At 41.5% G+C, this 116,994-nt stretch overlaps 3 protein-coding genes across 9 annotated transcripts; 2 read left to right on the forward strand and 1 right to left on the reverse strand.

Annotated features, from left to right (window-relative positions):
- The first annotated feature begins 8,517 nt into the window (after nucleotides 1-8,517).
- On the forward strand, nucleotides 8,518-83,517 carry MED14 (mediator complex subunit 14). Of its 4 annotated transcripts, XM_067723254.1 has the most exons (31): nucleotides 8,520-9,135; nucleotides 13,930-13,956; nucleotides 17,515-17,620; nucleotides 22,462-22,635; nucleotides 23,291-23,420; nucleotides 23,887-24,015; nucleotides 24,327-24,434; nucleotides 24,964-25,096; nucleotides 26,065-26,215; nucleotides 26,657-26,768; nucleotides 30,437-30,562; nucleotides 32,380-32,458; nucleotides 41,218-41,377; nucleotides 45,011-45,205; nucleotides 45,595-45,729; nucleotides 48,107-48,183; nucleotides 53,463-53,623; nucleotides 53,710-53,856; nucleotides 54,932-55,023; nucleotides 56,322-56,474; nucleotides 57,014-57,283; nucleotides 61,095-61,235; nucleotides 62,791-62,902; nucleotides 65,896-66,027; nucleotides 67,999-68,181; nucleotides 69,098-69,333; nucleotides 71,399-71,578; nucleotides 71,677-71,784; nucleotides 77,867-77,992; nucleotides 78,405-78,597; nucleotides 81,215-83,517. In XM_067723254.1, exons 1-31 carry the CDS (start codon nucleotides 8,924-8,926, stop codon nucleotides 81,286-81,288), a joined length of 4,362 nt encoding a protein of 1,453 aa, XP_067579355.1. In that variant the 5' UTR covers nucleotides 8,520-8,923; the 3' UTR covers nucleotides 81,289-83,517. The 4 variants fall into 4 exon arrangements, with proteins under 4 accessions (XP_067579358.1, XP_067579355.1, XP_067579356.1 ...); XM_067723255.1 differs by lacking the exon at nucleotides 65,896-66,027; XM_067723256.1 differs by lacking the exon at nucleotides 57,014-57,283.
- Nucleotides 83,518-85,840: 2,323 nt separating this feature from the next.
- On the forward strand, nucleotides 85,841-103,178 carry CXHXorf38 (chromosome X CXorf38 homolog). 4 transcript variants are annotated; one of them, XM_067722173.1, is made up of 7 exons: nucleotides 85,841-86,099; nucleotides 86,261-86,395; nucleotides 92,538-92,657; nucleotides 93,854-94,003; nucleotides 94,306-94,485; nucleotides 102,166-102,348; nucleotides 102,929-103,178. In XM_067722173.1, exons 1-6 carry the CDS (start codon nucleotides 85,884-85,886, stop codon nucleotides 102,325-102,327), a joined length of 963 nt encoding a protein of 320 aa, XP_067578274.1. In that variant the 5' UTR covers nucleotides 85,841-85,883; the 3' UTR covers nucleotides 102,328-102,348; nucleotides 102,929-103,178. The 4 variants fall into 4 exon arrangements, with proteins under 4 accessions (XP_067578274.1, XP_067578273.1, XP_067578277.1 ...); XM_067722172.1 differs by having other exon boundaries at nucleotides 85,843-86,099; nucleotides 102,166-102,328; XM_067722176.1 differs by having other exon boundaries at nucleotides 85,899-86,099; nucleotides 92,479-92,657; nucleotides 102,166-102,328.
- A 5,581-nt stretch (nucleotides 103,179-108,759) lies between these two features.
- MPC1L (mitochondrial pyruvate carrier 1 like) lies at nucleotides 108,760-109,484 on the reverse strand. Its single transcript, XM_067722742.1, is given in 2 exon segments — nucleotides 108,760-108,964; nucleotides 108,966-109,484. Coding segments are annotated over 2 exon segments (483 nt in total). The 5' UTR covers nucleotides 109,244-109,484.
- Nucleotides 109,485-116,994: the final 7,510 nt, after the last annotated feature.

Genomic DNA, 116,994 nt, shown 5'->3' on the forward strand with positions numbered 1-116,994 from the left:
GGACACTTAGGTTGTTTCCGTCTCCTGGCTATTGTAAATAGAGCTGCAATAAACATTTTGGTACATGACTCTTTAAAATAGACTTTAAAATAAAGAATGTTACAAGAGACAAGGAAGGACACTACATAATGACCAAGGGATCAATCCAAGAAGAAAATATAACAATTATAAATATATATGCACCCAACATAGGAGCACCTCAATACATAAGGCAAATGCTAACAGCTGTAAAAGAGGAAATCGACAGTAACACAAAAATAGTGGGGAACTTTAACACCTCACTTACACCAATGGACAGATCATCCAGACAGAAAATTAATAAGGAAACCAAGCTTTAAATGACACAATAGACCAGATAGATTTAATTGATATTTATAGGACATTCCATCTGAAAGCAGCAGATCACACTTTGTTCTCGAGTGCATATGGAACATTCTGCAGGATAGATCACATCTTGGGTCACAAATCAAGCCTTGGTAAATTTAAGAAAATTGAAATCATATCAAGTATCTTTTCTGGCCACAATGCTATGAGATTAGAAATAAATTGCAGGGGAAAAAAACGTAAAAAGCACAAACACATGGAGGCTGAACAACAGTCTACTAAATAACCAAGAGATCACTGAAGAAATCAAAGAGGAAATCAGAAATTACCTAGAGAGAAATGACAACAAAAACACGATGATCCAAAGCCTATGAGATACAGCAAAAGCAGTTCTAAGAGGGGAGTTTATAGCAATACAAGCCTACCTCAAGAAACAATAGAAATCTCAAATAAACAATTTAAGCTTACACATAAAGGAACTAGAGAAAGAAGAACAAACAAAACCCAAAGTTAGCAGAAGGAAAGAAATCATAAAGATCAGAGCAGAAATAAATGAAATAGAAACAAAGAAAACAATAACAAAGATCAATAAAACTAAAAGCTGGTTCTTTGAGAAGATAAACAAAATTGATAAACCTTTAGCCAGACTCATCAAGAAAAAGAGAGGACTCAAATAAATAAAATTAGAAATGAAAAAGAAGTTACAAAAGACACTGCAGAAATACAAAGCATCATAAGAGACTACTACAAGCAACTGTATGCCAATAAAATGGACAACCTGGAAGATATGGACAAATTCATAGAAAGGTATAATTTTCTAAGATTGAACCAGGAAGAAATAGAAAATATGAACAGACCAATCACAAGTAATGAAATTGAAACTGTGGTTAAAAGTCTTCCAGCAAAAAGAAGTCCAGGATCAGATGGCTTCACAGGTGAATTGTATCAAACATTTAGAGAAGAGCTAACACCCATCCTTCTCAAACTCTTCCAAAAATTTGCAGCAGACAGAACACAGCCAAATTCATTCTATGAGGCAACCATCACCCTGATACCAAAACCAGACAAAGATATTACAAAAAAAGAAAATTATAGACCAATATCACTCATGAATATAGATGCAAAAATCCTCAACAAAATACTAGCAAACAGAATCCCATAACACATTAAAAGGATCATACACCATGATCAAGTGGATTTATCCCAGGAATGCAAGGATTCTTCAATATATGCAAATCAATCAATGTGATACACCATATTAGCAAATTGAAGAATAAAAGCTATATGATCATCTCAATAGATGCAGAAAAAGCTTTTGACAAAATTGAACACCGATTTATGATAAAAACTCTCCAGAAAGTGGGCATAAAGGGAACTTACCTCAACATAATAAAGGCCATATATGACAAATCCACAGCAATCATCATTCTCAATGGTGAAAAACTGAAACCAGTTCCTCTGAGATCAAGAAGAAGACAAGGACGTCCACTCTCACCACTATTATTCAACATAGCTTTGGAAGTCCTAGCCACAGCAATCAGAGAAGAAAAAGAAATAAAAGGAATACAGATTTGAAAAGAAGAAGTAAAACTGTCACTGTTTGCTGATGACATGATACTATATATAGATAATCCTAAAGATGCCACCAGAAAGTTACTAGAGCTAATCAATGAATTTGGTAAAGATTCAGGATACAAAATAAATGCACAGAAATCTCTTGCATTCCTATACACTAACAACAAAAGATCAGAAGGAGAAATTAAGGAAACAATCCCATTCACCACTGCAACAAAAAGAATAAAATACCTAGGAATAAGCCTACCTAAGGAGTTTAAAGACCTGTACTCAGAAAACTATAAGACACTGATGAAAGAAATCAAAGATGACACAAACAGATGGAGAGATATACCATGCTCTTGGATTGGAAGAATCAATATTGTGAAAATGACTATACTACCCAAAGCAATCTACAGATTCAATGCAATCCCTATCAAATTACCAATGGCATTGTTTACAGAACTAGAAAAAAAATCTTAAAATTTGTATGGAGACACAAAAGACCCCAAATTGCCAAAGCAATCTTGAGGAAAAAAAACAGAGCTAGAGAAATCAGACTCCCTGACTTCAGACTATACTACAAAGCTACAGTAATCAAGGCAATATGGTACTGGCAGAAAAACAGAAATATAGATCAATGGAACAGGATAGAAAGCCCAGAGATAAACACACACACACCTATGGTCAACTAAACTATGACAAAGGAGACAAGGATATACAATGGAGAAAAGACAGTCACTTCAATAAGTGGTGCTGGGAAATCTGGACAGCTACATATAAAAGAATGAAATTAGAACACTCCCTCACACCATACACAAAAATAAGCTCAAAATGGATTAAAGACATAAATGTAAGACCAGACACTATAAAACCCTTAGAGGAAAACATAGGAAGAACACTCTTTGACATAAATCACAGCAAGCTCTTTTTTGACCCACCTCCTACAGTAACGGAAATAAAAACAAAAATATGCAAATGGGACCTAATGAAACTTAAAAGCTTTTGCACAGCAAAGGAAGCTATAAACAAGAAGAAAAGACAACCCTCAGAATGGGAGAAAATATTTGCAAATGAATCAGTGGACAAAGGATTAATCTCCAAAATATATAAACAACTCATGCAGCTCAATATTAAAAAAACAAACAACCCAATCAAAGAATGGGCAGAAGACCTAAACAGACATTTCTCCAAAGAAGACGTACAGATGGCCAAGAGGCACATGAAAAGCTGCTCAACATCACTAATTATTAGAGAAATGAAAATCAAAACCACAATGAGGTACCACCTCACACCAGTTAGAATGGGCATCATCAGAAAATCTACAAACAACAAATGCTGGAGAGGGTGTGGAGAAAAGGGAACCCACTTGCACTGTTGTTGGGAATGTAAATTGACACAGCCACTATAGTGAAGTGTATGGAGGTTCCTTAAAAAACTAGAAATAGAACTACCATATGACCCAGCAATATCACTACTGGGCATATACCCAGAGAAAACCATAATTCAAAAAGACACATGCACCCCAACGTTCATTGCAGCACTATTTACAATAGCCAGGTCACGGAAGCAACCTAAGTGCCATCGACAGATGAATGGATAAAGAAGATGTGGTTCATATATACAATGGAATATTACTCAGCTATAAAAAGGATGAAATTGGGTCATTTGTAGAGACGTGGATGGACCTAGAGACTGTCATACAGAGTAAAGTAAGTCAGAAAGAGAAAAACAAATATCCTATATTAATGCATATATGTGGAACCTAGAAAAATGGTACAGATGAACCGGTTTGCAGGGCAGAAACAGAGACACAGATGTAGAGAACAAACGTATGGACACCAAGGGGGTAACGTGCGGGGGGGGGGACGGGTGGTGGTGGTGGGATGAATTGGGAGACTGTGATTGACATATATACTCTAATATGTATAAAATAGATAACTAACAAGGACCTGCTGTATAAAAAAATTAAATAAAATTCAAAAAAATGTCAGTTTTCAATAAGTTTTAAGAAAACACAAATGAATATATCTATGAAACAAAAACAGACTCACATATATAGAGAACAGACTTGTGGTTGTGGTGTGGGGGACATGGGGGAGGGAGGGTTTGGGAGTTGGGGATTAGCAGATGCAAACTATTATATATAGGATGAATAAACACCAAGGCCCTACTGTATAGTACAGGGAACTATATTCAATATCCTGTGATAAACCATAATGGAAAAGAATATGAAAAAGAATATATGTGTGGGCTTCCCTGGTGGCGCAGTGGTTGAGAGTCTGCCTGCCGATGCAGGGGACACGGGTTCGTGTCCCGGTCTGGGAAGATCCCACATGCCGTGGAGCGGCTGGGCCCGTGAGCCATGGCCACTTAGCCTGCGCGTCTGGAGCCTGTGCTCCGCAACGGGAGAGACCACAACAGTGAGAGGCCCGCGTACCGAAAAAAAAAAAAAAAAAAGAATATATGTGTGTATAACTGAGTCACTTTGTTGTATGGCAGAAATTGAACACAACATTGTAAATCAACTATATTTCAGTAAAATTAAAGAAAGAATAAACATCATTTAGTTTTCATAATCATCCTTTGAGGTAAATACTATTATTACAGATGAGCAAACTGAGAAACCCAGAGAAATGAAGTAACTTCCTGGAAAGCATTAAGATCATAAGTGGTTGAGCTAGGATCTTTTTCTAAGTGGTCTGATTTCAGATGCTGTGCTCTAAGAAAAAAAGACTACCTTAATATTGTGGTAAAAACAATGTTATTTGTTCACCAAACCATTTCATTTTCTTCCTAGGCACACAGGAAGACTATACTTCCCAGCTCCCTGGCCTTTTAAACAAGCCATGTGGCTAATTCTGGCTGATGGAATGTGGGTGGATATATATAAAAAAAAAAATCTCCAGGTTAGAGCGATGGCTTCCCAAGATGAAAAGAGACTGTATCTGTAGGTTATTACTTACAGGAGAGCCTCTCCATCAGGTACATCTTTACTGAACTTTGTGAGCACAAGAAATGAACCCTTTCTGTGCTAAGTTACTGAGATTTGGTGGGGTGTTCGTTATGGCAGCTTGTGTAAATAATACTAATAGAAAATTTGAAAATTATGAAATATTTCAAAAGTATTGAAAAGTGCAGAATATATTAACAATCATATCTCTATCCCCAGATTTAACATATATTAATATTGTCACATTTCCTTCAGGTTGTTCTTCAAGAAACCCATTAGATATAACTAATAGCTAATAACCAATAAAAAGCATCACCTCATCCCTAACCGTTCCTTAGAAGTAACTACTATCCTGAAGGTGGTGTCTATTATCCTCATTTACATTTTTTACTTTGTCTACGATATATTAAATTATAGAGTATTTTGTGTGCTTTAAAAATAGGAATGGTATCAAAAAGATGGGGTTTTTTTCATTCCATATTGTTTTTGAGGTGTCTCCATGTTGGTACATGTAGGTCTAATTTATTCAATTACAGAGGTATGTAGAAATACAGTAATTTATGTATCCATTCTCCTACTGAGAGACAGTTGAGATTCTTCTTATTTTTTTGCTTCTACAAACAACGTTGCGATGAACTTCCTTGTACCTGCCTAGTATCATAGAGTCAGGAGAGGCCTCTCTGAGGATTTTCTCATTTAAGCTGATACTGGAAGGATGAGAAGCCAGCCACGTGAAGAGCTGGGATACCAGTGTTTCAGGTATCTGGAACAGTAGACAAGCCCTAACACCTTAGGGAATGGCATGTACTTGATCCAGTGAAGTTACAGTGAAGTGAATGAAGGAAAGAGTGGCAGGAGATGGAGGTGGAGAAGCAGGCAAGGACCACTGTGTTAATGGCTTTAGAGACCACACTAAGAAGTTTGGGTTTCCTTCTATATGCAAAGCCATCCAAGTGTTCTCATTTTTTCTAGGTTGGTCAGACCATACTCACAGTGAGTTCCTTCCCTCAACTTCACTATGAAAGGAGCATCTCTTAAATGAAAGCAGTTACTGCTTTTGCTCTCCATTTTGGAGGAATTGATTGTAATATCATAAAAAAAAGAAAGAAAAAATACTTTTCATTTCCTTTCCCAGACTTTTGTGTCTGAGGGGCAGCTGTATGTTTCAAAAGGAAACTACATTTGACCCTTGAACAACATGGGTTTGAAGTGCATGGGTCCACTTATATGCAGATTTTTTTTTTCAGTAAATGTTACTACATGATCCGAGGTTGGTTGAAAATCGCAGAACAGCAGATAAGGAGAAATTCCAGTTAGGGAGGGCCAACTATAAATTATACATGGATTTTTGACAGCAAGGAGGGTCTGTGTCCCTAACCCCCAAGTTGTTCAAGGGTCAACTGTATATGTATCAAATTTTCAATGTTCCATCAAAAGGGCTTATAAGGAAATGTTCTTTTTTCCCCATATTTTGCAGTCAAATTGTTCCTCATTAAAATCAGATTGACTTCATGAAAGATCTAAAGTGTTAGGTTGATTTAGGAGCTGAGGAAATATGCTGCTAGTTCTGAAATTATCTCAGGTGTGATAGAATCTGGTGATGACCAAATAGAGCAACAATTGAAGAGTGGGAATGAAAAATTAGGTATTTATGCTACAGTGCCAAACATTGTACTGTAGGCTTTAAAATGATAAATTACACTATTTCCAAAAGTTTGGGTATGAGCCATTCCTTTAGAAACTCAGCCAAACATGCTAACATTTTCTCTCCTTCCTTATTCATTTTTTCGATTAGCAGTTCCTATATTTGCTTAATTGTCTGTACTATCAGGTTGGGAGGTGCGCTATAACTTTCAGTTTTCATTTAAATTACCTCCCGATCTCCAACAATTCAAGCACATCAAGTCTCACAGTTCTATTCTTGTATTTTCACCCTATTTTCCATTAGAATATCGTTTTTAATAACCAGTACTTTTCAATTTTTAAAGATACGTATTCAGACTCACAGAAATTTCATTAATATCTAACCCGATGGATGCCGGTGAAAATTCCTCTTTTCTAAAACAACCCCCATCCACCCATTACTTTTTTTTATTTGCAAATTGGTTGTAATTTCTCTAGGTAGAATCTTACTGCCAAATAGAATGAATACCAAGAGGCATGGTGTATAACTGTGTTTAATAAATGCAATAAGGCAGAGTTAAAATCCCATCAACATCACACAGAATCAGAATGTGAGTATTAGAAAAGACCTTAAGGACCATCTTGTACATCTTGTGTGTATGTGACCACCACGGCGTTTTAAGTGAAGTCAATAGTTTTCAGAAGAGGAAAAAGAACCTTCAGTAAAACAAATCAAAACAACTGCAAAAAAAAAGGTAACATTCTAACTAACTTAGAAACAATGTGTTTGTTTCCTGAGGTAGCAGCATAGGGATGAATCTTAGGGAGGTTATCTGCCCTCCAGCAACTGTACCTGTGTGTGTGGGGGTGGGAGTGTAAGTAATCTAATGTCTTTTGCTGAGTACTATGATGGTATTGTTTGTGTAAATGTGCTTTAGGATCACAAAAGAGGGAGCAAGTGATTAATTACACTCCAAAAGTTACACCCTCAAAAGACAGGTGAATGGTCTTCAAGAACGACTAAGAATTACACAAGTGGACAAGAATGAGAGTATTTTAACCTTAGGGAACAGCATGTGCATCTCTTACACCTAAGAGTTACAGATAAGAATCTGCAAATAGATGTTTGAAAAGGGTCGCAGCAATTGACGCTTTTAAACGGTTGCACATTAAAATCACTTAGGAAGCTTTTAAAAATCCTGAAGCCCAGACCAATTAAAGTCGAATGTATTGGGGGTAGGGGTGGCATAAATATTTTTTAAAGCCACCCACCCCTCCACCGCCCAAGATTCCAACGTGCAGGCAAGGTTGAGAATCGCCGCTTTAACGCAGGAAGCAAAATTATTAAACGTGAATTATGAGGGGAGAAAAAGTGGCAGTAGGGCACAGAAGATGAACTGAAAGTCCTTGGAAGGCAGGGCGGCTACTTCAAGGGCAGGGACAAGAACCAAGTGGGAGAATCAGCGGTAGAGGATTTAAGGGCTGTTTCCGTGGTAGAACTGCCAGGATTTGGGGGTCGGTAAAGAACTCAGCATATATTCAACTCCGTTAAAGTGAGGTTATTCTGCCAGTGGCCCTGCTCCTACCCCTAATCAGATTTTCTCGAATCTTTTCCCACAGTTTAAAAAAAAAAAAAATGACGGAAACGTCTTCTATCCCACGAAAGGCGCATGGGCAGACTGTGGGCGGGGCAAAGATCTGAGAAGTCAGAAGCACGCAGCCGCAACAATTTGCGAGTCCAGAACCACAAGTCACAAACATCTGGGATAGGGTGGCCTCCCGATCGTGTTGCACCCACCTGGGGAGCGTTGATCGACACCTCAGCGCAAATTGGAGGCTTTTAAATCCCAGAGGGCGGAGAGGGCAAGGGCGCGGCAACTGCTGACGTTCGCACCGGCCCCGCCCTCACATCCACTTCCGGGGGCGCCCGGCCCCCGCTTCCGCTTTTCCCGCCAGCGCGCCGGCCCCGCCCCACTCCCACGCGCCCCCCAGCGTCCGGGCGCCCAACAGCAGGGAGAAAAGGCACAGGTTGCTGTCGGAAGTTCCCCTTTGGCTCCCTTTCAGTACTGCCTAACAACTTCCGCTTTGGGCAGTCAACAACATGGATGCTGCGGCTGCCTGGCGGAGCTGCATCTGATCGGTTGCGGGAGCGCAGCTTTTCTGCGGCGCCCGCCCCGCTTCCCCGCCCTCCCTCCTCCCCCCCTGCCCCCTCCCTCCCCGCCCCTTGCTCCAGTCCCTGGAGCCGGCGGGCTTGTCGCTACATGGGGGCGGGCCTCCGCGGCCGGCGCACGGCTTCCTGTTCAGAGGCGGCCTGGCGGTAGTAAGCGGCGGCGGCGGCGGCGGCGGCGGCGGCGGCGGCGGCGACGACGACTCCGCCCGCGCCCACATCGGCGCGGTGACCGAGCGCCCGGGAGGGAGACTCGAGGTCCGCATCTTGTGCCGCTGCGCCAAGCCCGGTTCTGCGCCGCGATGGCCCCAGTGCAGCTGGAGAACCAGCTGGTCCCGCCCGGAGGCGGCGGAGGGGGCAGCAGCGGCCCCGCGTCAGCCCCGGCGCCTCCTCCTCCGGGAGCCGCCGTGGCGGCGGCCGCTGCGGCGGCGGCTAGCCCTGGCTACCGGCTAAGCACCCTCATCGAATTTCTGCTGCACCGGGCCTACTCGGAGCTCATGGTGCTGACTGATCTGTAAGTGCCGCGAAATCCACGCCTGCTCCCCAGCCCCCCCCTTCCCGCCCAGCCGGCTGAGAGGTTCGCACCTCCTTCTCCCCAAAAGGCTGCTGCTTTCTCCTCTTTGCTGGACTGCTTAGTCTAGAATTTTTGAACTCTTGGGGCCCAGCGGAGGTGGAGGAGAAGCTTTGCGTTTGGGGTCTTTCTGGAGATGAAGCAGCCGAGACTTGTGAATTATGCACGTTGTTAGACTCCCTGAAAAGCCAGTCCTTGGAATTTTTGCTCGATTTGCCAGCTGAACCCTATTGATTTCTTGGTTGGAAGCTTTCTAGCCCAGACCCCAAGATTACGGTTTAGGAATACATACTATTCGAGTTACAAAAAAACCCCCCCAAAAAACCCAAAGGTGAGAAATTGTTTTACAGCTTCTTACGGTACATTTTAAATGTGGGTTGTAATTACTCCTGACAAAGTTTGAACTCAGGAGATGTATTGTGTATAAAATAATGTGAAATTTTGGATTCCAAGTTTGTTTGTTTTTCTGGAACGTTTGGGACTGAAGTCTTCACGCATTTAGTGTAAGGTTGTTTTGTAACTAGCCTGCTGTTATTGTCTCTTGGGGTATGAACGGAGTTTGTAAATCACCAAGTTACCGGGTGAAATGCCTTGCGACATGATTAGGGTGTTAATCTCTTCAGAATAGGATCGGAATACACTGTAAAGATTTTCACGTGTGTGAAGAAACTAAAATTTAGGGGTATATATACTTGAATTGCTGTTTTACACTTTTAAATTCATGTTCAGAAAAAGTAAGAGTTACTAGTTTTCATCTAGATTCGTTTTTATCTTTTATCTATTGGTAGGCTCCAGATCAGTGTATTCAGTTGAAATACACGAGTATGTAGGTATTAGGCTGTGCAGTGTCACAGTACTTTGTTGCTAGAGACTGTTAAAATATTTTTTTTTGCAGATGACTTAAAGAATTAGAATAGGCTCCACTTATTCCTGTAAAACATCATTCTGAGAATTTTGATACACTGTACTTTACAGAAAGAAGCCTCCCCCCCCCGCGCCCGTGTAATGAGAAACTTAAATAGCTGTCATGATGAGGGATTATTGTGGTAATATACTTCTCTGCACCATTAGTTGTTGGATTTCATAAGAATTTGAGTATCCATGAGAAGATATCATGTACCCGTCCTATGTAGAGCTATGGGAAACTGTTGAAAACTGCCGCCGTCAGTGTTTGTGTAATTTGTATAATTTGTTTCTCCATAGGGCATTTGTAGCACTTCTTTGAATTGTGTTGTTGTTACTGTTTCAGGACTTAGTTATGAAAAGAAACTTTTTTTTTTTTTTTTTTTTTTTTTGCTGTACGCGGGCCTCTCGCTGCTGTGGCCTCTCCCGTTGCGGAGCACAGGCTCCAGATGCGCAGGCTCAGTGGCCAGCCATGGCTCACGGGCCCAGCCACTCCGTGGCATGTGGGATCTTCCCGGACCGGGCACGAACCCGTGTCCCCTGCATCGGCAGGCGGACTCTCAACCACTGCGCCACCAGGGAAGCCCGAAAAGAAACATTTTATTGCTGTAGAATAAGTATATAGTTTTATACTTCATCCTGCACCCTTTATAGGTTGATGATTCCCATACTTATTTCTCCAGCACAGGCGCCTCCACTGAACTGCAGACTCTGTATCCAGGTGCCTACGTTTAAGTACCTAATGGGCAAGTTCTGGACCAAGTCCAGAACCAAACTGCTGATTCCATTCGATGCCCCCAAAACTTTCCTATCTCATTAAATAGTACCTCCATTCTTCCTTTCGATGCTTTTAGGCCAGAAATTTTGGAGTAATTCTTGGCTCCTCTTTCTTCCAATCCCACACTCAGTACATTAGCAAGTCTTGTCATCTCTGACTTCAGAATCTGACCACTTTTCAACGTTTCCATCAAGTGTTAATCCTTTGCTCGTGTTACTGCAGTAGTCTGCTAACTGTGGCCTCTGCTGCTACCCTTGCCCCTCTACGGTTTTTCCTCCATAAAATAGCCAGGATGATCCTTTTTTTTTTTTTTTTTTTTTGCGGTACGCGGGCCTCTCACTGTTGTGGCCTCTCCCGTTGTGGAGCACAGGCTCCGGACGCGCAGGCTCAGCGGCCATGGCTCACGGGCCCAGCCGCTCCGCGGCATGTGGGATCTTCCCGGACCGGGGCACGAACCCGCGTCCCCTGCATCGGCAGCCGGACTCTCAACCCCTGCGCCCATCAGGGAAGCCCCAGGATGATCCTTTTAAAACTTATTTGCTCACAACTTTCCCGTGGTTCCCCATCTCACTTAGAGTAAAAACTTTTTATAGTCACCTATATAGAGAGTGACCATAAAATTTATGGTCCAAGTCAGGACACTTTTGAGCATGAAAGGTGGTGCTATTAATAGCAGTGGCAGAACGACAGGCATAAACCGGGACTATCTTGAGCAAACCAAGACTGTGGTCTACCTTTAATATCCTACATGATGTGTCTTCTCTCCCTTACCTCTTTAACTTCATTTCTAATACTCTCCTTGCTTCTTCTGTTTCAGTCACGCTATTCTTATTGATCTTTCTTGATAGGGTCAGGCACACTCCACCTGCGAGCCTTTGCTCTTCTCGCAGAAATCTGTGTGGCTTGCTTTCACATTTCCTTTAGGTCTTTGTTCAGATGTAACTTATCAGAAAGACTTTTTGGTGATCACCCATGAGAAGTACTCTGCCCCTTCAACCTATCCTTCTTACTCACTGCTTTGTTTTTCTGCAGCACTTACTGTTTGTCGTCTGTCTCCTCCTCACTGGAAGTTCTATGAGGACAGGGATTTTGAGTTGTTTGCTACCTCCCCCAGGGCTTAGAACAATAACTGTTCTAAGTCAGGGCACCTGTCATTGTAGACCTGGGGAATTTAAGGGGAAAATTCACTGTTGCTCTTGATACATAGGTATATAAAATAACTTTTTTCTCTTTTGATTTGTGGTAACCAAAATTGGTTTAGGAATATACCTTGGAAGTTCCTAAATCATGTATTTTTCCTTGTTCCAGGTAAAAACTGCCAGGATTAATGTATTAATATAAAACCAGTGTTCAAGGTATACTTTGAGTCTTATTTCTGCCACATTTGATGCTTGTCTGTGGACTATTGAAAGTAAAAAAGGTGGTTTGTTTTTGGCCCCAGATTTCTATTTTTTTTTCCTTTTGCTTGTTCATTTCCTCCCCCGACGCATGTAATACATGCTTTCATTTTAGAGTTTACATTCTGCTGTGATTTTTTAGAGACTTAGGTTCTTCCTTTTAAAAACCTCTTTTAATTAAAATCAGAAAATGCTAGGATCTCAGTCATGTAAACTTGTCTTAAAACGCTTTGGTGTAAACAAGGTTTCTGTGACTTCCTCCAAAGATTCGCCCTTTAGGGTTGGTTTTTGCCCCAAGTGGTGGATTTGTCATCCATAAAGGAATTTTAAATAGATTAGGAGGAATTGGGGGGGGAGGGATGTAGGCAGCAAAGCCTGTCCTTTGTCCCTGAAATGACACCACCTCTGGCAAGAGATGATCCTTTTAGGGTCTCTTGGGGGGGGGCGGGCGGCGGCTAGAACAATGATTCCTATTCTTTCTACCCGCAAAGGCTCTACTCTTCTGTTTTTCTCCCTCTCTCACATACAAGTATCCATGGTTCTCATTCTCTCCCTCTCTTGAGGACAGGGGAGTCTTCTCAAGGAGTGTTTTCCGGATCTTTCACAGGTATAGGAACTTCCCAGTAGCTGCTTTTACTTGCAGTCTTATAATAAGGCCTTAATTTTTGCTTCATCCTCTGATCTGCTGGCCCTTCTAGCTCCTATCTAGTTTCTTGTATCACTTGGATCATAACTTGAGCTTCCATCCCATTGTCTACCCGAAGAATTGTAGGTAACTCTAAGTCAGAGCTCATTTTAATAGTTTCCCTTCCTTGTACCTCGAATCTCTGGCGGTGGTTTTAGTTTTTCTGCACTTGTGGCATGTCGGGGGGAAGAGGGTCTAAGCGGTTCAGTGTGTATTCTTCAAGAGCCTATTAGATGTAGGGGAGGCTTTAGAGTTCAGGCTGTTGAATCTTGGACCATAGGATAGAGGTTTACAGAATGTGGTGATTCAGGAAGCAAATCAGGATCTTTCTAAGCATCGGTGGACGTGAGAGTGTTAAATGGTATAATTTCAGGGAAAAGGGTGACATTGGTTGCTGGCTTTCGTACTGGAGAACTAGCAAAAAAGAGATCAAAACCTCACTGGAGCTGTTTAAAAGTAATCATTTGCATCTAACCAAGCAACATCATAATTACTGTACGTCCCTTGGCTGACGCTGGCCCTTTTGTGTGCCTAGCTTCTAGTTTTGCCCACCATAACAAAACATGGGGGGATTAGTGCTTGGAAGCAAGGTTCCATTGAATATGGGGAGGCTGGCAACTAAGTAGTACCTTGCAACCATGATCATTTTGGTCTTAAAAGAATATTTTCTCTGACTCTCTATGATGTAGTGTGCTAAGGTAAGACTTGGTCTTTTTAAATGTTTGAGGTTCATGCAGTATCTTTTGAAGCACTTTGAATGGAGAGAAATGTTCCTTTGTTAGTTTTTCCTTTGTAGCTATATTGCCGGAAACTCATAAAATAAAAAAGAGTAGGGAGCCACACAAGCCTGTAGTGTCTATTCATCCAGTTTTTCTGAAATACTAAGGTATTTAATAAGTCAAAGTAAAGACCATTATCATATTTTAATGAAGGTGTGCATGTATTTAGTCAGTTTCTTTTTTTTTTCTTCTTAGACTGCCAAGGAAATCTGATGTGGAAAGGTGAGTATGAAAAAAACCTTAAATCTGTGTCTGTGTTGATATATCTATGAGTATGTGTGTGTGTGAGTGAGAGAGAAAGTGGCGGGGCGGGGAGGTATGTGTAGGTATGGGTGGTAGAGTTGTGGACCAGGAACATAGGCGCAGAGAGCCTAGGGTGACTTCACACCATTTGTTTAAGGAGCCCTGGGAAATATAATTTCCTCATCCTTGACAATTCTTGGTATGAGGGCAGCTCTGGACCTTCTCTTCTAGAAATCTTTATTGAATCACTGACCGGGTCAAGTGCCTGAGGGGGTAGGAAGATGTAGAAAATCAGAACTAAATGGAGAAAGCTGAGGAAGAGACTGACTTTAGAAAGTTTGCTGCTAATTTATCATTTGCTGCAATGATGCTATTAGAGATCTATAGAGAGTGGACATTTGTCTACTGCTATTGCTGTTTTATAGTTAAGAGAATTTTGATTCAGTTGGAGTTTGGGGCTTAAGACATTTCTAAATGCTAGTATGTTTCCATAGTCCAAAGGAACAAGATAAATTAAGCTTTCAAAGAAATTAGGTGAGGGAGATTTAAACTGTGGCTACAGTATAGGCTACTTGACTCTATATTTGGAACTACTTATGCTCCTTGGTTCATCTTTTTGTTAAATACCAAGTCACTAGGGCGGACTTTAGCATTTATTAGTGACTATGCTCCACTCCCTACCCCCAGTGACCTTTCTGAGAGAGTTAGACATAGATCGAAAAGATAGAAGTGGAAGAGACAATTGAAGCATACCTGTATTATGGTTTGGCTGGTCCGTTTTTAAGGAAGGAAATGAAAATCAGGATTTGAACAAAAATAAACAGATGGGACCTAATGAAACTTAAAAGCTTTTGCACAGCAAAGGAAACCATAAACAAGACGAAAAGACAACCCTCAGAATGGGAGAAAATATTTGCAAATGAAGCGGCTGGCAAAGGATTAATCTCCAAAATTTACAAGCAGCTCATGCAGCTCAATATCAAAAAACAAACAACCCAATCAAAAAATGGGCAGAAGACCTAAATAGACATTTCTCCAAAGAAAATATACAGATTGCCAACAAACACATGAAAGAATGCTCAACATCATTAAATCATTAGAGAAATGCAAATCAGAACTACAATGAGGTATCACCTCACACCAGTCAGAATGGCTATCATCAAAAAATCTAAAAACAATAAATACTGGAGAGGGTGTGGAGAAAAGGGAACCCTCTTGCACTGTTGTTGGGAATGTAAATTGATACAACCACTATGGAGAACAGTATGGAGGTTCCTTAAAAAACTAAAAATAGAACTACCATACGACCCAGCAATCCCACTACTGGGCATATACCCTGAGAAAACCATAATTCAAAAAGAGTCATGTACCACAATGTTCATTGCAGCTCTATTTACAATAGCCAGGACACGGAAGCAACCTAAGTGTCCGTCAACAGATGAATAGATAAACAAGATGTGGTACATATATACAATGGAATATTACTCAGCCATGAAAAGAAACGAAATTGAGTTATTTGTAGTGAGGTGGATGGACCTAGAGTCTGTCATACAGAGTGAAGTAAGAAAGAGAAAAACAAATACCGTATGCTAACACATATATATGGAATCTAAAAAAAAAAAAAAAAGGTTCTGAAGGACCTAGGGGCAGGACAGGAGTAAAGACGCAGACTTAGAGAATGGACTTGAGGCCAAGGGGAGGGGGAAGGTTAAGCTGGGACGAAGTGAGAGAGTGGCATGGACATATATACACTACCAAATGTAAAATAGATAGCTAGTGGGAAGCAGCCAGGGAGATCAGCTCGGTGCTTTGTGACCACCTAGAGGGATGGGATAGGGAGGGTGGGAGACGCAAGAGGGAAGAGATATGGGGATATATGTATATATATAGCTGGTTCACTTTGTTATAAAGCAGAAAGTAACACACCATTGTAAAGCAATTATACTCCAATAAAGATGTTAAAAAAATATATTTGACACCAGCCAAAAGTAAATAAAATACCCACAATGCATTCATTTGGGGAAGAAAAAAAAAAAGAAAATCAGGATTTGTTCTGTCCACTCTGGGGTAGGAAGGGAAACTGGGCCTTGGAAAACCAACTCATGCTGCCTATCACTTGGGACAGCGTGGTGTCAAGAAAAAACCGTATTAAAATAGTTTACAAAGGGGGATGTCTCCTTTCCAGTAGAGGAGCTCCTCTGGCAACAGAATTAGTAATATACAAATATGTTTACTCTGTGAGAGAAGAGACCTCACATCCTCTGTAAGCCGTTGCTGAGTTAGAATGACAGCACTGAGGCTCCTAGCACTGAGGTGACTGCCAGATCTTAGTGTACATTTAACATTTCTGCTGTGTTCCAGTCTTGCCTGTGATGCTCTCTGCTTGTTTTATCTCTAAGGATCCTTCACAGACCCTGGCAAAGAGTCATAATTGTATCAGTGTCCTTGATTCTTCTCTTTCTACCACCAATAATCATATTGCAGGCTGAACCTTAAGGAAGTCTTTCAGGTTGTTTGTGGGGTATGTATGCTCTCAATAGGATCTAGACTCTGTGGTCTTCAGTTAGGATTATGCTTCAGCAGAAACTTTCATTTTGGCGCATTGCATCATGGTATTGCTGTTGGTGAGATACAGAGGTGTGGGTCGGATCTACAGGTCAGTGAACAGCTGTAACAAGATTAATATGTCAGAGTCCACTTGGAGGGAGGTTGGTGTCTTGCTGGGGCCTGTCATCAGTCCTGGCCTGTCGAATATTTTTGTGTGTGTCATAAGGTAAACCATGAAAGGTATGATTATCAGTTTTGTAGCCGACATGAAGTTGAGAGGTCTAGCTAACACGCTGATTGACAATGTAAAGCTTTTAGTAAAGCTTTTAAGCCTTTATGAGGAGATGATAAAAATACTGATGAGTATGGGGAGAAAAAGCATTGTAGTGGGTATAGTATAAAAATAGATATGGACAGACCTTTTAGCTTTTATTTTTAGTACTTTGTTATTGAAATTAGTTTGGTCAAGAGTTGCATAGTTAAGCTCTTTATTCAATTTTATAAATCATGCTCTTGCAAGATGGGAAATGGGCCCTTGCCTTTGTAGAAATAATACAGTTTCAGGTTTTGGTAAAGAGCTATTTCACTTCCTTTCTCTTACCAGAAAGGTTACTAATTCATAATTTCAACTTCAAACCATAATTTGGTCCCCTTTGTGACCCAGTTAACTTCTATATAATAATTTTATATTTGTGAATTTAGTATATTTTAGTAAACAACTTTTATTGCAGTATAAAATTAATTTGAAAATGTGATTCATTGCTTAAGCATTCTATTGGAGATGTTACTCTGAGGTAGAAAATGAAGTATATGCAGGTGGTATACAAAATGTGACAATAATTCATATTTAAATAAATATTTTAGGTGGTTCATTTCATTGTAATGGTTGTAAACAAAGACTGATTCATATTTTAGCTCAGATAAAATAAATTGTGAAATACTCCTTCAAATTTGTTGGTTCATTAAGAGTTGTTTTGTTTTATTTTAAAGGAAAATAGAAATAGTGCAGTTTGCTAGCCGGACACGCCAACTCTTTGTTCGATTATTAGCTTTAGTAAAATGGGCTAATAATGCTGGCAAAGTGGAAAAATGTGCGGTGAGTTAAACTTTTGACTTTATTTTATATAAAATAACTTTTTTGGAATGTTAACTTGTAATAGGCATAATTTCTAATTTTAGCTCTAACTTATATCTGCTGATACGTTTTGGGATACATTACTTATGTGAGTAATCATTATTTCTGTATGATACTGTATAGTATATATCTGTAGAAACTTAGTATTTGTTTATGGAAACCTAATCAGAAAAAAGAGTAGGCCATATCTGGAGATGTCATTACGCTAGAAGACATTAAATATGAGACTGGACCTAAAGGGGGAAGTGGTTAGCTTACATTCGTATGCTTCCTTAGAGTTTGCAAAGTATTCCCTAAATTTGCCTATTGATTTCTTGACAACCCTTTGAGAATGGCAGAGTCAGTCTTTTCTTATTTTACAGATGAGGAAATAAGGTTCCTCGAAGTTAAATGGCTTTTTCAAGGCCCCAGAGCTGATGATAGCACTTATCTGTCCCTTCGTTTATTCATCTGTTCATTCTCCAACCCTTTATTGCACACAGGGCATAAGACATAGTGGATGGAGACTTGAATAAGGCATAGTCCTTGCCCTCAGGAAGCTCATGGTCTTTTGACTGTTGGTTGAGTCATTCTTTTGAATTCAAAGGAGTGACCTGTAGCGAAGTGTACCAAAGATTCTAAAACATGCACCCCCTACCCCCCACAAAAGTTTTAAGCTATGTTCAAGAAATGTTAAGGAGGAGAAACATCAGTAGGGATCTTGTGTTAGCCTATTGAGCTCATAACTTGGGGAGGATGATATGGTGTTAACAGATGAGACACAAAATGAGGAGAATAGATTTCGTATTGGAAAGGGTAGAGTAATTATAACAAAATGAATAAAATCTTAAAATAATGAGAGCATTTATTTATCCACCATAATTTATTTTTTGCACCCTGACAAGCTAAGTTGAAATATTTTTATAGTAACTTTACATTTGCAGGTCTATTGGGGTTTGCATATTCCATAAAATTTCCCTTTAGAAAGAAATCTACAACACAGTGTGTTTCTGCATATGATTTTCTGACATCTCCCCTCAATTTTAGCCCAGTGCATTTGCTATCCTCAGTTTCACTAGGTTCCCTTATCATTAGAAAGAAAGCTTATGTGAAAATTGCTAAAGTGAAAGGAAAAAAGAGGTTTGAAGAAGTTGAGAATTTAAAATTCTAGAATAATATATTTTTTGAAAGTTAAAAGAAGACACATTTCTAGCCACAGATCTTTTGTCTCTAGGAGTAAGCTGGTATCATCCTTTTATATAGCATTGATCAAAGGGGGAGGATATTTTGTACCATATATTGAATTTTCTTTATGGGGGAAAAAGTTATTTTATTCATGTTGTCATCAAAGGATAGTTTTTATTATAAATATTAATAAACAGGCTTATTCCAAGCTTATTTACCAGGAAGTTTACAATTCATTTCATTGTTTTGCAAATTTGGGCACCAAGTCTAATGAATCTATTTTGGCCAAAATGAAGAAGCATGGTAGTATTTCTGAGAAGCCTAAGGTTTCTTTTCAGTAATTCGTTAATTTGAGGTAATCTTTTCCTAAAGGTATTCAGACTTTCAGTGAAGAGTTAAGTATTACTGAGGTATATAAAATCCAAGTATTCAATTTTTCAAATCTAGCTTTAAATCCCTAATTATACCATGGGTATTTAAATTACCTGTTTGATACTACTGAGCTGTATGTCGTTAAAATAATATCAAGCAAAATCCAAAACTCTTGGTTTTGATATTGAGCCGTATTGTATTTATCTTTCATTAATTCATGGTATAGTATTTTCCTATTAGTTTTTTGAATTGGCTGTTCCAGTAAGTCGCATTCTGAATAAAGTCTCATGTTGAACTTTATACATAAAGTTTTGGTATTTTTGTTTCGTGAATGTAGATACAGAGATGTGTTTTTGTCAGGGATAAAGTCCATCAGCTGGAGAATTAGAGGATTATTCACGTTTTGACACTTGTGTTCTCAACCTAATGATTATTTAACTAGACTCATTAGAGGTTCTTAATAGATAATGATCTTTAGCCACGCCAGACATATGAAGTGTTTAGATGAGTGTATAAATACACGGTTTATAGAACTCTAACTAATGGTAAAGCAGTCTGGATAATGTTTTAGCTAAGAAAAAGAAAAAATATCTCTCTCCTCCTTGAGCTTTTTTTAAAAGCAATTTTGAGATATAATTCACATACCATACAATCTATCCATTTAAAGTGTACAATTCTGGGAATTCCTTGGCGGTCCAGTGGTTAGGACTCCGCGCTTCCACCGCAGGGGGCACAGGTTCAATCCCTGGTCAGGGAATGAAGATCCCGCACGCTGTGCGGTGCGGCCAAAAAAAAAATAGTAATAATAAAGTGTACAATTCAGTGGTTTTTAGTATATTCACAGATATGTGCAACCATTAGCAGTCAATTTTAGAACACTTTCGTCACCTCAAAAAGAAAATCATTACCCTTTATCACCCCAAGCACCCCCCAGCCCTAAGCAACCTCTGCTGTCTCTATAAATATGCCTATTCTGAACATTTCATGTAAATGGAATCATAATATATGGTCTTTTGTGATTGGCTTCTGTCATTTAGCATGATGTTTTCAAGGGTCATCCATGTTGTACTTGTACATGTATCAGTACTTCATTTTTATAGCTGAATTGTATGGATCTGCTACATTTTGTTTATCCATTCATCAGTTAATGGACTTGTAGGTTGTTTCCAGTTTTGGGCTATTATGAATAATGTTGCTATAAACATTCATATACAAGTTTCTCTGTGGACATGTGTTTTCATTTCTCTTGGGTATATACCTAGGAGTGGAATGGTTGGGTCATACGGTAACTGTATATTTAATAATCATTTGAGGAACTGCCAGACTGTTTTCCAGAATGGCTCTACTATTTTACGTTCCCACCAGCAATGTAAGAGGGTTCTAATTGCTCCATGCCAGCACTTGTTATCATCTGACATTTTGATTCTGGCCGTTCCTGGTAGGTAGGTGTGAAGCGGCACTTCGCTGTGTTTTTTGTTTGTATTTCTCTGATGACTAGTGATGTTGAACGTCTTTTCATGTGCTTTTGGCCATTTGTATATTTTCCTTAGAGAAGTGTCTCTTTGGTGCTCAGTTAAATTTTAAAGGAGATTGGTATTAATCATATCAACAGTTGGTATGTGAGTACTTAAGAATAAAAAAAGAGCATGATTATTAGGGACCTATATGGATTCACTAATAAGTAACTCAAAACTAAACTTTTATCTTTATTAATTTGATTTCGAAGTCAAAGAAATATAGCTGGAGCTAGTTTATTTTGAGTTGAGCAAGGTAGTTTAGAGAGTTTCATTAATAACCCACATTTAAGGTGGAGTGATGTAGGCTCGAAGAACTGTGGCACCCCACTAGGGTTGACGCACATCTTCCTGGACGGAAATCTTTAGTATTCTTTGGCCTAAGCATTTTTACAGTGTCTTGAGTGAATGGAGACTTGGGATGACCTAAATCTGAGTAAAAACCTATACGGAAGTTGAGAGAAGCAGGATTCAAATATGTTAAAAATCAGAGTACAGTCATGCTTTAGGTTCCGGGTGGGAAAGGGGACCTTGCTTGATAGAGATTCATGCACAGAAGATCAAGGCCTTTTAGTTAACTTCAAGCTTGCTGTGTGTTAGCAGTGTCGTGGCTGCTGATAAGAAGTTAGTGTTGGTGGTGTTAATAGAACTCCATTTTACTAGTCATGAGGGGCTGTGCTGGTCTAACTAAGAGTTAGAAAAAACATTTTTTGGTTCCAGCTTCTCTGATTATTCACTATCTTTGAGCAAGTGTCTAAACCTCAGCCTCAATTTTCTCATCTCTAAGATAATAGTAATTATCTTGTTTTGTTTATTTCCTAGAGTCGTGAAAATCAGATAATAAAATAAGTGTGGGAATACTGAGAAAATGTAGGGCATTATGTGTGCATGATGTGTTATTAATTCTGGATACCATATTTTAAGTTGATCACTGATAAACTGGAGCATTTCCAGGCAGTGGAATAGGGATGGTGAGTCAGGAATTTGGAATGTTCAGCTTGAAGATAGAGTGGGCTTCCCCCGTTTGAAGGACGTGAAAGACTTTTAAGTATTGTTCCAGAAAGGAAGTAGTTTTCAGCTTCGTGATGACCTCTACTAGTTTAGGCACGCTTGTGAAATGCATTGAGTAGACAACTGATGGAAAGGATTTCTATATTGGACGTGAAGTTGGCCTAGATCTCATAATGGACAATGTTTACTGTGTGTTTTATATGTTCTAGGCACTGTTCTAAAGGTTTCATATGCATAAACTCTTAATCCTCGAACAACCTTATGAGGGGGAGGAAATCATCTCCATTTTATATTGAAAAAACTGAGGCAAAGAGGGATTTAAGCAACTTGCCCAAGGTTATAGGGCTAGTGAGTTGCAGAATTAAAGTTGAGACCAAGGCAGTCTGGGTCCAGGAGACCATGCTTTTATGTCTCCTTTATTACCAATCAACTCTAGAAGTCTGTAAGAGAAAAAGCATTGTATTCTATTTATTTTTCCTAACTTGTCATATGTATGTGTAATGTTAAAGATGGAGAAACGAATCGGGAAACCTTTTATTTAAATTGATAGAAAATTACTGGTTTTTAAAAATATTTCTTCTTTCTTCAAATTACTGGAAAATTTTTTGATGAAATATTTTGAAATATGGAAAAGCTATAGTAATTCCTCTCAGAGTTTACTTTGGAATCAATAAATGATATTTGACGTGAAAAGTGGCTGGTTTTCAAGGAAGCGTAATACATATACCCTTTGCTTTGAAGATGATCTCGAGCTTCTTAGATCATCAAGCCATCCTCTTTGTGGATACTGCTGATCGCCTGGCCTCATTAGCTAGAGATGCTCTGGTCCATGCACGCCTGCCTAGTTTCGCCATCCCATATGCTATTGATGTACTGACTACTGGATCTTACCCACGGCTACCAACCTGCATTAGGGTAAGTGCATTCCTACCCCAGCCCACCCTCAAAAGTTGAAGGCTTTGGCATTGGATTCTACAATATTAATAAGTAGCCCAGCCAAAACAAAAAACTGTTCTGTATTTTTAAAATAAATATTTCATGTAGTTTGCTTTTTTCTCTATAATTAAAATTTGGAGGGGGCGGGTTTGAAATAAATGGGAGCCAGAATGTGAGTAGCTATCAAAATGAGTTTGTTTATTTATTTATTTAGGTGGGGGTGAACAGAATTATGAAGGTAACTTAACATCTATTTCAGATGTGAAAATACGGCTCGCTAGTTGCTTTTTGGAAGTGTTTTTAAAAATTTGTTGTTGTGGTAGTTGTTGACTCACTTGGTGCTGTTGTATTTTATACTTCTAAGAAGTGGTGAAAGTCATCTAGTGACATTAAGTTGGTTTCATAAATAGAACATGAAGAAGATCGTGTTGCATTACCATCTTAGCTGGGGGACTGGTGGAATCATTGACACTCTAATGCATGATAGTAATGGTCACTATTATTGGATGTAGACTGCAGAAATGAGTGTTGAGGTTCTCTTGGGTAAAGTAAGAAAATACTGTGTTAGAACAGGCGCAGGTAAAAATTATGTCTCTTTGTACATTATTTTTAGATTACTTAAACTTTTTTGTAGGATAAAATTATTCCTCCAGACCCAATTACCAAAATTGAGAAACAAGCTACACTTCACCAGCTGAACCAGATTCTTAGACATCGACTTGTAACCACAGATCTTCCTCCTCAGTTAGCAAATCTTACAGTTGGTATGTACCTGAAATACATTTTTAAAGAATTGACTCGTTAGAATATTTTTCAAACAGCTTTTGGGGTTTTATCTTTTAAAATATCCTTATGAAGTCTTGACCTACAATTTTGGTGGTGTTTGAATCCGAAACTTGTGCCATATCATTTCCCTTTAGTACCTGGAAATACAGTGCTGGTATTTGAAGCTGGGGAGTGGGCAGGATTACCTGGGGCTGGAGGAGAGACTAGGTCCTAGAGTTGAGCCTCAAGAAAATACTGTTCCTTGATGTTAGAAGAGTTGCCTTTGGTTTCTTGATGACCTGGAAGCTGGCTACTGTTTATGCAGGAACCAGTGAATTGTCTGAACACTTATGAAAGATTCTTAAGTCTGTTTAAAATTTCTCGTGAGCGAGACTGAAAGTTCTAGGTTAGTGGGAAGCTGCTTATTTTCTAGCAAAGTAGACCTTCTTCTTCTTCTTCTGAAAGCAAATGGCCGAGTGAAGTTTCGAGTGGAAGGAGAATTTGAAGCCACCTTGACTGTGATGGGAGATGACCCTGATGTTCCCTGGCGTCTTCTCAAGCTAGAAATTCTAGTTGAGGATAAGGAAACAGGAGGTAAATCATAAATAATGATTTAAATCATATGTATTGATTTAAATGTTGGGTGTTATATTATTGAAACATTCTTGCAGAATAATACATGTGTTTAGCAATTTATCCTGTAATCTGATGTAGGTTTTATGATAATTGTAACTGCCTACTGACCACAGAAGTTTCAGTGTTTCTCTAGTGTACTCTCTAGTTTTCATAGATAATTTCAGTTTTTTTAAACTCATCGTTAGTGAATATACTCTTCCTTAGTTGGTCTATGACACAATCTGTACACTTTTCTGATTAACCACCTTCTTTTCTCCTGCCAATGGAAGATGGGCGAGCCTTGGTTCATAGTATGCAGATCAACTTTATCCATCAGCTGGTACAGTCTAGGCTCTTTGCCGATGAGAAACCTCTTCAGGACATGTACAACTGCCTGCGTATCCTTCTGAAATTTGAGCCCTGTATTTGTAAAGAATTTGTGTCCCCCAACACACACACAATTTCCATCTGCCCCTAGTCCTGAACTAGAGCAGCTTAAACTCTCCCCGTCACCCTTTTTGGGTGGAAACGGGGGTTGGGGAACTGGCCAGTGTAAAGAATAGTGATATGTCTATAAAAAATGAAGTTTTAAATTTTACTATTGACTTTGCAGGTAAAAACTTTAAATGATAAGGTAGAAATAGTACTATTTGGAGAGAAAAAAAGTACCATTTAGTCTACCCATATTCTCTAAACTATGATGAATTAAGGGGCAACCTGGACCTTACATTTTGTTTATATTGGTTCAAAATTAAATACAAAACCTTTTTCTAAAATTATGTCACAAATTCCAACACTTTTTGTATAAGTCATTGGAGAAGTATAATAGCCAACTTTTGGGGAATAGAGCGTTTGTTAAATGAAGTTTGCTTATACTTCACTGGCTGTTGTAGTAATATCTTAGATTTGCTTAACAAGATCCATCAGATTCTTTCTGCTTATCACTTCAGTTAGAAGTGCTACATTCCCAAACTCTAATGTTAATCCGAGAGCGGTGGGGAGACCTCGTACAGGTGGAAAGGTATCATGCAGGAAAGTGCCTCTCCCTCTCAGTTTGGAAGTAAGTAAAGTTGATTCTGGTGGGGTCATGCAATGACTGTAAATACTCTTTTTGTTTCTCTCTTTCTCTCATACATCTGATTTACCATATACCTCTGTGTACCTCTAGCAACATGATTTTGTATGGTAAAGTCCTATGGTATATAAACCACATAGGACATCCATAATTGACACCTTTCTTAGAACATGGCATATTTTAAATATGTAGACGTTTATCTATTTGTAGTAAAACTTACTATTCTTTTTTTTTTTTTTTTTTTTGTGGTACGCGGGCCTCTCACTGCTGTGGCCTCTCCCGTTGCGGAGCGCAGGCTCAGCGGCCATGGCTCATGGGCCCAGCCGCTCACGTGGCATGTGGGATCCTCCCAGACCGGGGCACGAACCCGTGTCCCCTGCATCGGCAGGCGGACTCTCAACCACTGTGCCACCAGGGAAGCTCAAAACTTACTATTCTTAAAGATTAGATTACTCTGGCTTCATACCAGATTGCTAAAAGACCATTAGGTTAGATTATCAGGTATCATTTTTTAAAAAATTCTTGCTTATCACAGTGTTATATTTTGGATTGCACCTTTTAAAAACTTTTGGGGAAGTTTTTTGGGGGAAAATCAGTATCAGGCTGTTTTCCAATCCTCTATTCCCTATTTGAACTTTGCTTGATTCCCATTTTCTGTAAAGGAATCAAAGGTGAATAGACACCACTTAAAGATTGTTTTGGCCTTTTTGTGTGTGTGTGCATGTGTTTTATTTTTAAATTCTGTGTCTGTGTTTTTTTTTTAATGTAGTAAATCATATTGTGTTGGATTATAGAATAGCTGTCTTCCCAATATTAATATTCCCTCAACGAACAGTGAGGACCTGCCATGTTCTAGACTCTGGATAAGGTGCACAATAGACTGTCTCTCTTTTATTCCAGAAGTTAACAGACTGTGTTGGAAAAAATTCTTAATATTTCTTTTTTCTCTTTAGTCAACAGGTTCTTGGGAGAAAAACAGGAACAGCATCTGTTCACAAAGTTACAATTAAAATTGATGAGAATGATGTCTCCAAGCCTTTACAGATTTTTCATGATCCTCCTTTGCCAGCTTCTGATTCCAAATTAGTAGAAAGAGCCATGAAGGTAAAAGAACTCAATATATTTCAATATTGGTTTGATTAAATGAATATAGTAATATAACTTACCATTTATACTTAAACTGTTAGCACAAATCCTTTAAAATACCTAATTGTTCCTAAAACCCTTTATGAAACTTATTTTAAATGAATGTTATGCTTGTACATTTGTTGTGGTTGTTTTAACATCTAATATAATTTTTAAGATGTTCTTTCAAATTCTGTAATTTAGATCAGATCTATAGTTGCCAGAATGTTAACTGTAGCCTTTAAGTTATCAATACCATTTAAATTTATTTTTTTAATTTTAAGTTTGCTTTCTTTTACTGGTTAACACTTAATCATTGTGATTCTAAAAAGAAGTATCTTGGAGCACAATAATCTACTCTCGGGCTTTTAAAGTAAAAATGTTTAAATTGCACATACAATTCTGTTCTTGTTTATGCAGATTGATCATTTATCAATAGAAAAACTCCTGATTGACAGTGTCCATGCACGAGCTCATCAGAAGCTCCAGGAACTGAAGGCCATTCTTAGAGGTTTCAATGCCAATGAAAATTGTAGGTTCTTTTAAAATGGTATTTCTGTCTTTCTTTTGTTTAAATTAGTATCCACTTTTATTTTCTGAAGAGTCTTTCTTAATGATTTTTTTCCTGATATACGGATTTTGTTGTAGAGGCTGCATTTTAATTTGTGATCTACCAAGCTTGTCTTAATTTTTCCCTTACTTTCTTCTTTTTCATTTAGCTTGACCTTATTTTTGAAATGTATGTATATCAACTCTCCTTAAAACTTTTCTTTCCTATTGAAATAGAAGCTATTTTAACATTTTAATATGAGTCTTCTTTTGTTTTTTCTTCTAAAAGGTTAAGGCAGCTTTGCAAATATTTATAATGTATTTATGAAATAATGCCTGTTTGAATGAAGCAAAATATATCCCTTGTCTTTTTAAAAATGTTTTTGAGTTGTTAATACATTAACAGGATTCAAAATAAGAAATAAAGATATGCACACATAGTGAAAAATCTTCTAATTACCTGGTATATTCAGAGCGTATGGGGACGGTCAGTCATTTACAAAGTAAGTGCTTTCATTCTAGGAATATTGTTTCACAGTATTACAATGAGCATATTTACTATTCCTACCCCAGTTTTTAGCTGTGATTACCTGGTGCCCACAGTATTTTTGCAATCTTAATTTTTCTAATTTTAATTATTTCTAATTTTTCAAAATAGTGAAATTCTAAAATATCATTGGGATTGTAGAAAATTGGGGTTTATGATCTTTTGATAGGCTCTGGTTTACTTTAGTATCATCTGTAAACAAGTCTTAGTAAGTAAAAAAAACCTCAGTATGATTGCCTGGGGGATATTTAAACTACTTTGAAAAATGGACTGAACGTGTGTTTACCTAGGAATAGTTTTGCGTGTTGTTCACGTAAGTTGCGAAGATTTTTCTTTAGCAGCATTTTGTAGAGATGTCACTGCTTGAGTAGCCAAAAGATGTGGGTTCAGCTGCTCTTCTGCTCTTGAACAAGTCACTTAAATTCTTTGGGCCCCATTCTCCTCATCTGTAATTTGAGGATGTTAGTCCAGGCTCTTCCTGGATCTCTTACTGTAGTGGGAGTGTGCTACAGTAGTGGTTTTCAAGCCCTACGAGTCTGTTGAGTCCTCAGCGTTAGAGAAAGGTGCTTTGGAGACTGTTTTGAAGGAGAGGGAGGTTTCTGCACGTGGGGTTTGGCCCCTCAGCCCTGCTTTAATCGGAACAATTCTGGAAACAAGGACTGCTGTAGGAAAGGGTCTGCTGACCCACCATTTTAGGACATATGCTTTAACTGTTTTTTTAAATTCACGTTCATGCATTTATACTCTCGTGTAGTCTTACTTGATCTCTTTTGTGATGGGAAAGCATGCTTTAGTCAGATCCTTTGCTGGGACCAGGGACCATAGTCTGTTCTGCGAACCCCTTAGTGCAATTACCCTTAATTAGCTGGCTTTTCTTCCAACTCCTCACTAGAATAAGCTGAGAAAATGAGTAGCTCGGGAGAATGGAGCATTTCAAGGAAGGGCTAGGGGAGTGTACAGATAGCAGGTTTTAGACAGCCCAGGGGGCATTGTGTGGTTTCTTGAGGGTGGGAGGTGTGGGGTGGGAATGTCTCAGGGAAGGGTAGGCAGGACTCTGGGAGAGCAATTTTAAAAAGGCAGTTCAAGGCACTAAAGGTAACTTGCCCTGCAGCCCCTTCTCATCATCACCTGACTCTAGGAAGCCAGGGTGCTCTCCCTTGGGTTGTGCTCTGTCAGCACCAGATTTGGGGTCTCAAGGTCAGTTCAGAAGCTGTGAACCACACACAGCCATTCCTAATTGGGCTTAGTTGCTTCTCTTCAGTCTTCCCACTTTATATTATTGTCTGTTGGTACATTCCTCATTTTGTCCTCAATAAATAGATAGGGAGAAATGAAAGAGGAGATTTGTATATATTCCTGCTGCAGGAAGAAGTGTGCAGCTCAGTCATTTTGCACGGCCTTTCATTCTCCATAAGCTTCTCCATTCTGGATACACTCCATTAAAACCTGTTGCCTTTAAATGCTTAAGGCCTTATATATTTTATTTTCTGTAAAGAAAAATACAGACATCGGCAGCCATAAAATATGTTCAGAGATGTACATCAAAGTATTTTCTATCTTTTGGACTGTGTTCTCTGTATTCTTCTCTGATGCCCTATCTTTTCAAAAATATTTAATTTTGTTAATTAGATTGAAATTATAGTTGTCATCCCAATTGTCAGAATTAGTTTTACTCCGTTGCTACACTTTAAAAATAGTTGTGTTTTAAAGAGTACATTCCTATCCCATTAGGAATTAAGACAGTACAGATATATTTTAAAAATCAGCAACTCTGCTTCAAATCTCTAAGCACTTTTTAAATTTGTCACACTGGTCTGAATGATAGAATATTGTAAAAGAAATTCCCGTTTGTGCCTTTTTTGTCCTGTTTTTTTGTTTGTTTTAGATGAGTTATGCTGGACCTGCATGTTAAAGATTTGTATGCAAATACGTTAGATACACTTGAAAGCAGTTTGTTTTCCTCTGATTAAATATGCTTCCTGCAATCTTTTTTTGATTTATTATTTTGTTTGTATAGACAGTACCAGTGGCAACATCACCTATTTTAATTGTTGCAAATTTATAACAAGGGGTTTTGGTTTGTTTCTTTGGTACATAAATACAGAAAATGTACATTATTGAGCACTTTGCTTTCTAAAGCACCTTTAAAGCTTGTCATTGCTTCTTCCTGAACCCATGGCGTGGACGGGAAGATGTCATTGTCCTTGTTTAACAAAGTAGCACAGAGAAGTCACACCTGGTGAAGGGCTGGGCCTACGCTACCACTCTACTCACTCCCCGCCCTTCTCCTGCAGTGTAGCTTTAAAGGACTGTGGTAACCAGAAGAGCATATTCCTTTAGCAGGTCATCAATGTGATGAGCACATGGTGTGCTTTCAGGACTTTGCTCCTTTACTGGATTGTGTTATACCAACTTGTGAGATTAAGAGGAAAGTTAATCGGGCCTGGTGGAAATACTGTGAAACTCTAGAAAGAGTATATTGGCAGCTTTGGGAATTTGTGTTTAGCAGTTGCCTCTGTTCTTATTTCATCTGTGACTTGAAAATGAGGTACATAAATAACTTGAAAAAATCTTTTCCTGTATAATCAATGTTTAATAGCGTTCAGAGGTTTTTTTAAATACATGGGCCCTAATTGCCAGAAAAACCTCTCTTTATGAAAAATGGCATTAAAAATATTTAGGCCATAAATGAAGTTTATTCTATTTACCAAACAATATTTTTTTCCCATTATATCAGAAAGAAAATCCTTCAAATTAGCTTATTAGTAATTACTGTGTGAAAGTAAAACTAGAACTCAGCTCACTGATAAGGTTAAATTTTCACGAGCTATTTTAACCTTTTTAAAGGAATCTTGGAGGGTTTTTTTCTTTGCTGTAGTATTTGAGATGGGTGTGTTTGTTTCAGGTCACCTTGTAGATTACATTCTGCTTTTGAGCTACTAAGTGACGTAATATTACTAACCCAGTTTAGCAAAATTATGTTTTTCCTGTAACATTCAGGATCATTCAGCAGTTGGTTCGTTTCTACTCACTGAGAAATATATGTATTTTTTTGGGGGGGTGGATATTCAGATAGAAATATAACTTAATTCTTAACTGTTCAGCTTCCATAGAGACTGCACTTCCAGCTCTTGTTGTTCCCATCTTGGAGCCCTGTGGTAATTCGGAGTGTCTACACATTTTTGTAGATTTGCATTCTGGAATGTTCCAGTTGATGCTTTATGGACTTGGTAAGTTACTAAATGATAGACTCACTCAAGGTAAAGAAAAATACTTTTAACAAAAGCAGAATAAAAATTTTTTGCCATAAGGTATTGGGAGGGGTGGTATAAACAGTGTATGGAAAGTAGATATGGAAGGAATAACTCTGGCTGATGTCTATTCCTTGGGGCCCATTTTAACTCTCTTGTACCAGAAGTGAAACTTCCCAGTATGAAGTACATTCATGTTGTTTCTCTTATGTAAAAGTAATAATATTGATGGCTGATCTTTTCTTAGATTAACTATTTTACCACTAATAGTAGGGTGTCATGGAGAAGACTACAATCTAATGTCATTCACAGCTGAAGAACAAATTTATGACGGTATAAACATCTCAGATGACTCAGGGTACAGAATCCTGTAGGAAAGGATTTTTTTTCTGGCTTAAACACAGTAGAAATTGAAGTTTGATTTCTAGCATGTTCTGTTACCAAGTTGGTGTTCTGAAATGATGAAATACTAGGAACTTAGTGTTTTTGTATTGCTGATGGAATAGTGTTCTTGAATATATTAGCACATTTACCATTTGAAATTAATATTAAGCTAGATAGATTGATGAAAATAAAAGGCTTTCTGGTTATATCGTATGGCTATGTCGTATGGCTATAAAGATAGATTTTTCTATGAACTGCTTATGGAAAAGTGGCCTCATTACTTTGAATCACATCACATTTATGATGGCTAAATGATAAGTGACACATTAGGAAATTGTTGTTTGCTCTTCAAAACTTTATTTAACTGTTTTCTTGATGATTAACACAGTACATACTCATAAGTAGAAAAACTAAACATGTAAAAATGAGAGGAGCAAAAAAGTAGTTGCCTGTTGGTAATTATTGTTTTTAGTGGATATATGCTTGTCTTAGCTCAGGCTGCCATAACAGGGAACCACAGAGTGGGTGGCTTAAATAACAGAAACTTATTTTCTCACAGTTTTGGAGGTTTCAAGTATGAGATAAGGTTGCCACCATGGTCAGGTTATGTTGAGAGCTTTCTTCCTGGCTTATAGTCATCAGCCTTCATGCTGTATCCTCACATGGCAGGAAGAGAGAGAGAGCAAGCTCTCTGGTGTCTCTTTATAAGGGCACTAATCTTATATGAGGGCCTACCCTCATGACCTTATCTAAACCTAATTATCTCCCAAAGGCTCCACCTCTAAACACTATCACATGAGGAGTTAGGGCTTCAACATATGAATTTGGGGGGATGCAGTTCAATCCATAGCAATGCTCTTCTAATTTTTTCTATACTTCTTTCTTTAGTTGAACTCATTTTATATTTTGCTTTTTGCTCAACATTCTATTATTGGCATTTTCTAGGTCATTAAAAATTCTAAGTGACATTTAGCAAGCTAATCTTCAGCCAACAGATCGTGCTTATGCCAGAGATCATTTGTGTTTAATAAATAAACATTTTAATGGAGTTTTATAATTTTTAAGGTTCTAAGTCTAGTAATACTATGACTTTGAAATACATACAAGTTAATAATATTAACTAATTAGACTAAGAATTTTGGTAATTAAACTATAGGCGAAGAATTAATTCGTGTTGTTTGTTACTTGTTCTTCCTGCTAATGTACATTTGCTATTAATTATCCCTAAATGTTAAAGAGGGAAAACAAATTAGGTTAATTTATGCCTCATGATGCGTTCCGTTTAGTTTTTCTCTGACTCAAAAATAACACTACTTTCTGCCTAAAACAATAATTTTCATTTAAATTTTGGGCTACCTGGGTATCTTGTGTCTCATGTAAGCAATTAATTAATGAAGTACTTTATGTTATAGACCAGGCCACACTGGATGACATGGAGAAGTCTGTGAATGATGATATGAAACGGATCATTCCTTGGATTCAGCAACTTAAGTGAGTTTATGTAGTTCAAAACTAAAAATGGAAACTTCTTTTGACAAGATAATATTTTCTTCTCCATCATTACTCTTGATCACCCACTATCCTTAATGTTTATGACATGAAACTTGAGTACCTTTTGGTACTTAGAATCTAAATTTTCTTGGAATAGGTCCAAGATGGCAGTGCTTTGTATCAAATTCCCCTCTAGAGCAAATATAGGTATGAAGGGCATGACACTCAGCTTTGATTCACTCAGCTTTGACACTCACATTTTCTCCTGTGCAAGCACTCTCCCAAATACTTACACAATGAATTTTATTGTATCTAGTGTTTTTTGCAGTAGAGTCTTATTTGCTCTTATCTGGGATAATCTTCATGGTATGAATCTACCAGCTGACACTTTCAGAGTAGTCATTTCTGCTTCTCTAATACTGTCATTCAGCTTGTCTCAGAATCCTTTGAATGCTTCAGACTGTTAAACTAAATAAAACTGAAAATGGAGCTAGAGATAATTGTGTGAGGTTTCATTACCACCCTGGTACACAAAGGTACCATTATGGCAACTCTAACAGACTCTTTTTAAATCGATAAAACAGAATTCCAAGGGATAAAAATAAATATCAGAGATTAAAACCAAACTGGCAAGTGGCGGAGTGGGGGTGTGGGGGTGTGGGGCCAGACTGTTCAGTGGGATTTAAATACTTAAATCTTGATAATTCACATCTTGCATAACTTAACGCTTTTGGGCAGTTCCAGCTAGTAGAAATATAACCTAAAACCAGAAAGTCAAGTCCCAAAAGCTTTAAACTTATCAAATGTGTACCTATACTTAAACTCACATTATTTATAGGAAAGGTCCCCTGGTTGTCACTTACAGTGGTGCTTCTCAGATGATCTTTGGTGAATGACCAGTTTATCACTAATCTATCATGGGACGTTAAATTTTTTGAAATAACTATTGAAATATAATGTACATATCGTAAAATTCAACTGTTTTAAGTGTACAGTTCAGTGACTTGTATTAAATTTACTGAGTTTTGCAACCATAACCACAATCCAGTTTTAGAACAATTAGAACATTTCCGTTGCCTCAAAAAGATGCTCATTTACAGTTAATCCCCATTCCCAGCCTCAGCCCCAGGCAACTATGAATCTACTTTCTGTTTTTGTAGATTTTTCTTTTCTGGACATTTCATATAAATGGAATCATAAAGTATGTGGTCTTCTGTGACTGGCTTCTTTCATTTAGCATAATGTTTTGGGATTCATCCATGTTGAAGCATGTACCAGTACTCCATTCCTTTTTATGGCTAACTAACATTCCCTTGTATGGCTAGGCCACATTTTATTTATCCATTCATCAGTTGATGGACATTTGGATTGTTTCCACTTTTTTGGCTCTTATGAATAACACAACTGTGAGTATTCATGTGCAAATATATGGCTAGACTTCTCATTCCACTAGGAATGGAATTACTGGATCATACAGTAAATTTAAGCTTTTAAAGAAGTTGCCATACTAGTATGCAAAGTAGTTGTGCCATTTTACAGTGACATCAGCAGTGTATGAGGGTTTCCATTTCTCTACATCCTTTTCAGCGCTCATTACTGTCTTTGACAGTGGCCATCCTAGTGAGTGGGACAGGTGTCTGACTGTGGTTTTTACTTACATTTTTTTAGGGACTAATGGTGTTGGGCATCTGTTCATGTGATTACTTTTTTTTTATAACATGCAATGAAAACAAATTCTAGAAAAAAGAATTGAAAAAACATGTTCAAAATATAAGCCTCCATTTTTTTATTAGAGTGAACAGACATAAAATTGCATTTCAATACATAAAATCAGAACAAAAAATACAAGAAAAAAATTCAAAATCTATTTATTTTTCATTGAAAGTGAACATATACAGACAAGATACTCTTCACTCAAATTTGTTTTTCTTTTTTTTCTTTTTTTATCATCTTTATTGGAGTATAATTCCTTTACAATGGTGTTAGTTTTTGCTTTATAACAAAGTGAATCAGTTATACATATACATATGTTCCCATATCTCTTCCCTCTTGCGTCTCCCTCCCTCCCACCCTCCCTATCCCACCCCTCTAGGTGGTCACAAAGCACCGAGCTGATCTCCCTGTGCTATGCGGCTGCTTACCACTAGCTATATTTTACGTTTGGTAGTGTATAGATGTCCATGCCACTCTCACACTTTGTCACAGCTTACCCTTCCCCCCTCCCCATATCCTCAAGTCCATTCTCTAGTAGGTCTGTGTCTTTATTCCTGTCTTACCCCTAGGTTCTTCATGACATTTTTTCCCCTTAGATTCCATATATATGTGTAAGCATACAGTATTTGTCTTTCTCTTTCTGACTTACTTCACTCTGTATGACAGACTCTAGGTCCATCCACCCCACAACAAACAACTCAATTTCGTTTCTTTTTATGGCTGAGTAATATTCCATTGTATATATGTGCCACATCTTCTTTATCTATTCATCCGATGATGGACACTTAGGTTGCTTCCATCTCCTGGCTATTGTAAATAGAGCTGCAATGAACATTGTGGTATGAGTTTGAGAAGGATAGGTATTAGCTCTTCTCTAAATGTTTGATAGAATTCGCCTGTGAAGCCATCTGTTCCTGGGCTTTTGTTTGTTGGAAAATTTTAATCCCAGTTTCAATTTCAGTGCTTGTGATTGATCTGTTCGTATTTTCTATTTTTTCCTGATTCAGTCTTGGCATGTTGTGCATTTCTAAGAATTTGTCCATTTCTTCCAGGTTGTCCATTTTATTGGCAAAGAGTTGCTTTTAGTAATCTCTCGTGATCTTTTGTATTTCTGCAGTGACAGTTGTTACTTTTCCGTTTTCATTTCTAATTCTATTGATTTGAGTCTTCTCCCTTTTTTTCTTGATGAGTCTGGCTAACGGTTTATCAATTTTGTTTATCTTCTCAAAGAACCAGCTTTTAGTTTTATTGATCTTTGCTATCGTTTCCTTCATTTCTTTTTCATTTATTTCTGATCTCCTCTTTATGATTTCTTTCCTTCTGCTAACTTTGGGGGATTTTGTTCTTCTTTCTCTAATTGCTTTTGGTTCAAGTTTAGGTTGTTTATTCGAGATGTTTCCTGTTTCTTAAGGTAGGATTGTATTGGTATAAACTTCCCTCTTAGAACTGCTTTTGCTGCATCCCATAGGTTTTGGGTCGTCGTGTCTCCATTGTCATTTGTTTCTAGGTATTTTTTGATTTCCTCTTTGACTTCTTCGGTGATCACTTCGTTATTAAGTAGTGTATTGTTTAGCCTCCATGTGTTTGTATTTTTTACAGATCTTTTCCTGTAATTGATATCTAGTCTCATAGCGTTGTGGTCAGAAAAGATACTTGATACGATTTCAATTTTCTTAAATGTACCAAGGCTTGATTTGTGACCCAAGATATGATCTATCCCGGAGAATGTTCCATGAGCACTTGAGAAAAATGTGTATTCTGTTGTTTTTTGGATGGAATGTCCTATAAACATCAATTAAGTCCATCTTGTTTAATGTATCATTTAAAGCTTGTGTTTCCTTATTTATTTTCATTTTGGATGATCTGTCCATTGGTGAAAGTGGGGTGTTAAAGTCCCCTACTATGAATGTGTTACTGTCGATTTCCCCTTTCATGGCTGTTAGTACTTGCCTTATGTATTGAGGTGCTCCTATGTTGGGTGCATAAATATTTACAATTGTTATATCTTCTTCTTGGATCGATCCCTTGATCATTCTGTAGTGTCCTTCTTTGTCTCTTCTAATAGTCTTTATTTTCAAGTGTTTTGTCTGATATGAGAATTGCTACTCCAGCTTTCTTTTGGTTTCCATTTGCATGGAATATCTTTTTCCATCCCCTTACTTTCAGTCTGTATGTGTCTCTAGGTCTGAAGTGGGTCTCTTGTAGACAGCATATATATGGGTCTTGTTTTTGTATCCATTCAGCCAGTCTGTGTCTTTTGGTGGGAGCATTTAATCCATTTACATTTAAGGTAATTATCGGTATGTATGCTCCTATTCCCATTTTCTTAATTGTTTTGGGTTCGTTATTGTAGGTCTTTTCCTTCTCTTGTGTTTTTTGCCTAGAGAAGCTCCTTTAGCAGTTGTTGTAGAGCTGGTTTGGTGGTGCTGAACTCTCTCAGCTTTTGCTTGTCTGTAAAGGTTTTAATTTCTCCATCAAATCTGAATGAGATCCTTGCTGGGTAGAGTAATCTTGCTTGTAGGTTTTTCTCCTTCATCACTTTAAATATGTCCTGCCAGTCCCTTCTGGCTTGCAGAGTTTCTGCTGAAAGATCAGCTGTTAACCTGATGGGGATTCCCTTGTGTGTTATTTGTTGTTTTTCCCTTGCTGCTTTTAATATGTTTTCTTTGTATTTAATTTTTGACAGTTTGATTAATATGTGTCTTGGCGTGTTTCTCCTTGGATTTATCCTGTATGGGACTCTATGTGCTTCCTGGACTTGATTAACTATTTCCTTTCCCATTTTAGGGAAGTTTTCAACTATAATCTCTTCAAATATTTTCTCAGTCCCTTTCTTTTTCTCTTCTTCTGGAACCCCTATAATTCGAATGTTGGTGTGTTTAAAGTTGTCCCAGAGGTCTCTGAGACTGTCCTCAGTTCTTTTCATTCTTTTTTCTTTATTCTGCTCTGCAGTAGTTATTTCCACTATTTTATCTTCCAGGTCACTTATCCGTTCTTCTGCCTCAGTTATTCTGCTATTGATCCCATCTAGAGTATTTTTCATTTCATTTATTGTGTTGTTCATCGTTGCTTGTTTCATCTTTAGTTCTTCTAGTTCCTTGTTAAATGTTTCTTGCATTTTGTCCATTCTATTTCCAAGATTTTGGATCATCTTTACTATCATTATTCTGAATTCTTTTTCAGGTAGACTGCCTATTTCCTCTTCATTTGTTAGGTCTGGTGGGTTTTTATCTTGCTCCTTCATCTGCTGTGTGTTCTTCTGTCTTCTCATTTTGCTTATCTTACTGTCTTTGTGGTCTCCTTTTTGCAGGCTGCAGGTTCGTAGTTCCCATTGTTCTTGGTGTCTGTCCCCAGTGGCTAAAGTTGGTTCAGTGGGTTGTGTAGGTTTCCTGTTGGAGGGGACTAGTGCCTGTGTTCTGGTGGATGAGGCTGGATCTTGTCTTTCTGGTGGGCAGGTCCACGTCTGGTGGTATGTTTCGGGGTGTCTGTGGACTTACTATGATTTTAGGCAGCCTCTCTGCTAATGGGTGGGGTTATGTTCCTGTCTTGCTAGTTGTTTGGCATAGGGTGTCCAGCACTGTAGTTTGCTGGTCGTTGAGTGAAGCTTGGTGTTGGTGTTGAGATGCAGATCTCTGGGAGATTTTCACCATTTGATATTACGTGGAGCTGGGAGGTCTCTTGCGGACCAGTGTCCTGAAGTTGTCTCTCCCACGTCAGAGGCACAGTACTGACTCCTGCCTGCAGCACCAAGAGCCTTTCATCCACACAGCTCAGAATACAAGGGAGAAAAAGTAGAAAGAAAGAGGATAAAAGAAAATAAAGTAAGATAAAATAAAGTTATTAAAATAAAAATTATTAAGAAAAAAATTTTTTAAAAATGTAAAAAAAAACCGGACGCACAGAACCTTAGGACAAATGGTGAAGGCAAATCTATACAGACAGGGCTTCCCTGGTGGCGCAGTGGTTGAGAGTCCGCCTGCCAATGTAGGGGACACAGGTTCGTGTCCCGGTCCGCAAAGATCCCACATGCTGCAGAGCGGCTGGGCCCGTGAGCCATGGCCACTGAGACTGCGCGTCTGGAGCCTGTGCTCCACAACGGGAGAGGCCACAATAGTGAGAGGCCTGCGTACCGCAAAAAAAAAAAGCTATACAGACAAAATCTCACACAGAAGCATATACATACACACCCACCAAAAGAGGAAAAGGGGAAAAAATAATAAATCTTGCTCTCAAAGTCCACCTCCTCAATTTGGGATGATTCGTTGTGTATTCATGTATTCCACAGATGCAGGGTACATCAAGTTGATTGTGGAGATTTAATCCGCTGCTCCTGAGGCTGCTGGGAGAGATTTCCCTTTCTCTTCTTTGTTCGCACAGCTCCCAGGGGCTCAGCTTTGGATCTGGCCCCGCCTCTGAGTGTAGGTCACCTGAGGGCGTCTGTTCTTCGCTCAGACAGGGCGGGGTTAAAGGAGCAGCTGATTCGGGGGCTCTGGCTCACTCAGGCCAGGGGGAGGAAGGGGTATGGATGCAGGGCAAGCCTGCAGAGGCAGAGGCCGGCGTGACCAGCCTGAGGGCGCTGTGTGTTTTCCCAGGGAAGTTGTCCCTGGATCCCGGGACCCTGGCAGTGGCGGGCTGCACAGGCTCCCGGGAGGGGAGGTGTGGATAGTGACCTGTGCTCGCACACAGGCTTCTTGGTGGTGGCAGCAGGGGCCTTAGCCTCTCATGTCCGTCTCTGGGGCCCACGCTGTTAGCCCCGGCTCACACCCGTGTCTGGAGCTCCTTTAAGCAGCGCTCTTAATCCCCTCTCCTCGCGCACCAGGAGACAAAGAGGGAAGAAAAAGTCTCTTGCCTCTTCGGCAGCTCCAGACTTTTCCCGGACTCCCTCCCGGTTAGCTGTACTAGCCCCTTTCAGGCTGTGTTCACGCCACCAGCCCTCTCCCTGCGCTCTGACCGAAGCCCGAGCCTCAGCTCCCAGCCCCGCCTGCCCCGGCGGGTCAGCAGACGAGCCTCTCGGGCTGGTGAGTGCCGGTCGGCACCCATCCTCTGTGCAGGAATCTCTCCACTTTGCCCTCCGCACCCCTGTAGCTGCGCTCTCCTCCGCGGCCCCGAAGCTCCCCCCCTCCCGCAGTCTCCGCCCGCGAAGGGGCTTCCTAGTGTGTGGAAACCTTTCCTCCTTCACAGCTCCCTCCCACTGGTGCAGGTCCCGTCCCTATTCTGTTGTCTCTGTTTATTCTTTTTTCTTTTGCCTTACCCAGGTACGTGGGGAGTTCCTTGCCTTTTGGGAGGTCTGAGGTCTTCTGCCAGCATTCAGTAGGTGTTCTGTAGGAGTTGTTACATGTGTAGATGTATATCTGATGTATCTGTGGGGAGGAAGGTGATCTCCGAGTCTTACTCTTCCTCCGTCTTCCGCCCGTAACTCACTCAAAATTTTTTTTTCTTCTGCAAAGTCGTAACAAAAAAGTTGAGTGAGGGCTTCCCTGGTGGCGCAGTGGTTGAGAGTCCGCCTGCCGATGCAGGGGACGCGGGTTCATGTCCCGGTCTGGGAAGATCCCACATGCCGCGGAGCGGCTGGGCCCATGCGCCATGGCCACTGAGCCTGCGCCTCCGGAACGGGAGAGGCCACAACAGTGAGAGGCCTGTGTACCGCAAAAAAAAAAAAAAAAAGTTGAGTGAAATAGCAATCCCATATATGCTTTGAAAGAATATCTTGTGTGTATTATTCACACATTTATAATTTATATATATTACATTTGTAATAGATTTAGATTTTTAATGTGGCAAATGAGCTTGTTTCTGGTTTGTTGTAACTAATCTCGGTTGGATTGTTGATGACGAAAATCACAGGAGATAATGTGTATCTTAAGTGTTTCCATGGTTTTTTTAAAATAACATCCATAGTAGAGATACCAGTCTCACAAAGGTATGTTGATGAGAGTGGACGTAGAGATCTGAAAGCAGTTTTTGCAAGTTCAGAATATTCGTTTTTAACTGTCATCCAGAATGAGGCAAGTATTGGTGTATTTTAAAAATTTATTTTCATTGTTTTATTAATAGTTCTAGCAATTGATCCTGTGAAGCTGTAGTTAAATTTGTTTTTCAGGGTGAAAAAGCAGTTTCCAGATGCTATACATTTTGGGGGGTAATAGTTGACAAAGTGCCCTTAAAATATTATATTATTAAACATGGCTTTACTGTACATGACTAGTACATATTTTGTATCACATGTGGCTCACCACAGAAATGCAACAACATCCAAACTGGTCTGTGCCCTGTTATGCAAGGCAAGCCTAGTGATCGTGATCTTGGATGTTGTGGCACTGTTATGTTGCTATGAAAAGCTTCTATATTTGTATTCTTATATTTTGAGTTGTCTCATTGTGGATCAGTGAGAGTTTGTGTACCAATCATTTTATCCCTTTTTCACATATTATATGGTATCCTAGCCTCAAGGATAGACAGTCAGATAAAAGGAATAAGAGGAGTACTGTAGTAGAAGCATCAAAGTGAAATCTGGTGGCTTAACTGAGAGAGCGGGGAAGAAGGTAAGCAACACTTACTGGCACCTGCTAGGCATACCTGTCACTTTATTTGCACAGTATAAAAACTGGGACTGAATATCTCCAGTGATACCAGAAAAATGAGATACTTTTATACTTACTGTTTGTTGTTCTATTTTGTTTTATAAACACTTCAGGCATTTTATAAAAGATGTTGAGATTAGTTTGTGCTGTCTTATAAAGCATAGGAGATCTTTCATCTCCTATAATAAACTGATACAGTGTCTCAGCCTTAATACTAGTTAATTCTACCTTATTAATTAAAATCCATTCACACTGCAGTTTAAACTCCTTAAACTAGAACTAGAACTAACAGTCCAGTACAAAACTAGAGGAATGATTCATCATTATGGTCATGTGCCCTTTTACTAGTTCAGTTAAATTTCATATTAATTGGTTTCTTAGTGGTCTTTAATCTATTTATAAATCAGTAGCGCACAGTTCATCAGAAACGTCTATGATTTTGTGATTTGGATTATCTCTTTTAAGGTTTTGGCTTGGACAACAGCGTTGCAAACAATCTATAAAACACTTGCCTACAATAAGCAGTGAAACATTGCAGCTGTCCAATTATTCAACCCATCCTATTGGAAACCTTTCTAAGAATAAGCTGTTCATTAAACTTACCCGTCTTCCACAATACTACATCGTAAGTATGCAAAGGGGTGATTTGGGTGATCGAGTTCAGTAATTCTATTAGTATCTTGAATAATTTATTGTTTGCTTTAACTTGCAAACGTATTTTATTGGATATTTGAATTTTGTATGGTGATTCTCAACCCAGGAGAGGGGAGAGAGATGGTAGGGATGAGGGAGAGAGGAAAATCATGTCTGTAAGAAATTATATAATGATTAGGCAGGGTTGGTGAATATAAGGTATGCCCCTATCCCTCACCCTAGGATCTCTCCTGTAGTGAGGCCTAGTTTCTGCTTGGAATGAGGCATCTCTGTGTAAGAAAAAATTTGAAAGCAACTACTGTGAAGGTTTGGAGATGTTTTGGTGTCAGATAAACTTGTTTGGCTCTAATCAAATGTTAACTTGCATAACGCTGCCTTTTAAATATGGCTGACTAAAGTAGCTTTATTTTCTCATCCTTAATTGATTGAAGGCATGTATATCCATTTTATTGATTGCATGTACCTTTCAATACACTGTAAAATCCTCATTCCTGTTACACTCCAGATGTTTTCTGGTAGTTTCTTTGAGATCATTGAATTGGTTAAAATTTGAAAGAGTTTGAAATATGGACTCATATATTTTATAAATATATTTCCTGCTTGTAGAAATTTTTGTGTATACCAAGTAGCTATTTCTAGATAAGATTCTAAGGTGTTTGAAACAACTTAATTCAGGATTGTTGGTTGAAGGTAATGGGAGTGCATTTTTTTTAAGGTTTTAAGCTGTACTTTTAAAAGATACTGTCATAAAAAGGTAGCCTGATATATCTTAAGTTAGGGTTACTTATGTCGATGAATAAGTCTGTCATTGATGTGAAGTTCACTTTTTTCTGAATTCTAAAATACCAGCTGTGGAACTATATCTGGCACGTGACAGAGGATTGTTGTTTCAGTTCTCTGTGAGCTGCCCGGTCTACATATGAAATGATATACATAATAATCAAACCTGTGAACACACAAAGATCTTTTGTACCCAGCCACACACAGAAGTAAATGGTTATAATTTATTACTTTCTGACCTTATTTAGTATCAACAAAAAGCCAGGCTTTAAGCTTCAGTGACTAGTGATTTACTATAAAGCAATAATTTGTTTCTCGTGGTTTAGACCAAAACTGAATGTATACTACTCTTCATCCTTCATCTTTCTCACTTAAGGATGATACGTTCATAGTAGTGGGAAGAACTACCATGGACATTAAGAACAGAGGAAAGTCTTCCTGCCTTTAAATGTCTTTCTGCTATTTTACTTTTGCCAGCTGTATTGAGATATAATTTATATACAGTAAAAATTCAGATGTTTTAGTGTCTGAAGTTTAAAAAATGCATACAGTTTTGTAACTGCCATCATCCCCCAGAACTCCCGCATGCTCTCCTCTATAATCAGACCCCCCCCCCCACTCTCATCTAGTGACCATGGACCTGTTTTCTGTCTCTGTAGATTTGCCTTTCAGTTTCGTTTCTTTCACTCAGCATAATGCCTTTGATTTTCATCCATATCGTTGTATATATGATAGTTCATGCTTTTTATTGCTGAGTAGTGTTCCATGGTATGGATGTATCACAGTTTGTTTGACCAGCCTCTCATTGGAGGCCATCTGGGTTGTTTCCAGTTTGGGGCAATTGTGAATAAAGCCGCTATAAGCCTTTGCATATAGATTTTTTTGTGAGCATAAGTTTTCTTTTGGATAAGTAACTAAAAGTGGGATTGTTGGGTCATACACTAAGTGTATGTTTAGCTTTATAAGAAACTGCCAAACTGTTTTCCAAAGTGGCCAGACCAGGGCTTCCCTGGTGGCGCAGTGGTTGGGGGTCCGCCTGCCAATGCAGGGGACACGGGTTCGTGCCCCGGTCCGGGAAGATCCCACATGCTGCGGAGCGGCTGGGCCCGTGAGCCATGGCCGCTGAGCCTGCGCGTCCGGAGCCTGTGCTAGCCGCGACGGGAGAGGCCACAACAGTGAGAGGCCCGTGTACCGCAAAACAAACAAACAAAAAAAACAAAGTGGCCAGACCATTTTGCATTCCTGCCAGCAATACGTGAGAGTTCTAGTTGCTCTGCAATTCTTGCCAGCACTTGGTATTGTGATTTTTTTTAAAAAAGTTAGCTATTCGGGACTTCCCTGGTGGCTCAGTGGTTAAGACACAGGTTCGAGCCCTGGTCTGGGAGGATCCCACATGCTGCGGAGCAACTAAGCCCGTGCGCCACAACTGCTGAGCCTGCGCTCTAGAGCCCATGAGCCACGGCTACTGAGCCCGTGTGCCATAACTACTGGAGCCCGTGCTCCACAACAAGAGAAGCCACCGCAATGAGAAGCCCGCACACCACAACGAAGAGAAGCCCCCGTTCACCACAACTAGAGAAAGCCCGCGTGCAGCAACGAAGACCCAACGCAGCCAAAACTAAATAAATAACTTAATAAGTTAAAAAACCCCATAAACCACAACAGTAATTTCTTTAAAAAAAAATGTTATCCGTTCTGATAGATGTGTAGTGGTATCTTATTGTAGTCTTAATTTATGCTGCCCTGATGGCTGATGATGTTGAATATCATTTCATGTGCTAATTTGCCATCCGTATAGCTTTAGTGAAGTTCCATTTTACTTTTAATCCTTCCATTTCCTCAGGTGCCTCAGCGTTTATGCTTACGTGTTGACCAAACAATTTCCTGAAGAGAGTGTGTGGGGAGGAGGAGGTGGAGAGAAGGGAGGCAGGAACAGAGACATAAAAGTATGTGTTGGTCAAGAGCCTTGTCCAATGGCATTCATTTCTCTCACTTCTTAAAGTATTTAGGGGACTTTTAAATTTTAGGTAGACCTTGAAAATAGTCAGCTGTTATAGTGAGTAAGAGCAAGGTCTCTGGATCCAGACTTCTAGGATCAAAACGTATCACTTCTCAGCTCTGAGACCCTGGGCAATTAACCTAACTTTTTTGTGCCTCAGTTTCTTTATCAGAAAAATGAAGATAAGAATCCCTACTTCATAGAGTTTTTAGGAGGATTAAATGTGTTAACATCTGTCAAGTACTTAGGACAGTACGTGGCACACAGTAAGCTCTATATCAGTGTTAACTACTGTTGATGTTATTATCCTCACAGTGACTGTATATTTCAGTTGAAAAATCAGAGTTTATTTTTATATGCTTCCAAGTATGAGAGGTAGTTGTCATTTTTCTTCTGCCATAAGAGTGGAATTCTTAGGCTGTTTCATTGGTTAAGAGAGACAGCAGGGCAATTTAAAATAGATACCATTCTAGAAAATCTAGAAGACCTGCTGGACTTAAGCAGAAAATGTTTTCAATTTATAAGCTAAGGTATGAATTCAAGAACACCTAACGCTGATAGTCTAAATGTTCCATTTGCTCTAGTTTATGGTTGCATTTACTTTTATCACTGTTCTTTAGCCTGATCTATTTTTTTAGAAAACAAATTCCATATTTAATTGCAGTGCCTTTTTTTTTGAGATCATGACTGATTTGTCCTTGTTTAAAGAAAAAAGGCATCCACATTAGGCATATAATTCTGAGCCCTACTTGATATAAGGAGGAAAATATCCAACACTTATCAGTTATGTCTCTGAGACTCATTTCTGATTTGGGGCCTTTTTAGGTTGTGGAGATGTTGGAAGTTCCCAATAAACCCACACAGCTGTCATACCAGTACTACTTCATGTCTGTGAATGCTGCAGATCGTGAAGACAGCCCTGTCATGGCCCTCCTGCTGCTGCAGTTCAAGGAAAACATCCAGGAATTAGTTTATCGTACAAAAAACGGGAAGCAGCCTAGAAGCAGTACCAAGCGCAAGGTACGATCACATACAGGGATGAGCACAGGGTTTGCGTGTATGAACTTTGCTGTGCTCTTTAACCATTTTTAAATGGGAAAGAATTTGGTATGGTTTTTAAGATACTGAGCAGCAATAAGGTTTAGGTAACAAATGTCTATGTATTCTTGCAAATGTTTCTCTCTTAATTAATAATTATATACCATTTTCCAAAAGACAGCTTGTTAAATACATAATATTTACTACTAAATTTCTAGCGTTTAGGTCAATATTTGCTCAGTAAATATTTGTTGAATGAATTAACATTTGTTTTGGTTTACCTTGACTTTTGTTACCGTGGTACAACTGCCTTAACTAATTGCATCACATGTACTTTTTTTACCCACTTGTGTTCTTTACTTAAATTCTAGTTGTCTGATGATCTGTGTCCAGTAGAACCCAAGAAAACCAAACGATCAGGAGAAATGTGTGCCTTCAATAAAGTTCTAGCTCACTTTGTCGCTATGTGTGATACAAATATGCCATTTGTAGGACTTCGGTTGGAGGTAATTTGGGGTATCTAAGTAATTTTTAAATGCCTTGCTAAAGCTACATGAATTCCATTAGAACCAGATGGTTGTGATCACTTGTATATTTTGGGAGGGGTGGGGTTGAAATCACAGCATCTCGTGGTATACATGTAAAACATGACTTAAATTATTTCATCTCTCTGGTTCCAAATTGTGGGCCTTCTGTTCTTTGTGGAAATGGAAAGTAAATTCTTCTAGTTTAAAAAAAAAAAGACAACTTTTGAGAATTAACATCTTACTTGTATACCTCTTAGGAACATTATTTACCCTTTTAGAGATGGGTAGTTGATAAAGGGGTGGCTCATTTTTCAGTGGCTGAAGCTGTCCATATTGCTTACTAATCAAATTGGGTTCCTTTCTGAGAAGCGGGTCAGAAAGAATATTAAACTAAATTTTTACTCTTTTCCTATGGAAGAAGCAATAGACTTATGCAGAGTTAGTGTCTTTCAAGAGTACACAATCGTGATATCCAGCATGATCCCCAAACATGAAAGTAAAGGGAGGTAACAGAACCTGCGTTTTTGTATTTCCAAAAAGGACTTTGGCCAAGGATTGGCAGCCCTTAAAAGTAATACATCAAAACCTTAATTATTTCCCTCTAGTTTAAAGTTTTACTTTCTGTAAGACTCCTCCCCTCTGTAAATTATTGGGAATGAAGAAGAGACCTAGAAACATGGAAGTGGATTATATCAGTTGGGCTGACGATGATAGTCTTGGGAAGACTTGTTGAAAACATTTTGATTCTTTAGGGCAGGAATCAACAGACTTTTTCTATAAAGGGCCAGATGGTAAATATTTTAAGCCTTTGTGGGTCATAGTCTTTTATTACAGCTTTTCAAATCTGCTGTTGTAGTGTGAGCCAGCCATAGTTGATATTTAAACAAATGAGTGTGGCTGTGTTCCAGCAAAACTTTATTTACCAAAACAGGCAGTGGCTGGATTTGGCCCATGAGCTGTTGTATGCCAACCGCTGCTTTATAGGGTTTTGGGATCTGAAGGCCGAGAATAAGGTGTGAAATTGTGAGGAGCAGCAGTAGCCCAGAAAATGCAAGCCCAGAAATAGGCTAAAGTAGATACTTATGTCCACAACGTCCCTGCTCCTAGAACTGTAAGCTTGACGGATGTCCTCTTGGCTGGGAACTGGCCAAAGCTCCAAAACTGTGCGGTGTCCGTGCTTGTATCTACTTAACTGTGTTGTTGGGCTTTTTCATCGTGCCATGTGGATTGGTTACATGAATGTCATTCAGTTACTCCCTTGCGGTGGGAAGGGAGGCTACATGATGCCCAGGGGCAGTGTAATGCCTCATTCATTGTCTGCTGTCTTCCCCATTACCCACAGGCTAGAAGTTGCAAAAGCTTGTGTCTTCGTAGTGTCCCTGTAGACACCTGTAGGCATATGGCCTCTGTCCCCCTTCCCTGTGCTCCTATACCTGTTGCACACATAGGCCATGTAACATTCTGTAGTAGTCTACTGAACTCAGTCAAGCTCTTAAAAACGTAACTTTTTCTTCTCTCAATGAAAAAGATATGTTAAAGGTAAAAGCAAGCACATTTTCTGCTTAAAGTAATTTATATTGAGATGTGAATAACTAAATCTAGTCTTACCAGGAATGTTTATATTTCTGATCCATAGAAGAGAAGCCCTCCCACACTTTGCTTCCTTTTGAATCTGGACCCCTCCTGCCTATTTGGTCAGCAGCTATTTTCCTAAACCTCTGCTCTTCCCAGGCCCAAAGAGCAGGGCTCAGTGAAATGCTTAGGGCTGCTTTAAATCCTTTCTGGAACAAGGTGGGTATAAATAAATAAATACTCTGTCAGAGAAGGCCTGGGAATATGTGCTGAAGGCAGGCATTTCTTTGCTAGATCAGATGACTTCCTGGCATACCCAAATAACCTGTAGTCCCACTGATAAGGTCTCAGGCACTATCCCTGCATTTATCTTTTGAACTCATTTACTGAATCCTCCAATTGGGAGTGATATCTCACTGGGTAAATGCATAAAGTGGAAATCTTTTCTTCTTGGGTTTCACGGAGGAAATAGTTGTTAAAAATAAAAATGTATTCCAGAAAAGTGATAAACGGAAAAATATTGTTTGTGGTTAAAAATGAGATGTGGCTATGACTCGAACTTTGTTTTCAAGCAAACATAATTGAATCACACAAGAAAACCAGTCTTATTTGGTTTCCCAGGAAATCGGATGATGGGGCACAATGCTCATGCCTAATACGTTGTCAGTTTGGGACAGAGTGACTCTAGTACAGACGCCACGAGAATAGAGACAGTAGTACTTAGAAAAGGTAGTTTCCTTTGTCAAATTGGTGGTCTGACATAACTGTGCTTTTCTGTTTTCAGCTGTCCAATCTGGAGATTCCACATAAAGGAGTGCAAATGGAAGGTGATGGCTTCAGTCATGCGATTCGCTTATTGAAGTAAGTCCCTGTCACGTGTCTGACTTGGTGCCACACACTGCAGCCACACTGCCAGTGCTGCCCCTCTCCTTCCATGAGTCAGCATAAAGCCGAGTTCAGAACCTGCGGATGTCACAGATTTCTGCATGGAATGACTACGGTCTGGGGGAGCGTTCTCTTTCACCTGCCAAGTGGAGATCCAGCAGCACTTGGTATTTTAGGATGTCTTTCCTCTGGCTTATCTTTCATTCATTCAACAGGTGTTTACTGAGTGTGAGTATGTGTCAGCCTTGAATTCTGAAAGGGCCCTTCAGGATGCTGTGGGTTCACATAGCAGGGGGATCTGGGCCAGTTCAGAAGTCAGGAAGGGTATCCCTGAGGAAGTACCAGTTGTACGTAGACTGAAGGAGAGGTGAGAATTAGCCAGAGGAAAGGGAGCTAGAATGGGAGTGGGCACCCCTAACCAGAAGGAATAACTGCGAAAATGAAGGCTTAGAGGGAAGGGAAAGCTCGGCATCCTGGAACTGAAGGAAGTTGGGCGTGGCAGGAGTTAGGAGAGATGAACCTAGAGACGTGAGCAGGAAGGGGTCAGATCCTGTAGGGTCTTTGTAAGTGTCCTTAAGGAATTTAGACTTTACCACAATGGCAGTAAGAAGCCATCAGATGATTTTAAGCAGAAACTGACATCATTAGATAGGTGTTTTTGAAAGCTCACTCTGATAGGGGAACAAGACTGAAGTAGCAAAACTAGTTGCTGAAATGGTTCACACCAGAGTTCTTAGTAGCTTGGACCAGAGAAAGTTCCATAAGGACTTAGGGGACGAAATCTTAAGGGGTTGGTGATTAGATTGATGTCGAAGGTGAGAAAGAGGAGAAGGTGGCAAAGTTAACTCTTAGTTTTATCTTGGGCAAATGATGGATGACAGTGATGTTTTCCAAGACGGGACCGAAGATGTGAGTTTGAAGGGGCTTTGCTAAGTTTGAGGTGCCTAGACATCCCTTTGGGCAGGCAGGGTTGTGTCTCAAGCCCAGGTGACTGGTCTGGGCAGGAGAAGTAAATGAGTCGGTACCAAGGTGAAAGTAATTGAGCTGGGATAGTAACTTACATCACCAGGAAAGAGCACGCAGGGGGAGATGGGCAGAGGGCTTGGTTCTAAACGGGTAGAGGACAAGGGGGCCAAAGGATGCTTAGAGGGAAAACTAAGGCAGCGTGTGTGATTTATAAGGTGACCAGGATGGACTTGCAAAGCTAGAATGCCATTTAAGAGATCACCCTTTTTGGTGCACAAAGCAGTTTTCTTTTTTGGACATTTGTATTGTTTATTAGACGTTGCTTAATAATATAAATCATAGAAGCAATTTTTATTTATTGAATTCCTGTCTGCCAAGACATGGCGGCTCTGCAATTTGAGCCAGCGGGGCTTTAATTTTTGTTACTTGGGAATCAATTTGCCCTGTGGAAGGTGGGAAGGACTCGCAGATAGCGTGCACTCCACCCATGTGTCATGGTGCTCACGTTAGATAAAGAGTTGAACTAGAATAGCTGCCCTGCCTGGTTACCTTAATGCCATCTCCACAAAAAGCTTTCTGGGGAGAGAGCTGGTCTTAGAATAGACATCAAAAGGAAAATGTAAAACTTTTAATTAATTTGCCTTTGGTTTTATATTACTTCTGCCTAAAGTATAGGGTTTTTTTCTTTTTACTCTTTTTGACAACTGTAGATTAATAGATGATAACATTTGTGTTCTAGTCTCTTAGTTATATTTTTCATGTTTTGCAAGAATCTTAAAATATCTTGCTCTCGGCATTTTTACAAAAGACATTTCAGTCCCCTTTATTCTTGAACTCAAGAGAATTCATTATAGTCCTTACGTGGAGAGGAAGCACTTCATATTTTTTAATCTTCATTTTACAATAATTTTTGAGAAAGTCTTTACTATATTCCTGGCTATTGTTTCCTTTATTTAAAACTTAAAAGGAAAATATATAGAAATGGATAAAGAGATCTGTTTGGTACAAGCTGTCCGTTATCGGGGGAAGGAAAAAATAATAAATGTCTAAATATGATTTTATTAAATTAAAATCTGGGATAGATCTAATTATAATTAGTAAGTAATTGCTCCAATTCATTTAATCTTCAGAAACTCTTCTTTTAAGCATTTAGTCCTAGGTATATTCATATTAAATGGGAGTATGACTTCAAAGCTTTAAAATTGAGCATAGTTTTCTCCTCTTTGCTAAAAAATATGTTCTGTTCTTGTTCAGCTTATCTCCTTGAAAATCTGTTGAGCAGGCCTTCTTGCTGTATCTCTGAAAATATGGTAAACACCTTAGACTGCTCTGGTTCATGGGCCTGTTGCCTTGTGCAAACTCAAGAGCCTTGATCCCACCGCTCAGATGACACAGTCTCGAGAGCAGCATGCTCGCAGTGCCTTGTTTTGAGCTCTTAAGCAAACTTTCCACCCTCTCCTGAACTAACATTACAGTAATGGGCAGTGGTGCTGGTCCTCCAGCCACGCCCACAAGGTTTTTTCATCTCGTGATTCGTTTGCCTCTGGTAGCTTATGCAAGTAATGCACAGGCCCAGCTCTTTTTTGCAAGTTGTGTGACTCGGCTTGTCAGTTATGCGACTGAGTCCTGCATATGCACGTGCAATCTATATAAAATCCACCCCACTTTCCTTGTAGGTGCAGTTGTGCTGCTTTTACTAGCACTTTCAGTGATCTTCCTCCCCACTTTTGCACTGTGGGGACATAACGTGGTTACTGATGTTTGTAAAATCCCTCAGAACGAAACTGACACGCAGCACGTGATGGCGGAGAAGGAGCAGTGCTGATACACATCTGCCCTAGAAGACCAGAGCTTACTTTTCTAAATTTGTTCAGTATTCAGAATTACAGGAGAAAAATCAGTCAGGAGTAGCTGTTTAGATCAAAAAACTTTTTTGAAATGATAGAAATTTTCAGATATGTTAAATCCATTGTCCGGGGAACATCTTCCTCGGTTCTTAATTTTTGGCAAATATATTGAATAATAGTATTTTGTGTTTGTAATGATTTTGTCAGGTTTCCTTTTGGGGGAACCTGTCTTTTTTTTTTTTTCCACCTCACATGATCATGCAGGGAGGATTAAAGTTATTGTTATTTCTCTCTGTTACATGTATAACCTTAAAAGCAAGTAGATATTTTGCAGGTTCCTTGAAATAAAGCCAATTATATCGGTATCACAGATTAAGAAAGTGACATAGAATGCATTTTCAGGGTCGTGTTGTCCCTGAGAACATAAATTGGAAGGAGTCTTACTTAATTCTTACTTCCAAACATGCTGACTTCTATGTGTTCATTTTCTAACCAGATGGATTTCATGAAATACCTATTTTATGTGAAAGAAGGATAATGTACTGCATTCATATTTTCAAAATCAGGATTTAAAAAATCTATCTGAATTGGCTGCTTTATAACTACTGTGGCTTAGAGGTACATTTTGAGGGGTAAGGGCAGGCAAAAGTCCTCAGTATACCCGAAGTTCGAAGCATATGTGCAGTGTATGCGATTTCTATAATAACTACCCCAAATAATGTTGGACAGAATCTTCTTGGTAGTGAGTGATAACAAGTATGTAGTATGAAATATTAACTTTTGAAAAAACTTTAAAACCTGTACTTTTTTTTTTTTTTTGTGGTACGCGGGCCTCTCACTGTTGTGGCCTCTCCCGTTGCGGAGCACAGGCTCCAGACGCGCAGGCTCAGCGGCCATGGCTCACGGGCCCAGCTGCTCCGCGGCATGTGGGATCTTCCCGGACCGGGGCACGAACCCGTGTCCCATGCATCAGCAGGCGGACTCTCAACCACTGCGCCACCAGGGAAGCCCAAACGTGTACATTTAAAACAAGCTGTGGTGGAATTTTTAATTTACTGAGAAAATTTCAGTACATTAATTCTATTTTTATGCAACCTGGATAGCTTTCTTTCCCCCTACAGATTTTATTTTTTACCATATACAATCTCTGTCTCTTTTTTCCCTCTTAAATTGTTTATTCTAGGTCAGTGGTTCTCAACATCAGGGCAGTGTTCCCTGCCAGGGAACACTGAGCAATGTTTGGAGATATTTTTGGTTCTCATTAACTGAGAAGAAGGGGTGGGAGGTGCTACTGGCAGCTGGTATGTAGAGGCCAGGGTAGGATAACCTGCACAGGATAGCCCTCCACAGCAAAGAATTCTGCAGCCCAGGATGTCAATATTGCCGACCTTGAGAAAGCCTGGTCTAGGTGTTATATCTGAATGAGAGGCCTGAACCAAAATTCCATATTTCTAGTTATATTTGTTGTTTTTTGCTGATTTTGATAATTATTATACCAAGTCTGATAATTAACTCACCTTCCCTGTGAGTTAAAGGATAATGTGTAATTAAATATTATCTCATTATTTCATCCATTACTGAAAAAAACAGCCAAAATATATTACCTCATCATGTTTTATGACAAATAAGATAGTTCATAAAGTTGCAAGAGATGGGTATTTTAAGACACCGAAGCTAATACATTCCTCTTGTATATGTGGTATATATAAGTGACAGTATGCATGTTAAATGAGTTGATACATGTGTAGCCCCATCACAGTGAGTTACCTCTACAGAGGAGGAGCGGAGAAGGTGGGGGGAGATAACGAACCTGAAATTTTGTCATGGCAGTCAGTGAGCAAGACTTGGTTTTACTGCAAGGAGAAACTAACATATATGAATACCTGCTGTATCAGCCACCATAAGTACTTTATATATATGTTTTGTCATGTTTTAAAATCAGAGACCCATAAGGTAGTTATTTATCTCCATCTTATAGTTGCGAAACTGCAATTCAGAGAGGTTGAATGTGGCTGAGTCAGAATTAGAATGCAGGTCCCTTACTCCAAAGCCCTTGTTCTTTTCACTGTGTCATCCTGACTTCAAAGAGTGGTCTTAAAAATATTTTGTTCTCCTTAGCTTTTCCTTGAGGATGTTCTAGGTAGATTTCATAGAAAGCCAGTATCTTTGATTTTCTGAGAAATTGTGGTCTTTTCTAATAACAAGATTAAGGATGAAGGCGAGCATCACTGTTAAAATGAGAGTCCTAATCCATATTGATATGAATGGAAGTGGGTTAAATGCTATTAACTGCTGTGAATTGTTTCCTTCTCTTGCAGAAGCTGCCTAGTAGTGGACTTTGAACCAAAGCTCTAATATGCTACCCTGCCTGTCATTGTGTAGATTGTGCTTTTGTCTTTCTGTGATACGAAGTACACTTCATATGCTGTCTTTCATCACCAGAATTCCTCCCTGTAAGGGTGTAAATGAGGAAACGCAAAAGGCTCTGGACCGCTCTCTTCTTGATTGCACTTTCCGATTACAAGGTAGAAATAACCGCACCTGGGTGGCAGAGTTAGTGTTTGCAAATTGTCCACTTAATGGCACCTCTACCAGGGAGCAAGGTGAGATGCTTCACACACTTGGTCTTTGCATATTTCTGGGTTGTTTTTTGTACTGATTACTATTAATCTTTTCTTTTAATCTGTAGGACCATCCCGGCATGTTTATCTGACATATGAAAACCTGTTGTCTGAACCTGTTGGTGGTAGAAAAGTGGTTGAAATGTTCCTTAATGATTGGAATAGCATTGCACGATTATATGAGTGTGTGTTGGAATTTGCACGTTCTCTACCAGGTACAAGTGATAATCTTCCTTTGGTGCGGAGGGAGGGGGGGAAGCATCCGCCACCGCCTTTTTTAACTGAGGAAGTGAAACATGCACGTTGTAAAAAAAAAAAAAAAAAAAAAAATCGTCAGTCTATCCCCGAGAGACAGCCACTGTGATGATTCGTATATATTGAGAAATTTTAACACACAGGTATACCAGATTATAATAATAGTGCTTATTGAGAGTTTACTGTGTGCCACACAATGTAATAAACGCTTGTATTAACTCATTCACTCCTCACAGTCACCCTATGAGGTAATTTATCATCCCTCATTTCACAAATGAAGAAAACAAGTCACAGAGACTTAAGAAACTTGCTGAAGTTCACGTAGCTAGCAAAGGGCAGAGTTGGAATTGGAACCCATAAACCACTATGCTGTACTGCTTCAGTACATCTCTGCCCCTGCCCTGGCCCCCTTTTGTCGAAATGGAAATTGAAGCCTACTACCTATTTATTTATTTCTTCTTATTACTATTGTCAACCAACTAAGTAAACTATTAGAAATACTTTCAGCTTTTTTTTTCTTTTGAAATTTTTCTTTTTCTTTTTTACATTTATTTTTGGCTGCATTGGGTCTTCATTGCTGCGCATGGGCTTTCTCTAGGTGCGGCGAGTGGGGGCTACTCTTCGTTGCGGTGCGCGGGCTCCTCATTGCGGTGGCTTCTCTTGTTGTGGAGCACGGGCTCTAGGCATGCAGGCTCAGTAGTTGTGGCTCGCAGGCTCTAGAGCGCAGGCTCAGTAGTTGTGACGCAGGGGCTTAGTGGCTCCGCGGCATGTGGGATCTTCCCAGACCAGGGCTCGAACCCGTGTTCCCTACATTGGCAGGCGGATTCTTAACTGTTGCGCCACCAGGGAAGCCCTACTACCTATTTATGCTGTTACTATCTTTTCTCCTTTCTTTTTTTTTTTTTAAACTAAGTTATATATACAGAGACCTTTCTATCTAGGCATATACTATTGCCAAGATGCCGTCTTTTTCAAATATATATTTTAAAATTTCGTATGTATAATCTTAAACTTTTTTGTTTTCTTTCTGTTTAGACATACCCACTCATCTAAACATTTTCTCAGAAGTTCGTGTTTATAATTACCGAAAACTTATCTTGTGTTATGGAACCACCAAGGGAAGTTCAGTAAGTCTATGAATTAATTAAAACTAAAGTTCCTCGGGGATGGGGTGGCGGGGGCGGGAGCGGGAGGAGCTGTGGGGGTTCCCGGCGACGGCGGCGGCTGCGAGGAGGAGGCGGAGAAGCCGCCTGGCTGGTGGAGATGACTCCTGTGGGGGACTTGGGGTGGAATCCCCAGGAGGGGCTCCACCTCTTCAGATGGGGTGGGGATTGCCTGAGTGCGAAGCGTAGGCGAGGGGGTTCCCTGGACGGGTTAAACACTCCGTTTGTGGGGATTGGGGCGTTTTGGCAACGGTGAGTGGAGGTCAGAGGGGTTTCCAGGGGTCTCAGGGTGTCCGCTTGGCGGGGTGGGGGGGTGGGGTGCACAAAAAAACCCAAAAAAACTAAAGTTCCTCTCATATATCTTTAAAAACTCAAGAATTCAAAAATTATGAAAACTTTCTTGAAATAATTGAGGGTTCAAGTAAAAATTAGGGATAAAATGGTAAATTTTAAATACTTTGTTGATAAAAAATATACTATAATGCTTAACTCTTTAAAATTGAAAACAAAAACTATACCCTCTTTGGAGTATGTATTCTTGAAGAGTTTGGGGCAAGGTAATATACTTTTGGTATTTATGGGTTTTTTTTTCTTCACTGATTTCAAATCTGCTTAGCAGCGTGATTACTATAATGAAGATTATATATGAATGGTCTTGAACAGTGTGGTATGTCTGTGCTTTTAGTCACATGGTTGTTAACATTATCTGATCCTGTATTAATCTTGAAGGTATTCCCCATAATCTGTAGTTTCTTATTTTTTTCCCCACCCCATATGTAAAGTCCTAGAAATTTAGTATATAAATTCAGCCAGCTAGCTTCTTTCTGGACTCTTCCACATAAAGTAATATCAGAAATTACTTGAGTGTTTTAAAATCTGTTAACCGAAGGTGGCATCTGTTGGGGCTGGCTTCCTTTTCCCTTTAATACGGTACTCACCTAGGGGGTGACTCTTATTCCGTTCAAGAGAAAATGGAAAAATAAGAAACAATGACAATTTTCAAATAAAGTTTAATCAAAATTTTTTCTTTAGCACCTTCTCTTTCTGTTTTATTTAGTAGAAGTGGGCTGTCTAACACACACATACTCAGTGAATGTCTATAGGGACAGCACATCTGCAGTTTACAGGGTCTCATGAGTTGCTTCCAAAAAAGACCTCATTTAGATCTTTGGCATTTTGCCTTACTGTTTAAACATTATTTTTTCTTCTGATTGACTCCGTTCCTTTCTCGGTTTCTGAAACATGTAATCTCTTTGATTTAGATTAGTATCCAGTGGAATTCCATACATCAGAAATTTCACATTTCTTTGGGAACTGTTGGTCCAAACTCAGGATGCAGTAACTGTCACAATACCATTCTCCATCAGCTTCAAGAAATGTTCAACAAAACACCAAATGTGGTTCAGTTATTACAGGTAATTAAGTTCATTTTCTATTTAAAAATAAGACTCAGTGTTAGTGTCTCGTGTAAAACTCCTCAAAAAATCATGTGGACTTGGGGGCTTCCCTGGTGGCGCAGTGGTTGAGAATCTGCCTGCTAATGCAGGGGACATGGGTTCGAGCCCTGGTCTGGGAGGATCCCACATGCCGCGGAGCAACTGGGCCCGTGAGCCACAACTACTGAGCCTGCGCATCTGGAGCCTGTGCTCTGCAACAAGAGAGGCCACGACAGTGAGAGGCCCACATACTGCGATGAAGAGTGGCCCCCGCTTGCCACAACTAGAGAAAGCCCTTGCACAGAAACGAAGACCCAACACAGCCAAAAATAAATTAATTAATTAATTAAAGTACCCTTAACTAAAAAAAAAAATCATGTGGACTTAACTTGTCTTTAACGACGAAAGTTTGTATGGAATGTGCCAGAAGGACATTGTCTCATTTGTGACGATTTTACGTTGAAAATTCTGAGGTTTTAGCAGAAACTGGCTGCTCTCACTGCATTTGTTCCTTGTAGGTACTGTTTGATACTCAGGCTCCATTGAATGCCATCAACAAACTGCCCACTGTGCCGATGTTGGGCTTGACCCAGAGAACCAACACTGCCTACCAGTGCTTCTCCATCCTGCCGCAGTCGTCCACCCACATCAGACTGGCCTTCAGGAACATGTATTGCATTGATATATACTGCCGGAGTCGAGGCGTTGTGGCAATACGCGATGGGGCCTATAGTCTTTTTGATAATAGCAAGTTAGTTGAAGGTTTTTATCCTGCACCAGGACTCAAGGTAATGGACTTCAGTGTTTACAGCATTAGTAAACATAAATGTGATCTCTAAAACAATTCCTTCGAGGGGGAAATAATGGGGAGGAAAAGCAACAAATTCCTGTTTAAATTTAATGAGTAGCCATGTTAATTCATCATCTCTGCAACTTCATTCTGAAGGAGCTAGAACTTCTGGTAAAGTGCTGTGCCTAGGTATATGAAATGATAAGATGTCCTTCCTTTTATTTCCTTACCATGTAATGAGTGAAGATACTAAAGAGAGTCCTATTTGCTCTTTGGAGCTTCAAGGAACTTTAAAAGTAGTCTTTATCAGTGAATATTGAAAAGCTTTGTTCATCAGTTCAGCTGTGATACTTTTTTTAAAATGTAAGGTCTTGGGCCACAACCCCTGGAGATTTTGGTATGACAGCTCAGTTGTATGTTCTTATAGTTTAGAGTCAAATAGTTCCAAATGGCCTGTTTTGAAAATTAGTCCCAGTCTTGCTAGTTTCCTACTCTGTTTTCCACTCTTATACAGTATAGCTCATTCTCTTGGTATTTACATCCTTACCTCTAAATAGCATGCTTTCATTGCTCTTTGCTGACTTCTTAGTTGAGGGCGTTATCTGACTCTCGTAATGGGAGATGAGGATTTAATTCTTTTTTAGTTCTTTCTTATATGCCCCTTCCCCTTTTCAGGCTGCTCCCAGTACCGATTCATCTTCTTTCTTTCCTCCAACCTTGTGTTATGGTTAGGTAATTTTTCAGTGTTCACATTATTATGAGTATTTAACACTATTCTACCAAGTTTACTATGATTACTTTTCCTTTCTTGCTCAGCATTTATTTTCCTGGGAACTATTAATTAACTTTTTTGTTTCTTAGCTCTCTCTGTACTTATCACTAACTCAACCTTAAAGTCTCCCATGTATGTAACTCTCCCCTCAGTACGTTCACAAATCAGATACCTTACCAGTTTCATCTTGAAGACATCTCTTCCACAGTCCTCTGAACTCCAGTCTGGAATGGTAGCGCTCCAGACCTTTTGCCCAGTTTTGATTTAGGAATCTGCAGAAGGGTGGTGAAGCAGGAGATTCCTTCACTTCTCTCCTGTGTTGCACGCCCTATGGCTTGGACCCCACGTCTTGTTCTTGGTTTACTTCATTGTTTTGGTGGAATACTTTCTATGTAGCTCCCTGGGAGAAGATACATGGGAGGTTAATTTGAGACCTTGTATGTCGGAAAGCATCTTTAGTTTAGCGTCATCTAGTTGAGAGAGCGGCTAGGTGTAGAATTCTAGGTTGCAGTCATTTTCTGGAAGAGTTTTGAAGACATTGCTCCATTGTGCCCTAGCTTCTGTTGTGACCATTGAGACATTTCATCCTGTTCCAGTTCTTGAACCTTATGTGACTAAGTGGACTCTTTCAGTCTGGAAACTTACATCCTTTTGTTGTGGGGAATTTCCTTGTGCTCTTCCTCGAGTCTTTTCCTTTGTGTTCACTGTTAGCTCTTTCTGCTACCCCTGCTATTCTGAAGTTGGGCATCCTGGACTTATCCTCTAATTTTCTTATCTTTCCTGTTTTTTATCTCTTTGTTTCTGGGAGATTTCCTTTTTTTTTTTTCCAATCCTTCTATTTTTCATTTCCATCAAGAATTTTTTTTTTGCCATCTTTTAAAAAAATTCCGAGAGCTCTTTTTGATTCTGAAAGTTCATTTTATGACGTCCTGTTCTATATGGCTGCATTATCTTCTCTTACCTCTTCCTACATAATCTCCATTTCATCCACCTTTTTTTGTTTTCATCTCTTTCATATTAGTAGTTTTCAAATATTAAGTGATTCTTAACTCTGTGCTTTTATTTAAAGGTGACACTTGCTGACTGTAATCTTCACTGCAGGATGACCTGCTTGGGCCATTTCATTGGGTAACTCCCAATGTCAGTAGCTTCAGGTCTTTTTGTTGGGCCAGTGTGAGTACCAAGAGAAGAGTATCAAGACTCTGCATAGCCGTTGTGCATCTGGCTCCCAATATTTGGCAAGTCAAATAAGAGAAGGAAACTAGTATTCTCAGCATTCAGTATGTAAACTTTAATCTCTATTTTTAGTATGGTACCCCTGCTGTCAATTGATCCTAGAGGTCCCCCCCGCCCCCAATCAGAGACCTTCCACCTGGGTGGTAAAGGTCAGCCTAACTCAGTGGGAGTGCCAGAGGCTCTGGAGGGTTTCACTACTGTCTTTAAGACGTTTCACCCAGTCCTCTGCTCTTAGTCTGTTTCATTTCCATTTCCAGGGGTATCTGATGCTGCCAGTTCCTGTGTATCTTGGAGATCTGGATGGAAATAGCTTTGCTTCTTGGCTTTCCCCACTGCTTGCTTAAGAAGAAACTTCCTCACATCAGATAGTTCAGTTACCACTCAACCATCTGCTCTGCAACCTCCTAGAATTTATTGCTATTTCTCTCTTATCCCATTCTTTTTGTCTTGGTGACTTACTGCTTAAAAAAATTTTTTTAGGAGCTTCAGTGGGGTGTTGAGAGAAGATGAAATGTGTGTTGTGAATAATCTATTATCTTTAATTAGAAATCAGACTTTGTACCTTTAAAAGCTTTTCAGTAATTCTGATAAGCTTGTAATCTATATTTTTGAAGATTGGGAAGGTGGAGCATATTAAAGAGAATCTGGGACTTCCCTGGTGGTGCATTGGTTAAGAATCCGCCTGCCAATGCAGGGGACACGGGTCCGAGCCCTGGTCCAGGAAGATCCCACATGCCGTGGAGCAGCTAAGCCCATGCGCCACAACTAATGAGCCTGCACTCTAAAGCCCGCGACCCACAACTACTGAGCCCACGTGCCACAACTACTGAAGCCTGTGCACCTAGAGCCCGTGCTCCACAACAAGAGAAGCCACCGCAATGAGAAGCCCGCGCACCGCAATGAAGAGTAGTCCCCACTCACCGCAACTAGAGAAAGCCTGCACGCAGCAACAAAGACCCGACACAGCCAAAAATAAATAAATAAATAAATGAAATTTACATTAAAAAGAAAAGAGGGGCTTCCCTGGTGGCGCAGTGGTTGAGAGTCCGCCTGCCCGTTAAGGGGACACGGGTTCGTGCCCCGGTCCAGGAGGATCCCACATGCCGCGAAGCGGCTGGGCCCGTGAGCCATGGCCGCTGGGCCTGCACGTCCGGAGCCCGTGCTCTGCAACGGGAGAGGCCGCAGTGGTGAGAGGCCCGCGTATCGCAAAAAAAAAAAAAAAGAGAGAATCTGTTCTTGAGACACAAATTCTGGTAGCCTTGCTTAATTTTAGATGACATAACCTATAAAACAAGACTGTCCCACTCTTGATGTTTAAGATTAAGTCACATAAAATAAAAAGGGAAAAGGTGGCTTAGTTTCTTTATTCAGCTTTCCTCTTTCATATTTTCTGGCTTAAAAAGTGAGAACTCTCACTAAATAGGAAGTTTTCCGAGTCATTGAAGTTACTTATATGCCTACCATACAACTTTTTATTCTTTTCCACGTTTTTGATTCAGAAATTAATAAGAAAATATTTTGGCCAGGGTGAACTTCTTTCTTCAACTTTTTGCTCACATAATAACATTTTAACTTAGATGTTATTTTTATTGTTGTGTTTAACTTTTCCTCAATTTTCCCCCTTTCTTCAAATTGATCACTCTCTCTTCTAGGTTGGCCTAACAATAGTGGCCACGTGTCAAACTTATATTTCAGATAATGGACATAATATGTTTGTTTCTGTTAACACATTCTCAGTGATTAAGAATATCTTACTAAAGTTAGGTAAAATAATCTAAATTTTACCTGTTTATATCCATAGACATTCCTGAATATGTTTGTTGACAGCAATCAGGATGCTCGAAGAAGGTCTGTAAATGAGGATGATAATCCCCCTTCTCCCATTGGAGGAGATATGATGGATTCTTTAATCTCACAACTCCAGCCACCACCCCAGCAACAGGTGATGTCTAGCTGCCATTCCAAACGGTGTCATATTTGTGTTACTTAACAGGTTCCATAGGTGGCTCTGCTTCTTTGCTGAAAGGCAAGGAGGTCCTTGGTGGACCCGAGATGCCCAAGAAATTCATATGAAGAAATAGTGACAGAGGGAGACAGGAGGAGGCTTCTAGTGATGGGAAGTAAATAGTACCAGAAACAGCATTAACTTCAGACTCCCGCACTTAAAATAATGTCAGGTGACCACCCATGTGGTCACAAAAGATGATGTCCAAATGGCCAGTAAGCACAGAAAAGGTGAACAGTGTCATCTGGCATCACAGAATTATACATTAAAGCCACAGTGAGATAATACCCCCATACCCACAGAAATGTCTTTAAGGAAAAGAAAATTGATAGTCCTTGCCAACATTTGGTATTAGGACCATCTGAAACTCTCATTTACTACTGGAAGGTGTATAAAATGGTACAGCTACCTTGCAGTGGTGTTCAGCATTATTCCAGAGTGCTAAGGCTGAACATTATGCATGCCTGATTTAACAGTTCTACCTTGGGTATATATGCAACAGAAATGCAGCCAAAAAACACAGGAATGTTCATAGCAGCATTATTTACACAAAACATTGTAAACAACCCAAATATCCGGCAACAGTAGAATGAGTAAACGGGGGTATATTCATACAGTGGAATACTTCACAGAAATGAAAAAAGCTATTGCTGCATGCAACGAAATGATGAATTTCACTGACGTAATGTTGAACAAAAGAAGCCAGACGCTAATGAGTACATTCAGTATTTATATGAGATGCAAAAAACAGGCAAAACCAAGCTTGAGTGATGGAAGTCAGAGTTTGGGGAGGCGACAGAGACTTGGAAGGTGGGTGAGGGAGGCCTCTGGGGTTCTGGTAATGTCCTTCAGTATCTTGATCTATGTGGCAGTTACACTTATAGAAACTCATCAGACTATACATTTAAGAGTCGTGTGCTTTATGTGATTCATACCTCAAGTTAAAAACATAGACTAGGAAGAATTACATTGTCATTACTGGAGATGAAGGTGAAGGTGAGTAGAGATCAGGCTGAACTACCATATTTCACTGACTCTAAAACTCCACCAAATGCATTGTTTTTATGTACCGCCCGAAACAACACTGCCAGTGCAACTACGACATGCCATGAATTGGAAGACACACACTGATTTCAGAGATGTTAAAATATGGGGAAAATTTATCTTAGAATCAGTCAAATGGTAGATAAATAATATAGATAAGTCAGTTATGTGGTAGATAAAATGAGCAAAAAACATCTTGGGGGCTATAAGCAGTGGTAGTGCAAGGTCAGGAATGAGAATGTTGCTATTTTTAAAACATTTTGAAAGGAAGTTTTTTAAAACTTGCATTATTGATGTGAATTTTGGGCATTTTCATACCTCACCTTTCCTATTTGGTAACCAGGGATGTGTGTAAATGTCAACACTGTAGCTCTTTATTGGGGAAAGCCACACTCACATAACCTGCATGGTTGGCCATTTTACCAACATGGAATGTTCTTCTTTTCAGCCATTTCCAAAGCAGCCAGGATCATCAGGCGCTTATCCTCTAACTTCGCCCCCTACATCTTATCACAGCACAGTTAACCAGTCTCCCTCTATGATGCACACACAGTCTCCAGGTAAGATATTACTTATTCTCTTGTTGTGTTCAACTTTCAGATCCAAAATAGACAGCACGCATACACACACGCACACACACCGTGAGAAATACTACAGATGTAGCCGTAGATGTCAGAGGGAACTGCTTTGCTAGTCCGTGGCTGGATATTTGCCATTCATTCATTATGGCAGGGTTGTGAAATCTATGTTCGTGATTCAGGAGCACTTTGAAAAGGTTTGAGTTAAGTGGAGTTGTTGTCACCCAGAGCCAGACTCATGGCGCAACTCCAAGAATCACAACGTGATCTATGTCAGAGGTCGACACGCTAAGGCCTGTGGGCCACATCCTATCCACCACCTGGTTTTGTAAATAGTTTCATCGGAACACAGCCACATCCATTTATGTAGTGTCTGTGGCTGCTTTCCCGCTACGACGACCCGTTTCAGAAAAGCCCCCTTACAGAAGGAGTTGGCAGAGCCCAGGTGTATGTGAACAGTGCCCCACCTCAGAGTCAGGCAGGCCACAACCTACTTGTCTGAACAAGATGGCTCTGTTGGCGACCCCACGAAGTACGCTGTAAAAACTGCTGGAGAGGGACTTCCCTGGCGGTCCAGTGGCTAAGACTTCGCCTTCCGATGCCCGAAAGTGCAGGTTCGATCCCTGGTCGGGGAGCTAAGATCCCACATGCCTCGCGGTCAAAAAACCAACATATAAAACAGAAGCAATATTGTAACAAGTTCAATAAAGACTTTAAAAATGGTCCACATCAAAAAAAATCTTAAAAAAAACATTGCGGGAGAATGCCAAATTTTGACTTTTAACAGAACAATTAATTCGTTGGTTTGTCTTAAGTGGTTGCTCTGTGTCTAATGCTGCACGGTGCTGGGGATTCAGCAGTGAGCCCAATAGCAGTCCTGCTTCTCGAGCTTACCTTCTAGCAAGGAGCACTGGTATCGGATTTTTAGCGTAGATGAGCCCTTCCCTGCTCATCAGAGATGGTGGGACCCCAGGTGAAGACTTGGAAGTCATTGTCGTGTCATTGAAGGCCCCTGAACCCTGAGCTGGTGGGAGACTCAGACCCTGTGAAGCTCCGACAGTAGACAGTGTGGGAGCCTGAGGAGGAGCAGCTGGGGAGCAAGGGGGAGAACGGGAAGCGGGGTCCCAGCACCCGAGGGGAGGGAGTTTCTAGGATGTGGGTTGAGACTGGTTTCGTATAGAAGGAAGGAGAGATGATTATTTTGAAATAATTTTAGTAGCAGACAGGTATATAGTGCTTCCTGTGTGCCAAGCCCTGTTCTAAGCACTTTACCCGTTTAAGCCCTAGGCATTAAACGGGTAATGCCTAGGGATTAAACAAATTAAACGAATTCGTTTATTCCCTAGGGAATAAACGGTTAAACGAATACCGAGGCATGGAGAAGTTAAGTCACTAGTCCAGATCACACAGCTAAATATGTAAATATAATACTTAAAGGTTAATCAAGTTGATTAACATTTATTGAATATCAATATGTTACTATTGAATTCATACTGTATTGAATTAGTACTGCATTAGATATTAATAGAACATTAAAAATATGAAATTCTCTTACATAGTAGAGAATTTGAAAGCTGCTGGTATTGAGGATAGTCATGGTAATGTAGCAAGTATTTTAATGTTGCACTGATAGTTTTGATAGCCATAGTCCCCACCCTTCATCATCCTAAATTAAAGCTAGTCCTGTGGCTAAATACCATCTTTAAGCTCATGTCTCCGAGTTTTTTATAGCTCCATCTAGGCCTCTCCCCCAAACTCGAGTCCTGTCTTTTCCAGCTAACTATTCAGCATTTCTATGTAGATGTTTAGTCAACATCTGAAACGCAGCATGGCTGAAACTGAATTCCTAACACCCCCCAACCCTGCCCTGTGCTGCTTCTCCCATAGGCACTGCATCTCAGCAGGTGGCAGCTTCTTCCTTCCTTCCTGTTACTTGGGCCAAAGCTGTAGGAGTCATGTTGGACTCCTCTTTCTCTCACACCCACAGTCAGTCAGTTACCGAATACTGTCAGCTCCATCTTCAGAATTTATCCAGAATCGAACCACCTTCACCATCTCAGCCTTCACCCTTTCCCGGGTCATTAGCCATCCCTCACCTGGGTAATTGCAGTTGCCTCTAACTGGTTTCGCTGCCTCCTGCCCTATAGTCTGTTTTTCAACAGCAGCTAGAGTGATCCTTCTGGAACAGAAGTTAGGTCATGACTCCTCTGCTCCAGACTCTGCAGTGGCCTCCCATCTCATTCAGGGTAAACCCTAAGTCCTTAGAGTGGCCTACAAGTCCCTGTGTGATCTGGGACCCTCCTCCCACCTCTCTGACCTGATCGTCTTCCGTTCCCCGCTCCCCGCCTTGCTCACGCTGCTCCAGCCACACTGGCCTCCCCCTGTTATTTATAACTGCTGCTACCATTGGGGCCTTTGCACTAGCTCTTCTGATCCTTCACTTCATGTCTCAGCCCACATAGCCCCTTCTCAGAGAGGTCCCTGGTTGCTCTATATAAAGAACAGCACCCACCTCCACCACTACACGATATAGCCCCCTTACCTTGCCCTGTTTTTCTCCATAGCACTTAGCATAACCTGACATATATTTGTTTGTCTTTCTCATTATACTAGAATATAAACTCCATGAGGGCAGGATTTTTTGTCTCTTGTTAACTGCTGCATCCCCAGTACCTACAACAATGCTTGGCATGAAATTGATGTTCATGCCTACTTGTTGAATGAGTGAGTGAGTGGATAAAAAAGTACACTGGCTTTTTTTTTTAAACATCAGTCAATATAAGAGCTAGAATTTGGACCCCATGGAATTGATGTCTCTCTTTTTCCATACTGAAATTGTTCCAGTTTTTCTTTGTGCTACTTACGGGAGCTTTACTACTTGTTTCTTTAGTCTGTAGAGAGTCTTAACTCGGGGTCCTTGGACAGGACATGATATGTGTCCTGCAAGATCATCTATAATTATTTTCCTTTATTAGGAAATCTGCATGCCGCCAGCTCCCCCAGTGGGGCTTTGAGAGCCCCATCACCAGCATCATTTGTTCCAACTCCTCCCCCTTCCTCGCATGGAATCTCAATAGGACCAGGGGCCAGTTTTGCTAGTCCACATGGTGAGTCCATACCGGAAATTGCTAGAACATGAGTTTGATGTGAAAGTAGTTTTTGTTAAATAAGTTTTTGTTAAATAAATTTTCTTTTTGCAAAATTAGCACTTGTGTATTGGGGAAATAGCGAAAGAAAGTACGTTTTTCCTGGGAATTCCCTGGTGGTCCAGTGGTTAGGACTCCGCGCTTCCACTGCAGGGGGCCCGGGTTCGGAACTAAGATCCCACGTGCCACGGCCAAAAATAAGAATACGTTTTTCCTAATCACACAACGAAGAGATCTACCAGTTAGTCTGTCTGCTTCGCACTCTCTCTCCCCCTCACTCGGCCTGTCACGCACCCCCGCTTGCCTGCCTGCCCGCCCAAATCTCTGTTGCTCTATCTTGCTCTCTACCCATCTTCTTCTCTCCCCTTAAACACCACCCCCCACACACAAAATTGGGACCCTACCATATGTATTGTTTTGAGACTTGAATTTTTTAACTCAAAAATTCTATTTTGAATTTGTTCAAAAAGAGAAAGAATAGAAGAGGTAGCCAGTGAGGTGTTTCCTTTCGAGTCCACCAACCACCTAGTTCTTCCTCCCAAAGGCATTTAGTGCTACTGATTTCTCGTGCATTCTTGGAGGGATGTCTTATGTGGATTGTTCTTCCCCCTCTCTTTTACACACATGGCAGCACACTGCACACCGTCTTCGGTGCCTTACGTTCGTCACTTAACTGTATCATGAATCCCGTGCCAAATCTGAACATAAAGAGCTTCCTCAGGTTTTACAGCTGTGTAGCATCTGTGATTTTTCCTCTTTACTATTAATATTTGCAGGAACATTTCTGTCAGTAAAAACTACGTCATCATACTAAATGGCTTCATAGTATCCCCTTGTCTGGGCATACCATGATTTAACCGTTCTCTTATTACGATACGTTTAGAATGTTTCTATTTTTTCACAACTGAAAATGGTGTCTTCTCTGCTCGCAGGATTATCTTCTTAGGTAAGTTCCTAGAAGTGGAATTGCTGTCTCAAAGGGTTTGAGAAATTCTAAAGCTTTTGAAACATACTGCAAATTGCTCACCTAAAAGGCCGTACCAATTTCCTCTAGTATTGTACAAGAATGTCTGTTTTCCTGCATCATTGCCAACAAGGGGTATTGTGATTTTTTAAAATCTTGGTCATTTTGATAGGTAAAAAATGGCATATTACTGTTCGATGTGTGGTTTTTTGATTATTAGTGAAGTCGAACTTTTTTTTATGTTCATTAGTCTTTCGTGTTTCTTATTGTACACCTGCCAGTTTATATCCTTTGCCTATATTCTTGTGTTTTTTCTTACCGATTTGTAAGATTTCTAAGTAAGGAACATTTATTCTCTGATATATGGTAGAAGTATTTTCTCATTTTGTCATTTGGTTACAAAGAGGTGTAAATAAGTTAAAAGTATCTGCAGGGTGAAATTTAAATATCAGATTGTTCAGGAGGTCACTGCTTTCAAAATTTGATTCTTGGTGCATTTCTTAGTCACTGTACCCTTTACTAAATAAAGAAAATGGAAAATTCCCTCTCTTCAGCCTTCTCTGAGTAGAATGAAAACATAATTTGTCAGGGTTAGTTTAAAAATATAAGATTTCTACCCTTAAAGGAGCTTTGAGATTTTTTTGCTTAATATTTTCAAACACAGTGTTTGTTATATAGTGTAAAGTAGATTGTTACATATTACACATCTTGGAGCTTGTGTAAAGGTAAATTTTATCCTTTCTCAGTATTTTTTTACCTTCCTAATTTTTTTGTCATGTTCAAAAGTACAAAAACTACACCAAATAGAGATTCAAATGTGCCATGTGCATCAGGCTTCAGTGAAATACCTTACTGAAAGACAAAATATCACCACGTGGGGTTTAAGCATTTGAATGTTGTCAGCTATTTAATAGCTTTTCAGCTATTAAAATATAGGTTTTGAAAACCATTTGTTTACTTGTTTACAGGAACCCTGGACCCTAGTTCTCCATACACTATGGTGTCACCAAGTGGACGAGCAGGGAACTGGCCAGGGTCTCCTCAAGTGTCTGGCCCCTCACCAGCAACACGCATGCCTGGGATGTCACCAGCCAACCCATCACTACATTCTCCAGTTCCAGATGCTTCTCATTCCCCTCGAGCTGGAACAAGTGAGTGTCATCGACACTTTTATGTTAGCTTTTAGAATAACATAAATGACCTGTTTTAATCATTCTATCCTCAACCTCGCATTTGAAAGTCATGACTTAATAAGGATACTCAGTAACTTAAACTTTTACCCATTTAGTAAATTAGTTGTAACAGTAGTTAAATTTGTAAAAGTCGGGCAAAATGTAAGAAAGGAGAATGTCTCCTCCAGAAGTCTTCTGAGGTGAACCCTGTACCTCTGTTATGACTACTAACTTAGCTGCACTACTAGACCTTAAAAGATACCTAAAGGTAACTGACAAGGTTATGCAAATTAACACAGAAAAGAAGAATTGTACACATATGTTCATTAGCTTTTGCCATGTGACTTTTAGTGGCTTAAAACAACAATCATATGTTCGCTCGCTGTTCTGCAGATTGGCAATTTGGGCTGAGCCCAGCTGGGTGATTCTTCCAGGCTCTGCTGGGCTCACTCATGCATCTGTGGTCAGCTCCTGGGTTGGCTGGGGCCTGGCTTCTCTCTGCTTCTTGTGGTCTCATACTTGACCATGGGCTTGCTCACCTGGGGCTAGACAGAATTCCAAGAGAGTCAGTAAAAGCCTAGGCCTGCAGCTGGCACTGTGTCATTTCCACTGCATTCTGTAGGCCACAGCAAGTCACAAGGCCAGCCCAGATCCCAAGTAAAGAAGTAGACCCCACTCCTTGAAGGAACTGCTGCAAAGTCACACTGCAAGGGACCTGGCTGCAGGGAGGAGAATAACTGTAAGGAAACTAATATGTGATTGTTAACACCACAGGGAGTAACGGAAACAGTATGGATTGCTATAGAAAAGTAAAGGTGTTTAATAAAAGCAAAACAGGGAACAACGAGATTGTGTGTATTTGTAAAAAAAAAAATGACGTTTTCCTTCCCAAAAGGTTCCCAAACGATGCCCACAAACATGCCTCCACCTCGTAAACTACCTCAGCGCTCCTGGGCGGCCTCCATCCCTACCATCCTCACTCACAGTGCCTTGAATATTTTACTGCTGCCCTCTCCAACGCCAGGCCTCGTGCCCGGCCTAGCAGGTAGTTACCTTTGTTCTCCGCTTGAGAGATTCCTTGGATCCGTCATCATGAGACGACACCTTCAAAGAATTATTCAACAAGAAACGGTATGTGGGTACCTGCTGAATTCCTAAGTGGTGATTGTCAAAGCAGGTGCTAAGTTGCTTCCTAGAGTAGGATCTGAACTGAAGTGCTATTCCCTCACCTCCTTTAACCAGCCTGTTAGCATTGTGTTTTGCCCTCCACCCTAGCATTAAAAATGGATCCACTATTTTCTTTTCCATTCTTACATTAACAAATTCCTTCACTTATAATTTGCCATACTGTGGCTATCATGGACCTGGGGATAGGTCCCCACGATACCGTAGAACAAGTGCACCCAGGATCTGACTTGGTAGAGAATAGCATACGAGGAACTATTTGCCCTCTGGAATGCTTCTGCAGGCAGGCTGAATCGGAATCTGTGATCGTGAAATTATTTACGATCACAAGGATGAGAGCTACTTTTTAAATACACGAGCGATTGGGGATTTCCATGGCGGTCCAGTGGCTAAGACGTGCTTCCAGTGCACAGGGCCTGGGTTCGATCCCTAGTCAGGGAACTAGATTCTACATGCTGCAACTAAGACCTGGCACAGCCAGAATAAATAAATAAATAAGTATTTTAAAAAAAACACATGAGCAACTGAATTGATTTAAAACTCTTATAGAAAAAGACTTCTATCCTGTGGTGATACCTTAGGAGACAGTTCAGAGTTGAGAGCACCAGTTCTATAGTCAGGCTACCCCAGTTTGTAGCCACTGGCTGGCACGAGCTTCGGCACATTTCTTCACCTTGTTTGATACTAGTAGATAGTAGTATCCACCTAACTCACAACAGTTGTGGAAATTTGAGATAACTTCATATAAAACCTTTACATAATGTTTTGGTATTCAGTTACATATTATTTATAATAATTATTATTGATATTTATGTTAATGAGGTAGTCAGAATGGTGAACGTTTAAAATAGCCTCACCACAGATGGCGCCAAGCTATTTTGCAACCTTTATATTCAAATTTGAAAGAAAGAAAAGTTTTAACGTAAGTTGAAATAAATTAGCATTCAAAAGTTATCATCAGACCTGTGATCTAGCCTCACCTCTGCCACTTAACAGCCATGTAAGCTTTCAGCCCTTTGAACCTCATTTTGCTCATCTGCATAATCAGCATATTAGGCTAGTGCAGAGGTCAGTAAACTATGGGCCTGGAGGCCAAGTCCTGCCCTCCACCTGTTTTTGTAAAGTTTCATTGGAACACAGCCACACGCATTCAATTGCATATTGTCTATGGGTGGTTGCAGCAGAGACCATAGAACCTCAAATATTTACCAACCCCTGGCCTAGCATATCGTCCCAGTCCAGATCTAACATTTTGTAATTGAACTCTTTATTCTTTCTTCCTACTGGATCTTTTTTTTAAAACTTATTGTGGACAATTTTAAGCATATACAAAAGTAGAGAGAATTGTATAATAAACCTGTCTGTTCTCATCACCCACCTTCAACACAGTGAACTCACACTAACATTGTTTCACCTATAACTCCTCCTCCCAGATTGTTTGACAGCAAATTCCTCACATCATTTCATCCATAGTTTCTTTATCATCAGATTTCTAATTGGTGTCCAGATTTCCCAAGTTGTCACAGGTTTTACCATCTGAATCAAAATCCATACATGTTCTTAAGTCCTTTCTAAACAATAGGTTCCCCCTCCATTTCTCATTAGATAATGTATTTGTTGAAGAAGCCATATCATTTGTCCTGTGGAGTTTCTCAGTCTGGATCTTGCTGATTGCATCCCTTTGGAATCATCTAACATGTTCTTTTGACCTCCATATTTCTGTAATATTGATCAACCCTGTGGATCTGACTACTGAATTCAGGCTCAAGCTGGTTGTGGTTTTGATAGGTGGTGTTATGTTCTTCCATCAGGAGACACATAATGTCTGATTGCCTCTCTTTGCTATATGGTTAGCAATTGCTGGTGCCCAGTGCCTAGATACCTTTTTGTGGAACAGGTACCAACTTAGTTGTTTTCCTTTTGAAACATTTCTCTAGTTAACATTTCCATTTTCCCTTTGACTTACATATTATTTCACATGTTAATCTGATGCATGCTTCTTGTTTTTCAGCTACAGCTGATAAATTCCAATGAACCTGGAGTGATTATGTTTAAGACTGATGCGCTGAAATGCAGAGTAGCCCTTAGTCCCAAAACCAACCAAACACTTCAGCTGAAAGTGACACCCGAAAATGCAGGACAGTGGAAGCCTGATGAACTTCAAGTTTTAGAGAAATTCTTTGAAACAAGAGTATGTGTTTCTTAATGCATAATTTTAATACAGTCGGTGAAACAGAGGAGTCAAGGTAGAATGAAGAGTAACTTAACTTGCTTTATTTATCCTTGTAGGTTGCAGGACCGCCATTTAAAGCCAATACATTAATAGCTTTCACCAAGCTGTTAGGAGCTCCTACACACATCCTCAGGGACTGTGTGCATATTATGAAGCTAGAGTTGGTAAGTTACAGAGACACACAGACTTTTCTAGCCAGGTCGGTCTGAGGAGGTTGGAGTTGGTGGGAACAGTATATGTTGGTTTTCACCCATTTATGTTATGTACTTCATTTTTCTCTTGCATCCTTAATTTTTAACTTAAATTTTATTTGTCTTTGGGTAGGTAACACAATCCTCTTATATCTTTTGAATTTAGAACAAGGTGATACAGTGGGAAATTTCACATCCATCCCTATCCAGCCATCTAGTCCTCCTCCCCACAGGCAATCCAAGTTATCAGTGGCTTCTCTCTTATAAAAAGATACATTTAATATACTCTTCCTACTCCCAGATCATGAAATAATCCTCCCGTGGCTTCTCCTAATACTGTTACGGAATCATTTTGTAAACTACTTATATATTTGATCTATTTAAAATATATCTTGGGGTCAAACGGTGAGGTATGGGTCCAATTTTTTCAGATGCCCCCAACTGCCCTAATACCATTCATTGAAAAATCTGTCCTTTCTGTGGAGATTTTTTTTTTTTTTTACATCTTTACTTGATTACTGTACCTTTGTAGTATAGTCTGAAGTCAGGGAGCCTGATTCCTCCGGCTCCGTTTTTCTTTCCCAAGATTGCTTTGGCTGTTTGGGGTCTTTTGTGTTTCCATACAAATTGTGAAATTTTTTGTTCTAGTTCTGTGAAAAATGCCAGTGGTAGTTTGATAGGGATTGCATTGAATCTGTAGATTGCTTTGGGGAGTAGAGTCATTTTCACAATGTTGATCCTTCCAATCCAAGAACATGGTATATCTCTCCATCTATTTGTATCATCTTTAATGTCTTTCATCAGTGTCTTATAATTTTCTGCATACAGGTCTTTTTTTCTTGATGAGTCTGGCTAATGGTTTATCAATTTTGTTTATCTTCTCAAAGAACCAGCTTTTAGTTTTATTGATCTTTGCTATCATTTCCTTCATTTCTTTTTCATTTATTTCTGATCTCCTCTTTATGATTTCTTTCCTTCTGCTAACTTTGGGGGTTTTTGTTCTTCTTTCTCTAATTGCTTTCGGTTCAAGGTTAGGTTGTTTATTCGAGATGTTTCCTGTTTCTTAAGGTAGGATTGTATTGCTATAAACTTCCCTCTTAGAACTGCTTTTGCTGCATCCCATAGGTTTTGGGTCATCGTGTCTCCATTGTCATTTGTTTCTAGGTATTTTTTGATTTCCTCTTTGACTCCTTCAGTGATCACTTCGTTATTAAGTAGTGTATTGTTTAGCTTCCATGTGTTTGTATTTTTTACACATCTTTTCCTGTAATTGATATCTAGTCTCATAGCGTTGTGGTCAGAAAAGATACTTGGTACAATTTCAATTTTCTTAAATGTACCAAGGCTTGATTTGTGACCCAAGATATGATCTATCCTGGAGAATGTTCCATGAGCACCTGAGAAAAATGTGTATTCTGTTGTTTTTGGATGGAATGTCCTATAAACATCAATTAAGTCCATTTTGTTTAATGTATCATTTAAAGCTTGTGTTTCCTTATTTATTTTCATTTTGGATGATCTGTCCATTGGTGAAAGTGGGGTGTTAAAAGTCCCCTACTATGAATGTGTTACTGTCGATTTCCCCTTTCATGGCTGTTAGTACTTGCCTTATGTATTGAGGTGCTCCTATGCTGGGTACATAAATATTTACAATTGTTATATCTTCTTCTTGGATTGATCCCTTGATCATTATGTAGTGTCCCTCGTTGTCTCTTCTAATAGTCTTTATTTTAAAGTCTATTTTGTCTGATATGAGAGTTGCTACTCCAGCTTTCTTTTGGTTTCCATTTGCATGGAATATCTTTTTCCATCCCCTCACTTTCAGTCTGTATGTGTCTCTAGGTCTGAAGTGGGTCTCTTGTAGACAGCATATATATGGGTCTTGTTTTTGTATCCATTCAGCCAGTCTGTGTCTTTTGGTGGGAGCATTTAGTCCATTTACATTTAAGGTAATTATCGGTATGTATGCTCCTATTTCCATTTTCTTAATTGCTTTCGGTTCGTTATTATAGGTCTTTTCCTTCTCTTGTGTTTCTTGCCTAGAGAAGATCCTTTAGCATTTGTTGTAAAGCTGGTTTGGTGGTGCTGAACTCTCTCAGCTTTTGCTTGTCTGTAAAGGTTTTAATTTCTCCATCAAATCTGAATGAGGTCCTTGCTGGGTAGAGTAATCTTGGTTGCAGGTTTTTCTCCTTCATCACTTTAAATATGTCCTGCCAGTCCCTTCTGGCTTGCAGAGTTTCTGCTGAAAGATCAGCTGTTAACCTGATGGGGATTCCCTTGTGTGTTATTTGTTGTTTTTCCCTTGCTGCTTTTAATATGTTTTCTTTGTATTTAATTTTTGACAGTTTGATTAATAGGTGTCTTGGCGTATTTCTCCTTATATTTATCCTGTATGGGACTCTCTGTGCTTCCTGAACTTGATTGACTATTTCCTTTCCCATATTAGGGAAGTTTTCAACTATAATCTCTTCAGATATTTTCTCAGTCCCTTTCTTTTTCTCTTCTTCTGGAACCCCTATAATTCGAATGTTGGTGCGTTTAAAGTTGTCCCAGAGGTCTCTGAGACTGTCCTCAGTTCTTTTCATTCTTTTTTCTTTATTCTGCTCTGCAGTAGTTATTTCCACTACTTTATCTTCCAGGTCACTTATCCGTTCTTCTGCCTCAGTTATTCTGCTATTGATCCCATCTAGAGTATTTTTAATTTCATTTATTGTGTTGTTCATCATTGCTTGTTTCGTCTTTAGTTCTTCTAGGTCCTTGTTAAATGTTTCTTGCATTTTGTCCATTCTATTTCCAAGATTTTGGATCATCTTTACGATCATTATTCTGAATTCTTTTTCAGGTAGACTGCCTATTTCCTCTTCATTTGTTAGGTCTGGTGGGTTTTATCTTGCTCCTTCATCTGGTTTGTGTTTTTCTGTCTTCTCATTTTGCTTATCTTACTGTGTTTGGGGTCTCCTTTTTGCAGGCTGCAGGTTCGTAGTTCCCGTTGTTTTTGGTGTCTGTCCCCAGTGGCTAAAGTTGGTTCAGTGGGTTGTGTAGGCTTCCTGGTGGAGGGGACTAGTGCCTGTGTTCTGGTGGATGAGGCTGGATCTTGTCTTTCTGGTGGGCAGGTCCACGTCTGGTGGTGTGTTTTGGGGTGTCTGTGGGCTTATTATGATTGTAGGCAGCCTCTCTGCTAATGGGTGGGGTTGTGTTCCTGTCTTGCTAGTTGTTTGGCATGGGGTGTCCAGCACTGTAGCTTGCTGGTCGTTGAGTGAGGCTGTGTGTTGGTGTTGAGATGGAGATCTCTGGGAGATTTCCATCATTTGATATTACGTGGAGCTGGGAGGTCTCTTGCGGACCAGTGTCCTGAAGTTGTCTCTTCCACATCAGAGGCACAGCGCTGACTCCTGCCTGCAGCACCAAGAGCCTTTCATCCACATGGCTCAGAATAAAATGGAGAAAAAGTAGAAAGGAAGAAATGAAGAAAGAAAGAGGATAAAATAAAATAATATAAAATAAAATAAAGTTATTAAAATAAAAAATAATTAAGAAATTTTTTTTTAAGTAAAACAATAAAAGTAAATACGGACGCACAGAACCTTAGGACAAATGGTGAAAGCAAAGCTATACAGACAGGGCTTCCCTGGTGGCACAGTGGTTGAGAGTCCGCCTGCTGATGTAGGGGACACAGGTTCGTGCCCCGGTCTGGGAAGATCCCACATGCCGTGGAGCGGTTGGGCCCGTGACCCATGGCCGCTGAGCCTGTGCGTCCGGAGCCTGTGCTCCACAAAGGGAAAGGCCACAACAGTGAGAGGCCCGCGTACCGCAAAAAAAAAAGCTATACAGACAAAATCTCACACAGAAGCATACACATACACACTCACCAAAAGAGGAAAAGGGGAAAAAATAGTAAATCTTGCTCTCCACGTCCATCTCCTGAATTTGGGATGATTCATTGTCTATTCATGTATTCCACAGATGCAGGGTACATCAAGTTGATTGTGGAGCTTTAATCCGCTGCTCCTGAGGCTGCAGGGAGGGATTTCCCTTTCTCTTCTTTGTTCGCACAGCTCCCAGGGGCTCAGCTTTGGATCTGGCCCCGCCTCTGCGTGTAGGTCGCCGGAGGGCGTCTGTTCTTCCCTCAGATAGGACGAGGTTAAAGGAGCAGCTGATTCAGGGGCTGTGGCTCACTCAGGCAGGGGGGCGCGGGAAGGGGTACAGATGCCGGGCGAGCCTTCGGCAGCAGAGGCCCGCGTGACGTTGCACCAGCCTGAGGTGCGGCGTGCGTTCTCCCGGGGGAAGTTGTCCCTGGATCACGGGACCCTGGCAGTGGCGGGCTGCACTGGCTCCCCAGAAGGCGGTTGTGGAGAGTGACGTGTGCTCGCACACAGGCTTCTTGGTGGAGGCAGCAGCGGCCTTAGCGTCTCATGCCCGTTTCCGGGGTCCGCGCTGATCACTGCGGCTCACGCCCGTCTCTGAAGCTCCTTTAAGCAGCGCTCTTAATCCCCTCTCCTCGCGCACCAGGAAACAAAGAGGGAAGAAAAAGTCTCTTGCCTCTTGGGCAGCTCTAGGCTTTTCCCCCGGACTCCCTCCCGGCCAGCCAGCCGTGGCGCACTAGCCCCCTTCAGGCTGTGTTCACGCAGCCAATCCCAGCCCTCTACCTGCGCTCCTACCGAAACCCGAGCCTCAGCTCCCAGCCCCGCCCACCCCGGCGGGTGAGCAGACAAGCCTCTCGGGCTGATGATTGATTGCCGGTCGGCACCAATCCTCTGTGTGGGAATCTTCCCGCTTTGCCCTCCGCACCCCTGTTGCTGCGCTCTCCTCCGCCGCACTGAAGCTCCCCCCCTTCCGCCACCCGCAGTCTCCGCCCGCGAAGGGGCTTCCTAGTGTGTGGAAACCCTTCCTCCTTCACAGCTCCCTCTCACTGGTGCAGGTGCCGTCCCTATTCTTTTGTCTCTGTTTTTTCTTTTTTTCTTTTGCCCTACCCAGGTACGTGGGGAGTTTCTTGCCTTTTGGGAGGTCTGAGGTCTTCTGCCAGCGTTCAGTAGGTGTTCTGTAGGAGTTGTTCCACGTGTAGATGTATTTCTGATGTATCTGTGGGGAGGAAGGTGATCTCCGCGTCTTACTCTTCTGCCATCTTCCCCCTCTCTCCCTCTGGGGAGGTTTTTAAATGCCTCTTCTTTCCTATGAAAGTATACAGATATATAGCTGGAATCCAGATGGCAGCTAATTTTAATTTTCCAGTCTTGCAGTAGGCCTTTCATTTTAATGTTTCTAGCATTGCTTTGGGTAATTCCAAATACCTCATTCCTTTTTTCAGTTGGTGTTTTATTATTAATATTGGGACGGCAGTGTTCTTTTGCTAGTAGTGTCAGCATTTGGCTTCTGCTCTGATAGGCTATAGGAAACATTATTTATGTTAAAAAAAATCCATTTGAGTTTTTAAAGGAGTAAATATTTATGTCACTAAAAAAGCTCCAGTAGATATAGTTTAAAATTATTAATGCAGTTTGTTTTAGGGAAGTAGTTGGAAATGAGACTGAGAAGTCTAGATTGGCACCAGTTAAGCGCCTTGAATGCCAGTGTTGGTCCTTGGGGGGTGAGGGGGGCAGCATGGATCACTGCATGTCACTGAGCATTTGTCAGCTAGATTAGAACCATGCTCTAGGACATTTGTCTGGCAGTGGTGTAAGGACGGATTGGGAGAGGCAGCCAATGGAAGGGACCATTAGGGGGGCCACGGGAGAAGTAACGGAGCCCTGAGCTCAGTGGCATCAGTGAAAATAGAGAGGAGGGAACAGATGTCAGAGACACCGAGGAAGGAGAACCCGTAGGCCTTGGGAATTAATGAAGTGGGAGGGAAGGAAGGTGAACATATCATGAATCCAGAGCTGACTCTTCAGTTAGGACCTTCATGTGTATATTTCCTTTGAGAATAGGCAGGTTATCAACTTTATGATCTACTGATAATTGAGTATAAAATTCCCTCTAACCTTTCAGGCTCCTACACTAGAATACAATTTTAAATGTTCATATGACTTTATCATAATTTTTTTTCTTTTCAAAACAGTTTCCTGACCAGGCAACACAGCTAAAATGGAACGTTCAGTTTTGCCTGACGATCCCTCCCAGTGCACCGCCAATTGCACCTCCTGGGACACCTGCTGTGGTGCTGAAATCCAAAATGCTATTTTTTGTAAGTACCACCTGGCGTGCACGTGTTTGTGTGTGTATGTGTGTGTGTGTATATGGGTGCAGGTGCGCAGAGCTTCTGAGGGAGACTCCATTTGAGGATAACAGAGCATCTTTTGGGTACCTACAGAAATTACCTGTTGCTGCCAAATATAGGCCCAGATCCCTTAATTGTCAGACCTCACATAACCTTGGCTCCTTTAGTAAGGAATATATTGAACTAGGTAATTGTGTGACACAGTTGCATCTTAATCATAATATTTAGTTGTTTGTCACTTTTCTTGTTCTATTTAATTTTCTTTTACTTGTATCTTAATCTGACAGTAGAGTAAATGATAGTACTTTTGATACATTTACATAAATATTTTGTTTTCTTACTGTGTTTTTATTCTCTTTTGTTTGTGTTGTGTCTACAGCTTCAGCTAACTCAGAAAACATCGGTCCCTCCCCAAGAACCTGTTAGTATTATAGTTCCAATCATTTATGACATGGCTTCAGGTACCACCCAGCAGGCAGACATTCCCAGACAGCAGAACTCTTCTGTTGCTGCTCCCATGATGGTCAGCAACATTCTGAAGAGGTTTGCAGAGATGAACCCACCACGACAAGGTACATGACAAGTAGATGATATTTTATTGCATATATGTTATAAACGTTCTTTTGAGAGATCCCCCTTCTCCTCTCTGCTCCCTCCTTACCCACCTTGCCCCCCAGTCCTAGTAGTAGAGCTCTGGTTGCTGTGGCCCTCTTAATGTCTGCCTGTCGCTTTCTTCCTTTCTCACTGGTTCTTCAGTTTTGTCCATGTCTCTGCTGCCTGGACTTTATTTTTGTTAGTGATTTACTATTGGGACTGACCCAGTTGCTAATGCCAGAAGCTTGTATTTATAGCACACGTTGCCACAAAGCCCTAGGTTAGGATGATAGAATTTTCCATGGCTGTGAATTCCTGCCCCACCATCGATACCTGCCACTCTGTACATCACCAAGTTGAAATGCATGTTGGTTTCTCCTATTTCATGGTTCAGTCATGAATAGAATAATATCACTCAAACCTCTGTATCTTCTAAATGTTTTGTGAAGAATAAAAGCTGATACAAATGGCATCACTGCTCCTTGGGCTTCTTATATAAGTGTTAGGCGGGTGCAAGTGAACCTTTTCACCAAGTGCACAATGAAGCTCTCAAACTGAACATTTTCGAAGAGACCAGAATGATTCTGGTAGATAAACAAGGTCCCTTCAATACCGGAGTAGCCTATGCTTAACACGGAACTTCTGGCAGTGCTAAATTTTTTACTATAAAACATAAAGCTCAGCAAAGAGAACTTCTCTTCCATTCTGCTTATGTCTAACGTTAAGGAAATTAAATTAAAATTTGCTTATTTCTAATATTAAGGAAGTCCTCTGTATCTTTCTGTTTAGAATAGTATGATAACAGAATTAATTTTTTAAATGAGGGAAAGTTGTTCTCTGAAACATTTTTTAGGTACCACAGTGTCAAAATTTTACTAGACACAGGAATCATGGGAGAAATTATATTTTCAGCTGTTTGTTGCCCCATATTGTATACATAGACAAGTTCTCACCTACATATAGTTTATAAGGAACACACTGGGCAGTAGAGAAGGGTGTGCTTCTTTTGTTGTAATGCTTCTTCCACTTCTTATAATTTTCTGCTTTCATCCTTTGACTTCTCTTCTTGCAGCTCAGAATAGGTCCTTCAGAATCAAAGTTTAAAGCTATCAGCATTTTCCAAGTAGCAGTTCAGTGTAACTTTGATAATAAACACCATTCCTTCGCAAGCAGATGACTATCATTATTATGTCTCATGGAATTTAAAATTTAAAGGAAAGAATGTTTGATCCTGTTGGGATCGAGCAAGTTTTTCTCCCTATCAATAACGAAAATGTGTTTTTTAAAAAATAAAAAGTTGTAACTTCTTTTATTTAAGAAATTGTTGCGATATTTTGGAAGTATATTTCTTTTTTTCCTTTATTTGACCTTAGACTGGTTAAACCTTTGGATTTTTCTTTCTGTACCTTAATTTTCCAGTAGTTGGAGAGAAGGTTGCAGTGACTTGCGCAGGATCACTGCACATCCTGCCCTTTGCCGGAAGGCCATTATTCAATTGAGGTCTTCACTTCCTTCGCTCTCAGCCACTGTAGCGTTAGGCCATGCTCTAGGGAAAGGACCCGGTTTGGGGTTTCTAATATTTACAGCTGGTTTTGGTTTATTGTATTGAAATATTTGAGATACGTGTGTGTGTGTGTGTGTGTGTGTGTGTGTGTGTGTGTGTGTGTATGTACACACACACACACACACACACACAATAAGTAAGAGGCAGGGTATTTCGTTCTTTGAGCAAAGGGGAAATTGAGAGGATGAATCATTAACCTCCCCCAACCACCCCCCCCCCATACACACGCACACAAACGAATCTTGTTTTGGGATTGTTGGTGTGCTGTACTTTAGCCACCCCTCCCCTCCTCCCAAACTCATCACTTCCTCCCCGGTGAAGGAGAAATCATTCTATTTTTGTATTAATTGAGTTTAACGTTGAACTCCAGAAGTTGATCAATTCCTGGAAATTTGAGGGAGACTCCAATAGGTGTCATAGACCTGCACTGTCCAGTATAACTGCCACTCTTCACATGTGGCTATTTAAATTTATTTAAAATCAAATAAAATGTAAAATTCAGTTCCTCAGTCACACTGGCTATATTACAAGTATTCAGTAGCCACAGCACACATATAGAATATTTCTGTCATCACAGAAGGTTCTATTAGTGCTGTCGTAGACATTTTTATCTGGCCTTTAATGCAACATCAGAAGGACACGATTGATGTTGTTAACTAATATATAAATATAAAATTAGATCTTGCATTAGATTCAAGAAACGGTCGTCAGGAGCCTTGAAGTCCGACTTCAAAGTCTTATCCAATGCTCCAGTGTTTCTGTAGAGAAACTCTAGGCATATTGTCTTAAATTCAGATCTAACTGGGAGTTGCCCAAAATGTCTTCATGATGAAAAAAACAAAACCCAAACCAAGTATCATCTGATACTTAACGCTTAATCCCCTATAATCCGTGCAGTTAAAATCTAGTCTTTTGTTTTGGTCTTTAAAGTTCTTGCTAATCTTAGACTTAATTACCCCTACCCCCACCGGTGTGTTAACATCATCTTTCCTGTATTGCGAATAGCTAATGACCATTTTTCTCTGTTGCAGGTGAATGCACAATATTTGCCGCTGTTCGTGATTTAATGGCTAATCTTACACTGCCCCCTGGTGGGCGTCCATAGATACTATTGTTTTTAAACCAGGAAGGCTGACAAAAGAGACAAAACAACAAAAAAAAAAATCTGAATTCAGCCTTCAGTTTAAAAAAGCAAAAGGACTTTTTTGACTTTAAGAGCTGAATATTCTAAAGTGGCAAAAATTTTCAGGGTGCACTTCTTTCATCAAAAAGACCATCAATCTTTTGTATAGTGAACTTGTATAGTGTGTTTAAATGGGACACATTTCAAATTAGGTAATACGTCAGTGTCCGCTTGCCAGTAATAGATTTAATATTCTGTTTTATACTATAAAATTATGGAAATGCCAAATTTGTTTATTTAATTGTTTTCTTATGTTTTGGGTGTAATAGTCCTTTTTTGGGTTTTGTTTTTTAAGGCAGGTCTGTCATTTTTGAATACTGTAAAACTGTGATAAACTTTATATTGAAGCTGTATTTTAATATGACCGCTTTGAATCCTTACATGAAAATGTTCTGGGAGTTGTTATAAACACATCCCAAAGAAGCAATATTTAATAAAACTAGGTTAAAAAAAGTGACCCCTCACTTGTGTGTATATCAGCTCTGTAGACTTCTCAGGGCCTCCCTTCATCTTTAACCTGGTGGGGCCAGTAATTAATTTCTAATAATACATGTCTGAAATTTGACCAAAATATCTTTGTTTCAAGGTTAATTTATTTTCCTTAAACATTCCTAATTTGACTGGTGGTTAACATTTAGGACCTTGGTTGTCTTTCAGTGTAGGATTTGGGTAAAAAAGAAAGAACCCAATCTTTGAGAACAAACAGTGAGTAGTTCATATTGATCAAGGATCCCAAATACTGCAGTCATTCTCTGTTGAGGATGTGGGAACTTTTCTGTTAGGCAAATTTAGTTTACAGGATACTTCTGCATATAGCATTAATTAGGAAACCAAGAACTTGAATGCTCTACCCTTGCATGAAATTTCTGTGACGTTTCTTTATCTTGATTAACTTCTCCCCCTTGCCTTCCCCACCAGAATTGGGGTGGTTCTAAACAATCCCAATTTAATTTATTGTCAACAAAATGATGAAATGTTTTACCTGGAAGAAGCCTGGCGCAGTGCACTCACTTGGAAGAATCCAAGACCCAGGGTCTGTCCAGGGTCAAATGGAGTTTCTGTTACACATCTCAGCAGAGTTTCTGTTCGGAGCACTGTGCTGTCTCTCCCAGTCCGTCGGGAACTTTTTTAAGCTTCAAAGAACATGATCCAAAGCAAAGGTCTTCTGGAGACTTGATGTTATTTGGGAAAGTTTTTTAAATGGTAATACCATGCTGAGCTATCTGATCACTGTTATACTTGTTCTCCATGAAATTTTAGATGCTTTATCTAATTCTACTTTAAGATGATTTAATTGAGCTTCTGTGACTATCAACTGCCAAATTCTAGTTTCAAGCATCTCATTGCAGTTAATATCTGTTCTCAACTTTGCTTGATTCTCCATTCATTTCTGGTCGGAACTGAGGCCTTCTTTGCCTTTCTTCTATGTCTTATTTCTGCCTTCATCTCCTGCTTCTCACCCAACTCTGCCACTATGCAGAAGCAGGTGACTAAACTTTTATCCTTCCCTTAACTTACCTTTTATCCTTCTGTTTTTGGTTCACCTTACAATGGTAATCACATCAGTTTGGCAGTCTGAGATGTCTTTTATCAAGGGTCAGCCCTTTCCTATTTGGAGCTGAATCCTTTCTTTCATGTAGAAATCTACATGTATATACAAGAAATGTATTTTTATCGGCAGGATAATATTGTCTCAAATAATTTTATTAATAGAGTTAAATTTTCAGGCATTTTCCCTTTTAATTGTGGTTTTGAAATATTAATTGCATTTTTAAACATGATACAGTCAGTGGATACTTTGTTCCTTATTATAAGTCATCTCTGAATGCATTGTGCAAATCAAAAGATAGAATTCAGTGAACAGAATTTGCTTTTGATGCTTATGAAGAGAAAACCCATGGATGTGAATTTTGATATCACGCTTGATACTTGGAATTGATGCATACTTTATTACAGCTTGAAAACACTGAGCATTTGAATCTTAGATTTCATCACAAACTATGTCTTTTGCCTCTTCTGTTAACCGAGTTCAATCGAAGGGACTGTATGCCCATAGGGATTTTGCCTAATAGGTGGTTTGGGTCTGTAGTGTATTTCAATGTGACTTTAGAAATTTCAGTAATAAATAAAATTCATACAAGTTTCAGAGAACTACCAACTCTCTAGTTAATTTTCATGAAGATGTTTTGGGTAGTAGTCTGGTTTATTATTAGCTTAACCTTGAAGAAATTGGTCCTGATTTGCCACATTCTTTTTTCCATCTGCTGAAATGAGGACTCCGCGCTGCCAATGCAGGGAGCCGCGGGTTCAATCCCTGGTCGGGGAACTAAGATCCCACGTGCCGCGGCACGGCCAAAAGATAAAAAAAACAGAATGTATTAGAAGTATTTTCAGAATTAGAGAGGAAGAAAGCGAAAACTTTAACAGAACATATCAAGTTATTAATAACAGGAGCGCTGAACTTTGTTTGAAAACTAACACTGAGTGAGCTAAGTGCAAGCATAAACTAAAATATACATGATTTTAAATTTAAACACCACTAATAACTTTACTATGTTGTAGTTAACACAGTAACCTGTTCAGCGACGAGATACTAAATAGTCTGTTAGTCATTTTTGGGATCATGGTTAATTTGATAACTTCAAGAAATATAATTTTGCTACTCTAAATCTGGGTCCAATTTCAACATAAAAAAAGATATTCCTGGGGCTTCCCTGGTGGCGCAGTGGTTGAGAGTCCGCCTGCCGGTGCAGGGGATGCGGGTTCGTGCCCCGGTCCTGGGAGATCCCACATGCCGCGGAGCGGCTGGGCCCGTGAGCCATGGCCGCTGGGCCTGCGCGTCCGGAGCCTGTGCTCCACAGCGGGAGAGGCCGCGACAGTGAGAGGCCCGCGTACAGCAAAAAAAAAGAAGAAAAAAAAAAGATATTCCTTTCTTTCATGGTTTCTTCCTCAGAAGAAATACCTATTACATTTTACTTTAATCCAGTTTACTATCATCCAAGTGTTCCTGATATAAAATCAATACACAGAAAATGATAAGAGAATTTATACTCAGGGAACTTAAGGGACAGAAAGGAAAGATGTTAATGTATATTTCATTGTTCCCTGTGGAATTTCCTTTTTCATGTGGTTTAATGGGAATGGACAGTTTGTCTAAGGGAATGATTTGAAATTTACTTGGGATGGTTTTACTATCGAGGTTTTTAAGAAAAAATTAGCAGAGGCCAGCCAGCATTGTGCTGCAGAATTCCAGGAGGCTATCATCTGCTCACGGTTTTCTATAAATTGCCTCCATTTCCAGGTGGCCAGTGATTTGTTAAAATACTTTGCCCAGGAATGACTGATTGATGAAAGGGCACGTTTAGGTCAATATAAAATAATAGCTAATATTTACTGAGCGCTTACTATTGCCCGGCACTAAGTATTTCAGACTGTATTTAATTGTCACAACAACCCAACAGGGTAGGCCTCCTTTTACCGTGAGTAAACTGAGGCCTGGACAAATGAAGTAATTTGCTGAGATCAAATTAAGATTGCTTAAGATCAAACAGCTAAGAAGCAGCATTTTGAGTCCAAAGCTGACCCTCCTGAACACTGCCACTTTGCTGTGAAACAAAGTCAGGGGAAGGCTTCAATGTTTAGGCTCTTCCCTCAGGGCCTTTTGACTACACACAATTTTAAAATGTTTTCCAAGCTCAAGCAGCTCACTAAAAGCAACTAAAATTGAGATGACCTCTTGTCATTCGGAGTTGACAAGCCATCGCCTTCTGACCCTCATGGCACTTATTTGGAACTTAGATTACCTTATGCAAGGAGCTCTAATTATCATATAACCAAGAGTACTAAGTCACCTAAGCTCGATGCTTCAAGACCATAGTGGAAGAAGTCCTCATCCCACTCGGGGCGATGCAGCCCTCCAGAATCCGGGTGATGTGTCGTCCTGTTTTGCCTCTGCTAGGTAGCCCAATGGCGGATGTCTCTGAGCTTTGTGTCACCTTGGCACACCGCAGGCGCTTAACAGGTGCGCGGTGCAGACAGCCAACGGTCAAATTTCACTAATGTCCAGATAGGCTACAGCCAACCTGCGGGCTTAGGATCCAGTTAAATAAACTTTCTAGAATTGTATAACACAAGGAACGTAAGTAATTCAATAACTGTCTTGAGCACCGTCTTACACCTCTACAATAATAAAAAAAAAAAGAACAGGAGCACAGGCTTCAGGAGAGGGAGCCCAATCGTTGGCTGGCGAGGACTCAGTTTGGGGGAACAGAGTAGAGGCTTTCTGGGCGAGCACCAAAGTACATAACGCGTCGGTCGCCATCTAAGACGGGGGTGGGGCCGACGTGCCCCGGAAACTAGAACTCCCTGCCGCCTGGCGGTTGGGGGAATCCGGGGCGCCTTCGGGCGGGGCCACGCCCAGAGCGCCGCCGTCGCCTCGGGCGCGCCCAGACTTCCGCGCCTGCGCACGACCGTCCGCCCCGCCCCTCGCTCCGTGGCCCCGCGGGCTCGTTCCCGGCATGGTGCTCTCTGAGCTGGCTGCGCGCCTCAACTGCGCCGAGTACAAGAACTGGGTGAAGGCGGGCCACTGCCTGCTACTGCTACGCGGCTGCTTGCAGGGCTTCGTCGGCCGCGAGGTGCTCGCCTTCCACCGCAGCCTGCTAGCCGCCGCCCCCGGCCTGGGCCCCCTCGCCACCTGCCGCAGCGGCTCGCGGTGCAGCCCGCGCGCCCGCCAGGTGAGCACCCGGCCCGGGGTCTTGACCGTCGCCCCTCACCCCGTCCGCGGGCGCAGTGCCTCGTGCCCTCCCCGGAGCCGGGCCGACCGCCGTGCCTGGGGTTCAGATGCCCAGACGCCGCCCCTCCCTCCCGGGCCCCTCCTCACCGCCGCCCCCTGTAGTTTCAGCCTCAGTGTCAGGTGTGCGCAGAGTGGAAACGGGAGATTTTGAAACATCACACCAGCAGAAATGGAGACGTTCACTGGGGAAACTGCCGGCCGGTCCGCTGGCCGGTCGACGCCTGGGAGGTGGCCAAGGTAAGCACCTGCGGTCGGGAGGGTAGGAGGAGTTGGCCCACCAGGTAGGAGTTACCTGGAGCCCGGGGCGTCTGTTGGGTCTGTGTGGGAGCTGGGCCCCCATAAACAGATGCAGAGAGAGATTGGGCTTTTGATCAAGGGTGTAGTGTCTAGGCGGCTCAGGGCTGTTATATCGGACCCAACGCAGCTTAGTGAAGTAGAAGATTTCAACAAGGGACGCTGGGGCAAGATGTAGAGTGGGCATCATGGGTACAGGCACAGAGGGAGAAGCAGGCAAGGCCTTTTGAGGGTAGGCTCCCTGCGTAGCTCACTTTGTCTGTAAGGTGCCATGAGGATGGCAGAATAAGCCAAGGGAAGTTGGGGTTAAGATAGAAAGGACCTTAAGTGCCTAGCTAAGGAGTAAAACTTTGGGGAGGTAGGGGTGGGGTAGGCAGCCAGATAAAAGGGGACTGTTCGGCCCGTTTTCCGATCTTGGTGATGTGACTTACTAGCTGGGCTGATTGAAGAATTTTTTTTGATATTTGCCAGAAGCCCAGTAGAAGGGGGGGAGGGGGAGTCGAAGTAGCCTCCTAACACAAATTCACCTCTGGAGTCAGTCTACATGCTAGTTACCAGCAGGCACAGGCTTGGTGCCTGGGAAGCAGGGATCAGAATCTCCGCCCAGCTGCTGTGGTGCACCACTGGGCCAGCCTCTGTTCCCTAACCTCAAAAATGAGGAAGTTGGACTATATCGGTGGCCCCCAGACTTCTGGCTATCGTGGTCCAGTAAACCCATCCTACCCTCTCCCCCGTTTGTTTGTTGCTGCCATAGAATTGCCAACTTCTGCTTTTACTTAGAAAAGAAGAAAACTTAAAACTCTACCCTTTGCTATGACCGTCCCTCACCTGTTTGCTTTCTGTCACTGCTTTCATACCCTCAGAATCCTCTTGAAGCCCATGCCACCTGTTTCTGCCGCTCTTTCCCTTCTTCATTGCTGTCACCTGCAGACCTAGTCCAACCACATGTATATATTCTCTCCCCAAGCTGGACTCCCCTGTCAAACATCCTGTGATCCTCTCGACCTCAGCCTCCCACTTGCATGCTCACACCCGAACTGTGTCAGCACAGGGAGCTGCTGTGTCCAACATCCTGCTTGCCCTCGGTGTACTTATTCAACCCGCCCCCACCTCTGCCCCACCCCTCGTCCCTCTCCAAAGTCCACAGCTCTCCCAATCCCCAGCAGCCTCTGCCCTCCCAGCTTCCTTTGCTTCCTCAGCCAGCCCAGATTCCACAGTCCATCCTTCTGTTCAGTCCCTTGCAGTTGTCTCGGTCTTCTTCCTCCTTTCTCTGCACTTGCCAGGCCCAGCTCCAGCCCTGATGACACCACACCTGCTGCTCTGGGGAAGAATCTTTCGAGGGATCTTTCGCTTTCAGTTCTTGATCACGAGCCCAGCAGCCTGGCCCTGTCTCTCCGTGGGTTCCTGTTCCCGGAAACAACTGTTGCTGCCTCTCCTTCGCTGCGCTCCCACTCCTCTTCCCCCACCTGCAATCCCAGCTGCTAACCTTGCTCTCGCTTTCTTACCTTTTTACCAGACCTACCAACCTACCTCAATGTGCACCATCTTCTTCCTTCTGCTACAAAGGAGGAAGGGCGTTTCTCCTCTTACCGCCCTGTCCCTCCACTTGAGTGTTGGACCTTATCCCCTCCCACCTGCCCAAGGACTTTGAGTCTCCACTCTTGCAACCTCCCAGTTTATTCCCATCACCATACAAATAGCCTTAGTACTGCCTTGGTTTATTCAATTTTTTTAAAGAAAGAGATTTCAGTATAGAGTTAACACATGACTTAGCAGTGCCACTCCTAGGTACATACCTGATGAAGTGGAAACATGTGTCCCCACAAAAACCTGTGCACGAATGTTCATAGCCGTACTCTTCACAATAGCCAAGAGGTGGAAACAACACACATGTCCATCAGCTGATGAGTGGATAACCAAAATGTGGTTTATCCATACAATGGGATATTATTTAGCCATAAAAAGGAATGAAGTACTGATACATGCTACAGTATTGCATGAACCTTGAAAACATTATGCTAAGTGAAAGAAGCCAGTCATATATTGTATGATTCCATTTATATGAAATGTCTAGAATAGCCAAATCTATAGAGGCAGAAAGTAGATTAGTAGTTGCCAGGGCCTGAAGGAGAGAGGGGGCAATAGCTAATGGGTAGAGGGTTTCTTTTTGGGGTGATGAAAATGTCCTAAAATTGTGGTGATAGTTGTGCAACTCTGTGAATATACTGAAAACCACTAAACTGTAAATGCTTAATTTTTTTTATTGAGGTGTAATTGATTGTAACATTATATTAATTTCAGGTATACAACATAATGATTCGATATTTAATACTTTGTGAAATGATCACCACAGTAAGTCTAGTTAATGTCCACTACCATGTGTGGTTGCAAATTTTTTTTTCTTGTGATGAGAACTTTCAAGATCTGCTCTCTTAGCAACTTTCAAATACTGCAGTACAGTATTATTAACTATAGTCACCATGCTGTGGATTACATCCCCAGGACTTATTTGTTTTATAACTGGAAGTTGGTACCTTTTGACCCCCTTCACCTATTTTGCTCACTCCCCACCCCCCACCTCTGGCAACCACCAGTCTGTTCTCTGCATCTGCGAGCTCGGGTTTTTGTTTTAGGTTCCACGAATAAGTGAGATCATATGGTATTTGTCTTTCTCTGTCTGACTTACTTCACTTAGCATAATGCCCTCAAGATCCATCCATGTCATCACAAAGAACTGTGTACTTTATTTATTTTTTTAGCCGTATTATTACATTTTATTTTATTCATTGAAAATAAATAATTACCAATGAATCCTTTCTAGATTTTCTAGTTTCCCAAAGTTCCCTGTATTCACATTCTTTTTTTCTTCACACACACACACTGTATTTTATTTTTACAAGAGATAAATAAACTGACACCAAGCGTTGTAAATGGATGACCACAACAAAAGCAACAACGACTGCAATTACCGAACACGAAACACGCTCATACTATGTCATGATATTGGCGTTCAGTCCAGTAATCCTCCACGGTAACAGCTCCTTTACTTTGCAGTGAAAATTGATTTGTATATTTTTTGCCTCTGAGTCCTTGTGGGATTTTTTTTTTTTAATTCACACAGAAAGTCACAAAAATTATAATCATCCTCATCAGTTCACTCAGTCCCATGTAATTAATTTTTTTTTCATCTTGATCTTTTGTTAGCACTTTTGTGAATTCATCAGTTTTCCATTAGAGTTCTGAAAATGCTTATTCATTCAGTTCAGCAGTATAGTCAGTTACCAGAAACCTGTACTTGTCAGAGTCTTTTCCATGAAGGACTGTGTACTTTAAATGGGTGAATTATATGGTATGTGAATTACATCTTAATAAAGCTTTTTTTAAAAAAGAATTGAGTGAATACTTGGAAAATAAAATTTGAAAAGAAAGAAAAACGTCCTTCATCCATTCCGTCCAGCTGTCTCCCCATTTCTCTAACTGCCTCCCACATACATACCCAGTAGAACTTCTCAAAAAGTGCTTTATGCCTAATTCTCTTTTCAGGGTTCATGCAGGTCCCGTTGACTCTTCAACCCACTCCCCTCTGCCTTCTGCCCCGCCACTCCACTGCATGTCTTGTCAGGGGCACACGTGACCTTCCGTTCTCTGGCCTCGCCCTTCCTACCTCTCAGCTATTCGGCGCTGCCGCACTGCAGGCCACTCTTCTTGAAACAGCCCTGGCTTTGTGACATCCTCCCCTCCTGGGTTTCCTCCTGTCTCCCCGGCTCCTCCTTAGCCTCCTTCTGAGTGTCGGTTGGCCTTCCTCGGGCCTTTTCTGTCCCTCCCCATCCCGCCTTCTCCCCTGGTGATACTGCCCAGGCCCGTGGAGTGAAATATTAAATACTACGTTTCTGCTGACGGCTCCCAGATTGGTACCCCTAGCAATGCGCTGTTCTGCGCTCCGGGGGCCCATACCCAGCTGCTACTTGATGCCTCCACTTCACCACCTCCTGGGTACTTCGTCTTTTCTTCTCAAGCAGGACTCTTCATCTCTCCCCGCCAGCCTGCGCCCATGCCCCACCACCAACTACCTACAGTCATTCTTGCTTCATCTCTTTCCCCCCACCACCCCTCTTATTTGTAACGTGCAAATTATCTTTGGAATCATCCTCGCCATCTCTGCATCACAGCTCTCGCCCCCTCTCCTGCCAGCCTCCCACCTGGCCGCCTCTGCTGCTCTGCTCACCCCTGGTTGGTCCTTCACACAGCAGGATGTGCGGTCTTCATGTGGGAATCAGATCGCTTTCTTCCTTTGCCCAAAACCCTTGGATGGCTTCCCGATGTCCTTAGAGTAAACTCCAAACTCCTTGTCAAGTCCAGTAAGGCCCAGCACGTCTGGCCCCTGTTTATTTCTCCACCCTTTTCTCCTACTACTCAGTGAAGAGACAGGAGGGGGTAGTGAGAGGCAATAGCGTGTGTTTCTCACCCTGTGCTTGTCACGTACGGAACCTGGCGGTAGGCGATACCATTTTAAGAAACAGCTTTCAGAGGCAAGGAGGCGGCAGAGCCTCTGTCGGCTTCTGGTTCTGAGGAAAGGAAAGAAGTACTAGAATAAAACCTTGACGTGGGAGAGACAGGTTTATATTGGTGAGAAAATGCCAGACTGGACATACCTTGTAATGGGAAAGAAAAACTCTGCTTGGTTTTGAGGCAACTAAGGCCCCTCCCACTTTGGGTGTTCCTCTCAGCCACAGTTGGGATAAGCAGTGTTTCTTTCCTTCCTCTTTTTTTCCTCTATTTCATCAAATTAGTTTGCCTGTGATACATTAGTTCTTTGTTAACACTTGTAACATCCATAATCTACTTTCAGCGGGCTGGCCAGAGACAGTGATGGTCTTGGCTACTGTACCTTTTGATAGGGGCCATCCAGTGTGTGTAGAATTCTTCTCAGTTACATGAGGCCGAGGTGTGTGATTCTGCCACCATCAGGAACAGAGCCCTGACTCTCCTTGGGGGGTGTCGGCCCATACCACGTTCCTTTTTCCGCATAGCACCATGAGCACTGTAGGAAGCAGCATGGTTGATGCCTACGGAAATGTGTTTGTTTTCAAGGGAGCAGGTCTCTTTATTTAGAGTTCTTCTTTGGCGAGTCATTTTTCATATGTCATCTCTTCTAGTCCCTTGGCAGGAATGTACTCTCGAGCTTCGTAGCTTGGTAAAGTTGTTGCCTTCAGATGTAAGTTTGGAAATACTTCGGGAAAGAAATATGCCCAAGCCTTGCTATGACACCATTTTGGGGGTACACACCATAAAATGCTACAAAAGGAAAGATCATGCTCGAATGAGGCCATTCTGTTGTATCTCGTATCTCAAACCCTGGGACCCCGTCTGTAACGCCTGTGTAGGTCCTGCTCACCTTGCACCATCAGCATAATAACTGCCAACATTTGTGGCCTGTGTATTAGCATGTGCCAGGCACCGTGCAAGTGGTTTACTCGCATTAACTCATTTAATTCTCGAAACATCCTTCAAGGTAGATGAGGACAGTTAGCCCCTATTTACTGATGAGGAATCCGAGGATAGGTAACTTGCCCAAGGTCACGCAGTTGACAAGTGGCAGAGCTGGGATTTGCACCCCAGATCTGTCGCATTCCACAGCCCAGACTCTTAACTTTCTACTACCATACTGAACTTTCTCGAGTAATTTTAAAGTGTCCACTTGGGAATAACTATTACTTTTAAATCTTCTTTAACAACTCAGCCACTGAAACTTCAGTAAGGAAAAGAAAAGGGTGGTTTCTTCCCCTGCCTCATGCTTATATGCCATTAAGAAAGGACAATTAGGTCAAGTGTGTAAGTGTCTGTAATAGCAAGTGGACAGATGGAGCAACTCTTCAGTTATTGCCCTGGGCTGAGGCTTGGCTGCCGCACTGTTTCCCAACTTGTGTTTTGGACTCATGAGGCTCTAACTTGAAACCTCAGTAAGAGAGTTTCAGTCATCATTTGGGGAACAGGCACATAGCATTTGTCCCACTAGCCCCATATAGATAGATGTCTCCTAGGGTTGGAGGAGACTCGGGTGCCCCTTGGGCCTCCCCTGCTGCAGGCCTTCATGCCCCGAGGACTGGCAGACAAAACAGGACCCGAGGAATGTGACGCGGTTGCTCTTCTAAGTCTCATCAACTCCTGTGATCACTTCGAGGTTGATCGAAAGAAAGTCACAGAGGTAAGAACTGTCAGATTGAAAAGCAGACAGAGTTGGTCGGGTGGGTACTGTGAAGACCAGCCAGGAGCCACACCCCGTGCTGCTAAAGCAGCCGTGTGGGCAGAGCTCACGGCTCTCCCCAGACAGTGGTGCGCGAAGGAGTTAGACTTTGGTCCACAGTTGTCATCGCTGAGCAGGCAAGCAGGGCTCACATCACATGCACCTTCTGTGATGTCCCAGAACCCCTGTGCGAATGCAGGCGGGAGACTGACCCTTCAACCCTACCCTGTTGAACTTTTCCAACAACCTGCTGTTGCACTGTTTGCCACTAAATCGACAGGCCTCAAATTTCTCTTCCCTGTTCTGCCATAAACAGAAGCAAAGTAATCTTCCATATTAAAAAAAAAAAAACAAATACAGAGTAATGCGTCATTCTGTCCATTGGATGCCAGCATTGGAATCCTGCCCTTCTCAATCTCATTGGCTAAACAGTTGCAAGGCCAATTTACCTAGAACTGAGGAAAATATAAACCCTAATGGATAAACAGTGTCAGAACAGATCGCTACGCTTGTCAGACTTCCTCTGGGAGATTTAGACTATCTCTGTTTCGCCAGAGAACAGCTCTGGCACATTTGTCACTCTAAGGATCCTTGAAAAGGGTATATAGCATACCTGGATTATTTACAATGTGTAGAGAAAATGCATGTATATTTTGCTAGCATGCCAGCAGCTGAAAGGACTGAGAATCCTTTATCATCAGCAGACTCAAAAACTATCACAGTATAAAATCGACCCCTTTGGTAGCTTTTAACCAAGAGTGTGGAAGACTTGGCATGAAATGTATATTAAAAGAGTTTTGCATTGTCTGCCTTGGCCTTTGGGTATTCTCAGAGCCAGTAGCCAATAGTTTTGCTCTTTGGCAGGTTGTTTTAAGTTAGGGCATTTGGGGGATTGTGTGAGAGATACCCACCCGGCCACGAGATTTCAAGGACTAGCGACAGTTACAGGCTTGTTTGTATTTCTTACCCCAATTAATTTATTCAAGTGGCTGGGGGTTGAACATCCCCCTCGAGCCTTGACGGCACCTGCAGACCACACACTTGTGGATTTTAGAATTAACAAGGCCTTTCAACAGTCTTTCTCTGGAACTACAAAATCTCAGTTTATCCCACTATTGGCCTTTGAAGGCTTTTCTCTTTTTTTTGTCTTTCTATAGGTGATTAGGTGTCGTAACGAGATCATGCACTCTTCAGAGATGAAGGTATCTTCTGTGTGGCTTCGAGATTTTCAGAGAAAGATCCAAAATTTTCTGAATGAATTTAAGAATATCCCAGAGATTGTGGCGGTATACTCCCGAATAGAACAGGTAAAAAATCACGTTTAACAGTTCCTGCATAAAGACCTAAGGGGGAAAAAAAGGAATCACAGTCACTCATTTAGAATTTGAAGCTTATTAGATTTAAACAAAATTCTAGAATGTAAGTAGGGGAACAACATTGATATGAAGTCAGAATCGTGATTGGGCTGAGCAGCTTTTCTGTGGTCACGGGATGTTTTTAGACTGGATCCAGTCAACGATGTTTAATTACAAATTCTTTGAATATCTTTTTTTTTTTGGAATATCTTTTCCATTCAATCAGTTCATATATTTGTTCGGTAACCCAACAGCTGTTGACATCTGACTGGGCTGTTTACATCCCTGAGGAGGATCAGCCAGATGGGTGTGACTATGAAACAGGAGTTTACCTGAGTGAGCACCAAGTAAACGAGATAGAAATGGAGTTACTAAAGGAAAAACTTCAAGAGCTCTATCTTCAAGCAAAGGGACAAGAGGTGTTGCCTGAAGAGGTAAAAAAAAAAAACAAAAAAAAAACATTATATCCTCTGTGTGAGTAAACAAAACAAAGAAAGGCACCAGGGAGGAAGAGTAGCACATTTTAACTTATTAACGGTTATGTTTCTGCTTTAAAAGTCAGATAATTTCCAGAAATGGATATTCTTTTGGCATAGATTACTGTTACCCTTAAACAAATGTTTTCACCCCATCAGCAAACATTTGGGTGCTAATATGTGCCACAGAGTGGAAGACCACAGGAAGGGCGGCCACAGAATCCTGAACCGCAGGCTCCCGCGACTCTGCAGCTCAGAGGGGCGATTGCAGAAAAAGGCTTTGCTGAGAAGGCGCTGTTGAGCTGGGACTAAGAATCAAATCAGAGTTCAGCAAATTGGCAAGAGCATTTGCCAAGACATGAAAGACTAGCCTGGGCCAGACAGTGACGAGGCGACGAAGGAGGGAGGTATGGTCGGTTGTGAGGGTGGTCAGGTAGGTCGAAGCCATGTTTTGAAAGGTCTTCTATGCCTCACTAAGGGGTTTGGACCTAATTCCCAAAAAGCAGTTGGGAGCCAACAGAGGTTTTAAATCAGGAGAGAGTAAATGAATAGATCAGATAGGGCTTTTAGAAAGTGACGTCTTAATGGCACTTGGAGGTTGGAGACGAGCCAGGAGGCTCTTGGCAGTTGTGTGAGGGTGAGAGAAAGAGGACAGAAGCTAGAGGTGTGGGGGAGGAGCCGGGTGCGGGAGGCACTACTGGGGCCGAGCCGCAGTGGCTGGTTAGGTTACTTGGGGCGTGGCCCGGGGCCGGCGGGAGGTGGCGAAGGAGGGGTTAAAGGATCGTCAAGGCTTCTAGCTCAGGACGCTGCAAGCTAACGATCGTCTCAAGTACAGGAGATATGAGTCCCCTTTGTTACATGCAAGATATTAAAAAAACTAACAGTAGTAGAATTATATTTTGGTAAGGTTCAGAAATAGCCCAGCACTTGCTGGATTAGAATTCCAGATTCCCAGGATGTCTTGGACAGATCATTTTACCTCTCCAATTCCACCTCGTCCGAGGAAAGTAGTTTTACTGGCTACCTCGTGAAACACAGCGTGTTTTAATACAAAGTGTCTATTTCATTTTTTAGGCCATGCTCCGTACTGGTCCGTATGCCTACGCTAACTCTTCTGACCTTGACCCAGGTGCTTTACTCAGCTTGATGAACTCCTTTAGCACAGGGACTGGGTACCAGTGGTTTTGGGGTGCACCCACCCTGGCACACCATAGGTATTTAAAGTGACGAATAAGGCTGTTAAAGCTGTTTTCTAAATCCATCTGTTTCATCTGGCTTTATTTTTTTTTATTATTTTCAAAAAGTATTTATTTGTTTGGCTGCATTGGGTCTTAGTTGCGGCAGGTGGGATCTAGTTCCCTGACCAGGGAGCGAACCCAGGCCCCCTGCATTGGGAGTGCGGAGTCTTAGCCACTGGACCGCCAGGGAAGTCCCTCATCTGGCTTTACTTTAAAATGCCATTAGAACCATCCCCAGTTTTCTTTCCACTGCTCCTTTTAAAAGCAGAGTCAGACAACAGAAGAAAACCGGGGGATCAGGCTCACGGTCCCTGAGTCGTCAGAAATTCTCTCCTCTTTCTTGAGGGAGCTGCAGTTCTTTTCCTGTTTGTGTAACAAAGAGCAAAATGCATCAGTAGCAACACACTGAAACCAGGAGTCTCTGCAAGTTGGGAGCGGGAAGGGACCTGGGTAATACCCTGCTTTATAGCAACCCTAAGGGGCAGGTGCTGATGGGCTCAAGGCCTCACGGCTGGGGTATGAGGGCTGGCCCGGGGGTCTTCCCGCTCTGGCCCTGGGCCTGCCTTCCCACGTGCCGTGCAGCGGCTCTCATGTCACCGAGCAGCTAGCAATTGTAAATTTCGACCCTTCCTTATCTCTGTTTTACAGAGAGGAAATTGGGGTTAATTGGCTTGTCCTCTGGGTCCCCAAGTCTCTAGATAAAGGTGATAAATTCTCGTTTTTCGTGCTTTCTGTTCAGTGGACCGTGGCATTTCTCTTGATATTTCAATTGATCAAGTTGTAAGTTCGGACTGATTGGCACGTTATCTCTGAGAAGCTGAAGGATGGCTTTCCACGATGTGTGGAACAGACCTCTTTTGAAAGTTCAGCAGCAAATACGATTATTCATGTTCTTTTGGGTTAGTCTCCAAAGTCAGAGGATTTGGTAGACCAAATTTCAGTGACTCTAAAACACTATGAATTGCAAGACACACCATTAATTCAGTCACTTGTAAGAAAAAAAAATGCTGCCAATTTCCTGTAAGACACTATCAATGGTAAGGCGCATTCTCATTCGAGATGTTAAAGTATTTAAAAATGTGCGATTAGGAATCAAGAAATGCAGTGGTTGTATTATGACCGCGGCACTTTTTGTGTGAATGTTTAGCAAGACCTGTTTCTGGTGTTCATTAAAACAGCAGAGCTCGGGTTGGAAAGCCAAGTTGAGAAGAAAGGGTTACTGGTGGTGATTTAGTGCGACAGTCCCCCGAAAGGAGCACGGGAGTGAGTGCCAGGGACCACGAAGCAGAGAGTTCATCATCTCCATTCTTTTCTGTCCAATTGGCGAGCCTTAATGATAACATTATAAAAGGGGGCTCCCATTAAAATACACTGTGCGTGCATAACTGTGATTGTAAGACGCGGTCCGCCTCAGAGCCAAATGGGAGCAGCAGCTGCCGCCCAAGAGCCCTTCACACACACCTGCCGGCCCTCGGCGCTCTGTTAGGATCTGGGGGGTTCAAAATTCAGCCAGAGAGCGTTGAGCGCAGTAAGTGGCTAAAAAACATGCAAAGAACTTGCACATTCTTGAAAATCATTACTGACTTCTTAAACCCTGGTGGGGGGACCGCTTTCAGGGGGAAACTCAGGGAGGAAGTGACAGGATGCAGTCGAGGCAGGCAGAGAAAGGATGGAAGTGACACTCCATTGGTTATAGGCCAGATTTATTTCATGAGTGAGTGCCTACTATTTGCCAGGCACAGTTCTAGAAGCTTGGCGTGCATCAGTGAACAAAACAGATGGTAAACGGTCAGCATAATAAGCAATGATGGGGCGAGGTCGAAGGAGGAGGGTTGTGTGGAGCACAGTGTGGGGATCAGGAGTGGCCGAACGGGGCTGGGGGTTGGGTTGCGCGGGGTGGCCAGGGAGGCCCCATTGGGAAGCTGAGACTTAGCGATACCTTGGAGGAGGTGCGGAGCAGCCGTGTGCGCTTCTGGAGGAGGAGCGTTCAGGCGGAGGGCAGGGCAAGCTAAGCAGGCTGGCTGGAGTGCGGTGAGGAGCTGAGCGAAGGGAAGCCTTGTGGGCCGTTGGGAGGATCCAGGCTCTTCCTCCTGAGGCGGCAGCCACACTGAGTTCTGAGCAGCAGAACGGTGAAGGGAGCACGCTGGCCGCCGTGTGGAGGATGCAGGGCCGGGGGCCAAAGATGGAAGCAGGGAGACATTAGGAGGCTGCCACAGGTACCAGGTCAGAGAGGTGGTGGTTCAGACCAGGGTGGAAGGGTGAAGAGTAGAGGTGGTGAGAAGGGGGGCACGTGTGGTATGGGAGAGAAGGAAAGGCATCAAAGACAAGTCCAAGGGTTTTGGCTTAAGTGCCTGGGAGTATGGAGGCACTAAGCATCTTTTGCCTAGAACAGCGCCTGCCTGGCACATAGTAGACTCTCGGTACACTTTTGTTAAATGACTGTCGGAAGGGAGGAATGTACCAGACACAGTGCTAGGTGCTTTTACTAGATTATTTCTAATCCTCACAGGAATGCTTGGTGGTGTTGGTATCATCATCCTATATTTGCATATATGGAAGTAAGCTCAGAGAGGTCAAGTGTCTTGCCCAAAGTCACACAGCTAGTTAAGTGGCAAAGCTGGGCTTCAATATCCAAGTCTGTCTGACTACTTTTCTAGCACTTTGTTTTTCCATCTTTACTTCCTTCCCCATTTAACATATAAACGTGCATAAGCCTTCCCCGTTCTTAATAAATTTATTTAAAAACTCCTTTTGACTCTTTCTCCTCCCCCCAAGCTAAAATAATCACCCCTGTTGAGCACATTTCAAGAGCAGAGAGGGTCAGGAGGTGACAGCACAAAGGATCATAGCTCCCAAGTCATGAAATGAGAAGGTCTATGGGAAGGGAGGACCCCACTCCATCTTGGAGGGTATGTGTGGTGCACAGACCAGGCCGGCATGGTCTCGGGCATCTGCTGGGAACCAAGGAATGGGAAGAACCCTGGGGTGCATCTAGAGCACCCGGCACAGGCAATGAGTGCTAACAGTGCAGTACCCGCAATTACTAATTACTAATGTACACTGTGAATTATGTCATTGATGTAATCTTCATTTCACGTTTTTATGGTTTCCAGATTTATTATTTAAAGCCCAGGTATCTTTCAGGAGCTGTAGGCTTGTTTCTAACCATGTAATAAACAGCTCCAGCTGAAGGGCACATCCCCATCTACTTAGTAACCTGTCTGAAGACCTCTGGTCATCCTCAGCTCCACCCTGGCCCTCCCTGTTCCCTGTTCATCCTGGTCACAAGCCCTAGCCAGTCTTCCCCTCCCTCCCATCCCTGGCAGCCATCGTTCTGCAACCGACCGTCTCACTCACTGCCGTCACAGTAACCTGGTGCTGCTTAGGTTCTGCCCTAGCCCTACTGCACCAGAGTCCATCGTGTACATCTCTAAAGTTTAAGAACCACCACTCTGCTACGAGTAGGGTACTCCATCACTTTCCTTCGTTAGATGTCGATCATCTTGACTTAGCTTGGAATTGGGGGTCCCTCATTTTAAACAATTCACCACACCCCAAAATATTAATAACTCTCTTCTTTGTAATAAGCACAGTGACCAGTGAGGGTATCCTCGGATAAGCTGAGTGAAAACACTTCCGTGGTACTATTCTAAGAATACATGCTTTTATTAGTTTAAATGTCAGGAAGGATGTTACTGGTGGGAGTTTAAATTGGTATAACCTCTAGAGATGACAGTTTTGGCAAAATCTATTAACATTAAAACAGAAAACTCTATCAATTAAAACTTCATTCCACTTCTAAAAACAGATCCTACAAATAGCCTGTCACTTTATGCAAAATGACACATGTCCCAGGTTAGTTACTGCAGCAGTATTTCTCTTAGCAGAAGGTTTGAAATAATATGTTAATACATGAGACATCCATAACTGAAAAACTATTCAGCCATTAAAAAAAATAATGAGGCCACTCTTAACAATCTGATATAGAAAAAAATCAGTTGAAGAACAATGTCTAATATGCTGCCATTTGTGTTTTTAAAAATGTGCATGTGCCAATTATGTCTCAATAAAGCGGAAATTTTAAAAAGGTGTGCACATATATACATATATGCTCACGTGTAAATGCATGGACTGTCTCTGGAAGAGACACAAGAAACTTCATTGTGGTCACCTTTAAGAGGAGCTGGGTGACTGGGGACAGGATGTGGAAGAGGACCAACTTTTTACGTTGTACCCTGTGTTCATCTTGAACTTTGTACCAGTATATTTATTACTAGTAAATATGTATGTATATTTTATAAATATTGAATAGTAATAAATGTATATATGTATACATATTTACTAGTAATAAGTGTGTACAAAATTCAAAATCAAAGAGCATTATATGTGTGAGTGTATACATTTGTATATATGTGTGTGTGTGTATATATATGTGTAAATGTATTTAATCATAGTAAATGGGTACAAAATTCAAAATGAAAGGGCTTTATTTTTATATATACATATATATGTATGTGTATGTATACGTATGTGTGTATATATGTGTATACACACACACACACATACAGGTATAGACATATAGCCCTTTTGTACAAATGCAGGAAGTTTTACAGCAAAAAAAAATCATCTTTTAAAATTTTTTTCCAGTTTTTTTGAGATATAATTGACATACAGCACTGTATAAGTTTAAGGTATACAGCATAATGATTTGACGTACATATATCGTGAAATGATTACCACAATAAGTTTAGTTAACGTCTGTCATCTCGTATAGATACCAAAAAAAGGAAAAAAGTGTTTTTTACCTTGTGATAAGAATGCTTAAGATTTACTCACTTAACTTGCAAATATACCATACAGCAGTGTTAACTATTGTCATTGTGTTGTACATTACATCCCTAGTACTTATTTATCTTGTAAACTAGAAGTTTGTACCTTTTGACCACCTTCATCCAATTCCCTATTCCCACCTCTGGTAACTGCAAATTTGATCCCTTTTTATGTGAGTTTATTTTTTTGTTTTTGTTTTAGATTCCACATATAAGTGAGATCATACAGTATCTATCTCTCTCTGTTTGACTTAACTTAGCATAACGCCCTCTGGGTCCATCCATGTTGTCTCCAATGGTAGGATTTTCGTCTTTTTTATGGCCAAGTAATATTCCATTGTATATATATATATACCACATCTTCTTTACCTATTCATCTGTTGATGGACCCTCACGTTGTTTCCTTGTCTTAGCTATTGTGAATAATGCTGCTAATTAACATGGAGATGCAGATATCTCTTCAGCGTGGTGTTTTTGTTTTCTTCAGATATATTCCCAGAAGTAAAATTTCTAGATCACCTGGTGGTTCCTTTTTTAAGTTTTTGAGGATCCTCCATACTGTTTTCCAGAGTGGCTACACCAATTTACATTCCCACCAGCAGTGTACGAGGGTTCCCTTTTCTCCACATCCTCGCCAACATTTGTTACCTCTTTTTGATGATGACTGTCCTTTTTTTTTGGCCGTGCCGCATGGCTTGTGGGGTCTTAGTTCCCCGACCAGGGATTGAACCCGGGCCCTTGGCAGTGAGAACACAGAGTCCTAACCACTGGACCGCCAGGGGATTCTCGATGATGACCATTCTAACAGGTGTGAGGTGATACCTCATTGTGGTTTTAATTTTCATTTCTCTGGTGATTAATGATGTTGAGCACCTTTTCCTGTACCTGTTGGCCATTTGTATGTCTTCTTTGGGAAAATGTCTATTCAGTTCTTTGGGAAAATGTCTATTCAGGTCCTTTGCCCATTTTTTAATTGGGTTGTCTGGTTTTTTTGCTATTGAGTTGTGTGAGTTCTTTTTATATATATGTGTGTGTGTGTGTGTGTGTGTGTATAATTTTTTATTTTTTTTGGCTGTGTTGGGTCTTTGTTGCTGCGCACAGGCTTTCTCTAGTCGTGGCGAGTGGGGGCTACTCTTCCTCGCGGTGCGCGGGCTTCTCACTGCAGTGGCTTCTCTTGTTGCGGAGCACGGGCCCTAGAGCGCACGGGCTTTAGCAGTTGTGGCTCGAGGGCTCTAGAGCTCAGGCTCATTAGTTGTGGACCACGGGCCCAGTTGCCCCGCGGCATGTGGGATCTTCCCGGACCAGGGATCAAACCTGTGTCCCTTGCACTGGCAGGCGGATTCTTAACCACTGCGCCACCAGGGAAGTCCCTCTTTATATATTTTGGATATTAACCCCTAAAAGCAAAAAATGTTAAGGAGACAAGCAAACACGCCCTTGTGTGGCCCCAGTACCAGCTATTGGTAGACACATGAACAGGAGCCAGTCTTGGAGCTAGTAAGTTTTTCATCTGAATTTTAAGTCTGCTATAAAATTATCTAAGCTGTACATTGTATGGTTTCTTCTTACAGATCTTAAATCAACTGGAAGTGGTGAAAGAATTTCTGAGAAACAACGAGGATCTTAGAAATGGTCTTACAGAAGATATGCAGAAGCTAGACAGCCTCCACCAACAGCCTCAAAAACTGGATTCGAAGGAACCTAGGGCACAGACACCTGAAGGGAAGGCCTGAAGTGAGTTTAAGCATATGATGGTAAATAAGGACAGAATAGCCTCATCTCTTTAATGTCTGTTCTTTTAGGTAAGGCCATAACACACATAGTCTCATCTGAAGTTTCCCTATGTCCTTATTATTTGAAAGAAAGGACACTGAGCTTTGTGCTCTTTCTGATTGATGGTTCTCACATCTGTGAACTAGTTCAGGATAAACTCCCTGTCAGCTTTGTTCAGTCAAGTATACCTGAAGTCACTGGTCTAGTCTTAAATGAATCAACTTTATGACATAATCAAGAAGCATTTCAGCCCTAAAGTGATGCCAGTGATGCCTCACTCTTAGCCATGGCATGAATAATAGCAATTTGTTTATATTCATAAGAAAAACTTGTTGGGACTTCCCTGGTGGTCCAGCGGTTAAGACTCCGCGCTCCCAATGCAGGATCCCGGGTTCGATCCCTGGTCAGGGAACTAGGTCCCTCATGCCACAACTAAGACCCAGTGCAGCCAAATTAATTAATTAATTAATTTAAAAAATACTTGTTAAAATAAGTAACTATCTTCAGTATTTTACTTTTTTTCCTCAAATGTAGAAAATTAAATATTTTCTTTTATTTTAGGTTGACCTTCAACAAAAATCAGGCATGTTCTGTGAAAGTCAGCCGGGTTTCCATCTCAGCCGTCCTTTTCTGTGCAAAAGGGAAAACTTACCCAAGTACTCCACTCAAACAAAAAGGAATTTGTGTCATCTTTTCCTGGACTTTCCTTTAACTCTTTGGGAGTTTTTTTTTTTTTTTTTTTTTTACATTCCTAATCTTGGTGTTATGTGATCTGTACCAGCCAAAAAATATTAGATACTCTTGTGCCAAACTTGCTGTCATCCGGGCTTTTTTGTTTGTTTTTTGGGTTTTGTTTTTGGTTTGGTTTTGCTGTTTAAAAGGTGAGATTCTTTTCTGGTCCTAAAACTCTAACTGCTTAAACACTAAAGGCTGTGTTCGGCCAGGCCTGTGTGAAGGGCCACGCAGAGTTCTCTGCCCACTGGCACGCAAGTCCTATGCCCACACCCTTGCCTGAAAGTCTCATTCATGAGGATGCCCAAGGGTGGGCTGTGATGTACATGTTGAGATATAAATCCTTTTCGCCAGCAGGCAAGGAAAAAAATGTGCCCGAAAGGCCATTTTCTAGCCATTTCCAGTTAGTACAGAACTGTTACTACCTGTTTCTGGTAGCTTGAGGCAGTAGGACAAAGAGGTGGGCTGGAGAACACAGTAACTTGACTGACCAAAGCAGGGGGAGGGCCCAGGCCAGTATCACAAGCAGGGATGTCCGGGAAAGTTTTGAGGTTGCTGGCTTGTTTATGGCACTCTTAAGAAAAGTCAGCCTTGGTGGCAGTCACAGCTCTTCCGGTTCAGTTATAACCTGAGTGCCGAGCACAAGGCCTGGCCCTTGCGTGCTCAATGAATATTCATTAACTGAAGGGTCAACTGATAGCTTAGAGGTATTCATAGACGCAGATGTTAGTTACACCGTTAACTAAGCCTTGTCCTTTGTTATGAGATTGAGGAATGAAACTTTAATATTCTTATGGAAGTTCAAAGACATCATTTTCTTTCAGCAAATTCACAAATTCATTCATACTTCCTTATTCCTTTTACCCAAAAAGTCATACACTTTTGACTTTGTCCTGTTTGTTTCCTAAACTGCAAAACCCCTGTCCCATTGTGTGCAGTGATCTGTGGGATCAGCTGTACCCTCACCTTCCCCTACCTCTGCTCATTTCCAAAGCCAGCAGTACTGAACTGGGCCTTGTCGCCCCTGGACCTTGAGGGACAGAATTGCCACATTCCCCACTGCCTGGAGGAAGTGCTTCCGTTTCGAGCCCAGGTGAAGCCCTGCTCCTTTGCTTACTCAGCTGCCCAACAAGGATGTGATTTTTAGAGAATGGGGGTGGGGGGATGCATTTTTACCGTGAAATGCATTTAATGTAGTTCTGTAAAACCTGGATGAATGCACATATGCCTGTGACTTCCTGCTTTCATCTTTCCTGCTACTATTTGGTCTTTAATCTTACATTTTCTTTCTCCCTTCATTTCATGGAGTTCCTTTAGAAGACTTCAATAGTAAAGTAACAATTTTCTTTCATCTTGCAACTTCCCACAAACTAAGATACTCCATGAAATATTTCCTAGTTTCTACATGTAAGATAACAAAACTTGGGATCACATTAAATCTTGATTCACAAACCAATTTAAGATCTGATTTCTCACCTTAGGAACTTTGGATTAGGAACACTTTCATTTCATACCTCTTGTATCTATTTAGCTTTTCCTTATCTACCCAAGAAACGTTTTATCAAGTATCAACCACATGCCAGGCACTGAAGTTGATGCAAATGGAGGATATGTAAGGTATGGACAATGATATGTGAGCTGTCATCTTACTGGATTTATTGTCTGCTCTGATGAATTAAAGATACTGTTCAGGGAATTCCCTGGCGGTCCAGTGATTAGGACTCAGCACTGTCACTCAACTGCCGGGGCCCGGGTTCGATCCCTGGTCGGGGAACTAAGATCCCAGAAGGCGGGAGGTGCGGCCAAAAAAAAAAAAAAAGATATTGTTCAGAAAACATTATTCTGGCAACATTTAATTACATTAAAATTGAAACGAAGATAGGAAGACATGCCTGGAGGGGGCTTTAAAGCAAACACAGTTTTATGACTTCCATGGTGGCGCAGTGGTTAAGAATCTGCCTGCCAATGCAGGGGAGATGGGTTCGAGCCCTGGTCCAGGAAGATCCCACATGCCGCAGAGCAACTAAGCACATGTGCCACAACTGCTGAGCCTGTGCTCTAGAGCCCACAAGCCACAACTAGTGAGCCCGCATGCCACAACTACTGAAGCCGGAGCACCTAGAGCCCATGCTCCACAAAAGAAGCCACTGCAATGAGAAGCCTGCACACCACGACAAAGAGTAGCCCCTGGTCGCCGCAACTAGAGAAAAGCCTGCGCGCAGCAACGAAGACCCAATGCAGCCAAAAATGTAATAAATTTATTTTTTTTAAAAAACTATAATTAAAAAAAATAGCAAACATAGCTTTAAAGGTTGATCCAGTGACATCAGCCCTGTGGGACTCTCTTCTACAGATCTGTGCACGTGGGCACAGGGCATGGACAAAAGGGAGAGGAGACTGGTTAATCACAGCACATCCATGCTACCGAGTATTATGCAACTGTTAAAAAGAAGGCTGCAATGCCATGATAGGGGATGACGTGTAAGACATTATAGATAGAAAAGCAGAATGTGTAACAATGCATAGCATGCTATAAAACTATGGTATTTTCAAAAAACTATGGTATTTTCAAATAACAGAGGTCTGAAAAGTTGTGTACTTTTCCCAAGCTTTTTTGCCATGTTACCACTGCCAAAGGAATTGGGGTCGAATTTGGCTTTTCTATTTTTTGCACACTTGCGTATGACATTTTTACAACAAAGCTGCACTCCTGTAGTTTGAAAACTTTCCATTCAAATTTTGCACTTCAAAATAATAGACATAAATTCAAACTGCAAGACTTATATGTCACGTTTCCTGGAATATATTATAGCCTCCATTTTTGCGGGGGTCAGCTCCACCTCCAGGGGCACTCGTGAGTCATCAGGGTCAGGAGAGGCCCAGGAAGTGGTTTCCTTCCCGCACAGGGCTTCATCATCTCTAAGTGCCTTGTCTTTGTCCAGCAACGTGATTTGTTCCCAGCCTCTCCCTGAGACACAGTATGAGGTTCATAGTTTTGAAAGAATTAGAGGAGAAAAATGGTTGTAGCATTAGAGTTGCAAAGATAAGGCAGTTCGTTGGATTTTAGTCTGGGCTTTGCCAGGAAGGTCAGAGGACCTAAAGAGGAAGATGTTACTTATTAAACTCAGTATAAAACCCAAATTCTGGGAAGTAACAAAAGTGTGTCAATAACAAAAGCTTCTGAAAAAATAGCTCTGCCTATTTGGAAAATGTTTTTGGCTTCATAAAGTAGTGGTAGAGACCTGTAGACAGTTTAAGTTAAATTGCCAAGACCAGAAAGAATTATGTTTGAGAGTTTGGGGAGATTATGAAATGATTATTACCCTAATGATTTGAAGGGTGTGTTTTTATTAAAGTATTAATCACTTACATGGCTTTAAACACTAATATCCTAGGCAACAAAGGGTTAGAGCTCTTAGCTGGGTGGGCATGCTACAAATTAGGTCCTGTAAGTGGAGCATTGCATTAGAATGGAGGTGTTGCAATCTTTTGGATATTTGCTCTAATCGTTTTGCCCTCTAAAAATGTAGAGTGACAGGAAATTATCAGCAGGGATTACCTATTTTCCCCTTACCAGGTTAATTAGAAACGTACCTGCTCTGATATGTCTTCAACAGACAGTGGCCTTTTACTGAAATACAATAGTCAAATTACAAAATACATTTTGTAAAACAAATCTAAAAATGCATTAATTTCCACTCATGTAAGAGCAAAGGGGGAAAATCTTTAAAATTTTAATAAAAATCTCGATACAAGGTTATGATTCATTTCAGAACTTTCAGAACTGCTTTTTATTTTATGATAGTCTGAACTATCTAAAATATTATGAGCTACCACCTATCTTGCAGAGACTTTTTTCCTGCTTCTCAAACCCATCCTCTGTAATATATGCATGTTTGTAATGACCACAAAACTGTAAACTGAGCATTTTGTGACATCTCTTGGGGAAGGTGGGCGATGACCTTAACATGATTTATTACTTTCTACTGAGTTTCAGGAAGGCAGGAGAGTTTTTATTTCAGAGCCACGTGTGGTAGGCAGTCTCCAAGATGGCCCCCAATGATCCCTGCCTCCTGCTATTCCCACCCTTGTGTTGTCCTCCCACAGCGTACCAAGGTTGGTCCATGTGACCAAGAGAACACAGCTGAAGTGATGGTATGTCACTTCCCAGATTAAGCTATAAAAGACTATGGCTTCCATCTTGGGCTTTCTCTCTTTCGGAACACCTCTGGGGGAAGCCATGTTGTGAGCAGCCCTATGGCCCACATGACAAGGAACTGAAGCCTCCTGCAAACAACAGTGTGAGTGAGCTTGGAAGTGGATCTTCCAGCAAGTCTTCAGAGACTGCAGCCCCAGCAGACCTGAGACCCTAAGGCAGAAGCACCCAACTAGGCCCCTCCCAGATTCCTGGCCCTACAAAATTGTGTGAGATATTTGTTTTAAGTTTTTTTAAGCTAAGTTTGGGGGTGATTTGTTACACAGCAATAGATAACTCATACACTGTCACTTTCCAGAGTTTGTTTTTCCCCCTGTATGCAGAATGTGAAATGCAGAAACTGCCTACAAAGAGGACTACTGCTTAGATGCCACAGAAGGTAAAGTGCCTGTCTTGTCCAAAACCTGATGTCTTCAGAAAATTTCAGAGTTGTTTTCAATATCTTTGCATTTGAAATCTTTAACAAAAGTAGGGGTTTTGATCACATACATGGGGGTTCCCCAGTAGACCACCCTGGAACTTCCCGCATTCTCCAGAGGGAGGGGGGATTGGGGGTCAAATCCTGAAGGGCAGCCTCTGCTGCAGAGGTAATGGCCTTACACCCAAAGCCCCACCCTTCTCTTTTCCCTCCTCATGCTCCCAAGCAGAGTCCTCTAGCACCCACAGGATTCCTAGGGGGGATACCCTGGGCTAATACTGTTTACCACTGACGCTCATCCTCACCCCTAGCTACAGTGCAACACAGGGTGATAGGTTCACCACCTTTACAAACTGTCAGTTCCCCCATTTTTAGGCATGAGGAAAAGAGGAAAGGATAATGATCTTGTTTTTATTTTCTGTTTACCTAGAATTCAGGGTTGACAGCCACTGACCTGAGTTGTTTATTTATCCTGATTCCATTGAAGGTTCTGTCATTGCTCCCGGTCACCAACAGATTCTAGGTTCTCTTGCTAAGTACTCCTTAAAAGTCTGAGCTGGATTTCACTGAATTCATTTAAACCCCCTTGGAAGTATTTCCCTCAGTAGAAGTAGCCCTTGGAATTTTTTGGTGTACAAACATTGTGGCTCATCTGGCCCGGACACCCGAAACAAGTAACAAAAGCATGTTCCCAGGAGAGCTTAAAAAAAAATAAATTAGCTAAGTTGAAGTGTCTTTCGTTCAGCCTTCCTCCCCTACATAAACTAACCCTCGAGTTGCAGGTCCCGTGGCGAGGAAGACTAGCCAATCTACCCTCACCTTCTAAAAACCATTTTATTTCCCTGTCACGAAATAAACAACACTCAACAGCTTCAGTTCTGTGCTATTTGCCATTTTTTATTAACAGAACTGCAGGTTTCAATCAGATTCGCACTGTTTCAGAGTCAAAACCAAACTTTTTATTGATCTTTTCTTTAGGAAGAACAGTTCAGTGCTTGCAAGCTGCAAAGATTTGATAGGGCCCTCTCAATCATGTTCTGGGGTCAGCGGATCGTAGTCGGTGACCTCCAGGCAGTCGCCGTCAGTCACAGGGTCTTCAGCTGCGGGGGGGGGGGGGGGGGTGGTAGCGGGGGTAGCGGCGGTAGAGCCGGGAGAAGCGACAGAGGCAGCAACGGCTGTGGCCGCCGTGGCGCCGCCGTAGTGGTAGATCAGATAGCGGCCCCCCTGCACACTGCGCCACCACGTTGGTGCTGTGACACGCTATCAGCAGCAAGCTGCGAGGCCGTACAAGGTAGGCGAAGCGCATGAAGACCATCGAGTATAAGATGAACGCCGTCGTCACGCGGCCGCTGATGATGTCCGGCGGCGCCCACATGTCCTTGATGGCAGCCAGCGGGATGCCCCAGTTGGCCACTGGACCCCAGAAGTGCGTGCTGGTCACGTAATCCCGGAACTCCTTGGTCTTCACGATCTCCACCGCCCTCCGCCACAGTGCCGCCACCGCCGCCATGACAGCCGAGCCGTGGGAGCGCCAACGGATGAACAGCCTACCGACAACGAGGTGGAGCACAGAGCCCGGAACCGTTGATTACCCTGCGTCGGCCCGGAACCTCCGCCTTCGTGCGGCGGCCGTAAAGCGCGCTAGACAGCACGTGCCGCTGTCCTGCGTAGCTTTGGGGGCGGAGGCGCGGCCTCGCCCTCGTGCCTTCACGTTTCTGCCGTAAAGTGCACTAGATGGCACGTACAGCTGTCGTGCCTGTCTTTGGGAACGTGAGGCGCAGCCTCGCCCTCGTGCCTTCGCGTGACTGCCGTAAAGTGTGTATGCGTGTGCTTCTAAGTGAAGGTGGGCTCACAGCCTCGTCTTTCGCTCCTCGTCGTGCTGCGGCCGCCTGAAAGCTCCTCGCCCAGGGAGGCGAGGTTCCTGCTGACTGCTTCTCAGCTACACAGGGGGAAACTGTTCTCTCCAGTCTGTGGACAGCGTTGACTAGATGTTGATACAAAATTCTTCAGCCAGGTACAGAATTTTCTTTGCACAATTTGCCCGAGTATTACTTGCGAAGTGACATTTCACCTCTAAATATTTCAGCATCTGGCTCTTCACAAGGACATTCTCCTACAAACCACAGTACAATAATCCACTCAGATACTTAACATTTAGTACAGTACTATCATCTAATATGCAGTGCATATTTTAAGTGTTATAGTTTTATGGCTCTTTTTTTCTTTATTGTTGGAAGGGGGAGATCCAGGATCCACTCAAGATTCACATTTAGGGCTTCCCTGGTGGCGCAGTGTTTGAGAGTCCGCCTGCCGATGTAGGGGACACGGGTTCGTTCCCCGGTCCGGCAAGATACCACATGCCGCGGAGCGGCTGGGCCCGTGAGCCATGGCCGCTGAGCCTGCGCGTCCGGAGCCTGTGCTCCGCAACGGGAGAGGCCCCAACAGTGAGAGGCCCGCGTACCGCAAAAAAAAAAAAAAAAAAATTCACATTTAGTTATCATTTCTTTTACATTAATCTAGAAGAGTTCCCCAGCGTTTTTTTGTCTTTTGTAACATTGATATTTTTGAAAAGTACAAGTCAGTGTTTTTTTCAGAATGTCCTTAATTTGGATTAGTCTGTTTTCTCTTAAAGTTAAATGTTTTTTGGCAAGAATACTACACACGTGTGGTTGTGTCCTTAGTGCATCACAGTGGGAGGCACGTGATATCACTTTGTTCTATTGGTGATAGTGAGTTTGATCATTCAGTTGAGTTGTCTGCCAGATTTCGCCATTGTAAAGGACCTTTTCCTCTATGTAATCAACAGATAATCCAAGGGGAGCCTCTTATGAGAGTGTATGGATAAGTCTTTCACCTAATAGTTAATATCCATTGATGAAAATTCTTAATGACAAAACTGATGACTCTTTTCCCAGTGTTTTCTACCTTTTCCAGTAAAAGTAATGTGTTGAAAAGTAATTAAGTATACATTGAAATATTAATACTTTAAGTAGTGATTTATAAACAAGCCCATTATACTTTTAAAAATTAATACATTCATTATCTATGTTCATTTACATCTCAGATGTTTTACAAATACAGCTTTAAAATGTACGGTATAGCCATTGTTCAAAAGGAAAGCAGCATCATTTTCATATAACCCTTTTAAAGCACTGGGCTTCCAAATATCGATGACCGGTATACTGGTGTGAGTCAGTTAAGTATACATTTGAATTAATAAATCAGCAAGCATGAATTAAGTGACATTTTAGGCCTACCCTGCCACATGCTCCAGTGTCCTAAAAGAAATGTCCACAAGAAGCTATCAGTACTTGTAGATCGTCTCACATAGCTTGTTACTTGATTTTGATTACCTATTGCTGTGTAACAAATCACCCTAAAACATAGTGGCTTAGAACAACAGCAATCCTTTATTTTACTTAAGAGATTTGCAATTTGGGTGGGACTCAATGGAGACAACTTATCTGCTCCTATCATGGCCAGCTGGGGCAGCTCAGCTTGACACTGGAAGATCCACTTTCAAAATGATTCACTAACAAGGCTGGCAAGTTGATACTGGTTGTTGACTGGGAACTCAGCTGGGACTATTAAAGCTGCTTGTGCTTCCTCACAGCATGGTGCCTAAGAACAGGTGTAACAAGAGAATCAAACAGAAGCTATGTGGTAGGCAGAATTCTAAAATGACCCCTGCCCTTGCATAATCTCCTCCAGGTGTGGGCAGAACCTATGAATATGATTAGATATCACTCCCATGATTATATGACAGAAGGGAATTTGCAGATATAATTAAGGTCCCAAAGCAGCTGACCTTAACATAGGGAGATTCTCTAAGTGGACGTGACCTAATCACATGACGTGTTTTGTGTTTTGTTTTTGGCTTAAGACAACAGAAGTTTATTTTCTCACAGTTCTAGAGACTAAAAGTCCAAAATTCAGCAGGGTCACGCTCCCTTTTGGGGCTGCCTCTTCCATCTTCTGGTGACTACAAGCATTCCTTGGCTTGTGGCCACAGTACTCCAGTCTTGGCCTCCATGGTAACATTGCCTCCTCCTCTTCTGTGTGTCTTCTCTCTGTCACATGAGCCATTTGAGTGTGGGTCTGGAGGTCAGAGACGGAGAAAGTCAGAGATTGAAAGTGTGAGAGGGATTTGACCTGAGGGAGATTCTCTATAGCTGGCTTTGAGCGTGAAGGGGGCCATGTGGCAAGGAATTTCGGCAGCCTCTAGGAGCTGAGGGCAGCCCCAGCTGAGTGCCAGCAAGGAGAGGCAGACCTCAGTCCTACAGCCACAAAGAACTGAATTCTTCCAACAGCATGCATGCCTTTTGAGACCCTGAGCAGAGAACCTAGCCATGCTGTGCCCGGAGTTCTGACCTACAGACTGTGAGCTAATACGTGGGTGTTCTTTCAAGCCACTAAGTTTGTGATAATCTGTTGTGCAGCAATAGAAAACTAATATAAGCTGTATTTATTGGCTTTTATGATCTAGCCTCGGAAGTCCCATAACATAACTTTCTCCAGACAAAAGCCCACCCAAACTCAACAAGAGCGGACATAGACCCACCTCTGTAAGGCAGGAATGTTCAAAGTCATACTTTTAAAGAAAAGCATGTGGGATGGGAAATATTGTTGGACCACCTTTGGAAACTACAGTCTACTATATTCTTTAACTTGAAATCACATGACTATAGAACATTGGATTTCACGGATTGTCTGTACAATAGGGATGATGGTGGTACCTACCTCACAGCAGTATGGCGAGGTTTCAGTGTGTTCGTCCATGTTCAGTGCTTAATATAGGGCCTGGTGTATAAGAAGTGCTCAGTGAATTTTACCTGTTATCATTATTATCGTCCAGTCCAACCCTCTCAGTTTACAAATAAGGCAGGAAGCTTTAAGGAATTGTGTCATTTGCCACGGTGACTCGGTGAATTCATGGTAGACCAGGATTAAGATTTCCTTCTCTCACTGTAATCCTCTGCACAAATCACTTTAACGTCTGATGTGTTTCTGTCTTTCCAACTATGTTGTAAGTTCCCTTACGCCAGCGAAAGTATCACCGAATGAAATATTCCTTCTCCCCACAAGCCTTTCTAATGTGTTGACTGGATTTGGCCCAAATTGAACAAGACAAGATCTGCCTGTTCAGAGGGGCATTTTAAAGCTAGAGAAACGGAGGTACAGACAACGGTACAGGCAACGTTTAAGTGACTTTCCTGGTAGATTCCCGGCTGGTAGATGCCTGGCTAAATATAGTCTTTGTGTAAGGTTTGTGCCTGGTAGATATTTGTTGGTTGTTACAGTTGCAATGAATGGCCCAAATGGAGGGTAAGACACTGTAATGGAACTTGGGGAGACTTGAGAAGGATACAAGGCTAGGAATGGGCAAAGCTGTAGAGAATCCTACCTGGCAAAGATAGTGACAAAACAGTTTTAGGATTAGAGAACATCAGTAATGCTGTCCTGGGATTACCCTTCCCCACAGGGAAATTAGGCTGCTGTATATTTCACTGTATTTTAATAGATGAGAGTAAGCAGTTAAAGGTTTATTATTATTATTGATAGTATTTCTTTACCATTATTATCATTTCTACTCTCTGTGCCAACATAAAGCTCTCAGGGCCCGCTGTGTGGCTCCACCTTGAGACACATGAACATGGAGGGCAAGTTCACTGGCATCTTTCAAAGGAAAGCGCTGGGAGAAGACTGGCAAATACTAAGATTCCCAGCTTTCCCCAGCCTACTGAAAACTTGCCCTCGCGTACTTTCTTCTAACGAAGATTCCAGGTTTACAGGTCTCATGACATTTTGCTGGACGTTAAGGATCCGGACCCACGTGGCCGCTCAGTGAGTTCCAGGGCACTGGACCATGGAGAGCACACCTTTTGATTTTAATTTATTTTCTTTTTAACTTCTTATTCTGAAATAATTTCACATTCACAGAAAAGTTTAACTAGTTTAAAACAAGAATGACAAAGCAAGAAGTGTGAAAAGAACTCATGTATATCCTTCGCCGAGATTTACCAACTGTTAACATTCTGACACACTCGCTGTATGGTTTTCTTTGCCCCTAAGAACTTCAGAACTTCAGTGTCTTTTTCCTAAGCATGCAGACGCTCGTGGACTTTCTCTTACGTTACCGCAATATACCCATCAACAGCAAGGCATTTACCATTGATACAGTACTGTAATCTACAATCCTTATTCACATTTTGCCAATTGTCCCAATAAATGTCCTGTGTCACAATTTTCTGTTTCCAGTCCAGGATGCAGACTGGGGTCACGCATTGCATTTAATTGTGATGTCCCTGTAGTCTCCTCTAATCTACAACAGTTCCTCCGCCTTTCCTCAGCATTCATGACCTTGACACTTTAGAAGCATACAGGCCAGTGGTTTGATAGAATGTCCCTCAGTTTGGGTTCCCTTGATGTTTTCTCACGACCACGTGCAGGGAGTTCATGTTTGGCAGGAGCCCCACAGAAGTGACATCCTGTGCCCGGCGTGGCACCTTACCAGGCACATGATGGCCATTAGTGAGACGAAGGTGGCCTTCTGGTGACTAGTGAGAGCAAGGTAATGTTCACTAGGTCTCTCCACTGTAAAGTCAGTATTTTCCCCTTTGTAATTCATAAGTAATTTGTGGGGAGATACTTTGAGACTATGTAAATATCCATTTCCTCATCAAATATTTTAGCATCCATTGATGATTCTTGCCTGAATCAAGAATTACTGTAATGGGAGTTCCCTGGTGGGCCAGTGGTTAGGACTCGGCGCTTTCACTGCCGTGGCCCGGGTGCAGTTCCTGGTTGGGGAACTAAGATCCTGCAAGCCTTGCAGTGCGGCCCGAGGGGTGGGGGGAAAGGATTACTGTAATGATGACAGCATTTAATTAATGTATTTATTTTTGGCTGCGTTGGGTCTTCGTTGCTGCACGCAGGCTTTCTCTAGTTGCGGCGAGCAGGGGCTACTCTTCGTTGTGGTGCGCGTGCTTCTCACTGCAGTGGCTTCTCTTGTTAAGGAGCACGGGCTCTAGGTGCACAGGCTTCAGTAGTTGTGACTCGCAGGCTCAGTAGTTGTGGCTTGCGGGCTCTAGAGCACAGGCTCAGTAGTTGTGGCGCACAGGATTTGCTCCGCGGCATGTAGGATCTTCTTGGACCAGGGCTGGAACCCATGTCCCCTGCATTAGCAGGGAGATTCTTAACCACTGCGCCACCAGGGAAGTCCTAGCAGTTTAGTTTTTAAATGATTTTCTGTCTTGTGGTTTAAAACAAAAATCAGAGATTGTATTTCATTAGAGCTTCCCTGGAATGCTGGCCAACATTTATAAAACATAAGACTATTCCTGAATTATGGCTATGAAAACTGAACATTTAGGATTTAGGTATTTTATGAAATTTTTTTTGGCCACACCTTATGCTGATTTCCTTGGAATATTTGCTTTCACATTGTACCAAAGGGAATCAGTAGCACCGTGCCTCGAGAGAAGCTGGATGAATAAAACAGTAGGCAGGGGCTTCCCTGGTGGCACAGTGGTTGAGAGTCTGCCTGCCAGTGCAGGGGACATGGGTTCGAGCCCTGGTCTGGGAGGATCCCACATGCCGTGGGGCAACTAGGCCCATGAGCCACAATTGCTGAGCCTGCGTGTCTGGAGCCTGTGCTCCGCAACAAGAGAGGCCGCGATAGCGAGAGGCCCGCGCACCGCAGTGAAGAGTGGCCCCTGCTCACCGCAACTAGAGAGAGCCCTCGCACAGAAATGAAGACCCAACACAGCCATAAATAAATAAATAAAAATTTAAAAAAAAACAGTAGGCGGATATATTGGCTCTGCTATTTTCAGTTACCGCAAAAAGTAATTTTAGAGCCATCTGTGGCCCTGATTCTAATCTTTTGCCTTCTTATGCCGTTTTTCCCCCCCTACACATGTGAATACAGTGGCTGAAGCCTGCGTGGTTATGCAGCGTCTTCCAGTAGCTAAGAGGACGTCAATTAAGTGTGTTATACCTCGGCTTCTCTAGCTATAAAACGCCCCCTGTGTCCTGGTCTGGTCTGGGTCCCTCCGTGCAATTGAGTGGCAGGAGGGGATCATTGGGTTGGGCCCCCAGTGGACCGTGGCTTCCTCCGCATCTTCTGTTTCATGTCTGCCTTATTCCTGTGTCCTCAGATCAGGTCAGTGGTGAAAGAAGCAGAAGGCTGCAGGCCTTCCTCCCCCTCCCCTGCCAGGGCCTCATTCGCAGCGTCCTGTCACCAGAAATAGGTCAGTGCCTACTCCTCACACACAGTCTTGGCACCGGAAATGAAAAAACCTTTTGTTAACCTTTTACTGAAAGGATCATCAAGTATTTTAAATCTTTGAAAATTTTGATATTTTAAAACTTTGTTTTGAAAGTGTTTCACACTTACAAAAAGGTTGCAAGAATGCAGAGAATTCTCATATACCCTTTCCTGAGATCCACCAAGGTCAGATTCTATCCGGGAAGCAGGGCCGCCACTGGATGAGAAGGGATTTGTTGCAGCGAATAGACGGGACGGAGCTGGGGATGTTATGGGGGAGGTGGAGGGAGGAAGAGTCGACAGCCGGTCAGTGCGAGGAGCCAAAGCGGGGCCTGGGCCCTGAAGGGAGGCTGACCAGGAGTCTAGTGCTGGGCCTGGGGGGAGGCGCTGGGGTCAGCCCCGCAGTCGGGGATGCGCTGGCCACGGAGCAGAGAAGAGAACAAGCTGGAGTCCACCAGCACCTCTGTGCCTGCCTGCCTGCCTGCCTTCCACTGCGTTTAACCCTGCCGCCTTCTGAGAGTCAGTTTCCTTCTGCTGCAAACCTCTTGCAGTGATGTTTGAGCCAGCTCTTCCCTGGAATCGCGCGGGGAAGGCGATTCCAGGAACCACGGTCCGGCTCAACCGGGTTGACACAGTACCGACCACTGCAGCCAAGTTGAAACTTTGCCATGTTCGTTTTATTGTTCTCTTTATAGATGTGCATGTGTATATGTGTGTGTGTGTATCTGTATATGTAACATTTATATATATATAATCCAAACACACATTACTTTTTATCTGAACCATTTGAGAGTAGGTTGCAAACATCATTTTGCTTTACTCCTTAATACTTCACTGTGTATTTCCTAAGAACAGAGATATTCTCTGATGTAACCACAGTATAGTTATGATGAAATGTTGTATACAATATTTTATGTAATTATAGTGCACATTTCAGTTTTGTCAGTGGTCCCCAAAATGTCCTTTATTGCATTTTTTCTCTTCAGTACAGG

Source organism: Pseudorca crassidens, chromosome X (assembly GCF_039906515.1).
Source record: "Pseudorca crassidens isolate mPseCra1 chromosome X, mPseCra1.hap1, whole genome shotgun sequence".
NCBI lineage: Eukaryota > Metazoa > Chordata > Mammalia > Artiodactyla > Delphinidae > Pseudorca > Pseudorca crassidens.

Excerpts from the sequence above, each read along its gene's own strand:
- MED14 (XM_067723254.1), top strand. The coding sequence starts at position 8,924 with ATGGCCCCAGTGCAGCTGGAGAACCAGCTGGTCCCGCCCGGAGGCGGC. Across the intron at positions 24,435-24,963 it reads GGACATGTACAACTGCCTGC|ATTCTTTCTGCTTATCACTT; the intron begins GTATCCTTCTGA and ends AAGATCCATCAG. Across the intron at positions 26,769-30,436 it reads TTTCAATGCCAATGAAAATT|CTTCCATAGAGACTGCACTT; the intron begins GTAGGTTCTTTT and ends TTAACTGTTCAG.
- CXHXorf38 (XM_067722173.1), top strand. The coding sequence starts at position 85,884 with ATGGTGCTCTCTGAGCTGGCTGCGCGCCTCAACTGCGCCGAGTACAAG. Across the intron at positions 86,100-86,260 it reads GCAGCCCGCGCGCCCGCCAG|TTTCAGCCTCAGTGTCAGGT; the intron begins GTGAGCACCCGG and ends CGCCCCCTGTAG. Across the intron at positions 92,658-93,853 it reads ATCGAAAGAAAGTCACAGAG|GTGATTAGGTGTCGTAACGA; the intron begins GTAAGAACTGTC and ends GTCTTTCTATAG.